Source organism: Chanos chanos, chromosome 6 (genome assembly GCF_902362185.1).
Source record: "Chanos chanos chromosome 6, fChaCha1.1, whole genome shotgun sequence".
NCBI classification, from domain to species: Eukaryota; Metazoa; Chordata; class Actinopteri; order Gonorynchiformes; family Chanidae; genus Chanos; species Chanos chanos.
In genome coordinates this window covers 34,232,795-34,376,973 of record NC_044500.1, presented here as the reverse complement: position 1 = coordinate 34,376,973, position 144,179 = coordinate 34,232,795, and the positions used below count along the sequence as shown (strand labels likewise).

Here is a 144,179-nt window from a genome sequence, read left to right as displayed (position 1 = left end):
AGCAAATGAAGAGGAGATGTGATGGAGGACCTGAGGAAGACTGGGGAGGGATCATATTAAGGGAGATCATTAAGGAGGGATCTGGTGCTATGGGGAAGGGGTGGTCTCCCAGCTGCTGGTCCTCATGACCCTACTCCTAACAGGGGGTCTGCCCCACCCACTCCCTAGTAGTGCCAGCCCATATGCCAGCTCCAGGTGGCAAATCCACTCTCCCTTGGCCAACATCATTATGAACTGTGTTGAGATAAAGCGGATGGATCTCAGCTTCTCTCACAGCATTCATTAGGGATTTTTGACTCTGTGTCTAATAGCACAACTGAATCCATCAGTATTAATCATGCGTACACTGACAGTTCCGGGATGGTCAGAAACACCACTTTGGTGGGTTACTCAATGTTGAGGTATGGGGCAAATTAAGGGCTTAACTACTACTCTTTATTTGCAGAAACATCTCAGCAGCAAAGTTATATCAGACAGGCTCTTCAGGTGATGTTGCTTTCTCATGCATTCAGCTATCACGTACTGTCAGACATGTTGTTCTTTATTCTATGGGGAGAGATGACTTACCCATAACCAATTAACACTGTCAGAATCCTTCAAGCAACAAAGGCAGAGTGTTCACACCTTTAGTGAAATCTCTCTTCCACTGCTGTGAAATCTCAGCTCTTCTGAGGCTGAATTTACTGCACATTAAATATGATGATTACCGCTACTGCTACAACAAGGAACAAGTATCTACTAATTCTCTGACTAATTCAGCAATGGAGGCACAAGATTAGCGCTTCCATTTCTCATAATGGTTCATAAATTCCTCAAATATGAGTGTAAAACAGATTTTCAGAGAGCAGTATCTTTGTTATTAGCATCCCTATCTTTAGAATGGTAAAATTGTTTTCTCAAAGAAAATTATGTATCAAAGAGTCCATTCTAACAGATCTACTAATTATGACCTTTCTTATTACGTTAACTACACTGACTTATGTATAAAAAGGTTTCAGATAATTTAAAATGTCCTCTAATCTCCAAAATCAAGTCGCATGTAAGAGATGAACTATGGACACTCTCTGTGCGGGCTCTTTTATGCTCAGAAGAATCAACACTCAAACTGCAAAATTCACCAGCCTCAATCCTGAAAACTCATTCTTTGTATTGGTTAAACACTCACCGACTATTTGCTTAACATGGAGAGATACAAACCGAGGTATATTCTAGTCTGAGTCACAAAGCAGCCCTTCACTCCACTACTGCATCAGACCCTTCACGTCCCCCGATGCCAACTTCACAAACAACTCCCACGCGCCAGCAAACCTTACTGGAACACTTACGCTGTTTATGAACTGATAATTCACCGGCTCCGGTGCTCATCTCCTTTCTGCCTCGGGCAACAAAAAGAAAAGCCAGTGAAGGGACACCTCAGATTAACACAGAATAAAGAAGTAGCAGTGCAGGTAGCCTCAGCACAGCAGGAAAGGCATAACATATTAGTATTTATTTAGCAAGGGGGAAATCACTGTCAGCTAGCAGGTCATAAGGGACCAGTTTCTCATTTAGAGGTTTCAAAGCGGAGAGAAAAAGAGACAGCATAAACTGCTTTTTGAAAGGAAAAAAAAAAACTGATGAGGCTACATTTGGCATTTGACTGATTCCAGGGATTGGTGGGAGGGAAATAAGAATGGATCAGCCAATAGGGATTCAGAAGTGTGAGTAAAAGGACCTAAGACAGGGTGCGGGAACTGAACACACAAGAGACTGTGGCAATCAGTCCCCGTGCAGTATAAACAGATTCCCCATCCTCTACAAACAGAGCATAGTGCTTTCACAAAGGGAATGCAGCATGGTAGCTTGTTATCTACTGTGTAATATCCTCAGGTGACTGAAACGCAGATGGACGACAGGATCAAAGATGAAATAAGCTGCATGTGTTATGATTTCATGAGCTGGATGTCGTTCAGTTGTTTAAATTCCACCAGCATAGACGAACAAAGATAAAAGTGTCAACCACCTGCTGAGCTATGCTGTTGAAGACTGTGTGAAGAATATTCAAAGTCATTTGAACAAAATAAGCTTAAATGTTGGACAGTTGTAATGCCACTGAGACTAATAAAAAAAATTTTAACTCTCCATTAATCTGTTGCAAGGCCTTTGATTTGGTTATAGCCGAAAACCAGCCAAATGGCAAGGGACATATTCAGTTAATCTGGTGATGTCTACTTGAGTTTAATTTAGGTTTACAGTGAAGGTTCAACAGTTTTCTGGCTCTGTGGAGATGTTATCAGATGTAAGAGCAATGAAGTCTCACAGAGCTTTTGCATACCACTGCGCCGAATGCTGTTTCGCTTTGCCAGGACGTCACAAAGCCACATTCATATTCATGTGTGGATTGATATTTTCCTCCTCATGTCCTGCTAGGCCAGTCGCATGCTGATTGTGATGCATCCAGCTAATGCAATGAAAATCCAGCATGTCTCTTCATCCCCCCTGGCACTGATTCTCTGACACAGCATGATGACTCCAGCTCGTTTGGATGAAAGCGACGGACTGTCCTGCAAATAATGGGTCTGAAAGGAAGAGTGAGAGCCAAGAGAGGGCCTCTCTTTCTTTCTCTCTCTTTATTTTGTGCCAGGCTTGAACAGAGGCAGCATAGTGAGGTACGGGGTTCCGCGCCAGCCCTCAGGACAGAGATTTGACAATGCTGTGACAGGGTTCAGGGTTGGCACTAAACAGGTGATCCAGGGGTGTGCCGGCTTTGGAGGGGGTCTTTAATCCTCTTGAACAGAGGACAGGGGAGCATAGAACAAAGGGTACTTAGGTCCCAACTACATAGAAAAACAGGATGTCACAGCGAGTGATGCCAAGCTAGAACAGTGGATCAAGGCAAGCATCCTGAGCTCAAAAAAAAAAAAAAAATCTCTCCCTGCAACCTTCCAACCTGCTCAACTGTTCTCAGACAACAGAACCTCATTACTGAGTTCTTTGAAAATGGACAAATAAATATTTTTTAAAAAAAAGGAACAACGTCAACTAATTGTTCACCTCATTACCCTTCATGGGACAGTTAAGACAGAAAACACAGCACCATAATAGCTATGTGATGTCAGTGCAGCATATTTAAAAAAATGGGCACAGCGCTCTAAACTCTTTTTTTTTTTTTTTCTTAAATCAGAGGACGTACTTAAAGCTAAGAGCGTGCGATGAATGCCCCTTAATGTCTCAGACAGCTATGACTTTCACGGGGGCACTCTGTTTGTAGCATCAGGCAATGGTCCATGTGGTGTAATCAGGTAGCGAAGACTGACAGCATAATTAGCAGAAAGGAACAGAAGGAGAGGACAAAGTAACACATCTCAAAGGAACACCATAAACAGTGGATGAGACAGTAACAGGATGTTGTTTTTGTTTACCCACAGAGATGCAACTCTCTTTTAGTAACCCACGCTACTGGGACCCTATCACACAAAGTGCCAACATTTAAATTAGTGTGTTTAGCTTGAGCTTCTCCTTGCTCTTCCTGGATTTATTAATCTATGCTCTGTCTCCATGAGAACACGGTGAGGAGAGATAGGATGGAGAACTGAGGGTGGAGGGTAAGAGACTCGCTGCTCTGTTCAAAGACATCACTAGAGCACGGATGATTTCCAGTAATTAGCACGTAACTGTCAAAGCGACAGATCAGCCCCTTTGCAGATGACCTCACAGTTAGGCAACACTGCAATGGGACCTCGAGCATCTGAACACAAGAGCTGCACTGCCCTCAACTGGTGAGGAGCAAAAAAGATGATATTTTAATTGAGAACCACCCTGATGCACGGAACACTGAAAACCTAAATGATAGTGGAAAGACTTTTTTTATACAAGAAAGCAGTTACACACAGATACAACCAATATTCAGTCTAAAAAGACATTACCCATTCCACCCATATCAAAAATTCATGAAACCTTTACATAATTCCAAACACAATATAAACCATCAAAGAGGCATAAATCCTGGATAAGCAGATCTTTTCCATTCTTCTTTTTCATTCCTCCATATTGTCGTCCTTACTAGTTTCCAGCAGTTGATTCTAATGGGCCTTTGATCTTTTGCAAAGATTACAGTTCGGCTGAGAAATCATTACAAGCCAGCCATGTTCTTATTTACAGAGGAGAGAACAAGGTGTTCAGCACAAAAGCCAGTGAAAAAGCCAAGCTCATTACCCAAGCTCTCCCTCACAGAAAAAAAGATCTCCGCATTGATGCTAAGACAGCCCTGCTACCAATGAGCTATTCAGACAGATTAATGAAGTAGATCCTGGTCACAACCCTTGAGCAAGGCCCTAACAGAAAACAAGGTCAGTCGACTGTGAGATCCTCGCTGTATTTGAAAACATGAGTCGCTTCCATGTGCCTTTCGGTTCAAATTGCCTAGATTTTCCCTTCTGAAACAAATAAATAAATAAATTTACAAACACATAAGTTGGAAAAGAATTTAAGGAGTCTGTTTCATCAGACACTCTTAATTTGAGCTGATAAAACTAAATTTGCCAAGTTTCCTTGCTAGATAAGTACAGTTTACAACTGATATAAAAGTCTGAGACTTGAGTAAGATCCCATGCATGTCTTGATTTATTCAAGATGAAAGCAATGTCATGACTTGATTCTTTGTTGCTGCTTTTGATAGCAACAAAGTTCACCACTTGAAATGAACATAAGCAATGTCCACAAACAAGAGTTTTTGGCAGGTTCACTCATGGTCTGCCACTGGATCCTGCATCGCAGTGAGGAACTGCATATGCCCCACAGTGAGGGTTTTCTGAATATAGAAATCCGGCAGCATGGACCGTGAGGCTGGGCCATATCAGCTCTGGCGACAGGTCTGCCGTGATCTGGCCACAGAGAGAAATCAGATTGACACTTCTTTCCATCCCCAGCATAATCCATGTACTGAGAGGCTGTCTCTCTGCCTCGTGTGAACTGGGCAGACGAACAGCGGCTGCCTGAGTGTCAGAGAGATCAGCCCCACACTGATGTTCTGTGGCAAGCTGTGAGAGCAACAGGGAATGAACGAGCATGTGACAGATTAGGACCATGTAAAATGAGCTCCCCTTGAAAAGAGAGAGAGAGAGAGGGAGGGAGGAAGAGAGGAGAAAAAGAGAGAGGAGAAAAAGAGAGAGGAAGGGAGGGAAATCTATAGTCATCTTAATTAATTACTCTGATCCTCTGAGATATGGAAAGAGTAAGGCATTAGTAATTATTAAAGTAAAGCCTCGATAAAAGCACAGGAAAATGGCTGTAGGTCTGGCTTTTGCTGCTCAAACACGCACAGGCACGTTTGCACACTACTGTTTGTGTGTTTCTGTTTGCCAGAGGGATACTGCTGTAGAGAAGAGAGGGAAACTGCAACGCCTCATCGGAGATGTGCCGGGAAGAGCTTTTAATCCACACTGTGGCATCTGTTCCTCACAGACTAAAGAAGAGGATGAAATCTAGAGCTCAGAAAAAGAAAGGAAAAAAAAAAAAACGACCTTCATAGTCACAGAAAGGGAGATTGCGTAAGATGTCATCGTGACAGCTTTACCAAAACCTTGTTGGGGAAGAAAAAAAAAAAAAACCTAAATCAACAGAGGAATGCCATGTAAGGGAAGGGCACCTTTCTCAGAAACATTTTTGATCTATATTTCATGTGCATGCTGCCGTGGTTGTGCCTTGCTAAGCATCAAATCAAGATGTGTGGGTTTCTTTATTCCCCAACCTAAGCACCAACAGCCTGAAGTCATCAACGTCGTAAATCAGACTCTCTCCAAACGGAGCTATAAATAGACTCCATCCACACATTCACTATCACTTGAGATGTCATTCCGCTATCTCGTCTGAAGCCAGCAGTCAGTCAGTGGGTTTCAGATCCGTCAGAGCAGATGCAGCACAGTTCTCTCAACCGTCGGACCATCAGCATCAGCACAGACGGACGGATAGAATTCAGAGCTGACTTGAACGTGAAACAAAAGCAGTCACCTAGCAAATAACCAGAAGGCCTGGCATCACACGCAGTGCATGCACACTACAACAGTGCAATGGTTAGAAAAAAAATAGCTTAACCATATAAGACCTTTCCATTACTGTGTTAAAAGACAAGGAGATAAAATGGCTATCAGTAAGACATTAAGTGCAAACAACACGGGAGCCAAAATAAGAGCTAAAAGGTAGAGGGAATGTAAATTTGAATGTAAATTTTGAAAGTATGTTATGTTAAGCAATCACATTCATATTACACAAGACATGAGAACATGAACAAAGTATGCTGAAAACCTCCTTAAATAATATTGGTAAGACATGCTCAAATGTAAGAAGGACCTTGTAAATAGACCAAGAAAGAGAAAACAAGGTATCTGAGAACATTCTATTATTGACATGATCAAAACTTGTGCTAACACACCAGGATTGTATTTATACACTATCATAAACTATTTATCAACCACTATCATATTCATATTCGTATGCAGTAAGTCAAGACAATACATTAACAAATTCCATGAACACAAATGAGAAATAAGCATCTGCCTAGGGCAAGTCAGTCAGCAATAGGTCATAGATGCATGTACAGAGGTTTTGGTGTGCAATTAACAAACTCCTAAAGATAAAACTTCAATCAATACTGCTTGCTGTTGATGGAACCGAACTACTGCTGTTTTCCTGTTTATGCCATCTGTGAAATTGAAGTGCTTTGTTGTACTCCACAAAATGGCCTTCTGCCATAAATATGTTCCCCTGTTATAAAGTAAAGAAGTAATGCCCTTTCCAGCTGCCTTATCAACCTCCACGGGCATCCCCCTCTGTGCCGGGGTGACGTCACAAGGGCTCATCTGGTTCTCAGGCAGGGGACAGCCATAAAGTAACCAACCCAACACTGTCTGTTCTGTGCTTTAGATTAGAGTTCCCGGCGTCATCAACGTAACCATCTGTACAGACGTTATTCACCCATGTCTACATCATGACTACATTATATATACCAGGCATAATGTCTACATTATGCCTGGTATATATAATATGCCTTTTTGACTGTCAGGCAGTCACTTCTTGATCCTATGCTTGAGATAGCTCCCTGCGCATGTTACATGCTGAAATAAAACATTAAGTCCTTGACTACATCTCCCAGGTCCTTTTACAAGTGTTGCCGTTGCATCAGAATCCATCACTGTAAATACTGTATATATACTAAAAAAAAGAGAGAGAGAGAGAGAGAGAGAGAGAGAGAGAGAGAAAACAAAGGCTAAATTAAACTGCTTTTTCACCATTTCCTGAAAAATAGTCTAAAATGTCTACCTATAACCGAGCTACACCTAATATAAGACATTAGTCATATCTGCAATACTAAAACATGGCTAACGTAGTGTAAGACTATCCTTTTATCTGACTGATAAAATATATAGTGGAGTGATTTTATACCGTTATTTGCTAGGAAATGCTACCGACATCATACACGCTGTTTTAGCACACTTACCTACTCTGTGCTACCGCTACCCATCTCGATAAATGGCACTAAGCCATCTAAGCTACACAAGTACACCTTTAACGGGAGTGGTAACTGGTGCTTAAATCCATTTTCATTTGCACATAATGGAAATACAGTACAAAGCATGATTATATTTATTGTTCATGTCTTCATTTCAGAATGCAAGCTCTACTGGACAGTGAAATACAGATTTTTTTTTCCATCGCAGCAAGTATATTACGATTCAAGGAATGTTCCCCTCTCTCTCCATTTTTATTTTATTTTATTTTATTTATTTATTTATTTTTGCACTGAGACATGAGAGCTAATCCCTCCAAAAGAAGCTAACCCTGATGCCTCACAAACTCTGTTCAGCTTGTCATCCAATACTTCAAAGCTTCCATGATGAAATCCTTAAGGTATTAAAAGCACTCTCAAATAAGAGGCATCTCCTTCTCCTTACTAATGCTTCCTAAATGGAATAGGAAAACATGGCTGTCCTTTTTTTTAACTTCAGAGAAAACTCTGCAACCACAGACCCCCTTTTTTAGGAACTGTGAATCACTAAGGAGGGGGCTTTTGTTTGGATGCAGTAGATTTTTTTGGTGTAGTGTTCGTCCCCTCCTTCAATGGTTATGCATTGACCAGCAGGATTTTCGGCTCTGAAGAGAGCGACGGTACCAGACCTTAGCCCTCAAAGGACAAAAACACACATGTTCAAATTCACACAACACCCAACACCCATACAAAGAACACCCAACACCCATACAAAAACAAACAAACGAACAAACAAAAAAAAACCTCAAAACAAAACAGTCCGTCAACCTCTCCACGATGTGCCAATGTAAACTCACTGGAGAGTGCGTTTGGAATGGATGACTGGACAACATGAAGACAAATTTAAACGCCGCTAGTTCAGCGACTTAGCAAACAAACCCGGTGCATAATGGTAAGACAAAAGCAGGAGCCCTCAGTTCTCAGTGTGTCCCATTCTCATTGAGATCAAGGTTAGATACAAGCAGCTGGCACTTCTCAGTAGTAGATCACACATATTATCAATCATATCATTTTAATAATATAAATACTGTAGCTAAAGGTAGTTATCATTATTTCAGAGAGTTCTGTGAATCTAACAACTAGTATTACTCCAGAGACATACAGAGTTTAACAATCATGCACCACAGGATATGTTAATGGTTTGCATCCTTTCTTGGAATCTCAAATTTAGCTCTTTTTCATGACTTCCCAACCTCATAACTGGGCTAGACTGTGCCCGCTGGACTTGTTTAGGGGGTGGGTTAGTGAGACCCCAATGATCCTTGTCAGCAGCGCACCCTGAGAGCAACGGTTATCTCCTCTGCCTAAGAAGTTCACCCACTAGCAATTTTCCCAGAATCCTGCGTGCAGAGCAGTAAGCAGGCGGGATGGCTCCCTCAGGTAACCCCCAGATGTTGTTCATGCTACACTGCTTTTAAAACTTTATTTTCCGTTGGAAACACCTTTGGACCCCTCTAGCCACGTTGGTTTTAAGCTTTGGCCTCAACTACAGTTCATCTCCACTTCACTGCTCTTTTCGTTGATTGTGCCAAAAAAGACAGCCGCCAAAGCCAAAAAAGAAGATGTCTGGAGGTTTTGGCATGGAGCATCCCATGCCTTCCAGCACCAGTTGCAGGCACGGGGCAAGGCTGGAGAGGAAGAGAGGATGCTGACTTAAGCTCCTAATCACAGCCTGGTCTGCATGAAGGAATTACAGTCACTTGCCACTAAAGCCACATTCTCTCTGCCAGAAATGACACCTCCATCAGCCAAGCTCACTTAAATCCATATTTGCGTTCTCTTCCGCCTACACAAATACACAGAAAAGTGTGTGTGTGTGTGTGTGTGTGTGTGTGTAGCCACACATTAAAAAAATATATACAAACACAACTAAACATCACTGCCTTAATGTTGTTGACGATGAGTGGAAAAAGTTCTCAAAGTAAATATTTGGCAGTGACTCTTAATATCAACACCACACCTGAATTAATGATGGACACAGCTTCTTTGGACCCTTTAAGGATGTTTAGGTGCTGAAACGTATAATAACAGATTGTGTCTAAATCCTTAGAGGATGAGAGACCAACAACGCGCAGCAAATTAATGAACTGACTCAAGCTGTTATTTCTATGTATTGACTGTTTTTTAATTATTATTTCAAATGAAGGATGTGGTGAAACATGCACATGGAGAGGAAGTTGGAGCAGGGATGCTGAATGAATGATGCCTTGCTCTCTTTGCCAGAGCTCCAGCTGCCACAGATGGAGATCCCTATCAGTCCATTTCCCCTATACCACACACTTCCTGTCTATTGGGTTGCAGCAGAGGCTTAATTTAATGCAGGACCATTGATTTATGCTCGGGTGTCCAACAGTCATTAAGGTAATTGCATGATCACTTCATAACATCCTCCCTGTGGTGGCTGTGGTAATTTGGGACCTTAACTCACAGAGCAGAGCGAGTCCCATAACTGTATTACTGTTGAAAATCTAGTCAGAAATATCATCTTCCAGACAGTACAAATTGATTTTATACCTTTTTGACAGACTCTGAAACCCTTTTAGTCTGTCTCTCACCCAAGTTCACTGTTTGATCTATGAGAGGCTCACCACACTTAACAGGAGCTATCGATCGCATCCTCTCTCCACCAAGTTGGACCAGGAAAGGTTCCATGTCGTCTTGTAATTCCACAAGTCTTTTAATGTTCAAGTTAGATAATCTTGCAGACTGTGTACATTTACAGGTAGTGTCGCAAAGGGACAATTTTGTTGAAATGAATAGACCTGATGAATAGACAGTGCAGAACAAGGCAAAAAGTCTCCAATATGGAAGTCCCACATTCTCAAAGTCTTCACTTTTCTCTTATGGTTTAAGTGCAGGTGTGTTCTTTCACTCCTTGCACCTCTGACACCAATGTACTGATAAATACAATGCCTCTATAAATCACACCACAGAATGTTACTAGACCCTGTTCACAAAAAAAAAGCAAAAAGTATAGAATGTTTATTTTAAAACCTAAGGTATTGCTACTCAGCCTGTATTTTGACTGTGCAATGCAATGCATGTATATAAGCTCACCTTTCGGTCTTGAGTTTTCGTAGTGAAGACTGGTGCACGACATGCAAGTAGTGGACACCAGAAAGGAGCCTTTGTCCTCCCGTCATCCTCTGCACAGTACCAGCCTGGTGTGTTCTCCTCCCCTGAAAGAAAAAAAAAAGACAGAGAAGTTATAAGGTGATGTATAACAGTCATTGGTGGTTGAAACTGTTTTTGACAATGACTCATTAAATCAGTGCAAGAGTTCGGTCTAATGCTGGTCATCTTAAATCACATGGCTACCCCAACTAAACATCATAACTGGCAGGCCAAATTTGATACTACTTAATGTGCTCTCAATCTGGCTGCTCTTGAATAACAAACACATGATGTGCAATTCTTCCCAGTAGCTCAATATGGCAGGCGCAGTTTCCAGAGACTTCTTGCAAGTCTGTTGGATTTACTAGCTTCTAACATCTTGTCATTTGAGACTGTGGTCTTTTCACTTACAAGGCAGTAACACTAAACACCGTAACAAATCTACTCTGATTAGAGCTGCACATTGAGTCAATATGCACGTTCCTTAACAATACTTTACTACTATATTAGAAAATAAATGCAGTCTTTTCTCGTCTTGTCTAATGAGGAAAAGAGAGTCCATCTGTAACTGCAGGTATGGCATACCCTGAGGGGAGCTATTTGCATTAGGCAGAGGTAATAAACCTCATAAGAATCTGTACACCAGGAGTCCATCACAGCTTGAGAACAGCAACCTCTGGATTTCAATTAATAAAAATGAAAATTCAGCTGGCATGAGGTACCTGAGTCTTTCCTCCCAGACGTCTGACAGGTGTTTTAACTTGCCAAGTCCAATACGAGTCTGCCAGCATCCCTCCTTTGCAGAATCAGTAATTACCCATCATGATTGACTAAAATGTTATTGTGCGTGCAATTAAACAGCTTGTTTTCATTTACTCCCTGTGTCTTATCATATATATCAAATTGCAATCAGGCTCAGACATAACAACAACAGCTTGAAAAAAAAAAAAGAAAAAAACTTCCCTTAGAGTTTAAATGGCTCATTTGGTTTGAAAGTGTAAAGAGTACAACAGAACAACACGTTTGACAGGATATGTTTGGTCATTGTGCTCCTGTGAAGTGAGGTAGGAGTGCATAAGACTTAAGGGCCAATTAGCTGAGTTTAGTCTCACCGTCCATGCTACATTTCAGATGGGATTCATTTAACAGGACCCGTAGACCAGAGCAGAGAGCCAATTTGGAATTGCTACATCCGGGCGTAAACAGCATTTATTGGTCTGAACACACTTAGGAGTCGCTAACACCTTGATTTATTTTTACCTCCCTCTCTCTTTTCAAGCAGTGAAAAAAACTCCCAAATCAATACAACGTCCTACATCAGCAAACACAGCCACAGTTAAAAGCCTTTGTCCCTAATTCTTGCAGGCCGGTTTTTCACCTGAGCTTCTGGGCACAACTTGGCATATCTGCAAACTATATTTTATTGATTTACTGGATACTGTTTCACTCTATATTCTTCCATCAACAGAGGAGGTTTTGCACTAATTAACTGAAATGGGTTTTTTTTTACAGATCTTAGATGCAAAATTATATTAGACCATAAACGGGATCATGAAATAAACAGAAGAGTACATTAAAAGCAATCCAAATCAGGCTAAAGTACAGAAGGTCAGAATAGAAGAGTATTAACTTAAATATGTATTTTTTGTTCCTTTGGCTTTGAAGTTTATCCAATGACATAGCAAAACAAATATAAGGGACTCGCTTTGAGTTTAATCACAGAGCATTTACAGAGCATACAGAGCAGTGTGTGTGTGTGTGTGTGTGTGCGCGCGCGCACACACACACACACATTACACTCCCTGACATAATCCATGCCTACTGGCTCTACAGCTCTGCATACCTGCCAAGTGGCACAAATGAACAGGCTTCCACCTTGATTGTCTAAACCAAGGTAGGACAGTAGTGGTCCTGAAAGACCCCAACAAGGGAGCAGCATCATCCAGCTTTTGACCAATAGCCTGTCTGTTCACAGCATGGAAGATCCTGTCAGGGATCTTCGTCACACAGCTGATTGAGCATGTGTGTGAGAACATGAGCACTGCCCAGAAGGGCATTAGAAACAACACAAAGTTTCAGAGTACCAGCTACTGGTAGATAGAGCTGTCCAACAAGACTCAAAGACTGAGCACACGAACTTGAGCATAGCCTGGGTCAATTACGAGACGACGTATGCCTGAATGCCACACAAATTGATACTTGAATGCCTGGCACTATACAAGTTCAGTAAGGTACTAAGAACCTTCATCAAGAACTCAAAAGGCCTCAACAGACAACACTAGAAGTATTCTCATATATAGCCATCAACTGTGATATATACCAAAAAGATGCGCTGTCCCTTATTGTTCTGTGTAGGCCTGAACCCCCTCAGCAAGATTATCATTTCAAGCAGTAACTGCTACAGGTTCAAGAGCGGAGCTATTATAAGCCACTCGATGTACATGGATGACATTAAGCTGTACACCAAGACCAAAAGAGACAATGACTCACTCATCTATCGGACCAGGATCTAAAGCAAGAATATCAGGATGTCATTCAGACTGGAGAACTGTGGTTGGATGGTAGTAAAAAGTGGAAAGTGGTCGGGACAGAGGGAGCTGAACTATGCCAAGGCAACATAATGGACATACAGGACAGCTAAAAATACCTGAGGATCCTTTAGTCGAATGGGAACCATGAGGCAGAAGCGAGAAAGACAACATCTATGTACCTTCACTGACTAAGACAGGTCCTGAAGAACTAGCTGAACGGGGAAAAAAAAGATCAAAGTCACCAACACATATGCCCTGCTAGTCATCAGATACCCTGTCACCACAATAAGCTGGCCAACAGTAAACGGAAGCTGCTGACATCAAGACCTGAAAACCTCTTACAATGCATGGAGCACTCCACCCAAAGGCCAACATTTAGAGAAAATAAATTGCACTCCTCTGGAATGAAGATCATTGGGCTCAAGAAAACAACCACTGCCCTGAATAAGACACTAAGGATTCATGAGAACATCCAGGCAACAGCCCCCAAGGATGAGCTGCTAAGAGAATGCTTTAAACAGATAGGGGATATGGATAACATAGAAGCAGACAAGGTGCAATGGCTGGATAAACCTCTCCATTTCATTAGCAACACCCAGCCACTAATTACCTTCTTAATTCCAGTGGAAACAGCAAGGGTGTACTTGTTTTTTTCCCTTGTGGCTTCAGCATTTTGGTTTACTTTCTGCTGAATAAATAACACAGTGAATGGTGTTGCCCGTTATCTGAGGCTAGATTCGCCTAAATTATAGAAGTTGGTGAGGCCCAGACAATTGTTATTTATGCCCCGATATCTAAAACCACAGAAGTGAGAGAGAATGCGCTGTCTTTTTCACATCACAATGTGTGTGTGTGTGTGTGTGTGTGTGTGTGTGTGTGTGTGTGCATGCGTGCGTGTGTGTGTTTGTAATTAAATCTTTCAGTGCTAACTCAGCATACTTGTCATTTCACCCTTTTTTTCCTGCCTCTCGGTACATCCTCCTCCTCTCTCTCCTGCTCCCTAAGTGGCCATTGGTGCCCTGCCTATGCTACCTGTGGTTTTAGTGTTTGTGGGATTTCACAGTTTGACACGATATTTTACCAACAGACTAATCAGACCATAGCACCACTGCTGTGAGTTGCTATCCTGGCTAAAATAACCTGCTCTATGATTGCCCTCCATGGATATGTGTATTGCTTTGGGTTTACTGGCTGATTGAAAAATCTTCTAGTTTTGTCATATGGCGCCTTTACTTAGGGGCTGTAAAACAGAGATGTTCTGTCCTGTTCATTACATTTTGTAGGACTGCCTTTACAGCATCCGAGGTAATTTTAACAGTTATGATCAATGCTAAAATTTTATTTGTATTTTATTTAATGTTTATTTTTATTTATAATTGTAACGAGTTACTGTTTGTGTATTTTAGCTGCAAACTGTGACACAAGCTGCTGTTTTGCCTCTACTAGCTTTTACTCATTGGGTTCCATAGTTGTTGTGAGTCACTGTAGTTTTACGGTAGCTATGCTCCTGAGAAGCGGTAGCGTTGTATGCACGTTAAGGCTAGTGACACCAAATCTCCCTTTTCCCCAACTGACTGTGTTTCAGAGTGAGATTTCATAGATTTGTGGGTATTTTTCACATTTGGGGACCCCCTATCATTGAGTATATCGCCCGGCAGATAGCTCTCATCCCACTTTCAACAAACTGCGACATTTGTTCTAATATTGGCTATAATGTATATTGGAAGCATTGTATGTTAACTATTTTATTAAAACCCGATCCTGTAGGGTTGTAATTTTCCTTTTCTGCTTAAACTCCACAGCCCTCCTTCTTCCTGAGCTTCCACCATCCGTAGTTTCCTACCATAATGGCTTCCAGTTCTACTTTAAACATTTTTAATAAAATGTATCCTTATGTATCCTTATTCGAAACCACGTCTCTGGTTTTATTTTAAAAAAACACTTTGTACTTCGTAACACAGGTGTAGCAACTGATTCATACAAAAATAACTCTTTTTTATTTCCATGGTGGTTCGGCCAGGCTACCTGTTTTACCCACGCTTGTGCACATTCTTTACAGTGGATGTGGCATTCAACAAGACTTTGAGGCCTTCGAGAACCACAAGATGTCCCTTTCCTTTTAAACAGAGACAAAGGCAAAAAATAGATTTTAAGCCCCACACAAATCCTGTTTGAGACATGAATGACACAGGCCTACTCTTCAGCGCTGCAGCTGATGGTGCTCTCAAAATGCAGAGTCCTATAATGAATGCTGACCTTCTAGGGTAATACGTGAATATCCTAACAGCCTGACATCTTTGGAATGTCATTCAAAAGCACGGCCTTGGTGTTACTGTTTCTTTTTTTGTTGTTGTTTTGTTTTGGTTTTTTGGTTTTTTTTTCTTTGGCACCTAATATTTTCATTTATGCTTTTCCTGAAGTGAGATCCATGCCAGAGAATACATTTCCTGGATTGATGGAACAGATAATTCCTCTGCCCTCCCAGTGACACTTAAATTTGCAACAAAGTTTCTAGTTTCCCACAACTGCATTCGTAATTATACGGAATGTGCCAGATGATACCTGACCTTGCCTTACTGACGGTGCCCTTAGGAGAGATATGCAGAGGAGCAGTGGTCATTACTAAAAGACTGTAATAGATATCAGGCTGTCAGTCAGTGTTGCTTGTGGGTCAGTAGGTCCTCTGCTTTATTTTGCACTGAAATACTCTGCGACTTTCTTCGGCTAATCATTCAATTATCATAACCAAAACACCATAATTATTTCTCTCCCCCAACTCTCAGGTCGAAACAGGTAAATGTCTTTGTGGTTTACACCTCGGCATTCCATTAAATGCTTGTGTGTGTCACAGGTTTCTCCCAATCTCACTTTCTAAGTAGTATGCACGCGGAAGGAAGCAAAGTCAAATATCTTTTAGCCTGTGAGGATGCGCACTGACATTGACTATCATCCTCTGAAATATATTAATGATGACAAATAATAGAAGTTGCCCTCCCGAACTAGCAGTAAACACAATGCTGCGACGCCAGGCTGAATGAGGCGTTAATGAGAGACGGGCAGGCACCCCAGCCTCACTGCCCCTCTGCACGAGGTCTAGCGTGGCTAATGAATCAGACATAATACATTCTATCCCCGTAAGCTCCCCACGCTCCAGCCCTGAAACACAGCACAGAGAACTTGCACTCCACAGCCAAACAGGCTCTAGCATTAATAATAACGTAGGCGCCAACACTCTGCCTAACACTACATCCAAAATGCAAGCCGCTTAACCAAGGGGATAAGCAAACAAGAATGTGACTTCTCGTGGGGTCTGCAATTTATTTACACATTGACAGACCAGGAAAAAAAAAAAAAAAAAAGTGGGGTGTAAAGTAAGGGTTTTATGAGGGGGGTGTGCGGGTGGCGCTTTTGATTTGAGGCTGACAGTTATCTGCATCAAGCAGGTGTGCATTTAATGACTGGAGCCACAGTGACTAATGGGTAGCTGATATACTGCTGACTCAATTTTTAAATTAGTCATAGAAAGAAATTAGAAATAAATAACAGTGGACTGATACAGCATAGGGCCAGGCACACCCACAGCAGTTGGCCTCAAACATCACACGTAAAGCTGCCCTAACTGTTCCTTTTTTAAACTCCTAACTCCTCAACTTGCACAACAGGAGAGGAATGAAGTCAAGCTCTCCAAAACACGCTCACTCAGTGGAGTGTCACCCACTGCTGCATAGAGCCCCAAGCTATGGAGCGGTTTCATTCTCCTCTCTTATTACATCTACCACCATTCACAATAAGCATCCAAATTCATTCATTATTAACATTATTTAACGGGCTATATCACTGATTAAAGCACTACTACCTTGCTCCATGACACTGAGGACTTAGGAACCATTGCTTTTCGACACAGGCACTGCTTTTCTAAACCCTGACTCTGGGGTTTATAGCTGTTGTGTATGACGACTCTCCGCTGAGATAATATTGAGAGCCACGCATTACGCTGTCCTTGGGGTTCATGTGCGAGCATTAGCTGCCAAAAGCAGCAAAAACTATTAGCATGCTTACATCCTTTTTTTTTTTTTTTTTTTTTTAACATCCTAATGGCCTTTTAATACCCTCTGAATGCATAATTGAATACATCCATCAAAACATAGTAGCAAGAAGACTCGTTGGAGGCTGTGAATAACTAAACCAACCACCCTGGTGTTGGCTGTGCTTGGAGGAATACATCAGTAAGAGTTCTGCCCCTTGACTCAGTCTAGCGTTGCACTGCGGCACTCAGTCATAGACTGAAGGAATCTTGGGGGCTCATCTTTTTAGACAGGCAGTGGGAAGTCAACTTTGCAATCAGTAAAGTGTCTTGTTTTTAATCTTTAATTAACACGAGGCCTCTGTAACAAAATAAGGGGACATTCTACTTTCTTTGTCATGCCAGAGAACAACTCTCAACTATTCTTACAGAATTTCAACTTTCTCAGCTCTGGCCAAATTGGTGGGTGTACATTGAATTGTAGGGATTTGTTTTAATTACCCTTTATCGTTACTGAACAACATTTAGCACGTGCTTTAAATCTTTAGCGATGATTAATTGCGAAGCAATCTGTTCTATAAACTGCTTGATAAAATGGCTAAGATCCAGTCTAATTAGAAATGCAGTTGCGCAAGACGTCTTGTGGGGATCAATACAAAGCTGGGTGGATGTTAATTGAATTCCTGCTAATGTATACTCATCATAAACATATCACAAGTGTACACACATTGATTTTTGCATAATCTTTGTCCTTTGGTACAAAAATACATTATGTGAAGCAACACTTTAGCTCTTTTTAGGAAGGTTAGCGACAAAATGGACAACATATTTGATTAAATAAATGACTAACACAATTCAAAAAGACACCATACTTAGATATACTGTAGAATAAAAAAAATAGGAACAGACAAAAGGGTTCTATCATTTAATATCTGAAATATTACTTTTGCAGTTCTCAGCTCATTAGTCAGAGCCTCTTAAGAAATCCTTGCAGTAGGCTGATGTCTCCAAAGGATTTAAAAAGTGTCTTTATTTAGCACAACTCATAAGAATTTAAAATCCCTGTATAACTGTATTCTAATATGCCGCACACATAACCCCCCGCCCCCCACCACCACCATCAACACACACACACACACACACACACACACACACACACACACACTATTTGTCATTGTATGGATAATCTATCTCATACACTTCTATCCTCTATCCTTAATACACTAATACTAAAACAAGATGATCTTAAGAGACAGTACATTTTCAGTTGATCATATTTGACTGTGGTTGCCATGCCAAGTACACATGTCAGTGTCTGATTGATAAGTGAGAAAAAAAATCAGAGTGATCCATGCACGAGTTTAAAGGTTTTCATAGTACATCGCAGTGACTCTCCCTTTCACATTAACAGGCTATGTCAGAGAGAATGGCTGGGCACTGGCCATCAGTCTGCAGGAGAAGAGAAGGAATGAGTGCCACAGAGACAGAGGGCTAAAGTGGAGCTTTCCTTCCAACTCCCTGTGGTGGGACTGAGTGCCTGTCTCCCTCATCCTTTCTCCTTTCAGTACCCCCTGCTTTCTAAACCTGCACTCCTCTTCTCCCACCGGTAGCATCCTCCTCATAAGGTTAATCTATCTTAACAAAAGGTGGTACAGTTTCCCCTGTCTTAATGTTTCTTTGTCTGATTTACACTCTCTCTCTCTCTCTCTCTCTCTCTCTCTCACACACACACACACACACACACACATCCTCTTTTTTCCTCCTTCCTCCTTATATCCTCCCTGCTGCTTCCTATAAATGACATTTTCAAGCCATATCCCCCTTCAACCTCCCAGTCCTTTTCTCTCTCTCTCTCTCTTTCTCTCTCTCTCTCTCTCTCTCTCTCTCTCTCTCTCTCTCTCTGTGTGAGTGTGTGTGTGGTGTTTGAGTGTCTCTTAAAGATGTGGTCTCTAACTGAATTCTCTTGTGACCTCTTCTAAGCTTGATAAGATCAGCCATATTTCTGCCAAACGTGCCCTCGTTCAGTACTTTGAAAAGGCAATTAATGGTTAGCAGATTCAACATATTAATTAGGCTGTAGCTCAGACCATGTAATAAGAGGGGCCTGGATAACAGAGGACTGCACTGAGCAGCATATGAGATGCAGTACCACAATTTTCACCACACTGCCATAATTAATGGAGCCCAGAGCTCACATTCAAAAACATCTGTAGCTCTGCTTACCCACCTCATTTCAATTTTGCATGGACATACAGCATGTGACCACAATATAGCTGATGATATTTACCGATGGCCCGTTTTATGAGCACAATACTACCACATCCTCCCTGATGAATAACTTTCAACGCTCACTGTAGAGAGTCAATACTGCCTCTGTGGTTTCTGAACCATCAGCCCAAGTTTCACCTTGAAATTGGGTGTACAGAGCAGACTGCCGGAAAGGAGGAACAGGCTCCAATTTGCTTGTTAATGAAATCAATGTGCGTGAAACAGTACCTCAGGGATACAGCTCTTGGCATTGCAAATGGAGACTGGATATGAGGTGGTGATACAGCTGGGAGGGACTCATACAGCAGCTCTGATGTTGAGTCTGCTCTACTTTCAATGCATCACCAGCTGAATCAATCACCTGTATCATTCAAGGATTAGCTGTCTAAGGCATTCTCATTGCAGTTCCAGGCACTCTAATTATATAGCCCAAAGGGATGAACTATTGCCACAATTGGGACTTCTTGTGCCCATTATCAGCCTAGCATCTCCACTGAAGGGGCTAGAGAGCTTAGCAACAGCAGTCCACCCGTGAAATTACGGCAACATCTCCCTCCTTGTAATTACATTTTGCTAAATGGGAAGGCAAAGTGTGGGTGTAATGTAATTAAGGTGTAATTGACATTTGGGCCAGGTTGGTTCACAAGAGCTCTGCACACACACACAAAAATTAGACCTTTTAAATTGGAACCTTCAGAACTTAAACAAATCTATGTGATAAAATGACTTAGGTGAACACGGTGTGCCGAAGACTGTACGTGTAACCTATACATTGAATTCTTTGATATATTCTGATTGTACCATTAGCCAAGCTGGTATACACACTCAGGGGAAACAAACAGACCAGAAAGGGGAAGCAATGCAAGCAAATGAACAGGGAAGATAAGGAAAAATCCCCTCAAACAGCCAATGCTCAACAAGGGAGAATAAAAACAGTGTTTTTACTCAGACATAGGCTCTTCGAAATGCATGCCTTCCCCTCTATGTCAAAACTAGATGTGTTTTGGGGATCGTACCACTTATTCTGCCAACATCCACTTAGTGTCAGCCAGGACAGTTATTTTGCTCATCACCATAAAACCATTTTCAATGCATAGAGTGTAAATACCTTAAGCAAAGCATAGGGACACTTACTGTTGTTGTGGACAAAGTATATTTCACAAAAGCACCCTCTCTGAAAATTACAACGCTGTACAAACACTTGCGAAAAGCAGTGGTAAGAACACAACTGTAAGAAAATAAAGAAACAACATAAGAGATGATTCATTTATGATTCAGTTACCATTTAATGTACAGGTTTTTATTCTAGAGTAGTGCTAACTACACTCCATGTCTCCCTCTTATTGCACCATGTCACTCAATGTCTGTCAAAGGAGAACATATAATGTTTGATTGTTGATCTTAGCCTGCATGAGGCGGCAGTCACTTTGTTTTCTTAGATGTTTTTGAACCACTTTGGGCAATGAAGGCAGTATGCAGTTGCTCCTGAACTGAAGAGACAAACCATCAATTGTAATGTTTCCAATGTATTCCTGACACTGACAATGCCCTGAACTTAAATGACAGAAAAGACTTCACTCATGTATTCATTTCACGGACAGAGCAACAAACCAGGTGGCAGAACTGAGAGATCTATTCAAAAGGTCTTTTCGCACTCTCTCTCTCTCTCTCTCTCTCTCTCTCTCTCTCTCTCCCCCTCCCTCCCTCTGGCACAGATCTAATATTCAGTAATTTTACTGTCACTGAGCCAATAGTCCAATGCCAAATGATGATAGATGCTCCATAGTGCCACACACCTTCATGAGACAAACTAGCCCCACGTTGCCCTGGCAATTCTTTTGCTGGCAATTTTGCATTGTTCACCACCACAACAAATAATTTAAGCACATATCTGGCTCGACTTCTGTGAGATATATTTCACATCACATCATTTAATCTGCTTCCAATTATTTCCTTTGAAACGTGCACATATTGATGAGCTGTGTGGAGAACCCATGCTGTAAAGTGGCCACGGGGACTTCGGTGGCTTTGTGTACAGAACAGACCCAGACCCATGTGCGTTGACAGGGCTTACTGTCAGTTTCTCTCTATAAGCCAGCATAAGCCAGACTGGGAAAGAAAGAAAAGATTGAAGGGATTGTTTATGTAGGGGGACACGGGAGAACAATGGCAGGTTGTCAGGGAGATATTTGGCAGTCTGAAAAGAGAGTAGAGAGAGTAGAAAAACATGTAAACACTTCAATCTCTCGCGCAATGATTTTCCTTTTTTTTCTTTATTTTTTTTTGTCATGGCCAAGCCAGTCAGGCACTCGCTTGCAGCATAAAGTCTCCGACACATAGCTGAAGCTCTATTATGGTTTTATTATAAACTGGAGGCAAGGCCGTTTACAAAACTGATTATTAAGGTATGGGAATAGGAGCGCTTTCTTCTGTATTTACTGTATTTACAATACATTGCTTCAGCATCTCCTTACTTTTAAAATAAAGCACATTAATGCAGGTTTGTGCTACAAGAAGTACAAAATAAAACATAGTTCCACTCTAGGTTATCGGTGAGCTGACAAATTTAGAGGAGACCAACAAGTCACAGCCTTGTAAATGTACGATGAGATAGCCAAGTCATCCAGGGAAGAATTCGTTTTTATCTCTGCATATTTAGCACTTTGTTTTAGAAACCCTGCCTCCGTGCTTTAGTATTCTAGGAATGCGTGCCAGCAACACTGTGGAAAAAGGTCAGACCAAGAACAAGAATGTCAAAAAAAATTCACTTTTATATGAACTGTGAATGTGCTTGAACAAGAAAGTGACTGAAAAATGATTTCTGGGATCTCATTTGGAGCCTTTCCTTCCAAGCCCCTCAAAGTCCCCTAAATTTAAAATCGTGACATCTTAAGGCAACCATCAGTCAAAACTATCAAATCTGCACAACTTTAAAGGAGGAAAAAATAAGAACTTACTCTGTGCTATTTTGGCTAGATGGAGACGATTGACCCAGGAAATCTTGCTGAGGGGACTGGGGGTGTTGAAGACCACCATGAAACTCATTGGACGGCCTGACCTGTAGCCACACAAACAACAACAGACGATACAAATTTTTCATCACTGATAATGTATTAAAGAGTAGCTTCAAGGAAATTATACAAGGCTATACAAGCTATCAAACCCAGGACTAATCTGACACTCTACACTCTACAGTTTATGCTGACTTCAGAGGCATAGTTCACAGCAGTGCGCCATAGATATTGCAGGTATGGCTCTAACTCAGTGCATTGTTTCCCAGGATGGCTCGGGTCCCTTGGCTGCTCCACGGAGGACGTAAAAAAAGTAAAGAGGCTGAGGAGAAATGAGAAGGAAGAGAAGGACAGAGAGACTCGTAGCCATGGGACCGTGACAAATTGTGTGTTTCTTCCCCCAATTTAATCAGAGGAGCAGCAATAAAGTGAAGGTCAGAGAGGACACCAGATTTGGGCAGTGACTGCTGTGCAGTGATATAGGTAAAGAGGAACAGGCAGAGCACTGGGAAGGAAGGGAGGACTGGCAGACTGCTCAGAGGCTGCTTGGTTAATCCCTACAGAGAGCAAGGAGCAGGCCAGGTTAATCGCCCAGAACTCTCCAGCATGCCTGCTACTAGTGAGTAACGCCAATAACTCTTCACCTGGATGAGTGCACACCATCGCCACACAACAGGGGAGGCACTCAGCGTTCATAATTGAGGAACACGGGGGTCTGGGTGACCCCTGGATCTCACTTTTAAACTCAGTCACAGAGAGTGAAGGTGATCCTACCACCCTTGGTTAGGCCTTATTTGCGGATGTATGTAAGGATGGCTTGAGCTTCGAATGACCTAGGTCTAATAAATAACCAGAAAAGATGACTTAGTATATCTCTTTACCAAAATGTACTTTTTTTTTTTAATGACATTTTCATTGCCATGGCACACATTCATTTTGTTTTCAAGAAACATTATAATTGAGAAACGGTTTCTTCAGAATTTCACATGACTGAAGTTTTTGATTGTCCAATCGATGACTGATTTTCCTGTCAATGCATTTGACCACGTCACTTTCCTAGCGTGGTGTGGAGGTTCTCCCTTCTTTGAGGCTGAGGAGACAAGGCTCATAAATTCTGGTACTTCCGATGAGCTTGTAAAAACACTTTGTCTAAAAATCTAATGCTGGACCTACTACAGAGGTTCTGTCAGTGCTAGGCAGAGAGGCAATTCACATTCAGAAATCATTAGAGGGTAATTGACTGGAGAACGATGTGCAGCCCACTGCTCCAGTTACTGTCATACAACTGCAAAACCTGCTTTGCATTCATTCCCACCCTGAGGGAGACAGAGAGACAGAGAGAGAGAGAGAGAGAGAGAAGAGAGAGAGAGAGAGAGAGAGAGTGAAAGAGCAAGAGAAAGAGAAAGAGTGAAAGGAAATGAAGAAGACAGGGAGGGATGAGTCTTAACCTCAAAATGCACTCTGAGTCAAAGAGAATATGTGCTTTGAATGAGACGCAGGTTACACTTCATTCTTTTTTGCACTGCCTCTAATACGACCTACAAGCAGTCTCATTTCTCCTACTCTGCACAAAGATTTTGTTAAGAAGAAAATGAAGTGCAAAAAGCCAAAGAAGAGGGAGTGGGCGGGTGGAAAAATGAGACTGCGAGAGTCGGAGTTCTGCGCTTCCTACTTAATTTGATTTCTGAGATAATACTGGGGCGCCAGCATTGCTCCAAACTCGATAAACAGAACGGCTGTGAGCTCCTCCCTTCGGCTGATTGAAAGACTAGATGGTGGAGAGGTGAGGGAGCTGTTCACAGCCTGAATGTGGATGCAGAAGCGGCAGAAGGATCTGGGGCCCTGGCCGGCGGGAGCGCTACGAGGCCCCTCGCGCTGGCTGATTTATGACTGAGGGTCAGTGCTGCTGCGCACGTGTGACAGTAATGCGGAGGGACGGGACAGATGTTGGAGCGATCGTGGCGTGACACTATGCACACGCACGCAAAGCACTCTGTGCTCCACACTGATCTGAGCAGACCTGAGTGGCACCTGGGAGACCTGACTGAGTTCGCAACACACCTGGCTCTGGGTAATCTAGGATGCACAGGTTGAAGTAAACCTATCCTTCTGTCTGTCATCCAACCTGACAGCTATTCATACACCCATCCACACACCGGTTTAATATTTTAAGCAGATCTAGGGAAAGTAGTGAATAGTGTACATAAACAGATAAAATGATAAACCCCAAGGGTTTTGTAACGAACGCTGATGCACCAAACTCAGTATCGGCACTTGAGATTCTGTGCACGTCACTGTCCTATTTGGCAGAGCCTGTGATGTGTTGCCTGACAGTAGAAAGGCTCCTGGGCAAACAGGAGAGGAACGACAGAGAACAGGGGGTGCATGCTGGTGACTGACTCTTTCCCTGCAGTGCAAGAACACGAGTTTCTGAACGTGTGTGTGTGTGTGTTTACGTGAGTGTGTGCGCACGTGAGTCTGCACTCCAGTTGGCCCAACGCTTTCCCCTGCAATCTGCCACTGCTGCACCTCAGGCTGTGAGAGAGCTGCTTGAGAAGTCACTGCAACACCTGCTAGCTGTAACCCAAAAGCCCATAGCTAGTCCAGCCACCCGCTAGTGTGACATGGCCTCAATTCATCTAAAATCATTGAACTAGTTCTGCTTTGCCACCTCTGTCATTGCTACCCTCTGCATAATGGAGACAATGGTGGTCTCCCATGCAGACCTCTCCTGAGGGTGTCCACCCACTGCTCTCCAGTACCTCAGACATGAGCATCGGTACTGAGATAATGTGATCAGGATCATACTTCACACTCTTCCACCTTAGCCTGTGGGAGGAGATGTGAGGTCTCTCATCCCACATCAGCACATGGTGATATCAGTGCTGCAAACAAGATAAGGGGATTCAAAGTATCTCTGCAACATTCTGTGTGTGTGTGTGTGTGTGTGTGTGTGTGTGTTCCCTGCTCTTCCCTTGTCTGTGTTGAGCTAAGGGACAGTGAACATCTGAGTGAGCAGATTGCACTTGGAACCCCTGGGCTGCAACGACAAGGAGAGTTCAGGTAAAATGGGGCCTGCTAGGTAGAGTTGCATGCTCTGCTGCTCATGGTGTCATTTTGAGCTCAGGGACTCACCACAAATCTTCATAATCTTTATACTTTCACAGTCACACAAGCTCGTCTCACTATGCTAAAGGGATCTATTGTTAAGTCCTCACGATGTCAACTTTTTCAGATTTGCTGAGACATAAGATTGCCATGCGCTCTGCAAAATGTAAAAGTATGCACCCTTGTATGCACACGTATGTTAAAACACTTCTCTCCAGCTACTATGTGCCACTTGTAACAGCCTACTCAAAGATATGAATGAATGAAATGATTGTATCAAAATCTTCTCGGTTATGTAAACGAATCACTGCAGTTTTAACTTTCTTACCTCCACACACATCTCAGAAATGTTATGTAGACCCCCAGCTTCAACGAGTAACAACACAATCAAAGTTTCAGCTGCTGCTGTTAAGGCCTGCCCAAATTACTCACTTGTCAGGTCTTCCTGGGACCTGCAGACGAAGGCGACACTTATTGGCACTTTGAATTTGGTCCTCTTTGATTCGGATGAGCCTCTGTAAGGCTAAGCACCAGTCTTGAGCCACTGTTGTGTTTAGGTTCTGCAGATACGGGAAACAGAACAGGAAACAGAACATACATCAAGAAGATACTAACTAATCCTAATAATCCATGTCACATCCACTGACACACACACACACACACACGCAGACGCAGACAATGCACACCAATGAGTTAAAACATTAGCAGGAGATCCTTCAAGTTCTGTTCATGGCAATGGCAGTCCCTGATGGCAGGGGCTTCTTTCAGCGGGATAATGCGCCCCGCCAAACTGCTCACGTTGTTCGGAAAAATGTTTTGAGGAACATGTTAAAGTCTTCAAAGTTTTGCCCTGGCCTCCGAATTCTTCAGATCTCAATCCGATTAGGCATCTGTGGGATGTGCTGGACCAAAAAGTCAAAAAGTTCGATCCACGGCAGCTCCACCTCGCGGCTTACAGGACTTGAAGGATCTGCTGCTAACGTTTTGCTGCCAGATACCACAGGACACCTTCAGGGGTCTTCTAAAGCCCGCGCCTCGGCGGGTTGGCGCTGTTTTGGCGGCACACAGAGCACCAACAGCACATTAGGCGGGTGGTCATAATGTTTTGGCTCATCGGTGTATGCTGTTATTTTAAAGAGTCATAAAGCTCTTCATAACTGCCACCCCCAAGATGTTTTCTTTTCCAAAAATAAAGCAATAAATTGAGACCTATTCTCCTTCTCACCCAACACAATTATTCTCAACTCCCCGAGGCCAAATACAGTTAAATCCATCTCTGAAACTGATGAGGCGAGCAAAAGCCATTCCTCTTTCAATTTGCTGGACAATCCTTTTATGATTGGGATGGTGTGTTTAAAAAGCAGCACATTTAGAAGAATAAAGCTCATGTAGCCTCATAAAGAATGAAGGAAAAGTACATCCTTGTTCTTGGGGGCTAGTTGACAGGTTCATTCTGATTGTTTTCTGGGATAACTACAATCCTTTTAAGACATCAAGAGGTGAATCCTTATCAGAAATGAGCACAGAACTGCTCACACATGTTGTTCTAAAGCCTCTCTGTTCTGAAGTCTAACTCTGTCTCAGACAGCGCAGTTATTCAAATGTTGTCATAATGCTAGCAAGTGAAGACTACCTATTATCAATTGATGATTTGAGCATTTCAGTTCATCTTTGATCACACCTTAATAACATTTTCAATCTTTATTTTTTCTACCTCTGTGAAGGTTATCTAAAAGGCTTCTCCCTCAATGGTTTCATCCTTGATGTTACTGATGCTGATTTTGTAACTTCACTTGACTTGTTCTGTCTTCTTTCTCTGACAACTCTGATCTTTCATGAATTTTTTAGCTGTTTCTTTTTATTTATTATTTTTGATGCAATATTGTTTTGAACCAAACTTTTTTTTTTCTTTTTCTTTCTTTTTTTCACTGTAGTTTACTCTCAAGTTCATTTAAAGCATTTAAGAAAAAATGTACTCTGAAGATGCCTTCAAGATAAACCATTCAGTTTGTATCATCCTAAGTAGCACGTGCTTTTTAAACACTGTTATCATATAAAAGCAAGTAATGTATCCTATTTTGATTTTTAAAATTAAATATGTAAATAAATAAAATGTGATCAGAGGATATTTGTTGAGATATTTTATCCGATTCCACTTGACCTCACTCCACCCCACACTCTTCATCCTGCATACTCTATCAGGTATTGTGTTCATATTTGGCTCGACTTCTCCATAAGTGATTCTGCCTCCTGCCTGAGGAATGCTCTGAACAATAGAAACATGTTTGTGCTCTTATTAACTCCTGCTCTAGTGAAAATGAAGGGATTGACTGGTGTTATGTTGGTTGTCTGCTGTGGTATGCTTAGCGGACCAGAGCGGAGTAGCCAGGTTTACCTGGTATGTCCCCTGTAATGTTCCAATCAGCAGTGTGACCTGCTCCACCACAGAGAGGTCATGCTGAAGCTCCTGTAGCTCCTGATAAAGGCGTGGAGGGCCCAGGATCACCTTTCCTGTCAATCAGATACCAAACGTCGGTGTGTCATAAATATTTCATAAAGTTGTTAAGTGTATTCATGTATTGTAGAAGATAAAGGATATGTTATCATGATTCTTGAATATTTTTTCAATATGTTAAAATAGAACATAGCAAGGTATTATTTTCAGAAAAAAAAAGTTGGGTTTTTTTTTTGGTGGGGGGGGGTGCAACGTTACCATGCCAAAAAAGGTTGTTGTGGGGGTTTTTTTTGGTTTTGTTTAGCTTTTTGTTTTGGGTGTCTTTTTTATTGTTGTTTTTGTTTTTGTTTGGTTTGGTTTTGGCATGCAACATTACCAAATTGTTTGAATACTACAGGAGTTAATGACTGGTTTAATTACAGTGTTTATTCATCTCTGAGAAACCCACCAATTACTGTCTCCAAAGAGACACACAATTATTCTCCATCAATTTTTTGAAAAAGTTCCTGGTTAATAATGATGTAGTGATGGTGTGTGTGAGAATGCGATCTGACATCAGGAATCTTTGAAATGACTGGAAACCACTGAGCTCTGTAAATGCAAACTCCCATTGAAACCCACACCACTGAAAATGTGTTAAAAAAAAATCAAAGTGCTAAACTTTTAAAGACTTAGAGACCCAGACAAAACTTTCATTTGTCAATACTCTACACCACTAACACAGAAGATCAATATGAAAGAGGGATAGACTCCCATTGTTTGTAGGAACTACAGTGGCTAAATCTAAGAAAGGGCTGGGGGGGAAGCCATTTGGAAATATGAGGCCCTTTAAGTCTGGCAAGGGGAACGCAGGTGTCTCATTAGACATGAAATGTGCCATTGATTTGAATCCCAGGCGTTTTTTTTTTTTTTTTGCACTCTCCCGCTGCAACCTCTGTAATCGATAGCTGGGGCGCTCACTGTCGCACTTCTCCTCACGAGCCTTCACATGAGGAGTGTAATTAAATCCTGCCGCTGCACACGGCTGCCGGAGTTGTCTGGCCCTGTCAGCGCCTCCACATAATCAAGTGACCTGAGAGAGCGGTCATACAGCCAGCCTCTGCAGACCAGTCCCTCACCGCTGGCCCTCTGTGGGCTGGGGGTATACTGCAGGTGGAAGACTGTCAAACACACACAGACAACCCATCCTTCTTTTTCTCTTCGGATCTCTCTCACTCTCTCTCTCTCTCTCTTTGCTTCTCTCTTTTTCTCTCTGTTTCTGTCCCTTCCTCTCACTCTCTCTCTCTCTCTCCCTCTTAGAGTGCAGTTGGGTAACCTTTGAGATTTAATAGGATCTTCAACACAAACAGGCACAGACATCTGTCATCAGCACAGTGCGATCAATAGCGGGCCCATCTGAATACAAAGGGATGCAGTAAGCCCCTGAACCGCAGGCTTCACAGGGAGCCCGGTTTCTATGGTGATGTCTGCTCCAGTGTGCAGGTTTGCGCCATCACTGAAGCCAAAATTGGCCACAGCCCCAGAGGTGAATGTGCTGAGTTGTAATCCAGCATAATCCAGTTGGTGTGGTGGGATTGGTTTTCACACTCAGACACGGTAATCCACAGTTTCTGTGCCAGACAAACATAGACAGGGCAAGGAGGAGGGGATGGGGGGAAAACTACAGCCAAGATGGGTCTATCCAGGTCCAGTCAGGGTTCCCAGCCTAAGAACAGAACTAACCTGAAGGAAGCCTAATTTGAATGAATGCTGTGTATTTATGTTCATGCCAATCTGATCAATTCAGGGAAAGGCTCATTCTCCTGCCTGTTAATGTCTCTCATCTCCCATCACTTGCAGAGAAGACTTATTTTTATTACAGTTCATATAATGATAATAGCAGTAATTCTAGCCACGCGAACACAAAACAAGGATGGCACATGTTCTTGTCAGGCCTGATTCAGACACCAGCACTTGAGCTAGAGAGCAGAGGGAAGCTGAGGCTTTTGGTGTGTCTGTCCAAGACGAAGGGATCAGAAAAAGACCCATGCATTTCCTGGAAGGCCATTCTGTTCCATCAATAAATTAGGACAGTTAGGGCTTCAGGAGATGAAAAATGAGTCCATTCGGAAGTGAACCTGGGGAGCGTGAGCTATGATTTGGGCAAGGCGCCCCACAGAGTGACATCACAGGGGAGCAGAGCCATGACGACATATACGCAGGTCTATAAATAGCTTGCGCAGATTAGGGGCGGCCACTGCGCTCTGAGTGACATGCCAGAAAGCACTGGAGCCAACACACGCTGGAGTCTAGGAAATGGTGATTAAAGTGACGGCTTACTGTTGCATAACCAAAGCGTGCGTGCGTGTGTTCACAAGCGTGTTTCTCTACAAGGGTCACAACAGAGAGAGGTGGAGATAGAGGAGACTTTTTCCTACAATTATATTGTTCCAACTCTTACAGGAGACTAAGATTTAAGCATTTCTTGGTAATTCATTTCCCTATGTTTATTATTTAATAAGTAGCCGTGTGCGCTACATAGATACTGCCATGAAGCTATGGTCAATGGTTAAGCCATAGATCAATTATCATTTTGAAGCCTGCACCCTCGCTTCTCTGTAGGTTTGTGAGTGTGGTTTTAATTTTATGTTATCTGGGTTATCTATTCTTTTGTTTTCCCCCAAGCAAAGCTTAATGGAGTTTCTTTTCCTTTTTTTTTTTTTTTTTTTTTAAACTTTTTTTTGTTGTTGTTGTTAAGCTCACCTCTGATTCCAATCTCCTGATCCTGCTTTGTCTAATTGAAACTGTGGGGACCAGAATAATCTGTGTAGATTGATGACAGCATTCTTAACATGTTTGTGGTCTATCAGAGAGTGAAATGAGATTGCAGAGGCTGTCCCTCTGTTATTCCTCACTATCTCCGAGTGAGAGAGATAAACCCATCTACAGAGGCCCTAAAGGGTGTTCGGCTCATGGCAAAATCCTTAATTAATTTAAAGTGTCTTCACAGTTTCTATTCAACGTGCATGCTTGGGTTAATCCATTAGATAGAGCAGGGGCATAACACCCCCCTCTGTGAGGGCTTCTTTTGTGAAATATTTTGATATTTCAGTCAAAACTTAATACACCTGAAAATAGTATTCAGTGGCTCCCCTAGATTTTAATTAACTGAGTCAGGTGTTCTGTGCGGTGGCAATACCAAAGGCTGCATACCCTGAGGCTCTCCAGGAGGAGGGCTGTCTTTCACTGCTGTTGAAGCAGTAAAGTTAGAACAAGGCTGGAGATGAAGATATATGAGAAAGCAGCAGTGTCAGTACCTGGGGCTGCAGTGCTTCCAGGGCGCTTGGCTCCACTATGCTGGAAGAGTGTTTCCTTGCTCTGGGAGCTCTCCTGACCCACCTCCACTACCTGGACCTGGAGAAGAGGGGCACTCCATTTCATGGTATACTTTGGACCCACAGGAACCAAACTGCTGATATCAGGGGGCCCCCTGGTGGCAGAAAGAGGAAAATCTCAGTTCAAATCTACCCTCCCACCATACCTTTCCCATAACCCACTGTGAGGTTGAACAATGTGGTGACATTCTTTTAGATGTCATGGAATGAACAAGAGGGAAAATTAGATTCCATCTGATCAGTTCTGTTCACTGGGAAACTAGGAATCATGGCTGTCTTAAAGGTTCATTGGTATTCATGTATTCCTGTAATAATGCACAATCAAGGTTCTGATCACTCGGTTGATATTTTTAAAGGGCAGGCAAAGCCAGCTTCAAGAGAATCAAGCTGAACAGTGCGTAAAGAACCAGTTTCAGTGAAGACTGAAAAACACGGTTTTGCAGACAGAAAAAAAGGTTTCTGCTGCCTACCTTCACGTTGCTATGATATGATCAATGATGCTGTCTTAGGTAATCTATTCTAAGAGCTATGGAAGAGTCTTTTATGTCAGTGATCCACGGAAATAATTCTGACTTCAGTAGCTAAACATCCTGCCATTTTGTTCAGAGATAATAAAGGCCATTTAACCACACAGTTCCTCCAAGCCATGTTAGCAATTATATAAACGCTGGACTAGTCTTTTTTTATTTATTTATTTATTTTTGTGATAACGTGTCTTTAATGTTTCAGAAGCATTCGCGTAGCGTTTAGATTCCCTGATGAACCAGCGTCTATCCTTGCAGCACAGCGTGTGGTGAGGAGGGAGAAGCTGACCTTGGCTGGAGAACTCACTTGACGTTGATGTTGGCACAGATGAGCATGTCACTGAAGAGGAAGAGTTTGCGCTCCTTAGACTTCAGGACCTGTCCTCGGTCTCCATACACTGTCTCTATCAGTGTCTCACATTGCACCAGTGTGCTCTGTTCTGAGTTCAGCAGCTGCAAACGAGACATGGGGTTGCACAACAGTCAGGATTATGCTAACAGACAGCATGACTGCCACAGCTAACAGCTAGACTCAGAAACGACTTCCGAAAATGTTTTTAAAATTTTCTTGTAATTCTGTCCAGCCTTATATGAAGTCGTCTCTTGATTATTATGAAAAACAAAAGACATGTTGTGCTTTACGTTGGTCTCAGAATGCCTTGCATACACAAGAGGGCGTTTGTCAAGGTCGATATCCTGATCAATCAGTCTTGGGCAAACCACTGCATTCTCTTTCTGCCATGTGAATAAAAAGGACCAATCTTCTCTCTCAGCAAAACATACTTTTATCTTGCAGGACAGGTAAGCACAACAACATAAAGAGTGACGTATCCAGCATAGGCAGGAATTTACAACATTTTGACACAGCATATGCCAACTGACACGATCTCAGAGATCGACAAACCATTTTCAGTGCTTGTGATTTTGTGTCAACGCTTTTTAAAAGGCTGATGTCTGAGCAGCATTCTTTGTTCTTAATTCAATGTATCCAATGTTTTGATAAGCAAACTGTCTCAAAGTTGTGTTGATATTAACGTTGCAAAATTGAATGCAATTCAAGTTTAAAAATGTAGGCTACGTTTTTTGTTTTTTTTTTCATTTTTAATGTGAATTTTTATCAACACTCAACAAATGATGGATTTTTTTTTTTTTGACATTCCTAATAAGACTCACTGGCATTGCCATAGACACAGTTTCTCTACGTAGTCAATTAGATACAGAGAAAGAATATAAATCACTTGTATTTGATAAGATGCTCCGTACACCCACTGCCAGTGTAAACAACAGAGTAAACAGAACCAGTCAAACAAAACAGACTAAGTTTATGCATTCATACCAAGCGACACGTGCACACATGCACACACATACACACACACACACACACACACATGCACGCACGCGCGCACACACACACACACACACATAGCAACATTCACTGGCTGAAAGTACATCAGGGAGAGGCATTCATGGTCAGCTTATTTTATGAGAGGGTAGACAGAGGCTGATCATTTCTGTGCACTCTAAACATTCCTCTGGGACTGGCCACATTACATGAACGGCTGAGCAAAAAAAGAGCAAGCAGACAATAAGCTACAGATATGCAATTCAGAATAATTCTCTGTGCTTGTGTACGATCAATCAAAAGACTGCTCCTAGAAATAATGTATCTGTCATCACCCCCTCTACCTCCAGCTTAACATCCCCTCACAGAATGAGAATGATTGCGTCTGTGGGGCACTGGGAACATTGTGTGGCCTTTTGCCGAAATTCACTGGAAAATTAGACGTTCTCTCACGCAGGGCCAGCGCTCACTGATCTGCATTTACATAGCGTTCCCATGAGGCCATGGCAAACACACATCAAGCTTGGAGCAAAAGGAATAGTTCTTTAAAATATGGAGATATTTGTTTGTTTCTACAAGGGAAACGAGACACTAAGTGAGAGTGAGTTTATGTGCAGTGTGGGTTTTTTGTTTTTTTTTGTGAATGCTTGAATAAGACATGAAGAACAAGAGACTGCTGAGACTGCTTTGTGACAGTGAAAGACGGGAAATGCATCTGTATTAAAATGTCGGTATGTGTACGAGTGTGTTTGTGTATGAGTGCGCGCGCGTGTGTGTGTGTGTGTGCGTGTGTGTGTGTGAGTCTGGGCGTGTGCATGCATGACTGTGTGACTGAACAAACGAGTGAGTGAGTAAGACAAAGGGAGACAGTGAAATCTCGGCAGATTCCCACACATAGCATTTTATCTTCCTTACTCTCTCTACTCTACTACCTAAGATAGTTTAAGACACAGAATGAATATTTCATTCAGGGCTTATGGTGTAATGGAAGAGACGACTTCCCATTGAAATTCTGCAGTCTCACAGCAGTAAATGGAATTCTGAGCAGAAACAGGGAGTTTGCACAAATCAGCTCATTTTGGTGCCCGGGAAATGGCACCAACACAAGCCGAGGGAAAGAGAGGGGGAGAGAGAGACAGAGAGAGAGTGTGTGTGTGTGTGTGTGTGAGTGAGAAAAAGAGAGAGGGAAAAAGTGAGAGAGTCCTCGCAGTTTCCAATTAAATGTCTCATTTACTCCCTAATTCCTCTTATTCAAAAATGCATTTGTTCAGATTTGCAGCAGCTGGATTGTAATATCAGTGTAGTAATGGAATAGGAACAACCCTGCCATTGCATTTAGGCCCCTGTTCAGGAGCGATAATGGGCCATCACTTGTGGGTGATGATTGCTTAAAAAACGCTGGGCCGCACTAATGTGAAATGGCTGGGCTATTTCGGGATTGGCTAAAATGTAGCTATGTTTGGCTCATTTTGATAACAGAAGGTGTAGGGAGGGAGAGGGCTATCCTATGAAGGTGCAGGTTTGTTGGGAGAGTTGATAGGTTCAGTAAAATGATGAATTTAGAGAAAGAGGCATGTTTCTGAAGAGGTATGCGGAGGGGTGTTGGTGAAACAGAGGGTTTAATAAATAGGGTTGAATAAATAAAGGGGTGAAGGATAAATAAATTAAACTTGTCATGCAGATGCAGGAGCCATATTTGACTGTTTTATTACAAATTTATAGTTTAACTTTCTTTCTGTTTAGAGTAATAAAGTAACTGAAGCAAAGTAAACGGCATTTGTTGTTCATTTGTGCACTGGTCTTGAGATATTTCTAATATGTTATGGACTTCGGTCATAGCAGATGCGTGACAAGTTACGTATATCAAATATGTAAATATACACTTTGCATTGTTGTCAGTCATATTTGGCTCTGTAATACAATGATTTAAATGGTTTTGGAATAGAGCCTATAATTAAGATATAATTTATCTGTTTTACTGCCTTGGTAACTTACTGTAAAGGAGAGTATTTAAAAGTAATTGTCATTTACAGAAACATTACATGTAGTTGGTCACCCTTGGTGAGGTGAGGTTTTATAATCATTTGCTATGTTAGAAGTGGGCATGTGTGTGTGTGTGTGTGTGTGTGTGTGTGTGTGTGTGTGTGTGTGTGTGTCACCTTGCTTACGGAGCGGTCACTGACACTGCGGGCCAGCTGCTGTGTCTCAGTGATCTGGTCAGCCACTCTCTTCTGCTCATTCAACCTCTCTGCCAGAGTCTCTAGCTCAGTCAATGCCAACTGCAGAGGCAGCCGGTCCACATGACCCTTAGGAGTGTTTTTCAACATGTCCTGAAAGACACGCATACAGAGAGAGAGAGAGTGAGAGAGAGTTTTAATGAGCAAAATCAACTCTAACTGGTGTCTGAAAAGGTAATGCACTGCCTTTGTATAATTTCAGCTCAGTCCACTCAGGCAGACTGATCAAAAGAACCTCCTCAGCTTAATCAGATTAGCAGTGTCAGATAATGTAACTGTGCCTCAAGATCACGACGTACAGACATGAGTGTGCTGTAGAAAATAAAACAACCAAACCTAAACCCAAATCCTAGAATCCTTTCATAAAAAAGAGCATTTGATATCAGTGCATACGTGTGTGTGTGTGTGTCGGAGGTGGTTAAGCAAAGAAGTGGAAGTAGTTCATTAGTATAATTTAGTAGTACACTAGGGACTTGTGCTCTGAGTTTCAGCAATATCACCAACTTTCACTTTTTACCCAGCTACATCTATACAGAAATTGTATAATTTTTACTCCAGGACATTTCTGCTGACAACTGTTGTTACTTATTGCATCTAAACGAATTCGCACGGTCAATCATAAGGCATTCTTTTTTAATTCAATTCCGTTATATCAAGCGGTAACCGACTGAACTTGTTGCGGCTGAACCTAACTGCCGTGGACGTACACTAACAGGTACGAGATCGTATGCGTTCGTGTACTTGTACAGGTAGGCGTAGCTTACCCATAGTTTCAATGGCATATATATTCATCATCGTAGGTGTGGGTACCTCAGCTGGTGAATGTCGAAGTGGTGTAGCTAACGTTAGCTACTGCAAGCCAATGTACCCTGAAAATTGTATCTTTCGAAAGACAAGCTGAGTGTGTCTGCATTATGTTAAGAAGAAGTTAGCAGTTGCTTTTTAATGCATTCGTTATGACTAAAACATTGGTTCCAATCGTCTTGCGATCGCTTACCGTTTATCGATGTCGAGCAGTAAAATAAACAACAGTTTGGTTGGTTTCAACGTTTAACACTGATGATACGCTGTAGAGTGCTGACAGTGCTTTATTAGGCTGTTGTAAGCTATGATTTTATCATGTAGCCTACTGTTGAAAGCGTCAGTACATTAAAGGCCTGATACTTTAAGACTTCGAGTTAAGTTGTTTCTTAATGGGTAAATTGCACTCTTCCTAAAGTCATTCCCACTCTCTTATGGTTGTAGTTTTACTTTATCTCAAGTATAATGTTAGAATAAATTTACTAACTCTGGTGTGTGTGTGTGTGTGCGCGCGCATCCGTCTGTCTGTTCAAGTGAGCGAGAAAAATACAGAGAGGAAGAGTTTCTCTTGATCCATGTTTGTGTGTATCTGTATATTTCGGTCTCTTTTCAGAGCTTTGGATTTGATGTGGTCTTATTTGTGATTAAGTAGAGGTTCTGCACCACTATGAAGTCTTTTGGGAAAATTCCGTATTCAGATGTATAACTTATCTTTAAAATTCATGGATAATCGATGCCTACTGAGGTATGAAATGAAGTACTGCAGCTTCAGTATAACAAAGTTTAAATCAAAACTCTTTGGCTCTGTACGAAAACCAAAAAAAAAAAAAAAAAAAAAAAGACAGAATGGCTCACTGGGGTGATATCCTGACATTTCCCTGTCATCAGAGACCTCTACCAGAGTAGGTCAGTGTGATATTTCTTACGTAAATCTGTTTTTCTCCTTGACATTTAGCCTGTGATGTGTCATTGACGCTTTTCTGCTGTGATATGAGTAAAGGACAGCAGTAGATTGTTTATTCTGTGAGTGTGTGTGTGTGTGTGTCTGTGTGTGTGTGTGCGTGTGTGTGTGCATGCTCATTTCCTATAGTCACTTTATTACACATTGTATCTGAATGTAGTAGGCTATAATATAATATAATATAATATAATATAATATAATATAATATAATTAATGTACCCAGAGCAAAAGTGGGAGTATTTTCTAATATCCTTCCTTTAGAAGTAGAGAGTGAAGGTTGAAGTAACTTGTCAGTTTATGATCAACTATATAATCACTGCAATGCTGATAACTTTGCTAATAAAGCTGTAGCAGATGGTGCTTAGGAAAACAGTAGACAGGAGATTAAAGGTTACACACCTGCAGGAGGAGAATGAACTGGGGAAATCTTTGAATGGGCTTCACCATCAGCCCATAGAGTGTGATGCGGTCCGCACTGGATGCTTGTTTCTTCTGTGGACAGAAAGAGAGAGAGAGAGAAAGAGATTTACATTTCAGATACACTCCACTCCACTGCAGGAAGTCAGATACAGAGACAGAGAGACAGAGTACAGAGTCAGTTCCATACTGAGAGTGGAAGGATCTTGGCACTCCAGGGAACCTGAGTGTGTGGGTGGAGGTTACTATTATGGTATTGATTCTCTCAGCTTTGCCAGGACATGTTGGCCATCATTAGATACTGCAACTTCAGAGAGTAGATGTACACATGAGCGCTAAACTAACTTCAAACATGAACTACAACAAAAACAAAAGTGCGATGCAGCACACCATAATTAACAAGGTCATTTTCAAAGTTTAATTTCAAAAACGCCACCGTAGCCTAATTCATACGTGAACATTTACAGTTATCTTGATTCATACCTTAAACATAAAATATTATCCAAAAAAAAAAGCATTGTTTTGTATTACCTAAACATTGCTGTGTTTAGAATATACCAAAAAATGGATGTCCCCGGGAGACTGCTCTAAAGTGAAACAAGGCGTTTAAAAGAAGAGACAAGCTAGCAGTGAAGCTCGGTAAACTGGAGGACAGCATAGCCTTTGCGGTAATTGAAGGTCAATGGCACCGGAGCAGTGGAGTGGATGAGGAACAACCCTGAGCAGACAGCTGTCTACAGCTTACCTTGAGGAAGTCCAGGAAAGCTGGTTTGGACATGCAGGCTTTCTTAATGAGGGCCATGGCATTGGTGAAGTTATTGACGTAATCGCTATATACATCCAGCACCATGGACTTTGAGAACTAAAAAAAAAAAAAGGGCATTACTGAAGATAATCACCATACACTGTGTATAATAATGGTTTTAGCAATGTTTATGTCAGCTTTCAAAACCAGCAAACTGTTAAAAATCTCATGTAAAATATTAATGACAGTGCTCTGGAAGGTTGTCTGATCCCTTGACTGAGGAATCTACAGGTGACTGCATTTCAGGGAGAGAAAATTAATGGTAATTTTCGTGAGGTACTTTGAAACTTAATGTGTTTACTGTCCCATGCACCTAAACACTCTCCATAACCCATTAGAGTTAGGCCCACTGAGAGGGAAGAAAATGGCACCCCTCCATTCATTCTACTATGATTAAACATAAACAGACCTGCTGACAGCAGCACTTGGAGGAGTGCAGAGGAAATTAACAAGTCATAAATAGACATTAACTCCTGCTTCTCTATCCCTCAGCCCTACTCCACTGCCGCTTGACAATGAAATAAAGAGTGTGAGAGAGAGAGTCAGAGAGAGAGAGAGAGAGAGAGAGAGGGGGAGAGGTGGGGGGGGAAACAGTAGTTTCAAATCAGCTCTGCTCTCTCTTTGTAGTCAGTAGTCTTGGATGGGTAGTCTGGCCAATCAATGGAATTCCACAATGAAGAGGGGACAGAAGTGTCAAAATGTGGTCTTTCAACTGATAAATAATGAGTAGGCTTTCTGCCCGAGCCCAGTGTGAGGGATCACAGCAGTGCACTTATTCATTAATGCATTAGCCACAATACTAAAGCTTCCAGTTAATTCCATGTTGAAAACATGCCCATCATTGCTGACAGCATGTCGCAGTGCTTTTGAAGTGTAACACTATGAGCTGCTGTCAGTACAGTAAACATCTCACCACCCTATTACAGCCCTACAGACTCATCACACATCCCGTCCAAGAGTTCACTCACAGAAGCCACGAAGAGGTCGCCAATCTTCTCGCTGACGTCCCACTCAGCCACACGGGATGCCAGCGCGATTTGGAACATAGAATGACACTGCGTGATCTCACGCAGGCGGAAGAAAATAGGCCGGATCTTTCTTGGGCTCAGGATACGAGGCTCTGCCTCCAGCAGGGGGCGCTGGTACTCCTAAGCAAGGACGTCAAAAGGAAATGGGAAGCCTTACATTAGATCGTGACTGTGTTGAGAGAGCAAACAATTTTTTTTCTTTTTTTCAGTGTGTTTTATTCAGCCCTACCCTTTGATTTAATTTAGCATTCACACTGGCTTCAAGAGCACCTTCACAGCAGATCAGGGTTAAATATGTCGAATAAATTTGAATAGTTAATGTGAAAACAATTTAGAATACATGCATTTATGAATATGTCCTTCTTTGTTAACATTCATTTTTTTGTAACCACTTTTTTTTTTAGGTTGAAGCTTCCATTTTTTTCATAACAGTTCATTTCATTTGTCTTCTGTGAATTCAAGAAACCACAGTAGCAGGTCAACCCAGTGATCCAACCTCTCCTGTTTCTTTAATGAGAAGAGCGTAATGACAGCTCAACAAATCGCTCAACAAATCTTCAACAATTCAAGTGTTAGAGTACACATAATGGATTCCCTCTGAGATGAATCAATGACCTGTGTCTTTATGCAGATCTAAGCCTGCTGATCACACTGACGCAACATACAGCAAACGCATAATGTAATAATTCCCCTTCTCCGTGTTGGCCCACCAAGGTTCTTTGATCATTGCTCTGATATGTGGCTTTCAATGGTCTAAGCCTAAGAGAATAAAATGAAGGAAAGAAAGGTTACGTCAGAGTGTACAATATGGGATTTTTTTGCGTGGGAGAAAAAAGAATATATATTCTATTTCTCTTTGGAATCAAAGCAAGATGTGGCTCCTGCTGAAGTGGTTAATTCCTTAAGCATCTCTTAATGTGACCTCCTGCAATTATGCTCACATACTGCATTTACACAGCAGCTGAGTGATTCTCATAAATAAAATATGAAGGCTATTCTTCAAAAGCAACAGCACTTGGTACTTGGTAGCTATGCAAAAAATAAAAATAAGTAAATAAATAAGAGGAAAAAGAGAAAGAGAAAAAAACAAAACAAAACAAAAAAGCTCTTTCATCATTTCATCAAGCCATCTTTCCAATCTTCAACATGCTGTGGTAAATGAATCATGGAGACAGAGAACCTCAGGCTCATAAAGAGACAAAATGACTATTTCTTCTTCTATAGGGCTTAGGGAAGCAAAGGGTCTCCACTGAGCTTAATTACCGTCACCCTTTTCATCTTTTCTGTGTCTCACTGTAAGCTTTTATTGGCCTATCTACTTCATTCAGCTTTATCAACAAACACACTTGTTGAGTTGATTAGTTCAGCGACATGTGAAGTTACAATGCAAAAAAACGATTGTGAGAAGTTACAGACAGCGCTTTGATTTCACAAAAAAGGTAGCAGATATTATAGATACAAACTGACACAATTTGTCAGAGTGTAAAACTGTCATTGATATTTGATTCAACATGGGAGAGTAACTCTACCCTCAAAGAGGAGAGATAACAGATGCTTTTCTGCCCACCTCTGACAGAGATCAGAAGTATATGCCACTGAAACCTGCAGGAAAATACAGGCTTCTATTTCAATGGTAGCAACACAGAATGGAGATGTATTTATTGGACTTCCAAGAGGTGATCTTCAAATAAAAATTTCTACTGGCCTCAACACTCATACAAGGCCAAACTAGGATCTGCTATCTCAAAAAGATATTGTGACAATGGATGTCTAAAATAAACAGCAAAGGTACTCAAAGACCCATTGACTTTGCATCAATTCAGAATTCTGACTATTACACTCAAAGCTTATATTGGCAAAGATCTTCAAATGTAATGCAAGCTCACTAAAGCACAGTTGACGTGTGTGTGATGTTTAGCTCCATAGATAGCCAACGTTTGTTTGGTAAACACTTTCACAAACTCAGAGAGACACACTGAAGGCCAACTGACTCACCTGCAGGATTCTTTTTAAGGACTCCAGGTAATTCCTCTCACTCTGGACGATGGATCCTAATATATGGCGACGGATAATCTAAGACAGAAATCATATATTAGGGGATCTCACACATTATAAATTTCAGAATGAGAATGAGAGATGGAGCATGATTCAGAACAGCTCCTTTCACTCACCAAAAGAAAAAAAAGATGGGGTTTCAATTTGAATATGCTTCCAATTTTGTTTGCCAACAGGTCTGTTTTCTGAAATATGCTTATCTATGATTTAAATGAACTAATATACTAAATTAAAGTGGAATTTTAGGTATTAAATGGTTCTCCTTGGCACATTAAAGTAGACCTGCTATATTTTGAGGTCTCTCTTTTTGTTTAGGTCAATTTTTCTTTAAACCAAATGTTTTTGTTTTTGTTGTTATTGTTGTCATTGTCGTTGTTGTTGTTGTTGTTCGTGATTTGTGATTATATTTCTTTTATATCATTATATCTTAATGTGGGTTTATATTTATGAATTTTAGGTTTAATGCACTGCCAGCAATCTTCTACTTTCTCAATCATATAGGATAGAAGATAAGATGATGTTCATAGAAGAACATCATTTTACTATTTCATTACAATTTGAACGCTAATCTTCATCCTCCTCAGAATAATCAGGTAATTGACAAAATCTAAATGTGATTTCTATCAGATGTTACACCACAGGTGGAGACCTTGATTAGTTGTACACCAAATGCTTACTGTATGAATGGCAGCAAATGTATCAAATAAATATGTCTAAAAATGGAAACCTTGGTGTAGGGCCATCTGACTGCAGATGATACAGTGACACAGAGCAAGATTAGTGTCCTTGTTATGTGAATTGTTCCTCTTGTCATGTCTTAATGTGCTCTGATGTGGGACAATCCAGACATCCATTCATTACCTTTCAGAGCATTAGTTCCATTTAAAATGAAAATCTTTTGACTGGCCTTCCCTTAATTTGTTTATACATTCACATTCTCTCTGTCTCTTTCTTATCTGTACAGATTGTCTTCCACACATGCACAAGCATATCTCCGTACCTGTTGGCTGCTGAGTCCATCTGGCATTGGTCCAAGCTCTGCAGGTGGATGTTTTGATTCTGACACAGTCACATCCAGATACCCTGCATCATCCTCTGCATCCTCTGCAGTGACACACACACACACACACATACAGGCATGCACACACACGCACACGGACACGCACACGCACACGCACACGGGCACACAAACACAAACACATTCGTTGAAACCTCTTATACTCTGGCACTACAAAGCACATCCAAATTCTCAGATCTTACTGCTCCAAAGACACAGGCCTATTCTCAGAATGGGGTAGAGACACGCTGAAACACTGCAGCGGCCCCGCAGCAGCACAAAAACAGATCACACTATGTTACAGCCAAACACTTTCAACACACCCACAAAGAAAGACTGTCAACAAATTTCATACTTTATAAAGAACTCCTAAACCAAGAAATACTCAAACAAGTTTTGCAAGAGCTCAAGTTAATGACTAAGGAGAGGAAATAACAACACTGCATCAAAACACTTAGCCATATCTTCAGGTCCGCCATTAAAAGCTAAAAATAGGTGGCCTATTTACCTCTCCTTGATGAGTTTTTTTTTTTCTTTCTTTCTTGTTATCTGTCATTTCAAAAAAGAAGGTTGGCAATCTCTGTTAGCCGACAGTATTCTGCATGCAGTGGTGTCTTGGGGCACACATCTCCGATGTGAAATTTGCGTCTCATTTTTCTCATACATCAAACGTCTCTGTTAGCTCCTCCACCCATTTTTAATCAAAGTCAGTCAGCTTGACTTATCCCAGTCACTTTATTTCAAATATCTTACATCATCTAAACACTTTCCCCTTTCCCCCTCTTTTTCCCCTCTTTCTCTTTCTTTAAGAGAAGGATTCGAAAAAAAAAAACAGAGACAGACATCAATCTCTTCCAGATTCGCATCCGCCATCATTTCATAAAATTTATTAAGTAATTCAATGAACTAGCCTCTCGTTCTCGTTGAGGAAGCCAAGCAATCCAAAAAATTGTTTCAGTAACCTCCAGAAGAGGCTATTTTGTCTCGAGAGGGGATCAAAAGGGTGGAACAATCTGCTTGAAAAAATAAATAAATAAATAACTCCGGATTACCTGAGTGGTCTTTCCTGTGAAGGAAGGAGACTTTCCTCATGACAGCTATTTTGGTCTTCTCCAGGCCATCTTTTGTCCCACTGCGAGCTGCTCTCATCAGCTGGTGCACCTGTTGGGTGGAGGACAAGAGATGAACAGAGACACCGCACGGTTCCTTACACCCTCAGTCCAGGTACACGACCCCCCTCTGGTCATTACTGACCAGAGAAGGTCAACCATCACACGTTCCTCAGCGTTAGATCCAGCTCCAGCTGTGTGCTTCAATCTGTGTGCCATTTACGAAAATGTTTTGAATGTTCTCACTGGGCAGCGACAGGCTTTGATTTGACACAGCTCATCTGACAAGACCACAAGCCCCACCCTAAATTCCAGTAAAGGCCTTTAGAGACGCAGGGAGGCTCAAACCACAGTGATATTTTTATATACTTGTGGGGAGTTTCTTCTTCCCATTTCATGAAACCAGGTCATTACTTGAGAGTAATTGAAGATGTCCCTGAATCAGTGGAGATGTGTAATTGGCTTTATTCATGCACAGATCCCGCCGATCCCTGTAACTTGTGTTTATAGACAGAAAACACAATAGTAAAAGGTGAGCATGACACAGAGAGAGAAAGAGAGAGAGAGAAATAGAGAGACAGAGAGAGAGAGAGAGAGATAGAGAGAGAGAGATAGAGAGAGGTAGAGAGAGAGAGAGAGAGAGCGAGAGAGATTGGGCTATCATATGATGGTAATCTACTGAGTCCCATGAAAAAGCTCACTCTTGCCCATTGTCTGTATACCTGTTGTTTGCCCCCCAGCCTCATGGCCAGTTCCCTCTTGGTCCTGGCACAACGTTCCCTCAGCCGTCGCACGTCGGGGGAGAGCTACAGGTATCATCACAGCAGCGACACAGATGTGGAGACAGGTGTGTGTGGGGAGGGTTCACAGAGCAGCACGGAGAACAAGATACGACAGGAGAGGAAGAACAGAGACCGGAGCAAAGGAGGGGAAACAGAGGGATGAGGGAGGGTAGAATCAGCATAGACACTAGGAGGAACAACCACAAGGCACATGAGGGAGCGTGACTGAAGCTAACAGCTTAGCTTTGGTTTTAAGCTCAAGCAGCACAGAGCAGGAGACTGAGGAGGAAATAGCATTCTCAGGAGGGGTCTCTGTGCCCTTTCTCTAATGCTAATTTAAACCAAATATCCCCTTCACTGTATAACAAAGCTATTTTAGATTATAACTGAGCTCCAAATACATCTTTTTAAAGTCTGTTACTAGTAGCTGTTTATCATCGATCCATTCAGATCTTTCGAAAAGCCACACCCTCTTAGACAGTGAAAAAACGATTAATATATGGAGTGATGAATGAAAATGTTAACTGGAAACGCATACGATACGACTGAGGCATAATTACATGGGGAAACTGATTCAGAGTCGTACTGGCGTGAAGCTGTGTTATATTATGCTTGCTGAGAGAGTATTAGGCTGGAGAGAGAATGCAGCAATCCCTTTCTTGCCATAGGCAGATAGTAGGTTCATGCTGGGAAATTAGTTTCCAGGGGACTCTACACCTGAGAAGTGTTTCCACACCACCCTGACCTCATCAGAACGTAAGACAGTGTGTGGAGAATCATACATTCACTGTTCGTTGCAGACATTGTGAGTAATGTCAGCGAGCAAGTGAAGACAAGTGCCGACAATGGACCAGCAAGTCTAGACAGACACTGCCCCCTTCTGGAGAAAAAAGTCAACTGAGCCATGAGAGAACCTGGCAGCTTCTGACGTTGCCCCACTTATTTGAATTGTGTCAGGCAACCGAAATAATATACAAATATCCACATGGAGAAAATTGAAATACTTATCCAGAAATTTGCATTCAATAATGATCAGTGTACATACATAATATGCCAGGGGCTCAAAATTAAAGTGAAGGATTGATAATTAAATGAACATATAATAATGAACAAGAGTGTTGCTTACATTTTGGATACAATGCCTGAAGTTTATACTCTCTCTCTCTCTCTCTCTCTGTCTCTCTCTCTCTCTCACACACACACAGACACACACACATACACACACACACACACAGGCATACCTTGCTGCGGGTGGGGGCTTTTTCAGAATCTGACTGCTCATCGTAGCTCTCAAACTCACTGGAGCTCCAACCATTGTTGGGACCCTGCAGCCCCTCATTTCTCTGTACGTCCTCGTAGATCATGTCACCTGACAAACAACATGACATGTTACTGTGAACACAGCCCCAGAGAAGCACTCAAACAGAGTGCAGACAGATAGACAGTGAGACCCTGCCCAGAGAAGCAGAGACTGATGAGCTGTCCATAAGAGAAGACTCAGCTCAGAGACTAACCTTCTCCTGGAGATAGATCTTCACATGGCACATCATCATAGATCACCTCTGGACTGGCTGTCTGAGTCCCACTGTCAATACTCACTTCACCTGGAAAACAACAAACAATAGGCTTGAAGGCCAGCTGAGACTCTGTGTGTGTGTGTGTGTGTGTGTGTGTGTGTGTGTCCAAGAGACTGATATACTGTAAATATATAATGTATACCGCATGCTTTTAAATGCATTTGCAAAAATTTCAAATCTGTTAAGAGTGTTGACTCTCCATGTAATTTGTGTTGTTTGTGTGTACCCTTTGTTTGATCTATTGGTTTGGCTTGTCTTCCAAGCCAGCAGGATTTGTCATTAACTTCACTCAAAGTCTCTCTGCCCAATTTAGCTTGGTGGGGGTCTATTGATTCTCTTTTAAAATGTGATTTGTCTAGAACGATCTCTCCTCGGCATCAAACCTCAACAATCACTGTTTTCAGTTAACATAATGTGAGGTTGTGCACCGTGCGTTGAGAAATGGATTAGTTGACAAAGCCAAATAAGCCCTTGTCAGGATCCAAGGAAGAGACAAACAGCAATGTGTGGGCTGGCCACATGAAGGAGAGCTTTAGTTCACTGGAATGTTTTTCTTCTAAAAAAGGAAAAAAAAAATATTCTGGGGTATATCAGACCGACAGCTCCAATTATTCAAGCTATCAGACTGATCATCAGCAGCACGGCAGCCTACGCCTTCCTCACACATTAACTCAAACACTCAACCAAAAGATATTTACTTTGATTTCACAAGCAAATATGCATAAGGGAACACAGTGAATCTGGCCAGTGTATTACTGTGACTATTCACTGCTCTGCATTTAAATGTTTGCATTTCACAACGTGAAATAATACAACTTGTCTCTTATCAGAATATGCAACATTAATATTCCGATCAGAGATACAGGGCCAAGCATTTGGTGTCTTGGTACATTTACTATAATCCCTCTGTTAAAAACTAAGTTCACAATCTCCGGTCTTCCCATTTAACATCGAGAACAAATCGTTCTTCAAATAAAAGAGACTCTGCCAAAAAACCTTTGTATTTTGTACACTAAATCTTGTAAGCTTGCATACAGCATGTGACTGAGGTTATTTTAGCAATGATGAACCTTTGAAAAAAAATGGTAACAAAACATTAATCATTCCCTAGTACTATTTACCAATTCAGTGTTGCTCTTAAATTCCTTTAAGTGCAGCGCTAACAATGTTACTTTGACAAGGGGTCCCAATCATGGAAGCTGGTAAGCGAGTAGAGTTTCTGTTAGTACTGTTCAGTGAAGCAGAAGCCAAGCAGCCAGTGAGTCTAGCTTGCTCCTGCCACAAGTCAGACACATCTCTCTTATGCTCCTCAGCCACCTGAAAAGCCCCATTAACCACACAGCCTGTCAGCGCCCAGAGAAAAAGAGCCTGCTAATATGAGAACACTCAACAAGGATTTTCTGCCGAGTGCAGAGGGCAGAGAGAAGAGGATGTCATAGGAAGAGAGTGCTGTGTGGAAGATGTTAAAGATACTTGTAATGGTGAGGTTAACAGTATGATCAGATCGGAAATAAAAAACTGGCTGCTGCCAATTTCAAGTCCTAGACATGGCGCATTTTTTTTTTTTTCTGAAACTTTCATATTAATTAGGTTCTGACTACAGGGTCACCAACAAAAAATGGCAGAACTGCAGATGGTGACAACACCCAAGGCAATTTCAAGAATGTAGCAGTGTGTGACTAACTGTTGAACCAGTTTATTTAATTCATATTGTAACTGTGGTGAAATCGAAAAATGCCCCAGCCCCCCCTCCCCTCTCTCTCTCTCTCTCTCTCTCTCTCTCTCTCTCTCTCTCAATATGCCTGTGTGTGAGTATATATATACACACTCACACACATCTGTATTTGTGTCTGTGTGTGTGTGTGCATGTGCGTGCGCGTGCGTGCGTGTGCATGTGCTCATCAATATTTATCTGTATTATTTACTTTTCTTTAAAGCTGACCTTCAAACCCGCTGAAGGATAAGGAAGATTAGAATGCCCATTTAGAGAAAAGTCTTACACTGTAAAAGGATTAATCGATTTCATACTTTAGACACAGTCAGTAATCTCACTATTTAATAAAAGTCTGAGTTTGACCTCCACAAAGAAGGTGTCAGTTTAATCAATTGAGATTTTGCTGTGAAAGCATAGCCAGTGCAAGGAAAGAATACCTTTATTTTATGAGTGACTCTGGTTGCATTATAAATTGAACTGTGTTTTCCTATCAAAAGGTAATGTGGGGCAATTATTGATCAAGTAGACTATTAGGTGATATGCTTTATCTGAAATAATCTGTTGTGTTCACTTCAAAATAACTTTCCTTTTGTAACATTTCAATTCACCTATGCACTCTTAATAGATCATTAAGGCACCAGAAGCCGGAATGGGATTGCAGGAAATGCTTACTAGGCTGCACAGCCCAGCTGTGATGTTAAGTTGCTCTAAAGAACCCAGTATGTGGAGGCAAAACATTACTTCAAAGTATACAAATTGTAAATCATTTCTAAACACATAAGACTAATAGATATCATGAAATTCTGTGCTTACATCTTCAGTCAGCTCTCATTATGTGGTTTCTGCACAACAGTGCAATCACGTCAAAATATTACTTATAATATTACTACTAATCATCGAATGGCTACGTTTAGTTTTAAGCATATGCATGCTGCAGAAACTGTTAAGTGTCATGCACCCAGTAATAACACAAACTTTTATAGAGCCTTTTACCTGTTTGCTCCAGTGGACTATCTTTGTCTTTTTCGGTCTCCACATTGAGGTTCTCTGAGCCACTCGACTTCTCTGTACATTTCACGTGTCCAGTCGCAACGTGGACCTTCTCTCCTGCTGAGTCCCCTGGAGGAGCAGAGCCTTTGGAGGCAACGTCTCTAGAACATTCCCCAAAACAGACACTATGTTATCGCAGACCCTCAGGAAGTTGCTAAGCACAGCTCATTAACTCCAACTGACGTAAATCTGGGTTAGAAGTAAAAAAGTGGGAGCTGCACCTTTCAAATCAAAGACGCCGACGTCTAAAAAGCAATCAAACCTCCATGAAACTCCCTATATTCGGCTGTTGCACAGCAATCAGCAGAAATTGTGTAAGATGGGGAACAAAAAAAGGGCTGACTTGGCCACAGCGGCCACCTCAGTATGTACAGAAGTTTCATAAACAAAGATCCTGCAAAGCCTGAGCTCTCTGAGTGTTTAGAATGTCCACCCACAGATGTGTTTTCCCAGCGAATGCAGGAGTGAGGAGGACTTAAAACAAACGAAATGCTTCGCTCCCACTGTCAAAACCCTGTAACGCCTGCTTCAGATTGTTATGAAGTCTGACCCCTTCTGTCACTGTGGTATGGAGGTGGTGTTCACTTTGGCGCTAAACACAGGGTAGATTGTTTACAGAGTGATGTAATTGGGTCGTGTTGGGAATCCTCAGAGCAGGCTGTCACGCTCTGCTCTCCAAATGAAGGGGAAAAAATCAAGGAGTGGCACATACTCGTTTTTACACTTCAAAGTCTTCATTCAGTTCTGGTCATTAGGAGACATTTCAACTCTTCATCCGCTTTGCCTATCTTTGGACCTCAGAGAGTTGCACTGGCAGGAAACAGCTCTCCTTCACACCAATGACACCATAGCTAATAATACATTTTCAATGGCACTGAAAAATATATATTTTGGACCACAAAACTTTAAAGTCCTCATCTGTCATAAAATCATTTTTATTCAGTCCTTATTAGTTCCTTGCCAACATCACCTTTTCCGGATTCAAAAGTTTTTGGGTCGGGCTCGAAACAGACGTGCAAGCAGGCACACGGAAGCTTTACTCTTATAAATCAAAACACTGAGGTAATTCTGGATTCAAAACGCATCAGACAGAGCTTTTATGGCACCGATTCATCATAACTTACCCCGCATAATCTCAAAGAACTACCTGTTACCCAATCAGCAGTGTTTCCTATTTCCCACAGGGAAAGAACAGGCATTGCTACAGAATATAAATGAGATAGTCTCGTGCACAGCGTACTTACTGTGTCTCACTGAGCATAATCATTAAAAATATCAGTACAGCCTTGTTTCTCCCCTACTATTGAACCAAAGTCTCTCTAACAGTCAGATTGGCGTGTGAGATAGATGCTATGGCAGTGTTTACCTGACTCTCCTCTTGGCTCTCTTAAACATAGTGTTGATAATTTAGCAGAGTTGCATATCTGCTCCCTCCTACTGTGTACAATGACAGCAGCTTTTGGCTCCTACTCCTGTCCCCCTGGGCACTCCATTCACTTTATCCTTCCCAAATGGTTTCTTTTTTATAACAGCTCCCAGTAAGTGTCTCCTATGCTAACATACGGTTTGTGACATCATAGCTGTGTAGGTTGGGTGTGATCTTAGCTCCTAATAGGTGCTTTGAAAGGCCAGTAGAGGAGCACCTTCTTTATTTACTTATTCAACTGTATTTCTCCAGAGCAAAAGGTTAAATGTGTAATCCTGTAGTCTTATAATACACAGAATGATCAATGCTGCAATACTATGGTGTAAGGGCATTAATATTACGTTTATTTGCTAGTGTTTTGCATGTACCTTGGTCATGTAACCATGTAACCATGTAATCCACACTTTATCTTAGAGTATCAAACTTCTATAGTTATCATTATAACTATTTACAAAGCAGTCTGGCATATGTATGCGTATTCTAATAGACTCTGAATCTATTGTTTGTAATAACTTTGGTTCTCCATTAGGATTTGAGCCAGACCTGTGCATGCTCTCATACTTACAGAAATAACACCAGCCCAGAGCAGAGACTGCTGACACACACCTAATCAGTGGAAAAGGCTATTGATAGCTCCACTCAGCAAGAGACTATTGACAGTTCTCTTGTGGAAATGTGCGTTCAGCAGAAATACAGAAGGGAGAGGTAGCAGAGGCTAAACAGTTTCTCCTCTCAGCACAGGAAAACCCACAGGAATGACAGATTCAGGCTAAATTTGTTGGCACACACTTCCCACCACCTCCAAACTGAACATGAGTGCTAATGCAACCTCTAATCATCAGTAAGCTGCAGAGCAGAGGAACTACAACTCCCACATGCCCTTTCACCTAGCTCTAAACATAGACAAAATCTGCTACATTTCAACATTTTTTAAGAAAGCTTTTAATTTTTTTTTTTTTTTGGTCAAATGATTACTATGAACAGACTTTTGAATGTCAGTACAGGGACTTACCGCTTCGTGGTCTCAGCAGATGGCAGACCTGGGAAAATGTCAGAAAATGAAAAACATTTCAAATGTGTGCGAGTCACATTTTGATTTTATCAGACCAGTGAAGAGACAAATAAAACAAATAAAAAATATCTCAAAAACACTTTACGCTCATACGCTCCTATGAACATTTCAAATTCAAGAAAGGGAGACTCGACTGGTATTTTGAAAGGGTCATGAAATCACCAGTGGAACAGCTTTATAGACACACACTCAGAATGACTCTAGGGTAGATCCTCTCTTGTAGGCTGAGGTTACATAAGGTTTCAGATGGAGCCTTTGGTTCCACAAATCCCCAGCACAGTGCACAGAAACACGCTTCTACCTTCTTACAAGATTACAACTCACAGCCCTCTTAATCAGAGCCTTTTAAAAGAACCCTAATCATCCCATACCACCAGCTGAACTTCAACACATGTGCATACTCTGCGTGATACTCTTAAAATAAGCATGTACTATAAATTTAACAATGAAATGTAATAATAAGGTAGCATTTCTTTCTTGATTAAAGAGCACACCTGCTGCAATAAAATTTATGTGTAATCTGCTCGTATTAATCTGGGCTTTCTGAATTGGCCTTATATTATATGCTCTATTAGGGTTCCCCACTCCGGGAAGCAGTGCAGAACAGGATAACAAAAAAGCTGTTCTCACCTATACTGGGTGGGCTGGTTTCGGCAGGGGTTCTAGAACATTCATGACCAACCGTAGTTATTCCAGTGCAGCCCTGAGAGGAGTTTGTTGAGATTGCTTTCATAGTCACATCTTGTACTGAACTTTCAGCTACCTCTTTGGGAGGCTTATTGACAGTTTCTGCATTTGCATCCTTGGTGCCACCCTCTTCATCACTGTCCTCGAATTCAAACTTTTCACCCTGCTCTTCCTCCTCCTCATCCTCCTCATCCTCTCTTGGGTGCTGCTGAGATGGACCTGTGGACATAGGCTCTGCAAACAAACAGAGATTCAAATTACTTGATGTAATTGTCCCACATTGTTCTCTTCTGAATCAGTTCCTTGATCTTTGACCATTCTTCAATGCAGAATCTTCCAGATCTATTTGTCTACAATAGTGGACTGCTCTCTTCATTCATTACCTTTTGTTAGTTTGCTTCAAGTCTAAAGACTAAATTGGCCAGTTTTGAATTGTGCTTGGTATCATCTGTCTTAAAACAAGATTTATATGTGGCCAGGAGTATTTTGGAAGAAAGTAACAGGTTCTTAGCCAAAATGTCATAGTTCTAGCAGGAATTCATTAGGGGAGATCATTATCCTGAACAGTAGATGCAAACAAATGACTGTAGGCCTATGACAGGTGTAAAGGTCTTTATAATATTCCTTTTTCCTAGTGTGTTTATGGAGATCTCTACGTGTGCATTGCCTCCCATTTATGCTCCTGTGAAACTGGAAGCTACAAATGGTCTAGTTTCCCAAGACTGAGATAAACTTAGACATCTTGTTGCCTTTAATGTTCATTTTATAAAGCCCTCATTCCTAGTTTTACAGAGAGAGTGAAATGCTCTTTAGGGTGCTATACATTCCTGTTTATGTACCTCTGTATCTATCTACGTACAATAAACCTTTAAATCAGCACTGGTTTTACTGTTATCCCAGTAACACAGTCCAGCCATAGATTATGAACAGACTCTGTGTAGCATGGCCATGGGAAAATATTCCAGACAAAACAGTAAAAGAGATGAGGAGATGTATTTTTATATGAGATACTATTTAAACAGACAATATATTTTGTATTGTTTTAGTGTTCAAAACAAAACTGTATCAGTTAACAATTTATCATGAATAAACTCAAAAGATTTTTCAAACAGTTTTCACAAATATTATTAATATAAATGTGAAAATATAACTAGTAACATGATATGCTAAAACAGATATTTTCTCATTCTATCTTGAGCACAGAAATGTTACTTTGATTAACAACAGTGAAGAGAGGAAAAGGGTTTTTGACTGCGATCACTACGATATGAAACAAACTTTTCTTGGCTTGGAGGTGTGATTATTCTTATTTTTCTGAAAAATATATGGAAACAAAAGAAACAGATACACAGAAGAAAAATGACTAGTCAGAGGCCTGTGCATCAATCAACAATTGTTTTCACAACAATATCTCAATACAGATGCTAACACACATACCTGTCCACTCTTTGGCAGCCAACATTTATAATCTGTGGTCTCTGACCTTAGATGTGTGCCCAGTCAGTTCCCACTTGAATGTTGAAACCCTTAGCAAAGTGGAACTACGTGTGTCTTAAACAGAGTCATTCCAACAGAGAGGATTATCATCCAAAATGAGGACATATGGCTATTGGGGGGCTTGTTAGTTTAATTACCGTTGAGGATTTCTTCTGCTGCTCATCTGCACATTAATCCTTAAGCCCGAACATGTTGAAATTAGCAGAACATTAACAGTTAAATCAGTACAAACTATGTAATGGTACGAAGAAGTGTGATAACTTTCCACTGAAGAAGGCTGTTTTCACTGAGCCTCGGAGAAGGCAAAAGAAAAGCTTGATCGTGCACACCACAACTCAGGGTTTTAGTTGTTATTATTGCTGAAGGAGATAGACTTGAGTAACAGAATGTAATATGTGTCAGTCACATGTTTACTAAGCACTGATTGGGTTCTTTTTTCACACTTTTAGGAATGTAGTGGAACATGCGGATTCTTGTGAGGATGTAAGTCCATTGTAGGGTGTGTTAACACAATATGTCAGTATATGTTCAGTAAAAGAAAAAGCATGTCATGTTCCTCCACTCAGTCTCATTAACAAACCCATTCTTTGCTTATTTGTCTTACTTAGAGATGTCATCATTTCTTTTGTTTTGTTTTGTTTTTCTTTCAATGAAACAATATGACGGAAAGTACTAGTGCTTGTTTAATTTCAGTATAGTTGTTGTTGCTATTGCTTGTTTTTCTTCTTTTTGGTGCTGTCAATTATATTAACTTCTTTCTTTCTTTCTTTCTTTCTTTCTTTCTTTCTGTGAATGGCTCCAGAAGAACTAGATTACCACTGCGGATGACCCAGAGGAACAGTGATACAGAGGAATCTGATGATAATCTGGCATCTCTGGGCCTCTTCTTTTCCTCCTCTCACACCATACGCAGCATGTTAAACTCCTCAGTTATCTCTGCTTATCTCAAACATGCTACTGTCAGAGGAATCACATCCATTCAGTAAACATTGGTTACACCATCTGTAGGGAAAAACATTCAGGGGAGTTCCTTCACTAAGCATCTGCTTTACATTTTCATCAACTATTTCCTCTTGCAGGAGCATTCCTGACTGTGATAGGCCATTTCTTACTAACCCTTGGGAGATGACATCAGACTTGAGGTTGCAAGTGGGTGGTTTTGCAGGAAAACATTTGGCTCTGTATAAATCTACAGAGAGTTGGCAAAGCAAATTTTATACCAAAACTACAATCCTTCAAATCAAATGAGAAAAATGTTAAACATTTGTTAAACGTTTTTCTTGCTAAGTCTTTTCTCTTTTTTCTTTTTTTCTTTTTTTTATCTTCATTTCTGGAAAAGAATCTCAATTTACTTCCCACTTGCACGGCCTGTCATGCCCAAAGTGAAGGCTACAGGCAACAGCATAAAATTTTATTTCAAGTAATGCTGTTTGCGGGTTCCAAAATTAAATATCAAACATAGTTTTAGCTAAATACCCTCCAGAGGGAATATTTCCATATCCATAAGTTGTTACCAGTCAAACAGCCTGCTACAAACTACATGCCTGAGTCAGTTTGTGGAGACTCAGGTAAGACATCAATCACAAAACAGCTCAAAGCCATAGCAAACATTACACGCGTCAAACACAGACAGAGTTAACTTTACTAAGCTAAACTAATATTGACTGATTTATTCTCAAATAACTAGGAATGCTACCATAGAAACAACTGTAGCTTTAATTAAAAGATCTCCCTTGTCAAGGAGCCATGCGCATACATATTAATCAGAGACGCACAACCAGCAGCATTCATGTTCAGTAGATACCCATGGGGTCAATGTCCCATTCTCAGTGTTGTTATTGATGTGTGTCCAATCCAAGGACCCTGTCCCATACAGTACACCACAAACATAGTTTCTCCAGCCAGCCTACGCAGTGCTTCACCAATACACAATGAGGCCTTTGTGAGATAAAAACCTTGGTACAAACTCACAAAGCATTGTTTCTGGATTTGTCATAGAAAATGTCAGGCTGCTCATGAGATCACAGGTCACAGGGGCAATGTCATGTAGTATGGGTTGTGAGGGGGTTGGGGATGGGTGTGTGTGTGTGTGGGGGGGGGGGGTCTGTTTGGGTGAATTGATTTTATTCTGTAATGCAACGTATAGCTCTTCGGATCCTGTGAATACATTTGTGCTGGTATGTGAAAATAAATGACAAATTGCGTGCACAGTGACTACATACACAATATAGCTGGCGTGTGACTTTATCCTTTTAACTGATGTGGCACTGTAAGGGCTTTGACATTGAAAATATTGATTTTGAGTACCGATGATTTGACGTCTTCTAGAAGAACAGACATGAACTGATTGAGCTCAACATATTATGACATATAGACAATATAGAAAGATGGAACCAGTTTGGAGTGAATGCATCTATGTGAAGGAATGCTGATGAACTTTTTTTTCACTCTGGATCACTCTCCTGATCCTTCTTACGTTCTGCGACTTGCCCTTTATGAAACTTTTGTTTCAAAAAGGATGATCTTTTGTTCTTCTTCATTTTCTTTTCATCTCTTCCCTCAACTGAAATATGAGGTCACCAATATGAAATACAAATCAGCCTCTTATTCCCTTAAGCGTAAAATGTAGATAAGGTACAAAACATAAGCTACGTAAAACTGACAAGGCATTCAACACTCTAATGATGAAAATGTATCTTAAATATGCCAATTTCTATTGCTGGTAATCTTAATACCCAGCTCTTATTTCACATCACTTGCAAGGTATGTAACGTTTTGCAGCTAATGTTACAGTGTGGTAAATATTAATAATCAATAAATATTGTCAGCAAGTATGTAGCTAAATTATCATAATTAGTTCTGTTGCATAACTAGGCACCTTACATATATCTAGAGCAAATTAACCCATAAATAAAAAGACAAATTTATTTAGATATACACTAAAGTCAGCTAAATAACCTGGTTTATTTCAGATTTTCCTCCTGGAGGTTGAGGCTAACACAGTTCAAACAAGTTCTGCTAAAACTTTTGTAATTATGATGAAGTGCCATGTAGGATTAGGCAGCAGTGGCTGTAATAACTGTACGGAAAGATGACCTCTGAAACCCAAATAAACTCCAGGTGGACTGACAGCTAAATAAAGGTGAAGTTAGGGCTCTGCGTTCCAACCTGTCAAATGTGATTACAGCAGCCCAAAAAAAAAAAAAAAAAACATCTCTTGGTGAGGAAAATGTGCACTCTGTGTCTATATAAGACAGAATTTTGTCGGTTTGTGGGAAAATCTGCAGAAATGTGAATTTTCACTTTGACAATAGAATAGAGGTTTTTTTAATCAGTTGTTTTGTTTTGTTTTTTGGATTATGGTCCACGCTGTCCGCTGTAAACTGCAATGTTTAACTCATGTTATATCATAGCATTCTTTAAATATTTTGAACTAGCAAGGATTACTCAATATTATTTAATAACTACAATCAGTCTAAAACAACTGGTATGATCTCTGGTTCATCTTCATTTAAAATAAAAACAATTGTAAATTGAAAGTATGACTTTTGGTACCTTGACCATGAACAGAAACTTGCTTCTTTGGACCAAAATTTGAAAAGAAGACAAGAAGACATCGGTTTGGCCAAAGTTATCCATTCCAAACTTTCAGATCTGCCTCTGTTAAATGGTCATAATATTGATCTTTGGTTTCTATATACCAACATTATTCTTCCACACAAGTCACCTGAGACATCACACATCAGCCAGTTAAGAATTAAACTGTAATGAAATTAGTGGCTGAATTTAGGGTTCTGATTGATGTTGATAATTACAATGTAATAAGCATTATACTAACTTGTTATATTATTGCAAACTTTTATCATGTCATATCTTTAACCTTACCTAGAAAAAATCATGCAAGGATGGTCCAGCTGAGATCAAATGAAACCTGCCATGTTTTACATTTGAAATGAAAGTGTTATATAAGCATTATAAAACAGAGGTAGTGTTTCATATACCAAACACATTACCTTGATTAAGACTTTAGCTGCATTTTACACTAATGACCTCAGGGCAATAAATATAACATAACATCCTGACAGGTGTTAGACAATTAAGTAATTATAATGATTGATTGATTGAAATAATGATTAAAAACTCATTAAAAACTGTGAGTCTTGAATACTGAATAATCATTCATAAATCAAAGTTCATTCTCAGCGTGTAGAGTGTAAATCCGCACAGTGCAAATCTGTTTATCATTGTCACCTCCCTCTAACTCACCAACATTGAGACTACTGCACTGACTTTCTGCACAATTACTGCTTGTTACGTTCTTCAATGTAAAGCAGTGTGAAGGGACTGCTTAACATTGGAGCAATGAGAGAGACCTACTGTACTGTTGAAAAGTAATAAGTGCCCACAGCAAAGGCTCCCACAGCATGGATAATGCACAGGCCTGTAAACTAGGCCCAGGCAGCAGATGGCTGTACATATGAATGGACAATGGCAAAGGGCAAATGCTGGTGTGTACTGAATAGACGACATAAGAATTTAGTTGAGTTTGAAAGTCATCTGTATACGCTTGTCTACAACCCACTTTGGTTTGGTTAAAGAGGAGGACGGGAGGGTGTTTCATTGACCATACGGTGGAGTGTAACTAATTTTCTTGTGTATACTTCAGTGACAGAAGGTTGGAGTGCATATGAGTCAAGTGTCTTCCTACTGTTCTACTTTATGTCAATATCCTAGTGGGCTATTTCCTCACAAGGAATAAACAGGATGAGCAAACAGAGCCTCTTAGACAGCGCAGTTTATGCTGACAGAATTATGTAATTTCCAATTTTGCCAAATATTACAAAGACAGTAGTGCTTTTAAACATTGTATTTTATTTGCTGTATTAAGCCTAAAAGCATCACCTCCCCCAAAGAATATCTCACATTTGCGAAGCCCAAACAGTGTTTTCGTGCGTAGAAACACCAACTTCTCCAGCGATCTGAGTCCTGTCCAACTTGAAAAAAAAAAAGCATTGTATTGCTCAAACAAAAGGTACAGGTTGTGTGTTCACCACAGGGAAGGGAGTGTCCATGAACTGAGACTGAATGAAAGGGACACTGAAAATGGTCATTTTCCCTCACAGTAAAACAACAGGATAAACACATACCCACATCGCCTCTGAACCCACTGTCCGGTGTCGTCACCCTCAGCCAACCTTGTGCTTTCAGCCAACATCTAAGTGACCTGACCTAAGACTGCCTACGTACAGCAGTCTCTCTTCAGACATGCAAGGATATATAATTTATGGACCACAGAGGGAAAAAAAACATTTCCTACAGACTACAGTTGTTTTTAAGTGCTTTTAAACCAAAGCTGAAAATGACTTTTACCACTAACATAATAAATACATGGAGGAGAAAGAAAGAAAGCTCTGACTGACCACTGTATGTGGCAGAGACAGTAAGGGCAACAACTGAAAGTACTGAATCTTAACACACAAAACAAGTAATGACAATGTTAAATGACCACAAAAAGAGCAAAGTAGCAGTCACTCTTATCAGATTATGATACCAGAAGTCTACCGGTGCTGACTGTTACCGGGTATTGCCATTTGCTAATCATGTTTTTACATCTTCCAGACAAACAACAAAGTTCAGGGTGTGTGAACAGCTAAGATGTAAAGTAAAAAAAACCTGCCTCATGCATTGGCCCTCTCACTGTATTATCAGGTCATGCCAGTTCTAAAGCTCTGTTATTCTGGATTCAATTAAAAGAATGAAAGGAGTGTCAAATGTCATGTATTTCACTGAAGATGTAGTTTCTTATTAGAAAAAAAAAGCTCCTGTTTACAGGAGCTCCAGCGTCTCAAGTAAAACTCCCAGCATGTGGGAGTGAATCTAAGGAATGGAAGTCTATTAAAACAGAAGCATGGAACAGGTTTCATTCTACACACAAACTGAGACAAGCAGATACACAAATGCAGCACCCCTCCACCCATATATCTGTATCACATCTCCAAAAGGGGCCCTGTGGTCCCACCCATATTTTTACAAATTTTCTCCTCACTTCCTGGAGAGGCTTAGTCCCAGATCTACACCGTTGGCAGCTGAGTAGTTGGGGGAGTACTGGCAGGGTGTATTTGGGCCAGAGCACTAACTCAGACATGTGTGGACTGTTAATGACACAGGATTTTTATTGGGGAGGAAAAGAGTGAAAGCAAACAGAATATGGGGGTTTTTAGCAGTCTAAAGGACACAATGCTGAAGAACTCAGTGAAAGGGTAAGCCGTAGCCTTGTCCAAAATACAGATTAGAGAGTGGCAAGGCTGCCAAAAGTCTCCCACCAAACCCCACTACACTGGCTATAGGATAGAACTGTGGCAGGAATACTATATTGTAGAGCTTGCATGCTGTCTGATGTTGTAGAGAGGCCCGGTGTATAAAGCCATTAAAATTGTCAGTGACTGGTGAACTCACTCAGTAGTACACTGCTGTCAACTTTCTACGTCTCCTCTGGATTGTCCACACAAGCGCTGTACACGCTCGCCTCAAGGGAACTGTTGCGGTGCTGACACAACACTGACGACAGGTTGGAGCAGGTTTAATTGCCCGTTAGAAACAGTTTTAGGCCGAGCCTCTCGGCTTTGTGAGCTCAGCTGGCCTGAGCAGACGGACACAGAGGCTGAACACAAAACAACCCAGGGCAGCCTCTGTTCTCCACCCAGCCCCCCTCCATCCAACAGCCTCCTTACATCGACCCTGTCTTTGTCTGCAAGGAGGCCACGTTGAGAGAAAAAGAGAGTGTGTGCATGCAAGATCTGTGTGAAGAAGGGAGAGAAAGAGAGAGACAGAGAGAAAGCAGAGGCTAATAAAAATGCATAACTCACCCTCTTATCCTCAGTGGTATTTGTTCACAGGCAAGCTTCAGAACCTTCCTAGATAGAGCTTAATCTCTGTTACCTCCCATGGACTTCCTGTCTACGAGAATGACAAGCCAGTCAAACTCATCGTCATCCTCTCAGACTGTCCTCTCTCCCGCCACTGAGGCCTCACTGAGGACTGCCGCAAATACCCTGAGCTGTTTACTTTCCCACAGTGAGTGAGTTCCCTGCACTGTGCACTAGCCGCTCTGCTCCTCCTCACTCTCAGGCTGAATGAGAGCCCACCCGCCCCCCGCTCCCCCCTCCCTTCCTCCTCTTTTTTTCTCTCTTCTTTAGCTAAGTCCCTCCCTCTCTCTTTCCCTCCCCCTGCTGTGAGGGAGTGACCGCCCCACTGAGCGAGTATGACGACTCACAGCTCTCCTCAGCCATTAGCAGGGCTTCAGGATAGTTCATCCTCCAATCACAGATAGGCCTTTTGGCTGGTAGGTGGGGCTGAGGAGGGAAAAAAACAGGGAAAGACAGGAGAGCAGAAAGATTTGGCACAACTCTGCAGATTACGCCATCAGAAAGCTAGCCTGAGGAAGAATAAATAGAATTAGCTAAGTGGGTGAGTAAAAGGCCATTTTCTGTTGTTATTAGCTCATCATATAAAAACTTTTCCAAGCAGAAGGTGGGTAATCAAGGCAATATTAAGGAGTTACGTGTTGATTTAACAGCATTTAAGGGTTCATTATTAATCACTTCTAAGTTTAGTCTCATTTGTCACACATAAAATTATGCTAGCTGGTACCTCCAAGCACCATGGCAAAACTAAGTAGATTTGGCTACAAAGGAGAGCAGGCACATGTCACGTTTCCAACCAACCATGTTTTAAGAAAACATCTTAGTAACTTCTTGTTTTACAAGATAGATAGATATATCATAGTTTGGATATACGCAAATCTTTTTGCATTCTAAACTGTTTCTACCCACCCAACAGTCCCACCAAACTCAATAATCAATATCAATATATCGTAGCAAGTCTTTTACATGTTACCTTCATTTCATATGTTGTACGAAGAGTCAACAAGAGCCCATGTGGTCATTAACTTTTCTTTTAGATCCTTGTTAAAAAGTGGACTATGTAACCACTCCCTGTTGCATTCAACAGTTTCTTCTCAATTAGCTAACCAGATGAGGTACCTGTCACTACCACTTAACTGGCACAATGTTTCCAAATATTTTTTCATTCTAAAAAAGAAAAAAATAATAATAAAAATACCAGTAGTTATTTATTACTTGCTGACATACTGCTAAAGGCTAAGTTTGGAAAATATACACGGCCCGATGTTTTTCATGAGGAAATGATCTGTTTTAAACACATTTTTTTCCATTACGTTTCAATGTTTAACACCCCCCCCCCCCCTCCCCCATGTGAAATGTGAAACGAATTTTAAAAATCTATTTTTAACTAGCAGCATGGCTTCCACATTGTGTTTAATCTGATTTACAATGACCTTATTTGTTCTCACCGGAAGTGGAACTAAATACTCCCACTGATAAGATGACAGCACTATCGACACCACCTTTAAGACAGGGTTTACCATACTATTACACATGTACAGCACCTTCACAGTTTTATTGTGCTAGACATTGAGGGGGATTCCATGAAGTAGGACTTAGGCAGACAACATGAAATAAAAGTTCCAACTGTTCAACCTGAGAACAGCTTAGGAACATTCCTATTCCATCGTTATTTTTTTGGCTCAAATGTAAACAACAGAAAACACTGGTAAATTTTGGTCAATTGCTGAAAGATGTATGAGGGAAAAATGCATTCAGCACTTAATTACTAGGAGGTAAATGTTATATTTGGCCTAAGTGTCAAAAAAGGGAAACTTCTCCTTTAAGAGTTCCAGGTTTTTACTCTACAAAGCAGGATTCCTCAGTTAGCCAGACCGTTTGAACCAGAAATCAAGACTGTCCAATAGGAATGCCCCCAAGATGTTCTCCTGTTGAACAGTTTTGACTTTTGGTTCATATTATTTGGCTAAAGATATAGTGTGGAAAACCCCTAGGTCTCTAGAGCAAAAAAGGTATGAAGGTGCTGTAAAGGCTTTCACTCTTGTTTACTGGTCTTTACTCATCATATTCTTCATATCACTGGCGGACGGTAAGGTTGAGAAGGCCTCAGTCAAGACAGTATCATCTGAAATACAGTATCATCTTATTGAGAGAATTTATTAAAACACATTAAACAAATACACTGAATACAAAGTAAAAGATGACATTTTTTCTTCATCCCCCCCCACCCCCCACCCCCAAATTCTCTTACTTTTGCTTTCCCACTGTTTTGTTATGCAGAATAAAACACCTGTCGCATTACATTGTTTATGCTCCAGTTTCAGCCATCACAAAAAGCCTTACAGTACCTCTCTTTTTCAAAGTGAACCAAAGACATTTCACATGCAGTGCATTCTATGCAACAAAAGTGCCTTCACCACTTTCTTCTGGTAGCTTTTAAAGCCTTAAATGGATGTAACATTAGACTGAAACCATTTTTCCTCATATATGCGATACATTCATACTGGTTTCAGTTTGATTGCATTTGATTTGAAATGTATCAATGTTGTATCAACATTCTGATAGAAAAAAAATATATATAAATACAAGAATCTAATGGAACAATCCCATTAAACATAAGTTAAATGGTAACAAGTTGTCAAATATCAAAATCAGATTAGCCTTCTTTTCAAATTACACATGACCTCAAAGGCTTTTTTTTTTTGCTAAATGAATTAAGGTGTTTCAGGTTTTTAGGGTGTTTGAATACCGAACTGTGTTATATTTATTAATTTTTTTCCTTCACTGTTAAAGACATTGTCACCAATACGCATACCGTCTCAACCACTCTGATACATAGTAAACTGTGAACCTTCCTCCACACTGAGTTGACATTCAGACTTTTACAAAATTTATATCAGCAGGGCAGTGTACAATGGATTCAGCATTTGATCTCCTTGTAAAGAAAAAAAATAATAACGTTCAATAAAGCCCTAATAGTAAAACTCCAATTCTGATGTTTCTATAACAAGTTTTCACTTGTATCTCAATTGGCCTATGATTTATACTGTAATTCAGGACCTAGTGTTTCACTCAGTTCCATGAAGACTGTACTTCTCAAATAAAGTGCTTTGCTTGAAAATGCGTTTGCCGCTGCTGAATTATGCAAGGCAAATCATCTCAAGATATTACACCTAAACAAATTTTTTTAACCATCTATGACACTTAAACAATCATAACAATACAAGCTATGGCCAACGGCCTTTCATCCTTCATACTGTTAACACTAACAAGCATATTGGACACACAGTTCTCAATGACTGACAAAATATATTAACAAAAGTGATACTTCAGAAAGTCTTGTCCAAATACCACATATTTCCCAATAAGCTTTGAGGGAATCAATTTTTGACAAATAACACTTATAAAGCAGTAAAGTTCAATCATTTCAGACATAAACAAAACATAACAAAAAGCATGAAATTATAACACTGGTCTTTGGGAGAAAATTAAAATACAAGATTTAGCATTGATTGAAATTAATAAACAAAGTGTTCATTTCCTTAACTTAACAGTGAATACTGAAAAAGACTAAAAAAATATGAAAAGGCAGTTTCAATCAAACACTTCTGCAAACTGAAAGTATACAGGTTTGGACTTGCTCTGGTAATGACATACTCTTGATTGAATTCAGATGCTTACTGCAATGTGATTTGGGTTTGTGTGTGTGTGTGTGTGTGTGAACCTGATTTTTCAACAGACTCACATAAAATCAAACAGAAACCACAGCTGTGTGCTGCGGTTTTGAGGTACTAAGCTAGTGGACAGACCATCTCATGTTCTAAAAAGAAGAAGAAAAAAAGCAACCTCCACTGATGACCAAAAAAAAAAAACCACAACAAAAGGAAAAGACAAAACGTGTATAGAAATGAAGGTGGAATGGCATAGTGATGTAAGCACTTATTTTTCTCCCACAATGAGATGCAATGTCACACAAACACAATGTCCTCTTGGGTGACAGATTCTGTTAGTGCCCGATAAACGGTACACTGGTGAGGACATTTTATCCACGTGACATTTGCGACATAAAGATGAGTTTCAGCATCATTCAAGCTCTCTAACATTCAGATGCGAGAACTATATTTTAAATACTGTCCACTCTGACAAGCTGGTCTCCAACAAGTCATCTTAAATACAGTCAAACATCCTCAATTCCTATCACATTATTCCAATCTGGTCTACGCAATCAAGTGAGCAGCAATATCTCACTACTGATTAAAATGAAACTGAGGCATTAGTCAATGTGCACATGTTCCTCTGAGCCCAAATTTTCATACTCACAAGGTCATTTTCCACTTTGAGCAACCAAATGTAAATACAGAGCATCAAAGGTAATACAGGAATGGAAAACTCATAACCAGATAGATTGATTGACAATGCTGTTACCATATTCTGTCCGGTTTCTTCTTAGTACCACCTAATGTTTGAATTATTCTCAGTGTGGACCAATCTTATCCCTTGGCTGTATATTCACATACATTACATAAATGTAGCCAGCAGAGGGCAGCAACAGGACGCGATCCTAGCTGCGTCAGGTGTGTGTGTGTGTGTGTGTGTGTGTGTGAGACAGAGAGAGAGAGAGGCGAGAGAGAGAGAGAGAGAGAGAGAGCAACAAAGCGAGAGAGGCAGGGATACAGACAGCAGAAGAGAAAGAGACAAAAAGAGCGAATATATATATTTTTTTTTTCAAAAAGAGAGAATCTGAGAGCAGGATATTAATCCATAAGCAGGTCTGGAACCAGTAGCACCTCCAAATGGCTCAACAGCGGAAGAGTAGCTTAAGTCCTCTGAAGAAAAAGAGAGTCATAACGGTAAAGCTTTGTCCCTGAAGAGTCCATGCCCCAACATCCTCCACCCTTCTGTCCCCATCCTTTTCTTCCACTGATGCAACTGATGTTAAGTAAATTTAAAAAAAAAAAAGCCAAAACTTACTGAATTAAAGCCTGCTGGCGCAGAAGTTAGAACGTTTAAGGACAAAAAGTGCAATCAATAAGATTTTATATATCTGTATAATATTCATAGGTCGGAGAAGAGCTCCACATTTGTGTTCATTTTTTAGAGAATGGGTGTGTAGGGGACTGGGGGGTGCCTAGTCCTCGATGCAGATGACGTCGTTGGATTTTCCTGACTTCAGGTCAGGAGTGGTGACATCCCTTAGATTATCACTGGCTTTTTTATCCAGATGACTAGTTGGGGGTGGAGGTCCATTCGTGGACACTGAAAGGGAAATACAAGCGAAAAATAACTTGTTCATTACAATTTTAAGTTCAGTTCGGATCATTATGACACCTCGAATTTTTCTACATTTTCCGACGTTTTAGCTATGTGTGTTTCCTACCACTGAGATGTTGTTGAAATGTAGGGGGCACAGAGATGTGACACTCACCGCTGACATATGGCCCTAAAGGCATCTGGCTGTAGTTGACCATTCCCCCGGCACCAGGTCCTCTGAACCCTCCTCCAAAACCGCTGCCGTACATCTGAGAGCAGCCAAACGAGCCCTGTGGAAAAGGCTGACCAAAGCAGGCTGCTATTGGGATTACTGGTTGGCTATTATATACAATTAGATCTATAGATAATCTGTATCTTACAGTCTAACGTGCCTCGTTGTTAAGCAGGGGATCAGCTGAGTGTAAGTGGATCTGTAAGGGACGAGACACAGAAGCAAGCACGCTTCTGTTTGTGTTTACACGGGTCTGGTTTCTGAAGCGTACCTGCTGTGGGGGCGGTTCGTTGCCCCGGCTGGTGAGTCGGCTCAGAATGCTCCTCTCTGACATCTGTAGACGCGCTGACACGGGGGGGATACGGGACAGCATGGAGGGCAACCTCGTCACATCTGCCTTCATGTCGCTCAACAGCTCCTCCAACTGATTCAGCACTGCAATGACAGAACGCAAATAAGACCACTGGTACAAAGTCATGTACATGATACATACCACAAAAAAAAAAAAAAAACTACAGACATATACACATACGTGTATAAGCATTACGTTCTTTAAAAAGCTCAAGGGGTCGGTTAGAGGGGTACCTTTGTGTAGGACAGCATTGGCAGGTTTGTTCCCTGCCAGTGACTCTTTAGACAGGTGCTGGTGGGACTCAGCCAGACATTCCACCTCTGCAAAGCGTGTGTTGAGGGCCATGGCAGGATGGCTGGGATCCTGTGTCATGTTTAGATATGCCGCTCGCCGCAGCTGCTCCTCTATCACCAGAGCCTGTTCCAGCAACTGAGAGAGAGAAAGAGAGAGAAAACTGCATCACCGTATGTCTGTAACTGAAGATTTTCTTGGTATGCATTTTTTACGTAATATTTTTTAGCACACTTCAAACATGTATAAACGTATTTATGACATGTATAAACATGTAAACGTATTTCAGCTTAAATCAGGTTCAAGGTTTGATTCGACTTGAATCAGATAAGACGGTCGACTACTCCCTCAGCCCTTTCAAGTCTGAGGGGCACAAACCTTAAAACGACGTGCTAGAAATTTATTCTTCATCTCCAGGTAATTGCCTTTATGCATCTCACTCTTAAAGGGTTCGTTGAGGATAACGTATCGTGGATCATTCTGGATGTCCTGCCACCGGGCATAACCGTGTCTGGGGAAAAGGTCTCGTCAAGGTTTCACTTCAGAGACCGTTGGTAACCATATCCGCACAACATTTAAGATCCAAGAGAAACATATCACCCAATTAAAAATAGCAACTGTTACGATTATATCCGTGCATAGCTTAGTGAAGCAAATTGCCAAGAACAAGCCTCGGTACTTAAGCCCACATGAACAATGTCCCAGTGCTTAAACCCACATGACAACCAGTGCTGAGAAGCAGCTGAGGGACAGAAAAAAAAAACCATCACGAGAAGTAGTTTCCAGTGCTGAGAGAGGATACGTTACGATCCCAGCCAAGAGCCAGTAGTCGTGGCGACGATGCCAGATGTCATACATCTTTCCCGATGACACGGCCACTCGCTCCTCGTTTTGCCACAGGGTGTGCAGCTCTGAGAAGGAACAAACATCACACATCTGTGTAACACTCCCACTCAAATATACACTGATACAGCTCCGACTGCACGAAGCTGTTCCCTCAGGGACTGCCTGCGAAAGGGGAATGTTTTATCGCAACAATATGCTGAGAATCACTGATTTTTTTTTTTTTTTTTTTTTTTTTAACTCACCTGTAAAGCCTCCATCTGCGATGTTGAACATGAACCTTGTCTTCGAGCTGTTCTTTTCATCTTTGCGGCTCTCGTCTGTCTCGTCTCTCAATTCTTTCTCCCCGTTCAGCTGAGTCTCAGGGGCATCCTCACTCTTTGATTCATCTGTTACGAGTGCAGAGGAGGATAAGCGTACCGAGGCATGTCAATATTAGCATAAAAAGTTTGTACAAAATAAAAGGAATGAATTGTCCATCTCTGTCTCTAACTGTAGCACTGACCTGGCTTTAGGTCCTTTTCCTCTGTTTTAACAAGGGGAGCGTCAGTCTCTGTCTTCTCTTTTGAACTTTCTGTCTCTTGACAAGGGTCCCCTAGGATCCAAACCCAGACTGTCTTTTAGTTTCAGAAATATAGGATTGAAGAATTCATTGTACAAGATCACAGACAGGATTCAGTTCCTCTTCCATATATGCCTATGATTCACATCTATCCACTAAGTAGTGATGAAATCTCCCTGTGGCATCTACCCTGGGCTGTTTCCCAAAAGCATTGTAGCAGCATGAACAGTGAAAATACAACTGTAAAATCATCCATTAATTCATTAACAAATTTACATCATACTTACCCTCTCCAAGTTTAGAACACAATTTGGTAGCATTTTAGCAAAATCACTTTTGTCAATGTATTTTCAATAAAAACACAACATTGCATTAGTATGCAATATGAAGGTAGCCGATGGCTGTTAAGAAGCTTTTTTGAGTCATTTGGTGAGTCCAAATCTCCACTGGTACACCGTCATAATGTTGATGCAGAAATATATCTGTACTTTCATAGATATCAGTGTATACATTGATGCATTTTAACACGAGGCTATAATGCACATGTATAACGATATATATATATATATATATATTCATTTTGTGCACTTACATGGGCTTTGTCTAATTATGACAAAATAAAAATGTGATGGACTTGCCTCCTGTAAATAAGGGCAGCATAATGTGACCTGAAGATACCTTATAACCTGAAATTCTGCCAAGCACTCCACCTTAATAATACCATGTGGGCAATTTTACATCCAATTTTGTGCTGGTTTAAAAATGACTGTATACATTTAAATACCATTAAATACAAAAACATTTAAATAAATGAGAGATACAAAGTGTACTGAAAGCTTCCCCTTGGCTGTGATTCTTGATGTAAACATTTAATATCCCTTCATGTTTGGGGTAATGTATAAAAACATGTTGCAGAGGACTAGTCACTCATTTTTTGGCAGTCATTATGAAAGGAAGGGATGTCAGGGACTTGGAGAGAAGACTAATTATCAGCACGTTTGACAGGAGCTACAGTGAAAACAACAGCTGAGCTTGTTGTTATTTAGAGAGGACTGATGGCTAAGATCAGGTTGGCATGGAAGTATGCAGGAGATTCATCATCAGTCAGTGTCAGCTGTGTAACCTTTGACCATTGATATCCATGTACTCAGATGACTGCAAATAATTAACCTGAGGCGTAAGTAAGCAGTTAGATAAAGAGCAGCAACTCACACAGAGAGAGAGAGAGATATCATATGGTAGGGTTGCACTTTTTTTTTTCGCAAATGACTGTAAGCAATTATTAACTGGGTTTTTTTGCTTGTTTTTTTTTTTTTTTTTTTTTTTAGAAAATATGTGCAGCTCAAAGAAATGTAGACTTTAAAATCAGTCATAAAATGCAATCTGTGAGAAGATGCTACACAGGCTAAACAAATCAACAAATCCAAAAGATGCTACATAGGCTAAACAAATCAACAGTCTACACAGACTAAACAAATCCACAATCTACACAGACTAAACAAATCAACAATTTACACAGGCTAAACAAATCAACAATTTACACAGGCTAAACAAATCAACAATTTACATAGGCTAAACAAATCAACAGTCTACACAGGTTAAACAAATAAAAATCTACATAGGCTAAACAAATCAACAATCTACATAGACTAAACAAATCAACAGTCTACACAGGCTAAACAAATCAACAATCTACACAGACTAAACAAATCAACAATCTACACAGGCTAAACAAATCAACAATCTACACAGACTAAACAAATCAACAATCTACACAGACTAAACAAATCAACAATCTACACAGGCTAAACAAATCAACAATCTACACAGACTAAACAAATCAACAATCTACACAGACTAAACAAATCAACAATCTACACAGGCTAGACCAATCAACAATCTACACAGACTAAACAAATCAACAGTCTACACAGGCTAAACAAATCAACAATCTACACAGGCTAAACAAATCAACAATCTACACAGGCTAAACAAATCAGGATTTCTGCATTGCACTGCTGACACTGTAAGACGGTAAGTTATATAATACAGTGCAACATTTAACCTATATTATACAATGCAACATCAGTCACTTTGCCTCACCTGCAGGTGATGTCTTATTGGTGGACTGTTCAGTGAGATTGGTGGGTGGCTGTGTTTGATTGGACGATTGTTTTGCTTGGGCCTGGGCACTGTCTGTCTTCTCATTCTCCTCAGTGCATCTTTCCTCTGTACCACCACTCTTAGGTTCCTCAGTGTCTGGGGTCTTCTCTACAGGAGGGGAGGACTCAGGACCAAGAGCAGCCTGAAAAATAAGATAGAGCTGTGAGATGTAAGACAAATATGAAGAAATGGAAATGACGCTATTTAGAGAAGTGCTGATGTAGAATGTAGTAACCACAGCTACTCTAGTCCAGAAACTCAAACTACAGTTATTACATTTACTCTACTACACATGCAGAAGACGAAGAAGGTGGTTGCCAGTGGCTCTAGACAAATACACTTGGTGCGGTCTGACAGAGTGCCTTCATGCTCTTCACCTTTCTACATCCTGGCTCACTGAGCAGTGTGAACCACAAAGTGCAGCTAGTCCTGTGGGACCTTGAGAAAAAGCTTGAAAAGCCATATATGAGAAGCCTTATGACGTTGATGGCCATTAAGCCATCAACGTCAAAGAAAGGTTACAACTGTAATGGTGAGATGTTGTGATTGGAGAACCAAACCAGCTCCATGTTCAAAGTGAGGGCAAATAGAGAGGAGGAGATGTCAGAGCTGCCCAGGCACGAAAGACTGAAAAGGTCAGAGGATCTATATGAAATGCACAATATGTGTCGAGACTGTGTATGTTAGACTTTACTGCACTGTTAGCTTTTACAGCATGAAGAATAAGAAGTTACTGGGGAACTAAACAAAAGAACAATTGCTTGTAATTTGTAAAGTTAAAGTGTGATAAGATTTTACATCAAAATATAATATGTCCTTAGAATCAGTTCCAATATACAAATTATTCTTTTCACTGTAAGAGTGAAGACGCCATCCATATTCAGTAGAAATATGCATATGTTCAGCTCTGGGTCTCATTGCATCTTATTGCACAGGAAGTGCTGCTTTATTTTTCTGTAAATGGGTCTGACCTCTGTTTCTGAGGGCTTTGTACTCTCCTGATCTGCAGGGTCCTTGTCCTCAGGCGGCCCAGACGCTGATTCAGTTTTCTCTGTGAAACAAACACATAACATCATCAGTCTCAACTGTTAGCACAGCATAAAGGTCACTTCACACACTAACACACACACACAGACCTGCGGGTACCGGTGTGCCGGGCTGAGTAACAGCAGGGCTGGCGGGCACTGGAGTGTTTGGGTCAGATGAGAGATTCTCTGTCAGTTTCTTCAATTCCAAGCCCACTGGGATCAGTTCTGGAGAGCTATACTTCCCATTAACATGTTCAAACTCCTGAACCTACACACAGACACAAGCATAAGCAACTCTGTTACTGAAATACAAATGAAATACACTCATTCACAAAACAGCAAGCTGCATATAGTGATAGAGTGCCAGTCTATATGAGTCATTAGGCTAAGTTGTCTCTGAAGTGCTCATATAAACAGACGTAAGTGCTTGAAGACTGAGGGAGCAATACCTTCTTTCGGACTAGAGACATGACCCCAATCCTGGTAAGGACATGCTGGCGTGACAGTCCCTCCCGCGGGACACCGTCAGCAAATGTCTCTGCTCCATCTGCCCCAGGTTCACACAGGTGTCTCATAAAGAGAGATACATATGCCCTGAAGGGTACACACACACACACACACACACACACACGCACGCACGCACGAACACGCACACAAACACGCACACACACACACACACACACGCATGCATGCATGCACACAAACCAACATATACACACAGACACGCACACAAACACGCACACACACGCACACACACACACACTGATCAGTCTTTTTAAAACAACAAAAGAAAGCATAATCTCAACAGATGACTAAATCAATAAGACCAAAGAGCCTTTGTTTTATACCTGAACTCTTTCTCACTCTTGCCTTTCAGGTCTCTAACCAGCCAGTGGGAGTTGAAAGCGTCCTGTGGAGGCATCCCCCAGCGCATGATGGCGTTGAGGAAAGCCTTACGCTGACGGGCATTGAAACCCAGTACCTGTTTCATAAAATCATTAACTCATCTTTAACACCTACATTTTCATATTTCATAAGAGACCATCCGTAGCCTGTGAGAGAGACAGCAGTCAGGAAGCCAAATAGCTTGGCAAGCATGCAGGCCTTTTTTTAGCTCCCATAATGAGTGAATGATTCTAAAGTGCATGGGGATTTTCAGAAGCACTTTGCTCTTTTCCAATCATGTACAAAAACTACTTACCTCTATATTCCCACTCACACGCGCCAGTAAAGGCGGAAGAGGTTTGTCTCGATCGCTCTTCATCTGTCTGCGGGACTGTCTGCGTCCTCCTGAAAAATACACACATGTCCTTTAAGCCCATGCTCTCTGTAAAAACAAACAAACAAACAAACAAAAAAAATAACTGTTTCTTTTGTGAGATGACAATACCTACCCTCTGGCCGCTCCTCAAAATCTTCGTCCTCATCCTCGGACCCCACAGAGTACTCGGACTGATTGTCTGAAAGATCATCTTGCCACTCTGAGCCCAAGACCACAGAGAAAACAGCACAGCGCATTGACTCCTCTGTAGGAGCTCAGTGCAGCTATAGAGCTACATGCTGTTATAGCCGGCACTTCACGGTTAGTAAACCACTGCTCTAACACATTAAAACTCTGGGTCTAAATCTCCACTGTTAAAGCCAAGGAGCTGAACAATATTTTGAGCAAGGTGAAGCCACACTGAGATATTGTATTGGGTTTATGTACATGCTGTGTCACCAGTTCACTAAACAACAAAAAACTCAAAAAACCACAACAAGTCTGTGTGTATGTCTGTGTGTGTGTGTGTGTGTGTGTGTCTGTGTGTGTGTTCTTGTGTGTCTGTTTGTGTGTACAGGTGCGTGCATGTGCGTGTGCGTGTGAGCAGGGGTGTGTGTGTGTTGTCTCTGTACCTTGGTCCTCCTGGGTGGTATCGTTGTAGTTGACTTGTTTGCGGATCCTCTTGCCCTTGCCCAGATTACGGGCCAGGTCCTCCTGCTGCTGCTCATAATGATGTCTGAGTAACTTCTCCCAGTAGTCAGGATCAACATTCTCCTCCTGCTTAATGATCTCCCTCTGCACCTCCTCCTAAATCAACACCCAGACACACAAACACACACACACACACACACACACACGAACACACACACACGTACAGAGTGAGGCCTAAGGCAACTCATGAATTAACACAGAGATGGCCTCCTGAGGACCTCTCCTGTGCGAGCACACACATACATAACAATGAAAATTAATGATGCATGACCCAAATTTGCATTGAAAGGGCCTTATCATTCACAAACCTGAACAGCTTTCATAAGAGCTTACTTTTACAACAGTCAGTACCTCATATCTATAAAACAATGGTGTTAGCATATTATGTGTCTCTCGGTGTAAGTTATGCCACTGGGTAAAAGTGAAATGGCATGGCATTCACCTCTCCGTCCTCCTCTCGGACCACGTACTGGGCGACCTTGAAAGAGCTCAGATACTCGTTCATGTTCTGGATCTCCGTGTCCTCGGTGGCGTCTTGGCTGCGGTCGAGCAGTTTGGAGATGGCATTGTCGTCATAGTGGATCACGCTTCCCTCCTCACCATCCTTATTGTCACCTGGACGAGAAATGAAACCATTTCATACACGCAATGCAAAGATAGATTAGATCACTCAATGGCCAATTGGCATTTGCACCAAATAAGAAACAGAACAACCAAATCACAGAACTCTAAGAATACACAAGAGTGTATAATTTTAAAATCTATCATTTTACATGGATTTTGCTGTATTATGAATATGAATATGAATTATGAAAAGAAGAAGCATTGAACTTACCCATGGCTCTGGCAGCTTCAACGTCATCTTTGAAGAGCTCCTCTGTGCCAAATTTCAGGATATCATCCAATTCTTGCTTTGACATGGAGCCTGTCTTTGAGCCCAGGCCGGGCCGCACCACCAGGTGGGTCAGCATCATCTTACGCTTGGCCACCTGGGTAATGCGTTCCTCCACTGAGGCTCGCGTCACAAAACGATAAATCATCACCTTCTTATTCTGACCAATCCGGTGAGCCCTGCTGAATGCCTGCAGGTAAGGGAGGGGGCAATAAGGATGGAAGAGAAAGAGACAGAGAGAGAGAGAGAGAGAGAGAGAGAGGGATAAAAGAAAATTAAAAAAATAGACATGTATGAGCTGTTTGCACACACAGTCTGTGTCTCTGTGAGTATATGTACCTGAATGTCATTGTGTGGGTTCCAGTCAGAATCATAGATGATGACTGTATCTGCTGTGGCCAGGTTGATACCCAGGCCTCCAGCACGTGTAGAGAGCAGGAAGCAAAACTGCTGCGCTCCAGGTGCTGTACAGAGAGAGAGAGAGAATGTAAAGAAGCATGCCCTCTAGTGGTCACAGACATAACTGCACGCATCTCTTCATGCCACTGTCTCACCGTTGAAGCGATCAATGGCCTCTTGCCGCAGGCTTCCCGTGATGCCTCCGTCAATACGCTCATATTTATAGCCCTCATACTCGAGAAAGTCCTCTAGCAGGTCCAGCATTTTAGTCATCTGAGAGAGGAACAGGGCAGAAAAAAGAAAACAGAAGAATGTGAAAGACAGAAAAGACATAGCTTGATTAACATGCGTACAACCTTTACACAAATTTGGATCATTTACAACATAGAATTCACATTACCAGGGGTTCATTTTTGATTAGCACGCCAGTCAATCGGGCAAAGGCTCTACGCCAGAATTCCTTTTATCAAACTCTTACCATCAAGCATAAATGACCCAAACACAGTGAACTACGTATTAATCAAACTTTAAGAGTGAAAAGTTAACGTGAACACAAAACAAACTCAAAGGTCCCACAAATTGGCCTGGCAACTTAACTGAGCACAATTTGTGACTACCTTGGCCCTCAGCAAGGGAAAGCTACCTCATTTCTTCCATAAAGAGAATGAAGAAAAATGGGTTGGTAGCTACAGTCTGTGTGAGGAACTCAAATTGTTTAATTCTTAAAATTCCTCTCTTAAACTGCTCTTTGAAGTCAGCTGAAACATTAGCATCTTTAATATGCAAGTACTGAAGAGCCTGAGAAAAGAAACAGAGTGTTGTTAAATATGACCTAAGAGGAAATAATATCTGTGGAGAGAAATCTGCCAGAGAAACCTGATTTACCTTCAGCATTCATCAGATTAATAAGTGTTGTAAATTGTGTCTTAATCTAATTCTACAGTAATGAAGGGGAAAACAATAAGCAAGAGAAGATAAACAGAGGAGATACCTTTTAATATGCCAACCTCATTTAACATGATGAATGGGAAGCGTTGCCGTTTTAAGTCTTGGTTTACCCTCCAATTAATCTTCCATTCAAAGTGAGGAGAAAGCACTGCGTAGTGTTTTCCTGATTTACATTGTTATCTTGTTACACACACAAACAAACACACACACACACAGGCACGCACACACACAGACACAGACACACACACACACACAAACACACACATAGGCACATACACACACAGACACACACACACACACCTGAGAGAAAATGAGCACTCTGTGGCCTTCGTCTTTCAGCTTCTTCAGCATCTTCTGCAGCAGAGTGAGTTTACCAGAGGATTTTACCAACAGGTTCCCATCATAGGAGCCATTGGGTAACACTGGAGCCTCCTGAGGACACAGTTACACAACAGTCGTCAGGGAGAACAGAAGAAAAGAGATTGAAACTGAAATAATATAACATTGTGACAGTGAACTGAAAAAATGTACGAGCATTTCAAATACCTCTTTGTTTATCTCTGTCAGTTAAAATGCTGACTCATCTTTTCAAATATTTATATAAAAAAAAAATACTTAAGATACATTTTTAATAAAGATATACACCATACACGCAAAGCATGTAATGATTTTTACAAAACCACATGATAAAAAAAAAAAAGATCATGTCTCTATGGACTGTAAGAAACAACAGGCTCTGCAATAAAAGACTGGCTGTCTTTAAAAGTCAATTTCAAAACGATACTGCATACAGCTCTACAGTTAGCTAAAAATACAGCACAGCATTCTTTCAGCACGTCCGTTAACTGAGGGAACCATCCCCGTAAGTTGTCCTGATTCCCTCCCACCTCATCTCCTACTCACCACAGCTGCCACAGGGAATAAATACGGGTGGTTACAGCACTTCTTCAAGTCCATCATAATGTTGAGCAGAGACACCTGGTTCCCTCCACCTTTAGAGTTCAATGCTTCAAAATTTCTGGTCAGAATGAACTTGTAGTATTTCCTGAGAAGTAGAGAAATTATTTGTTTAGTTCCATTTACAGTTGGTTTAACTGGATGTCACTGCAGATTCAGGTCGGTTAGACTTTTGTTAACATGTCAAGCACATGAGACAGAACTTTTAAATAGACGGTAAAAAAAAATGTTTACAGAGGTCTTATCTATTGTGAGGAAGGGTGTGGTAGAGATGGACAGAGAGAGGGAAAGATAGACTGACTTCTGCATGGGGCTGAGCTCCACTCTGACGATGAGTTCAGTTTTCGCCGGCATGTTTTTAAAAACATCGGCCTTGAGCCTCCTCAGCATATGTGGCCCCAGCAGGTCATGGAGCTTCTTAATTTGGTCTTCTTTCGAGATGTCCGCAAATTCCTCCAGAAAACCTTCCAAATTGCTGCAAAGAGGGTACGGGACGTCTAAAAGTGTGCTGTGAACAACTCTGAACTGTTTACAGCCATTGGTGTCATGAATAAAAAGCTGTCAGATACACAGTTTGGAGTACGGATTTACTGTAAATAATTAAAAGTCTGCAGAACTATTTTTGTAGAATCATCATATTAGTGATTCTGGAGGTTTCTAGAGCCTTGCTAGGGTGCAGATTGGTGTGATTGTGCAGTCTTACTTGAAGCGCTCTGGTGTGAGAAAATTGAGCAGGTGAAACAGCTCTTCCAGATTATTCTGCAGAGGGGTTCCAGTCAGAAGCAGTTTGTAGTAGATTTTATAACCATTCAGAATCCTGAAGAACTGAAAAAAAAAGAAAAAAAAAAGAATGACACATAATTCCAACTGTTACAAAAATTGTGTGTGGATTTCAAAATGCTCAGTTAAGTAATGTTAAATTAAGATGAATAAGAAAAGCACATGGAGACACTCTGCACTCTATTCTCTGAATAGTTATGAGTGTACCTGTTAACAAAAATATATGGATAATGTATGATGTTGTGTATTACATGGTAGTTACAATGTAATACAACATCTTTATTACCCATGACAAACTGTGGACAAAAAATGTGAATAGTCCAGTATTTAGTTACCTTTGACTGGTTATTCTTCAATCGATGGGCTTCATCTACCACAAGGCAAGCCCAGGTAATGGAGCCCAGAATGGCCTGATCGATGGTGATCAGCTCATAGGATGTCAGCAGCACATGAAACTTGATGGGGGTGTCTTTCTGTGGGTGGAAAACAAAACACAGATCACGACCTTACATGTAATGTCACTGTGTCATAGTCTAAACTGCATGACATTCCATGATGGCGTTTCCATGTATCCCACCTTCATGCGGAAAACCTTGCGGCCAGACTTGACAGCGCTGTCCTCAAAGGTGAATTCATTCTCACGTATGATGGCACGGCTGTCTTTATCCCCAGTGTAGGTCACCACATAGAAGTCTGGAGCCCACATCTCAAACTCCCTTTCCCAATTGATGATAGTAGACAATGGGGCGCTAACCAAGAACGGCCCTTTGGAATGGCCCTTAGAGAAGAAAAATAAACACATTAGAGTCCATCAGAGGAGATTCGTATTGTTCCTTCAGTAGATGGATGCTGGGCTCTTGTGGAAATAATCTCACCTCTTTGTAGAGAGAATAAAGGAAAACAATAGTCTGCACTGTTTTTCCCAGGCCCATCTCGTCAGCCAGGATGGTATCGGTGCCCTGCGCCCAGGAGAAGCGCAGCCAGTTCAAGCCTTCTAACTGGTATGGGTGCAGAGTGCCTCCTGTGGCATTGATGTACCAGGGCTGCTGGTCAAACTTGATAGTTGGCTGTCAGGAAAGAGCAGGAAGTGTGTGGCATAAGTCTGGAACTATAGGTTTAGATTATGGTTGAGCCTGCTACTGATGTAAACAGGTAATTCAGTATGCATAGTGGATTCAGGGCACTTAAGGAGAGCACTCACGTCAACCACAGGAGTCTCAGGAGGTGGTTCTCTCTTCTGCTCCTCTTTGGTTTTCTTTCCTTTCCTCACCACAAGGGGGCGATGATCTTCCCCCAGCACCTGCTCCCTAAGAGATATGGTACAAATTTATCATAAAAGCACCCACCGCTCATAGATCTCAGAGTGTTTATCCAAATGCAGAGGGTCAGCATACCTATGATCCCAGTAAGCCTGCTTAAAGCTCTCATAGTCAGGGATGTCAAAGTCATCCACCTCCCAGGTGCACTGGTCATACGGTAGGTCTCTCCATTTGATCAGGTAATGCACATCTCCATCCTTATCAAAGCTACAGGACAGATACAGCACAGAGATAATCTATCCCTACAAGAGCCTCAGCAAAACATTTGGCGAAGATGATATTTAGCGCAAGCAAAATCTCTCATGTTCACAATGAGAAAGAAGCATGAAGTTGGCACTACACTGCATTAGGTTTAGTTTAAATGAAATCGGTGTATGACAAAAGTCTAACTGCGGTTGTCAGCTGCAGTGTGCGTGTTGTAAATCCCAGCCTGTTACCTGTGGTTGAGGATTCTGTGAATGACCATCCACTCTGGTTTGATGCCGTAGCGGTAGAAACGCTCCTCCATGACCGCGTACTGCGGGTCTTTACTCTTCCTCTTCTCGCTGTTCAGCTCCTCATCCCCAGAGCCGTAGTCATACGGCGGAGGCTCATCCATGTCATTCTTCCGCTGATAGTTCCTGTACATTACTGTGTGGTACAGCTCCAGCTACATACACAGACACACAGATGTACCGATACCTTCAAATGAGAGAACTAGCTTTCATATATGAATCAACAGCAGTTTTTAAAAGAAAAAAAAAACATTGATCGTAACCTTTACGAAGCAGGACCACAAAAGCTTTAATTACTACAAAGTTCCCTAAATATTGCAGAGAAATAGAAAACTCTACAACTAACCCTGACAGACTTGGTAGAAATCCAGTTCACCGCAAGAAAATTGTTTTTTCAGCACTCACACGTACTTTTGCAGGTCCATATTTACTCTGTCAGTCATTCAGAAATAAAAGGTTGTGCCTTGCCTTGAGTAGTTATGACTTGATATTTGTGTGAGAACACCCTCTCTTACCTGTAATTCCCGCACCCAGGAGCAGTGCCAGTAGGAGAGACCAGCCCACTTCACAAACAGCAACCTCTCAGGGTGTCCCTTCAGCGGGGGCTTAGCCAGCACGTCTACAGACTCACCATTTGGCCCCGGGGGAGCCTCAGGAGGCAACGGGGGATCGCCCCAAACCCAGTGTAGAATCTTTTGAACCTTCCCTTTAAGAGGAGGACACTGGACAAATGCACAGAAAGAACTGTATGTATTAGGCGTAACTTATTACGACTTAAATTATATGGTACAGCATCAGAAAAGCACAAAATTGTGAACATCCTACAGAACCTATGAAAACAAATGTTATGACAGTATACTAGCATAAAACAGTTGTGTGCGTGTGCGTGTGTGTGTGTGTGTGTGTGTGTGTGTGTGTGTGTGTGTGTGTGCGTGTGTGTTGAGGTCTTTGGTCAGGTCTCACCATGCAGCGTGGACACAGCCACTCTCCGTTAGGGATCTCCGGCAGAGGGGGGTTCAGGCAGTGAATGTGGTATGACGAGGGACAGGTGTCGCAACATAACAGCTCCCCTCCGTCTTTACACACTCTGCAAAATTCCATGTGATCATCTTCTTCCTCTCCTGCAGCATCCTCCTCTTCATCATCTTCGTCTTTGGCCTCCCACTGGATGCCTTCCTTTTCCTGAGAGAAGACAGTACTTCAGAAAAGACTGAATGGCTGGAGGAGAGCCAAGCTGGACTGAGTGTATGTAGTGAAGCTAGTGCCAGTGCCAGTGCCAGCACAAGTTAATGTATGACTCATTTGTCACTTAGAGCAAGCACGGTTTATATATAATGATGAATTCAACATAATAACGTATTTGGAAGAGTGCGGTTTGGCAGAGTTAGGAATCTGCCTTTGAACGAATTCTTCCATAGCACCAACACAGATCCAACCAGATATCCTGGATACTGGGATGGAAAAATGCAGGTGCTGTCCTGAATAACCATGAGCTGATCCAAGTATAACTATGCTAAGGTAAAAACTAAGGTGAAATAGAGGTTAGAAAGCATGTGACTCTGTAATAGTAAGAGGCAGTAGAGATTTTCTCACGCAGTGGGGACAGCTCCACTTGCCCTCGGGGGCTTTCTCGAGTTCAGGGTCCAGGCACACCAGGTGGTAGGCACGAGGGCAAGTATCACACAGAATTATCTCCCCACCCTGCTGGCACACTTCACAGTAGTCCTGGTGGTCTGTCTCATAGCCATCTCCATCTTCTTCTTCAAGCACAGAAATGCACAGAACGCACTCTCTCAACGCCAACGGTCGCCCACTTCACACGTTGAATTCATGACAATTTTCGCGATAACACCTTCCGAATCTGATACTATCTGCACAAACGATCTAACCAACTGTAAACAATACGTAGAGAGATTAAAATGGAAAATCCCAGTCATACTAATAATACTTAAAACTTCCTCCATGCCATACGCAAAAAAAATAAATTATTGCTATAATCACGTTTATTTCATGTTAACGCATGCTACGAGAACAATTCATGGATGAAACAAAACAATCTGAGCAAAGTAAAAAAAAAAACAAAAAAGGAGACAATTTTACTTTTTCTCTTTTTACGACCTCGCCGAGCCTTCTTCTTGGGTGCCCCTGAGGCATCGGAGCGCACAGAGGCACTGTGGATGCTGACGTCATCAAAGTCAGACTCATCCAGAAAATCTTCCTCACTCTGGGAATAGAGAAAGGAAACAGACATAGTGATATGAAAAAAAAAACCCACCCAGCATCTGTTTTGTCACATAAAGATGTTGTTTACTTGTAAATCTAATCATCCCCTCACTGACACACATATATAAACCAACAGTATAAACAGAACAATCTACCCTGTATATTTACCCCAAAAAACAGACGCTTGAGGGGAGAGGATAAGTGGTAAGTCAATATGTTTAGTTAACTGCTGACAGGACATTTGCCATTTCTTACTCAAAATTAGCACTAATGCAAACAGTTAAATGGAAGGATCACGTATATGTAGAGAGCAAATAAAGGTGTATTTCTCTAAAACATTCCTTGCATTATTGTGGGAACTAAGGCTGACTTCCAGAACTATCAGGTTGCGGGTGTCTGGCAAAATGTTTCCATGTGATGAAGGTTAAGCTCCAGCTTTTTTTGTTACCGAGGAGGCCTTTTTCCTCTTCCCGCTCTGGCCTGCTTTTGATTTTGTCTTCTTCCCTTTCCCTTTCTTTTTCGTATCTTTCACACTCTTGCTCTTCTTCCTTACACCGGGTCCTAAAATGTCACACACACCAGCTAATACTCAGTATTTGGCACCTAAATGTCTGCGGGTTCAGCAATCAAATCGAAATTGCAAAAACTTTGCAAAGAAAAATGCATGGATCTGATTTCAATGTTGAATCAGCTTTCAAAATAACTGGAAGACTGTGTACCTTTAGACGTCAAGCTCAAGGCAATACGACTGAGTCATGCATACAAATATCAACATAGTTTTAAAATCTAATTTGGTCTTTTTTAAACGCTTCTAAAAACTCGTACACTGGACCCTTATCACATCTGCTCCAAGCACTATGAATATAATCTCTAAAACAACCGTCCTTACCCTTTCCTTCTTTGGTTTTGGCTTTTCTGATTGGCCCCATCTGAGAGATTTGCTGAATACTGTTAATGGTGATAGGCGGTGCCACAGTGACAGTTTCCACGGCGGCAGCCACAGCTGCGGCCACGGCCGTTGCCGAGGTGCCTTTGAAAGGGTTGTTGGCGCTGAACTCCCGCCACTTGGCCCCTAACACTGTCATCATCTTGGACATGGGGATTTTGGGGTTCTTTTTGGCAATAAGCGGTCTAAGGCAGCATGTAAAAGAGACATAAAAGTGTGAAATAACCATTCAGATAAGATTGTTATAAGATTGACTCAAGTCGTATCATAAAAATTCAGTCACCTGTATCACCCTCTTTTCTACAGTAGAGTGCCTTTTGATAGACTGCTATTGAATAAATGAAATATCTGACATTCCATACAGTCATCAGTACGTGCAGTGAGGAAAAAAGGGAGCGAGAGCGAATAATAGTCAGAGCCAATGAAATTTTGACGTGACCTGAATAAACAGTTTGGTCCCAGTACCTTTCATGAGCTAACTCTCTGAACAGCTGACAACACTGTACCATGTTCTCACTCGTGCTTCTCGCTTGAACAATAACAGTTTGTGTGTGTGTGTGTGTGTGTGTGTGTGTGTGTGTGTGTGTGTGTGTGTGTGGAAATGCAAAAAATGTAAAACATTCTTCGAGTCCTTTTCAGGCACTCCTGTTCACGCACGCAGTTGATATAGAACATGCAATGCATCGGTTCCTCCGAATTAAACGAGAGGACCAGCTGTACCTCCATACCATTTGTTCCATGACAGCAATGGCATTTGTGCTGTCAAGAAGATACATTCAGGTTCATGTGACAGATGAGAGCAGTGTACTAATGGGAGAGCTTCTTTGGCGCCCACCTGAGGAACTGGCTGAAAGCCTTGTAGTTGGTGATCGTTTTGTAGTCTTCCTCAGAGAAGGCATACTGCACGTCTTCCAGACCCCACTCCTGCATCAGCTGGCTGGAGGACTTGGGCTCCTGATGTAAAATTATGGAGTTCTCACATGAACGCCGACAAATTCCTCATAGTCACTTTCAGGATGATGTTTTAACGGCTCAATCTGTAACACCTCTGTAACTTCACAATGCATTGCGTGCTCTTTGTAACGTCCCATTCCCTGTTCCTTTTTGTGCGTTTGTCTGTGTATGCTTATGGTATTACTTTTTATCACTCTTGTCATTTGTTCATTTGCTATATGATATCTCAAATATGGTATGTGATTTATGACAATAAAATGCACTACGTACATAGTAAGTATACTGAGATCTTGACAGAGATAAATGAACAACTCTACCTTAAGATTTCCATCATCGTCGTCGTCGTCATCATCCTCTTCTTCATCTTTCTTCCGTCTTTTGGTTTTCTTCTCTTTCTTTTCTTTGGGCTTCTTCTTTTTCTTTTTCATGGGAGCATAGGTGCTACTCTCACTAGCTGACCTCTCAGCATGGTCTTCTCTTTCCGATAACTCCTCAAGCCCGCTAGCGCCTACCTGTGGACATATTTCTATTATAGATATTGCCACAGTGATGGCAAAACCACTGCATAACTGCTTTAACATTCCTAAAAGTATCACACCAATCCATCTAGTACCAAAGATCTGTGACATTACAAAGAAAATACACAATTTTTAATGGCTAAACTAATGCAGTATATCGACACAAAAGAACCGTGAGCTCTAAAAAGATCAGACTTAAACTATCATCATTATCATCAATATTGTCATCACCAACAAACAGTTATCATGACTCACATTAACAAGAGCTGTTCACCAAATATCAAAAAAGAAAACACCAAATCTATCCATTTTCAATCGACTTAAGAGATCCATGGGAAAAAGAAAAAACCCAATGCACAAAAATACTATCGGCGACAGTAGACATCGTTTCGCATGCTATTGATAGTTCAGCGCATTGGACATATGTAAGGATTTATGAAAACGCAGTGATTAAGTCCACTGATCTGTATTTGAGTGTCAGAGGTTGCAGCCTGTTGCACGGTTGCTGTGCTGCTCATGCAGCTGTATGCAGCCTGGCAACATCTCTCTCGGCAGAGCAAGGGAGGCCGGCATTGCCGCAGAGCGTGCAAGCCCCACTAGCAGCCCATCTGTGTTGCTATGGAGACCAAACTGTGCAGTGTTGGAGGCCCTCTCTTTCTGCTGCAGCAGCCAATAGAATGGCGCCATCCAATCAGACACGTTTGCATAACGAGCTTGTTATGCAGAAGCCCCGTGGTTGAAGCGCCTGTGTTCCAGGCCAGTCTAGACAAACCTCATTTATGTACACAGCAGAGAGAAGAAAGGGAAGAGGTGTTCATATATGAAGCAAAGAAAAGAACAACTAGACATCTGGCAAAAAAGGCAGAGGGAAGTCGTTTACGCTGCGGACCTATTCGGCAAACAGAGCTATATTTTAGAAATAAATCAAAGTGCCTCCAGTAAACCATATGTCATAACAAAGAAAAATGAGCCCGCCTTGAAAAAGTATAATTCAGTTAACATATTATCCCTACTAGTTATTAGCTGCACAAGAGTATAACCGAGTATAACCAAGAATTGATTACATACAATGGTAATGATATTTAATTGCATTTATTTCTCGAATTTTAAGCAATCTCAGATGTTATGACACATTCATAAAAAAAATAAATAAATCCTCTGCTTGCCCTATCATCATTGAGCTGAAAAAATACACATAACAAAGACATTAAATTATCAATGTCTATGATCACAACAATTCCCACAGCCAATCCTCAGGGTCACAGATTTCTCATTCACATCCTATCACAGTGTTTACAACGGAATCCCCAAATCCAAATCCACACACATCACTTCATGCCCAGCTCAGCCCAGTCACGTCTGAGCTCGGGAACAAGTGGAGAACGGAGAGCACCGGCTGTGACCCGCATTGATCTGTGCCCATGTGTCACACACCTCCGTGGGGAGAGCTTGACTGACACTGGCTGAGTGGATTGCTGCTGAGGGGAGACCTCCATGCCCTGAGCTGAGCATTTAGCAGCTCTGAGGAAAGGAAGGAGAGCCAAAAGCGACTGAGAGATGAAAAGGGAGAGGGAAAGGGTAGGGAGGGGGAAAGTGAGTGAGTGAGAGAGAGAGAGAGAGAGAGAGAGAGAGAGAGAGAGAGTGAGCAAGAGAGACAGAGAGGGAGAACGTGGAATCCCCTTCTCATTAGTGCTTCGGACCTCAGTGCTCTGTGGTTACTGTAGACAGGAACAAAACCATTGACTGGCCAGCCAGTCAGGTTAAATCCAGTCAACAGAGAGAAAGAGGGAGACTGTATAGAGACAGAGAGATGTTTAAAAAAAAGTAAATTCATAAAAAAAGAAAATCAGAGAGTAACTGAATCCAATAATTAAACACCAGGGTTAGCTGGGACTCTCAGATGTTCATCACTAAAGGAAGGTTTTATCCCGTAAGCTAGATGGGCAATAGTACCGCATCTGTCTCTGACAGTCATGGTGCATCGATATTCAGGGGGATGTTTCTGGAAAAGGGCTTGTTAGGTGCTGATTTAATCTTGATGCATACATATTAATCATCCAGTTATGAGCTGACAAACTGCATGAGGAGGCACAGATAAAGCAGCATAATCACCTAAAACCCCTACAAGTGGGAAAGACACCTCAGTCCCAAACACAGTCAACTACAGGTAGCACTGAGACAGTGAGATGTAGAAAACCATTTATATTGCACTGTCTCCCAATATCCACTATGTGACATCCCGTCCCCGTACCGACCAATTCATGACTGAAAGCCATGAAAAAATTATGAAAGAAAACACAATGGGTAATTTTCCAATTTTCAGGTTCAAATTAACAAGTTGTCTTATTACCGACATTAAGAAAAATGACAGGAGTCAAGAATGTCGAAAAATCGTATTCTCATGATTAAAGTCATTTGTGTTATCCACGTACTGAACCCAGTCAAATGCTTTGTCAACACCGCAAAAATGTCAGTATAGCAGATCTTACCTCCTTCTTCTTCTTTTTGACTTTGGGCATCTTGCTCTCCTTCGGCTTGCTAGGTTTCTTTTTTTTCTGCTGCTTAATGGAGTCATCCTCGGAGAAGAACCTCTCCAGAGGTGACAGCGGGACCCTCATTGGCTCACCCTCGTCATCCTCATCTAAACACAGAAACACAAACAGGACGTCTTCAGGACCGCAGTGCACAAATACAGCCGAGGCCCTTAACGCGTCTCCTGACCGCGTTCAACATCATCCTTCTCCGTTTGCTTTCATCTTCCTCTTCAGTCACCATTAAAGAACATCAATATTGCTGGGCCATGCCTGTGCAAAGATTCTCTTCAGAAGCACAGAGTAAAAGCCGTTGTTGACACACTGAGCTTTGAGGATCAGGTGAGCTAAGATCACCAAGACCATTGTGAAGTGTGTAATGTCACTGTAAACACAGCCTGCTTTTCAGCACTCGTTCCTGACTTCAGTGCTGTTGATACAGGGTACAGTTGGGAAGCAGTGCCAGTCACCACATCACCGTAAAGAGACTTGCTCCCATCACAAGTTTCCAGCACAGAATGGAGGCCATGAAATATGCAGCATGTGTGTTAGAGTCAATCAGCTCTAAACGGGATTTGAAGCTTGCCACACCCCGAGGGAAAAGGATGAGGGGCGTGTATTTTTTTTGTTTTGTTTTTTTTTTTCCCTCAGTTGCTGAACGCTATCTTTAAGATCCACTTAACCTCAATTTAGTCTTTCTGTGAGAAGGGGTTACTCATGTAGAAAAAGGCAACCTCTGCGGCTCAGAAGTCAGCTCCTAGCCACACTAGGCGCCAGTGCATCGGCATTCACCGCACTTACCCTCTTTGCCAACAACCACTACGTTTTTTTTTTCTTTCTTTCTTTCTTTCTTTCTTTCTTTCTTCTTACTCATGTAAACATTGCTGTTGCCTGTGAAGCGCAGGGTATTTAGGGCAGCACGTCTGAAGTATCTCACAGGGGGCTCTTTCATGTCTGTGGAACACGTCTGCCTCCTGCCAGGCAGATCACAACTCCACTGACTTAACATCTTTTTTAACGGCACAGATGATGCAACGTTCCAGTGACAAAACTTACAGTAAAACACAAAGGTATCTCACTAGCGTGACTCAGCCCTCCGAGATGTGTCCATGAACTGATCATCTGACCTTTCTAAAAGCAAGTATCTGTCAAAGCAACTATCCTCCTATGACATCCGATAAATGTTGACTTCTTGTAATCTCTTCAGCATCTTTTCGCTACTGAAGCAAGCTCTTGGCTTTGTGAGCGGTTGGTAGGTTTGAATAAAAAAAATGATCATTCTCGGTGAAGTACACCACACGCAGTTCAATACCTACTCACGTGACTGAGGTGTCCGAACCCCAGGGACAGCTGAAACTCATGCCCAGTCAAATACACACCCCCCACCACCCCACCCGTTACAGACAAAGTTTTGTTTGGACCAGGCAGTGCTAGAGGCAGGAGGCTTTGGCAGTGAGCCCTCAAAGGCAAAGCTGCTGTTGAACTCAACAAGAGTGCCAGCTCAGGGAGTCTGGACCATTGAGTAGCTTTGACCTTCTCACAAGGGCTTGGCCACTGGCGCACTCCATTAGACAGCAGATTCATAGCCTGGGCGGGCCATAAGAATGGGAGCATTTACAGGAAAATGCATTAGCCCTATGACAGCCTGCATGTGGAGATACCCTGTTAATAGTACCCAGATCGCTAATGTGGAGAAACAGTGAGCTTAAAATTCTGCCCTTGTCAAGCCAAAGAGCTTTTTACAGACTATTTCTCTCCTCTTATGTGATTCAGCACTGCAGATTTTATTCATTAAGAAGCATACACACACCACACACACACACACACACACACACACACACATAAACACAAACAAGCTCTCTCAGTGATTAGACATCAGTGTTTACCCATGAACCAATCCCTTTCTTAAAATGAAACATGGGTACAAAGTGGATATAAATGAATTGGTATTCAGAAAGTTTAACACCCTCAACTACAAACAATATTAGACAGTCATATGATCTAAGCCTATGACCCACAACCTTGGCAGCAGCCCACAGAGAGGGATATGTTAGTGAGTCAAGAACTGCAAACACATTTGTTCTCTTTTAAGTACGGTCTGTTTAATGAGTGAACCGTGTCCTTTCAGAATCATAGATATTAAAGAAAGGCAACTGGAAAGAGATGCTTTAGACATTAAAACATGATGTTAATTTGTGGAAATGTATTGAAGACATTATTCAGAACTTATGGTGGTGACTATTAAACATCACGGATTTCATATGCGTTCTTTACTCACACTCTCATATACAGGCACACACACACACACACACACACACACACACACACACACAAAACAATGCACATATGTACATGCACACACATCTCTAGCTACGAAGATGGGGTGTCAGCTTTCACAGTGCAAGGTCCAAAAATAGCCCTTAATCGGAGCGATGGCTTCTGTGAGTCCAGAGTGGTTCATGATAATCTTTTGAATTTCAAATAAGGGGCGAAAAACAATGCAAGAGAAACCCAAAGCTGAAAGAAAAGTCTCTGGCAATGACAAAGAGAACCTTTTGCAGTAATGCCTAGGACAGCGTAATAGATTTTGACAGGAACAGGGTCCTACAGTTACTGATATTTGAAAAGTGTCAAAGATCAGGGTAATCAGAGACGGCAAAATCAGTATTTCTGGGATCCTCCCATGGCTTTTGAGAACACAATGTCTACTTTTGGACACATTGTTCTCCACTTTACTCCCGACCTCCAGACCAAGCACATAGTCTCCAATCACATCTATCCAAGGAACACATTTCACAGTAAGTCAAATTAAAGGGGCTGGGACACAAAATGAGACATCTCCATTAAGCGTCCAATAATAAAAAGCAAAACGCAAATTGGACATTTACCTACAGTCAGTCTCCTGCGGTTTCTCCCCTTTTCATTTTGAGGGGGCACCTATTCATTTTCGTTAAGTCCTCAGTTATTGAGGACACGCATCACTGATCACTTTATCCCCCAGGCCAGGGCTGGCAGTCATGTGTTCTGCTGCACACAGTCACATTCTCAAGGCGCTCCCACTCTCAGTCCTCTGCTTTTCCTTACATTGTGCCTATATCATTGCACACTTTCAGTGTAAAAAAAAAAAAAAATCAGTCAATTAAAATGATTCTGAATGCTAGCTGTGCTTTTGCATACCAGCCAAACAATAGAGGGCAGCTGTCATTCTACATTTGGGGGATGAAAAATAAAAGCTGATGAACTATCGCAAGAAATATTCTGATACGACACAATGCATGAATTTATGATGTCTGAACTAATTTCCTACAACACTCTTTTTGTCATCCTTCCCTTTGAAATCCATTCATCACATCATTCATTTCATCTTGTTATTGCTGTAACATTTGAAGCAATTGTGATATAGCCTATCCATTGGATGTAGATCCACCTTACACAACTGGCCTGAAAAACAATTGAGTAACCTTTACTGGACCTGTGCAGCATTATATGAACTCATTGGAACCGCGAATTCGGCTATAAAGCCCTCATAGAGCATTTTAAGCTCACAGCATTTCATACATGCTACATGGAGGTGTCCGAGTACTTCAGTAATGAGCCTGTCTAACCCGTCCCCAAAAGAGTAATATTAGCAGTTTTAGGTCTATGCGCATTTTAGTCATTCCAATTCTCCAATTTTATTTAATACAGCCAAAAGAATGGGAAAATGAAAAGGTACAAATTCTTAATCATTTTGAATTGTGTTCCATGTACTAATTCACAATTCATTTGGAGAGGGCACTGTGGTGACTGGGTGCCGGGGGGGAGGGGGGGGGAGTGTGAATCCACTGATTTTATTGACCAAAGAGATGCAGTTGTATAAAAAGCAGGCAGCCGTGGCTAGACCCTAGTTATAGAGCCACTTCATCACATCACCCTACCGTGACACTGATTCTAGCTCCCTGGGGGTTTAGGACAGGTCAGACTGAGAGATTGATGAATCTTGTTCAGGGTTCCCTTTAACAGAGAGTGTACATAAAACAGGGCCACACAGGTATTTCAAATGGATAAGGACTTACATACAACAATGCCGGCAGAGCCCTGGAAGACCATTCATTGACCAAAATATTGGGTTTTGACTTTGGGAAGCAATAGTTATTTTGCTAACATCACTGACACAAGATTTTTTTTTTTTCTTGTCTGATACAGTGCTTCCAGGTTTGTCATGGTTATAATCATGGTCTTGCAATATTGAAGTTCATCTGTGGAGAGGAGATTTCTCCAAATAAGAATGTTGTGTAAAGACAGGTCCTGTCTCTCAATTTAAAAAGTGCTCTTTGAATGAAAAGTGCTGAGGAGGAGGTGTGTAACTTCATACTCTTGAAATGAGGGAGCCACTGATAAAAACTTGGAGCCTTGCTTGGGGAGCAGTGGTGTCATCTGTGCGCACCCAAGGAGTTATAACAGAGATAGTGAAATACTGTGGCCGCACTCTTGTTGCACATGTTGAACTTTTTGTTATCTTAGTCCATACAGAGATACTAATACGGCCATTTACATTTCCTCGAAAAAGATGTCCTATCCCATTTCAACACAGCTTATCAATCGAATACAAATCCGTTCTGATTACATGAGTCTGTTTTCAAGACAATGAACAGTATACGCCAAAGACTCCATAGGGGACAACCGTAAGCCGAGGGGTTTTTACATCAGCTGACGAACAACATGTAAGTATTGCTAAAATACAAAATCATAGCAACCAGCACTGTGCAGCCCGGAAGTCGTCGAAATGGTATGCACGTAATTCATTCATATGTAAAGTAAACTGCGTCTGGTGGCAGCAGTCTTGCTGAAACTGTCAGAAAGGGAAAAATCAAATTTTTAATCGAGATTTACAGATGCACAGAAGGGTAAATTCTCTCAGTGTGAATGACCATACTTTTGGTGAATAATTTTCACACTCCTCGACCGACTACAATTCTGTACCACAGAGCGCCTTTTTGAATGTTGGAGGGTATAAACAGCGAACAACGTTCCGAGGAGGACAGAAGATTCTACGTGGACTATCACAGGGTCACGCACAAGAGTAAATTAGACACCGGTGAGTCTTGCGTCCTCTCGCCCCCCTTCTCTAAAGTCTACGATAGCGCAGGGCAAGCCCTTTTCCCCGCATTCAACTAGGCGTAGCAGCAGCACATATCTGAAGGGCAGAAACACCCCCTCCCCTGATACTTCACTTCCTCACCTGGTATTTCGTCCTCAAAATCCATGTCGTCTTGTCCCTCGTCTTCGTTGCTTAGCGATCCCGGCATCTTTACTGCATAACAAAATCACATCCAACCCAAAGTCATGAAACTTAACCCTCTAAATACCACAGTAGCGTTACGTCTCTAGATGTCTCGAAGAAAAATTGGAGTCGTCCGGTGAAAGAATAGACAATGATTTTATTTTTCCAAAAAGATGGCTGCCCTGTTTCAAACAGAGTCGAAATATTCTTTCTCTTCTCTCTCCTCTCTATCCAAATCCTCCAGTCTGAAAATAAGAAAGAGACAAAAATGGAACACACATGCCCAGAATGTGACGTCTGGTCTGTTGCCATGGCAATCCATCCCATAATTTTCAACACAACTAGTTAGTAATGCTCCCCTAGTAACCAATTTTACTAGTAGTATGCGGTGCTGCAAGTGGCAGCGATACCGCATGTCCCAGTCTCTTACTTGTATTGCCCTTTTTCCCAACAAAGTCCGTTGAATCGAAGGTTACACAAGGATAAGGGGAGAAACTTCGCTCAATTCTTTGAACCATGTTTGCATTTTTCCTGGCAAATGTACACATTTTAACATCACGTTTCCTTTTTTCAGCTATCCGTTGTCAGAGCCTAATAACAGTTTCGTTACAAATAAATAAACCAAACGCAGAGAAACGTCATTTCTTTGTTGACAAATTTAGGTCACACAAATAGAATTCGCGGTGCTGCAGACTGAGAGACTAGAAGTGAATGATCTCTGTTGGTTTACAGGTGTCGGAGCGCATCGGGGACCACGCGAAGAGCAAGGAAGCTGTTTTCGCGATCATTCATTATCTTGAGTATTTGCAGACTTAAATTCTGTTATAACGAACACCACAAATTGTTGATCAAAGCAAATCCTTCCCAGAAACTATAAGGAAGACCAGAATACAAAGCTGCCTTCTATAATTCGTTGCACTCTGTTGAAACATGGTCAGGACGACCGGTATGTCACTTGAGCGGTTGTCAAGGTTACCACAGCTGCAAGACGCCGTGTAGGCGACCACGAGACAAAGAAATATAAAGGGTAGAACTCACTACAAAAATGCTGGTTTACATGAAGCTTTTCAAGTGCACAGAACATTGTCTTTTTTTCTTATGATGGTCAAATTATGGAAAGCTTCAGTTTAGCTTTGGGTTTAATATAATAATAATCTCGTTAAGACAGTTAGGAAACCAGAGTGAGGCTGGGTTACACCCCCAGTTTTCGAAAAATAAGGAAAGAGAAAAGATAATAATGCATGCAATACATACTACATTTCTGAGTATTTTTCCTTATCGAGCACTAAATAATTTAGACAAATGTACGTGTTGTGGGAGTCCCCAACACTTCACAAAACCCCGGCCTAGTATGGTCTCATCTAAATGTGAAATCTAAATTAGACTCTACAGTGCGTCTATAAATTTATGTTTATGGCTGTAGTTTGGTAGCTATTTCGCAGCGTGGCAAAATTGTTAAAGCTTGAAGCTGTCTGTTAAAGTGGCTATATGAATTGTAAAATTCTTCCGGTATTTTAGGAAAAATCCCATTGTAAAAATGAAGTAACTAAATTATATCCTAACTGTCGTCACGGACAATGCCCCAGTTTAAGTGCAAATTCGTTACAAAAAAATTAAGTGATTAGTGCAAGGGTGGGGAACCTGTGGCCCATGGACCACCAATCTATTTGTTTTGACTGCCATAAAGATTTATACAAAAGCCAAACAAAATGAAGTTTTTGTATTTGTCAGGCAGTCTACAACCGATGAATGTACAGTCTTTCTCAAATGTAGACTAAACACATCTTTATGATTGGCTAACAGCAACGACATTGTGGGAGCATTCTCTCGGGCTGCATAATTAGATCCAAATGTTCAGTGTCTTACCCAGAAATGGCTTTTGGCAACTGAAGAGAATTTTTGCCAAACAATTATTTTTTATTGGAAATAATATTTCTGATTTGTAAATGACTGGACTGGCTGTGGTGAATAAAAAAAAAAGAAAAATTTAAAATAAGTTGTTGAGCACCATTTGGCAGATGATGAAGTTCCCTCCAGGCCCTTCTTATCAAAGACTTCCTTCCACTGTGCTATCCAGGTTAGTGTGCTTCCCTTTCCCCTTAGATGCAAGTCTAGAAAACTAAAATGGATTCTAAGGTAGATCGCTGCCTAATGGCTGTTGAATATGTATGCTATGCCTCAGCTGGGTCGTTGGTTGCATGGTATAACAGAATTTTCAAGATTTATTGAAATTGGTTTCACAGCATTGTTAAGCAAGCTCAGATAAACTTGCCTAGATCACTGATGTTAGAGAACTGTTTAGAGTCCCTCTAGCTACCTATAGTCTATCAGCTGCATGTAAGGTTAAAAGCACAAGTTCCCATATCATATTTAAAACCAAACTTTCAAAATATACAGAAAAAAAAAACCTTATCAGTGCCTTCACAGAGATATTCGGCTCCTATGACCACTCTGAAAGATTTTGTTTCCTTGAATCCTGTTAAACAACGACTTTACTTCTCTTGCTGTTGCCCTCATTTTAGTTGGAATGAGAATGCTAATTTGATTTGATTATTGGCACTGGACCCTGTACTGACAGAAAAGAGACAAGAGAACATGATTTCTTTTGAAAATTTATTGAATGTACAAGAGTGGGATGGATTTAATCTTCATCCTCTTCCTCCTCCTCATCCTGGTTGATCTGGAAGTAGCGCAGCTCGTAGCTTTCTTTGGTGTTGGCCACGACGCGCAGCCAGTCTCGCAGGTTGTTCTTCTTCAGGTACTTTTTGGTGAGATACTTCAGGTACCTGCAGACAGCAGGAATCCAAATGGATTAATATTATGCATTGTGATTGTTATACCAATTCATGACATTAATGAGAAACCAGAAAAGGAAATGAAGAAGTAAAGAAACTAGGCAGTTTTCTATGACCTAAGAGAAAATGCTAGCCTCCAAAACAGAAGCCGGTGATGTATGTAGGCACCAAGTACTAATCATTAGGCACACGCAACTTTCAATTTGAAGTGCAGCGCTCCCAAAAAAGAAAGGTTCTTACAAATTCTACTGTCACAGAACATCAGCGTGTTTCGTCATGTACATACATTATCAAATGTATCCATGCAGTGTTTTTACACTGCATTTCCCCTAGTCTACCATTAACAGACTTTTCCAGTGATTGCTCAACATGTCCACATCTGATTTTAAAGTCAACACTTCTCAAACCATATATAACAAAAACAGGGGATAACAACTGCAATATATACTCTGATTCTTCAGAGAAAAATAGAAGATCTGTTTAACAACTCAGATGTTAGACATTTAACCAAAGATTTAAACACTTTCTAAATACCTTTGAACCCTGCTTTTACTGAGCCTTACAACATCATATTACAGCACTTTTATTCACAGCAACAGTAAATGAAGATTAAAATGGAAGTGAAAGGGGATGCTGATGATGAGGACAGAAATTGAGAATGTTCCCAACACATGATGGGCTCCATTTTGAAGGTTTGAAGTGCATGGTATAAGTGCGTTTAGGGCATGTCCAAATCCATTTTTGCTAGTTTAACGGCGGATAATCTGAGCACAAAGTAAAGCACAAGGCGCAAAGGGGCTGTACTTAGTCTCTTAATTAATCGGAGGTGTGTTTTGGGCATAACATGCAATAAACCAATCAGTGTCCGCTCCTATTCCCATTAAAAGCCACCTGCGCTGGCACCTTGACGGCTTGCTATTACAACAGCAGACGAGGCACCTGGACAAAAAGAATGATTCGCCAATTCGCTGCCTCCGCTGTCTCCCAATCCTCTGTCCAATCAGGTACTCCATTTTTCAGTGAAACAATGGTTACCTGACTTAAGACCAGGTTTTTGTAGGTCTAAGTGCAGAGGCTTTCAGATGCATTCAAAATAGCAATGCGCCTGACCACACCTCACTCTAAGACCAACCACCCAGATGGACGCAAGTTCACTTGTTATTTAAACAACGTGGGTGCTGAACGGGAAAATGACAACTGCGTCAGTCTGAAACTAGCAAAGACACTTGTGTTTCGGTTTGCACCGCATGTATGATTGAGCCAAATGTCACCTACACTGAAGGAAAGATGTGGAATTCTACAAAAATTGCTGTAAACTGAGTTCCCATACCAAAAATATTACCCCACCTCCCCCCTCCAAAAAAAAATCCTAAAATCCTCTGATATCCTTTTTGAAGACATTTAGCATGACGACTATGGCAAGCAAGGCATCATCAAGCCTTATCAAATGTCCGCCTACACGTTTTGTCTGACGTGGTTATTTATAACAGCAGCCATTCATATCTAAAACCACGCATCAGCAATGATACAGTTAAAGGTATACAAAGGAAAGATCTTCTAAAATGACAATAACAACTGAATGGAATTTTAAAAAGGGGCAATCTAGTGTCTTAAGACATCTCTTTACTGGTGCTTCTGTTTAGATATATATTGACTCTTTTGGAGTTCATTTTCAACTCCACATATTATTTTACGTGTGTCAACCTCAATTGTTCTCAGCTTTGCAGTTTTTACGTGACAGGTCAAACTCTGCTTCTGTTAAAGTTATTTGAATTAATTAAAAAGGAAACTGAAAAGCGCCACAACGAACATGAATTTGATGAGCAGTGTATTTAAATCCATGAATTTCTAACACCGCTCTGAATTGCAGATTTAACAGGCCTTAAATGGACTATTGGGTTCATTTGGCACTGATACGACTGGATCTTTTTTGGGTTTATGGAGAAAGTCCATTGAATATGCACTGGAAAACTAAGGCTTTGTTTATACTACAAGCCTTAAATGGTTTGCCCTTATGTGATTGCTCAGCACAACTAATCACATTCACTTTTCAATTTGAGCCACATCCAAAGCTTGTATTTAACATTAATCATGTATTCAAAATCTCTCACACACAAACACACACACACAGAGGTGTGATCCATTCACACTAAAAATTCCCTTTATCTGTTACGCATGGAATCAAGAGCAAGCCTGTTGTTCATGTCCTTATCTTCAGAGGGCTCTTGAGAGGGGGGCATAGACTCCTGAGGGACCTTAGGGCTTTTTATTCTTCATTGATAGCACAAGCACAGACACTTAAAACCATTCCAGTCCTTTACTACTGCTATGTTTTTGCATACGAGACAGCTTTGTATTCACTAATTCATCTTCCCATAAACTTACAATGTTCTCTACTCGGACACAGCTGTTCAACATTTACACACGCCTCTGCTCTTCTAGTTTTGAGGTTGAGGTTTAACTGTGAGTCGTGTTTCACAAAGAAATCCAGTTCCCATTCTCAGATATTCACTTTGTATTAAAAACTGTATGAACAAGTCAACATGGATCATGGATGTAACCAACTGAATGTAAAAAAAAAAATAAATTAAAAAATAAAGCAACTAATTTATCTTAATATAAATCTAAACTGGACCCTTATTCTTTTGCACATCAAAAATCAAATATGGATGTTGAAATTGGTAGGGCACTACATTTAACTGCATAACCCAAGACTCAAAAAGCCATATACAGCCCATGCTCGAGAGAGCTCTGCAAAAGTTCTGAGTTAAAATATTTCTGTCTCTACACTAGGGGTGTAACGGTGCGTGCATTAGTCCCGAACCGTAATGTCCGTACCGTGGCGGTTCGGGAAGGAACGCACGTACCGTTACACCCCTGCGTGCAGTCATACGGAGAATACGCGGTAGCCTACGTGCGAAGACTGATGAACGTAACGTGGAAGCAAATTTCACAAGCACGACCTTTCGTTTCACTCTCTCATAGCTGCTTTGTTCTCCTCTCTCCAAGATTTGGGATCTGATAGTGGTGCAGACAAATGACGGCATATGTTTTCAAGGATCTTATGTACTTATTTACCAGTACATTGTAGTAAGAAGTAAACCGCACTTCTCGATGAATAACAGATAGCAATGCTGGCTGTCAATAGCCTACAATTGGCTACATGCTGCTGTATGTGGCCATGTGCAGTTGTGATGCCACAAACACACGGGATTCAGAACGGGCTGTAGAAAGGCTTGTTTTCTTCACATAGATCGTACGGCTGTAGGAGAAGAATTCATGTTCTCATACTTACTGTTTACATAGCACACTGCTCTCAGTGAATTCAAAAGGGCAAGGAAAATCATGATTTCCATTTTATGGCACCTTTAATGCACTAAAGGCTGTACAAACTACCTCAGGGAGGACTATATGACACTAGGTGTAACAAACTGTAACTTGCATTAGGCTACTGTCTATTCGAAATAAATGAAAGAAACCTAGCCTTATGCATTTGGGGTTTTTGTTGCCTTTTCCCCAGTTGTACTGAACTCATATCGAGCTGTGATGTGAACCAAACCGTGACTTCTGTGTACCGTTACACCCCTACTCTCCACACTGCATTGACTCATTCAGGAGTCCATGGTAAATAAAAAACTGTTTAGGCTTACTGCTCACTTTTTTAGAAAGATCCTCTGAACTTTGACCAGTAACTACAGAAGTGCTTGCACAACATTCGAAATTCTCTGCTCAGGGGAAACTCACAAAGTGAACTTCAAAACACAGAATTAAGGGATTGAATTGTGACTACAGTTAATAAATTCTTAATATAATGTATTACTGAAGACCTGAGCAACACTATAACTAGCGTCACATGCAATTACAAAATATCTCAGAAACAGACATGTCAATGTTATATTCTTCCTAACTGGATTAGTCTTTCTCTTAATGTAACTGTAGTAACATACAGATCTGACACTCATGCCTACAAATACAGCGGGATTATTTTTATTTTCATGGCGTGCAGTAGCTGTGCAACATTAGGCACATGACAGAAGAAGAGTTTTTCATGGAAAATTTGAATTTAGTGAATATTGCTCACTCCTCATTTAACTTTTATGTCTACAATTCGAAATCATCACTCCAACAATGAACCAATGTATTACTAGAACATAAGGTAACATCAAGCCCTTTTCTCGTAAAATAAATGAGAAGCAAGTCTATTTATGTTTACAAAGATATGAGACAAAATGTAATTTGGGCAATGAATTTCTCCTTCCCCACGAGATGCAGTTTTGGACGGTTATACATGATCTCAAATGACTCCTCCAAAATAAATGACTATTTATTCACTAAACTCATAAAAATAACATTTATATAGCATTTAATTAAACACGTTGCTGACCATGGGAGCAACATCGTTAGTGTCTACTTCATCACATGGGCTGATGTTTATGAAGATACCTAAGCCCAACCAGGTGGGAAAGACGAATTTGTTCGTACACGTAGGCCTCAGCATGAGGCCTTTTAACTTGTGTTTATCACAACCAGTTGCTTACTGTTGTATAAAACACTGCCACAAGTTGGGTCACAGTGAGTGTCAAATGTCAGTGGAAAAGAGGGGGGAAAAAAAAGAAAAGAAAAACTGAGTGCACATACCTTTTGGAGAAGGGGACCTCTGAGGTCACTGTGATTTTGCTCTTGCTCCTCTCGATGGTAACAACACCACCACCTAGGTTTCCAGCTTTCCCATTCACTTTGATGCGCTCCTGCAGGAACTGCTCCTGTTACGAAACAAATACACAAATGTCCTCTGGGTTACCAGACTTCTTGTTCCTTCAATATCATTAAACTTTACAACTTGGTATAAGGCCAGAAGGTGAAACATGTAATCTAGAGGACAAACTGTATCATCAAAATATATAATTCCTTAGTATGTTATGATACTAATGTTGGGTGTAAATTCCTTACAAAGTTGGCAGCGTCCATGATGCCATCCTCTACAGGGTGGGTGCAGTCCAGTGTAAACTTCAGGATTTGCTTTTTCTTCTTGCCACCCTTAGGAGTGCTCTGCTTCTTCTGTCAAATTAAACCATATGGAGCGTTAAGCAAAGTCAGGAACCTACTGGCTAATAAAGAGCCTCACACTCTCAGGACTAACAACATTCCCCAAACCCCATGTAAGACAATGGAATGGCCAGACGCTAAAATGAATACCATTACAAACTAGAGAGGGTGATATTCTGTGTGGTCTGCTGCCAATGTGCGGACAGACGATTTCCGCCACACAATATCAACTTTCAGGGGCATTAAAACGCGTAATAACCAGTATCTAGATGTCATAAAAATATCGGCTGAATGTAGACACTACTTATTGGTTTATGCCTGACGACAGATAAAGAGCTCTGTTTTACTTACTAAGCACACTATTAGCATACTACGACAACTAAACAGCCATCTATTTCGTTTTGATGAAACGTTGTTTTATGAAACCAAGTGACTTATAAAATCAGACAATACGCATAATTTTACTCAAACGGGATATACAGTCCTTAGAAAAACCTACATGATTCATCTTCATGAAAATCTTCTCTTTAGGTTCGCTACTTACAGGCCTATAAATGCTAGCTGAAGCTAACTGTAAAGGCTAATACAACCACAACGTGTTCAACATGAGCAGGCCTCATTTTAGACCACCCAATAAACAAGCACTAGAAAATTACTCTGACGCGCATACATCTCTTTGGAATACACAGTGACACATTCCAAACATTTACATGCTATAGCCGTTCAACATGATACAGTAAGAAATGGTCGTGCCACATTTTTTTTGCAAATTTCTGGGACACCGCAATACTCACATTCGGAGCCATGGCCGACAAATCTGGCAGAAAGGAAGAGGTTACAGTGCGCGTGCGCTTTGATAGAGGTTAAGTAAATCAAACATAGATGTAATCGATATAATCCGTTTCTCTTTAGTTGATTAGTGAAATCGTTCATGCACTAAACTTTATGGCATTCAAATGTTCCCCTCCTTCCAAAGGATACGACCCAAAATTGTATTATTTCTCACATGCCTCTAACGGGGTAGATCAACATAGATAGTGTTGAGAAGTGCATTTAAAAGACATTCTCCCTGTTTTGTCGGTTTTAGCAGACCGCTATTCGATTCCACATACTTTGTTTGTTTTATATTTCAATAATCAGTATATATAAAGTATAAATATATAAAATATAAAGTATATAAAAGTGTATCGTTGCATGAGTATGCAGCCTACCAAGATAAAATAAGCCAATTGAACAATTAATACACAATCACTCAGAGAGCTTTTTATGTAATGCAAGTGTTAAGAGAAAATGCCTTTTACTGGCAAACTCTGATGTAAAAGTCAAAATGGACCCCTCTAACTAATGGACAGTACAACTATGAAGATATTTCAGGACCTAGCTACAACACTGATTTTTTTGAGAAATCCTGCAGTTTGCATATAGTATCTTTTTCACCATCTACAAATACGTATATTTCATTTCTTTCTGTAAAATAAGTAATCTGTCACTGCAGGTACATAACTAGAATCTAACAAATGGATTTTTTTTTTTTTTTAATGGGGCTCCATCGTCAGGGCTTTTAAACACATTGATAACAGCATGGACGATAAAAGGGTAGAATTATGTTTTGTACCAGTGCTGACAAGGCATTGGTGTCTGGTTTCTTTTTTGTCACATGTGACCGTTCGCTTGAACCTTTGGCAACCCTCCCCTCGCCTCCCCTCCACTACAGGGGGATGTCAGCTGCCTGGCGTCAGTTTTACATCAGGCTCCTTTTGAAGAGTCCCAGCATTGCTGTCATTCTTGCTGGAGATAGCAGTTAAAACAGCACAGAGGTAAGCTTTGAGGCCCCTCCTCACATTCTCACTCAGTGGGAGATACTGTGGAGTATTGCCTGTGGAGATAGGAAGTGAGTGTGCTCAGCGCAGCTACACAGTCACTAATAAGACGAAGATACATAGTGTTTCTGAGTGTTGCGGTGTTTCTCATTTCTTGACCATTGCATTGAGCTACAAGCCTCAAACCACAATGGAACATATTGGGATGTTCATATAGTTTCATTTTTGAGCATTTAAAAACCTTTTTTTTTTTTTCTTTTTTCTCCAAAGCTTTTTTTCCAATACTCATCCTGAAGTTGACAGGGTAAGTAGGATGATAAAACAAGAACTGCTTATTTCTATACCAAGAGCAGAAATTTACTTCATAGGTTTCCTCAAAAGCTTGTATAAATTTTACATTATATTAGATGTCATTTTGCAATGTGTCATAAAATGATTAAAGCCATTAAGTCTATTGGAAAAAAAAATCTGTTAGTTGAACATATTCTTAAAATTTGTGTCCAGTTGAGATACTATACATTTCAAATGAACTGGTTTTCAAATGAACCTAATTTACATTACATTTACATTTGCATCTATTAATTTGGCAGGTGCTTTTTTCCAAAGTGACTTACATAATAAATATATACAACATGTGCATGGCTAAACTGACATGCGACAATAGACAATCCTGATAAGTAATTGCTGTTGTTGGAAGTGCCGTCAAGCAGTTGCAAGTGGCATACAACAAAGTGGAGAACCTAACAACCAAGACAGAGAGCAGAACAACTAATTAACTTTTTTTTTAAACATGAGTAAAACATTGAATCGATACTGTTATATATCTCTGTTATTTGATTGCTTCATGAATTTTATGGAATGCAAAAAAAATGGTTATATTACAGGAAATATGCAGAATTATGCAAATCAGACAAATTATTCATTTATATTTTAGGATATCATGGTGATTGAACATGCATCTTTCTGCATGTTTGTATTTTTTCCATGCTGGAATGTATCACACTGAAGGAGCTAGCACATACAGCCACCAGTTGAGACACTGAAAAAGTCCAGCAGGGATACCTCATAAAACAGCACATGCAAACAGCTGAACTCCATGTACTTCTCTTTGTGTTTTGAAAGGGAGCACATCGATGAAGGGCAGTTTTATGTGTTTTACACCTCTGTACATAGTGTTCCGATCATCTACTGAACCTGATAGACATGTTCAGGTTTGCTTTGCAAAGGACTGTAAAAAGTTGCCATTTGTGCCTAGTTCTTTTTCATTTCACATGTTTGTGCTACTTTGATAGAGGTGGTGTGATTATGATCGCTGCATTTGAAGTAGAGCAAATTGCATTTAGAGTTCTGAAAATGTCAAACTTTTAAAAATTAATTTAATACTTTTGTAAAGAGTTTAGTATTTTAATAGTTCAAAGTAATATATCAAATATCAAAGCAATTGTTATAAAAATGTATTGCAAAAGTAACACATTCTTAACAAAAGAGATAAAAGTTATGGAATCATCTTGCATACACAGCCCTTGTAATATTTTTGAGTAATGGTGCATGGATGACATCAGAGACAACCACATACTTCCAATCATGAGTCATTTTATTTCCTTCTTTTTGATGTTTTGATTATCACTTTTTATGGGATGTAATAAACAAATGCATTAAACCTCCAGCATAGTGAGGCGTTATGTTAATAGTTATTAAGAAATAAATTCTTCCTGCATGATAATTTTGAATTTGGGACTGAATTTGGTTTGTTTAGGTTCAGTGGCCTTGACTGAAATGAGGGTTGAAATTACATACACGGACATCTCACTCAAAGCTGAGCCTGTCTTGTTTCATTAAAATCACTGCGCTATTCAGAAACAGGTCTCATAGATTTGCAAATATATCATAGTAAATATAGTGACTGATTGGTCATATGCTGAAATATTAATGTAACTCACAATGTTCTTCTGACATACAGATTTGTCATATCCAAACAGTTAATGATTTTTTAAAATTTATCTTACTTCAAAAAGACGTGGAAGGATATAGGCTTCCAATTTCATATTTTCTTGACCGTCTCTGAAAAAAAAATCATTTCATTTAGCAAATATGAGTTTTTGCACAAGAAATGGGTAACTGATTGAAGTGTTGCACCTCCATGTCTCAGAGACTCTATCCCACTCCTTTAGATGGCGGGAGGAATCTTCTCTCCTTTTGACAACTTGTGGGACTCCGACTGCGCCAACTGCCACCCCTTGGTGTGTCACCTGTGTCATGAGCAGTATCAGCAGCCCTGTCTTCTGGATTGCTACCACATCTTCTGTGCCAGCTGCTTAATAGGCAGAGCCAGTGATAATCGTCTCAACTGCCCCCTCTGTGGGTAAGAGAGAACATTATATATCTTTGCATAAATACAAATTTTTGGCTTTTATGTGGGGAGCATTCCATCAGCTTGCCGTTGTCTGCAGTGTCATGTGGTCATTTGGTTTGTAGCTTTCTGGAGAGGTAATATTTTATTGAGGTGCCTGTTGTTTTGGTATTAGAAGTAATGTTGGCAAATGATAAGAAATGGCCTTTCTAACTCCCACATTGCATTTGGTTTGATTGCTTGAGAGCAGGAGTCTTAAGGTCACAAATAATAGGAAGGACTGCGCAGTTAATTGGGCTAATTATCATTTTATGTGAAACCAGTGTAAATACAGAAAAGCAAAAACAGAGCTGTAACACCTGAATTGTAATGATTTTATCACAGTATGTAATCACAGCACATAGTAATGTAACAGCAGGAGAGTAGTTCACAGATATAGTACATACCTGTTATTATCAGATGACAGACAAATTGTTCTTCATGCTGTTTCAGCCAAGCTAATTTTTAATTGGACCTCCCTACATGAAAAACATTCTTTATGAAAATTAAAGAGGTACATTCTCAGACATACATTGTCTAACCGTTTAGGAACTGCATAAACGGATTGTGTGAAGGCAAAACAGGAACATCAAACCAGTTCTAAAGGGTTAGCCTAAACTTCGTATTAAATCTAGAGGATGATGTGATGGAAATCATAGCAGCACTGCACAGTCAAAATCATCCAGAGCTGATAGTTGCCATCACGGTACAGTTGTTATGTACTATTGAAACTGACACACCATTCTTGACTGTATATTCACCATTCTGCTCTCATTTTATTACATATAAGTTCTATAAGTACAGAAAAGTGCTATCTTATTCTGGTGCTATGCAGACATTAGAAGAACTGGAAAGTTGCTCTGGTTTGAATGACAAGCTCTTTATCAAGGTCTTCACACACAGCAAACCATTCAGATAAGTACATGCCCGTCATGATCACCAACGGGCGACCTGCTTCGGAAAGTTGCATCTCTGTTAGAGGCCATCAGGGCAGTGTTATTCCTGTGCCCTGAACTAAAGAGCTCTCTCTGAGGTACAGTAAGGCAGAGCAGGGTGAGGGGGGGGTTAAAAGGAACAGCTGGGACAGCTGCAGCATCAGACCCCTGTTCTGATTTTAGCTCCATGGCAAACGTTCATCGTGGAGGGCACTCTGCAAAGGCCACATACACACACGTCACATAATTACAAATCCATACATAAACATCTTGGCTGCAGCTCATTGGACAACATTGATCCTGGTGCTCAGAGCAATTAGAAGTGACCTTGTAGTGGCCCTATTGAGATTGTGACTCATAGCACATGGTGTTTTCCCCTTGGGACCTTAGGTTTTTTTGTTTTGTTTTGCTTTGTGCTGTTCTATTTTCTTTTCTTTTCTTTTCTTTTCTTTTCTTTTCTTTTCTTTTCTTTTCTTTTCTTTTTTTTTTCTTTTCTTTTCTTTTCTTTTCTTTTCCTCCTCACACTCCAGCTGCATTTCTTTAAATCTTGGATGAGGTCCTGAGTTTCTGCCCAAGGAGGCTTCTACAATTATACATGTGACCTGAATGTTTGAACTAAAAGATTCAACTTCCACAAAATCCTTTTTTTCCTTGAGGAGAAAGATATAAAGATGTACTATTTTTACATACAGTACTAATTACACCATATGATGGCACTAGGATGGCATTTGCTGTGTATAAAACAGAACATTTTCAAAACTATTTAAAAAAAATCAAGACACGTTTCAAACTAAGTTCAACAGATATGTCACTGACATGTCCTACACAACACGTCAAGCTTTATTTTTCATCCATCTACAAATAAGTGTCGAGAAACAAAAGAAGAAAAAGACAGTGATATGGGTAGGCTCCACAGCTATGCATGACATTAATTCCCTTTGGATCCAACCACACTCAAACGGGGTCCACGTTCATTGTGCTATGTGCTCTGAAACACAAGTCGCTGGAGTGTGCCTGTATCAATGTGCTGTATGTGTGTGAGGGAGCCAGATTAAGATTGTTATTTTATTAATATGACACAAGGCCATCAATCTTGTGCAACCTGCTGTAACACAAGCCATGCTTTAGTGCACTGGGTATCAGATGAAACAGTAGCAAAGCCATACTCTGCTATATTTATCTATTGTTGTTCACTAAAAGCTGCCACCTAGGGAATTGTAGGCTTTACCAAGCAACAGTCCAGCTGTCAGAGTCAATAGTGTTGCTCAAAGATGGGCAGAAAATGCTATTTTAGGGCAGAGAGGCTCCACAACACAGTGGAGTTCAAAGATAGAAAGATTTGTGAAGGAGCAACAAAATTCCAGCTCTTGATGACCAGGTAGCAGATCTTGAAAAGTCGTCATGAAAGATCCTGAGAAATCAATTATGTGTCTGTGCCAGCAGTAAATGATCACATTTTCATCATGCTCTCCAGAATCTCTGAAGAGGTAAAGTAGAAGAATGTGTTGTGAAGAATGAATGTTGGAGGGAAGCAGTCGTTTGAGGAGTCACATGGACATTTAAAATTATTATTATTTTTTCCTTTATTCTCGTTTTTCTGCCCAATCTGGCATGTTCAATTCCCTGCAGTCTTATTAGTATCAGCCACTACCCGACCCCTCAAGCCCTTGCTGGAAGGTGCAGACTTGTGTCCCATTTAGTTGCTGAAGTAAGTTGGTAGGCAGCGTACACTGTCTGACTTACCCTTCCAGAACATAGCCAATTGTGCTTTTAGCAATGCCCAACCGAGCCAGGGGTAATACCTGGGCTTGACCTCTGGGCACAGTGTAATTTACTGCTATAGCATCCAGGGGTCAGAGAGATTATTTCTTTTAAATTCCAAGATAAGCGTGCCAAAACTGATCATTCAAAATATTTGCAGTACACTACGTTTGAAGTAATTAACGTTTGAATTTGTTTTGAAATATACATATAATTAAGACAGTTCCCTGAAACAGATAACATCACAGGGTATTGTAATTCCTTTTCTTTAAGGAGAGTCATCATTGCCCAACACTGTCAAATACATCTTTAGCACGTCTTGGTGCTGACAACAGAACCTTCAGATGAAGCTGATGCTTAGTGTCACACGCAAGCTTTGAAATTCATGGTGCTCATTAAATAGTCATTACAAATGAGCAAATGAACTTGGTTTATTGCTCCTGACTTTTTCATTGTCTGTAATTTTCTCCCTGATATTTACATTAAGTTAACATGACATGATGTGTGTTTAGCTCCCACTGACATTGTCATTTTGATTAGCATAATCATATCTTAGTATGTAAAAGAGGGTCCTTTGAACAGGCTTGTGTTATTAAAAATCTCAAACAACTGAAATCTGAAGGTTTTATGCGCTGTCTGTTGAGATACTTAAAAAAAAAAAGGGTGGTAGTTTCTCTTGTTTCTCTTGAAGAACAGTATAGAATTAGTCACTTTTTTCGTATTCAAGTACTGTATTTTAATTCAAAGATGAATGGACTTAATTATCATATAATAAATCTGAAATCAGACATGAGGTTATGTTGAAATGCCTGAATGTTCAGGGGTTGTGAGGTTGTAAATTAGGATGAGCACAAACACTCTTAACACCGTCCAAGGCCTGATTCTCTATTGGGCCGTCAGAGATGATTCCAGATGCTATTCTCATCACTGTCATGAACACCCTCAAGAAGTGGGTAATCTAGGAATTCATGGTAGTGCTATCAGTAGCACACAGTCCAGTTGCTATAAAGACATGATAAACATGGCAGAGGCAGTAGTAGGGGCAGGGCAGACATATTAGAACATAGAATTATTAGGTGAATTATGCAAGTTTTCAGCAGTTTATACGTTTTCTCCAGCATTTGCACTGCACACATAAACATTTCATTTGCAGTAAATGTTGATTGAAAGGTTGTCACAAATATTTCTGAAAAGATCGTGCTGCGGCAGGTTTGCTGTTTTCTCACTGTGGGCTTTACAAAATCCAATACCAGTCCACATAGTAAAACTCTCTCGAGTGTTTATGTAGTTGTAAGTGAAATATCAATGTTATTTCATCTGCAGAGAAAGAGTATCTTAAGCTTAAACTGGTATATTGTGTTAGCACCGCTGTATGCTGTGAAAGATCGGCCTCTCTTGGACTGCTGTTTATACTGGTCTCAAATCACTACCCCATCAGACTGCATTATATGTGCTAGTAATCCTCTGTTGTGTGTGTGTGTGTGTGTGTGTGTGTGTGTGTGTGTGTGTGTGTGTGTGTGTGTGTGTGTATGTGTGTGTGCGTGTTTGTTCCAGATATGTATCAGTCATTAAAGGGACAAATGCCCTCCCGCCAGAAGACCGTCTGTTGAAATTTCTGGTAGATAATTCTGCAGACAGTGAAGAAATAGTGCAGTGTGCTAACTGTGACATGGAGTGTAAGATACAGGTACACCAGTCAAGCGTGGTCACTCTCTTAAGTCAAACTGATGCATTCTACACACTTCCACTCACCTACACTGTAGAGAGAGATGTGTTTTCCATCAAGAAGGTTGATAAATACTAAGTTGTTATGAAATTCCTTGTATTTTTTATACTTTATAGTCTCACAGAAGCCAAAGAGACAAATTACTTTTGAAATAAGCACAGTTCAGTCTCACGGTTTACACTATTATTCTCTCCGTGTGTGTTTGTGTGTGCGAGTTCAGGAGGCAGGAGCGATGTATTACTGTAACACCTGTAGCCAGCCCCTGTGTGGAGAATGCAGAGACAGTACCCACAGAGCCAGAATGTTCTCCTGCCATGACGTCGTCTCCCTGGCCAAACGCGCTAAGGAAGGCCACAAGAAATGCCGTGAGTTCACCGGGTCACCTCCATTCACGCTGGGCGAGGAGACGTGTTAAAATACATTTATTTGTCTGTCTGTCTGGCCGTCTGTCTCTTTCTTTGTTTTAAATAAGCAATTGGATTCAAGAATAGGAAAGGGAGAAGGAGAATGATGCTCATCAGATGGGAGTACTTTCTTTGTGACTTTTTGATCTGCATCTGCCCCACAGCGCTTCATGAAGAACTTTACATCATGTTCTCCACAGAGAAGAAATCGATGCTCTGCATCAAATGTTTTAGAGACATGCAAGTGTAAGATCCACTTCAGTTAAAGCTTACACTCAAACACTCAACCATCTAACAAAACGTGAACTGACTCTGGATGTGTTTGATGCAGGGAGAGCCGAACCCATTGTATAGATATTGAAACGGCATATGTCCAAGGCTGTGAAATATTGGACCAGGCTGTGATGGCAAGTAGCTCACCTTTTCATTAGCTCAACAATACCTGAACGAGACGACAGGGCATTCAGTTGGAAGTGTCCTTAGATTTTAGATTCATAAAGAATTCATTCTGTTCAAATTGTTTGACTCAACTGTCTGTTAGCTTTACATTTGTGTGCACATCATTACCAGAAAAACAAAGACATAGATTATAAACTGAGAGGATTATGGTTGCTTAATGATATGCACCCCATGCTGGAAGTGTGAATAGGACAGGTCTATGCTCACCTTCCAGGCCGTGAAAGAGTTGCAGTCGTCTGCACGAGAGGCTATTGTCCTGCTCAAGGCCATGATCAGAGAGGTGCAGACCAATGTGGAAGAGGAAGAGAGCGCCATCTGCAGCCTGTTCAACAGCATGCAGGTCAGCCGCCAACAGAGGGCGCTGAGAGAACGCAGTCTGTCTGACAAATGTTGTGCACCGCCAAGCCTAAAATTAAAGTCCCACATCACACTCACATCAGATATGAGTACAGAGTGTGTATGTGAAATACAGATGTTTTGGAAATTAAGTTTTAAAAAGTGTTGAAGCCTTTAATTAATTTAGCAACGCTTCTCAAATTAATTAAATTAATGTAGGCGATATTTAAGCAGCATGAAATTAAATTTCCATTCACAGTAATTCCACACTCAGGCGGTGATGTGCTGTGTGGTGGCAATTTTAACACAGTACCACCACAGGGTGTCTCCCTTAATCTTGGATAAGTGAAACTGTATTATTTTGAAGACAAAGCAGAGATGAGACAAATCTAAAGTGTAATGTCTCAATTCACAAGTTCTAAACAGGTTTTTAACACGGGTTAGAGATATCTTCACATCTCCTTATGGGTCAAAACATTCCCTGGCAAATTACGTTCCCTTACCGCTGGAATTTGAAGACAAAGGATTTTGGCATGGTTAGATTAAAAAGCAGGCATGCCATAGCTCATTGTACAAGCTTTGTAACGTAATGAACTGTTTGCCCCTTTTTTGTAAAGGAAAAACTGGCAGAAAGGAAGAGAGTCCTGCTGAAAGCTGCTCAAAGGTAAATATGTTTTACCTTTGTCTACACGCTGTGAAAACGAGGTACTCAATATTCTGGTCTCTGGCATGCAACGCTGAGCCAGCGTGGAGACTGGTTTCATCTCCGGATAAAGATTGTATTATACTGTTGCCTTTGTTGCAGACAAACATAGGGTGACTCGCTTTTCATTCATGACTAAGATGTATTGATCTTTGCTCTCTGGTGGTAATCCATATGAGCCTCCCTCCAGCAGAGCAGGAAGCAGTGGCACACTGGACTGCTACATCAGAGCTGCGCTGAATTGAGACTGTATTGGGTTGCATTTCATAGACATCTTTTAATGAGATTTTTGTGCCTCTGTCCTTCATTGCACCCCGCTCACTGTCCGGAATCTGCTCGGAGCGGGGCTTCCTGGAATGAGGCTATAGTCTATTTATGTCAGAGTTTTACTCGACATTTTGTGTGTGTATGTGTGTAGGTGCATGTGTGTGTGTGTGTGTATGTGTGTATGTTCATTTGTGCGTGTGCAAGTGCGTGTGTGTGTGCGTGTGCGTGTGCGTGTGCATGTGTGTGTGTATGTGTGTGTGACACAGATAGAGGGAATTATGGATGTGGATGTATGAGAGAGAGAGAGAGAGAGAGGGGGGGGGGGAGAGAAAGAAGGAGAGGAACAGAGAGACAGAGAGACAGACAGAGACAATGGCTGTCATTTTTGTCCTTTGTCTATGTATGTAGTCAACATGAAGAAAAGGAAAAGGCATTTAAAGAGCAGCTCGCTCACCTGGCTTCCCTTCTCCCCACTCTACAAGTGAGTTATACATTCCTGACTATTTAACACACACACGCACGCACGCACACACACACACACACTTTTGTTTTGTTTTTGTGTGTCTGTTTGTGTATATATAAGTGTGGGCTCCCACTGACTTTCATTTTACTAAAGCAAAATTTGATATCCTAACCTTTACACTAACCATGATGAATGTCACCATTTGGCACTTTTAGTTTTAAAAATAAGAGCAACATCTGTCTTTAAAGAACAGTCTTCCCAGGTGGGAGCCAGCAAATGTCCTTACAACGTCCCCACTTGTCAGATATTTATATCTTCAAGGGGACATTTGGTCTACACAATAGCGCAACTGACACATCACGCTTCCAACCAAGCACGCACATGCACACACACACACACACACACACACACATGCTCTACTTTGAACTTCATCCTTTATATTGCTCCTGAAACACATTCTGACAATGTCCTACATTAATTACAGTACATGATAATGTTATTCTCACATTGTGACGTAGAGCATAGTCAAAGCTGTCTGAATGACTGCAATCCTTTATTTTCCCTCAGGTTCATCTTGTCACTTGCTCAGCTTTTCTGAGCTCGGCCAATAAGTATGAGTTTCTGGACATGGGCTATGTAAGTAATGAACTTCCAGCTACTGGGATCGTGTGCTTGTGACAGAATAGCACACAAACAGAATGAAAGCTTTTTTCATCTTCTATATCTTCTCTCTGCAGCAGCTGATGGACAGATTGCGAAAGATTGTAAAGTTGCCTCACAGACTCAGACCGACCCAGAGCAGCAAGGTGAGCTTAGTCCACAGAGGACCTGCATCAGGTCGCTTCTAATATAATATCACTCACTGGTTCCTGTCAGCAAAGGCAAAGTGCAAAACTCACACCTCCCCAACCACTCAACATTTGAACCCACCACAGTCACCTTTCTTCTCAGAGGAAGACACACAAACATCCAGCAGCTGACAGCTATCAGCCTCTCGCCCTCAGCAAACACGGCCGAGTGGAGCCAACCATGCCTTGACTTTTGATCCTGACTCTAATCACTCTTCACGCTTCTCCAGATCAATACAGACTACCATGCCGAGTTTGCTCGCTGCCTGGAGCCTCTACTGTTGCTGGGCCAGCGTCGGCCAGGCTCTGTGGCAGGAGGAACCAGCGTGGGCAACCTGTGAGTTCCCCTCCCTGCCATTACTGATATGACCTCACTGATATTCTCACACAAATTAGTGCAGTGACATCACAGCATCAACAATGCAGTGTTTTAGTACTGATAATACCCACGAGTAATTACTTTGTGTCTTGGTGCTCCTTTATTAGCAGTGACTAACTATTTATGGTTGAGTTCAAGCACCTGTCATTCATGTTGTAGTATATATGCCATAGAAATTATAATAGATAATCTTGATTTTTATAATTTGATGAAATAATTGATTAGAGTTATTTTAATTATGGACTCAGGGCAAATTTTGATTAAGTGTAATTGCAGTACTTGTTATATCATTCGCGAATAACAAAACTCAATTAATATCTTTAGAGACAGGAATGCTGTAACCTCAGGGACCCTACCAGTGACTTTGAAGTTGTGCCCAGAGCCAAATGAAATACCTAAAACCCCAATGAGCACATGTCAACAACAGAACACTGAAAGGATACAGCATCAAAAACTAGTCAGTCACAGAACCTCCGCCAGAAAGATGCTTACATAATTCACCCTGGTAACAAGACCAGGTGACAACAGTCCAGTTATAGCTAGCGCTAGGCTTGTCTATCGAGTGCCAGAAAGGCCGATGATAACAGTGGGCCAGAGCACGGAGCTCCGCTTCCAGGAAAGCACTAAGAGTTCCAGCCCTGTTCAGATAGCTCAGCTCTCTCACGGCTGTGCGTTAGCGTTGAAGTCTCTCGTGTGACTCCACCGCTCAGGCAGACAAGAGCTCAGTGCCTGTCTACTGTGCTATGGTAGAATACCGTCTGGTGGCTTAATGAGCGCACTGTCCTAAAACATTTACAAGCAGGTTCTGAGAAACTTATATTCAACTAGGCTTATAACACACAGGCATCCACATGATGCACTGGGACAGGCACTTCTGTTATGTCAGTGTAATTCAGACGCCACTGAAAGGCTCTTAGCTTTTTAAAATGAAAAGTCCATTTCAAATGTTATGGAACATAGACCAAACATATTTGCAGCTATGGATGTCATTTGTCCATTGGGGTTTGCTTCATAATCATGATACTTAGTCGGTCTCCGAGCACTAACGGGTGAGTAGTGCTCATGTCGATGGTTGTCTGCTTTCTGTGCAGATGCAACTACTTAGAAATGTAAAACCCGACAACCTGGCAACCAAAGCCAGATGAATTTCTTTCTCTAGATATCCTCACTGTAATAAAAGAGACATTTCCATGTAATCTGTTATTCTGCATCTCCATAACCTCACAGTGCCTCACACTGATCCTCTACCGGTCGTAAGAGACAACAACCTTTTTTTTTTTTAGTGCTTCTGAAATAGACAGAAAGAATAAGAAGTGGTCAGGATGGCTCCTACTGGTCAGGGTATTCTTTTTTTCTCTCTCTCTCCCCCTCTCCTTCTGTGCATTTCTTCCTCTACCCCTCTGCTGCCTACTCCTCTGCCTCTCTCTACCTCTTTCTCTGTCCCCTAGTGCCTCTGTTTGTCTGTCCTTTGATTTCTCCCTCCCTTTGTCCTCCTGTTCCTTATTTCCTCCCTCTCTCTTTGGACAATGGATGACATAGATCCCTTATCAGGTTTCCACATCACAAAAAAAAAAAGACAAAAGTTTCCACATCAATCACTCCAGCTGTTCTCAAGTTCACTCTGCGTCACCGGCCACCAACTCTGTCGCTCTTGGTCCCAGCCGCAGCCTGCTCCTTTCAAGCAGAACGTGAACGGGGGTCGGACCTTTCTCTGGCAAGCTGAAACTATTTATATCAGAATTTCACAGAACTCTCCAGGATTCATCTTGAACAGCAGGCATACATGTAGGGAGGGCAGGCAACAGGGGCACTTTGTTCCATGCTGCTTATGTCAACGTTGATGCCAATATCTTAAATTGGTATCGGTCAGAGGTGTGTGGTAAACCCAGTTTCACAGAACATACAGCCTAAAGTCAGATGGGAGAGTCACAGTGTTGAAACTCGCTCGTTGGACTTCGGTGCTCTGCGATAGTGCTTCTGTCTTCTACAATTAGGAAAGAGAGACTTAAAACACCTCAAAAGTAAGGTAATTTTGCATCTGTCCTCCAGGTCTGAAATGTCTGAAGTGTCTGAGTGACGCACAAGTCACAGTGAAAAACTTATCTTATCGGTTACAGTGTGAGATGCTTCATTTGGTGCCATATTATCTGTTTGTTTGTTTTACTTGTGGACACAAGTGTGGGTCCAGTGCCTTCATCTGGTGTGTTTAAAATTTCAATATCAGTTGCATTCATTTTGCATGGGTGATTTGGATATTTAGAGGGATCCTGATTTATTTTATATACAAGCTTTACATTATTTACTGCTCCAAAATCTAATTTCTTTGGGCAAAACTGCTACATTACTTCACATTTCTGTGCTCAATTCTGCATGTAGAAAAGGCAAAACAGATACTCAGCGTGCTCTCCAATGTAAATTTATTTTGGGGAAATCCTCACACAACTGTTTGGCAAAGCATATTGTAAACATTGCCTCTAGGATGGCTGTTCCCAGAATACTTGCCTGCGATTTCTGGAGTGATGGTGTACAGAGAATATGTCAGTAATACTCCAAACAGAAAACAAGAAGAAACACAGGGAAAGAGGGGAAGAAACTAACAAACAGCAACAGCAACAACAACAAAACAACAACAACAACAACAACAATAATAATAATAACAATAATAATAATAATAATCATCATCATAATCATAATAATAATAATAATAATAATAATAATAATAATAATAATAATAATAATAATAATAATAATAATAAAGCAGCCTTTAAACTAATATAAAGCAGACAAACAAACCCATAAAGAGAGAGGTAAGCTAACTTTAAATGGTCACTAGTGATTGTATATTTTATATATTAGGCAGAATTATTGTGTATCTGTATCTAGCTGTCTAAAAGCCAAGAAGTGGTTATTTCATTTCACAAGTGAGTGAATGACAAGTCTTTGTCTCCTCCCCAGGCTGCAGTCCCCTCTGTCCCTGTCGTGTCGCTCTCCCTCTCTCAGTGACATGCCGCTGGGCTCCTCACTGGGTCGTCGGCCCACCTCTCACCGCTACATCTGCACAAAGGTCCTCCTGGCCGAAGGCACTGACACACCTTTCACCGAGCATTGCCGCAACTATGAGAACACCTACCACGTAAGAGGCCTTCAAGAACCTTCCATTGTCAAAGCAAATATTTTACAGACTTCAAGAATGTTACCATGAGAAATGTATTTTATAAGGCTGTGACTGTGTGTTTTAGACTCTGCAGACAGAAATTCAGAAGCTGAAGGATCAGGTGCAGGAGATGCACAGAGACTTGACCAAGCACCATTCGCTCATTAACACAGAGACTATGGGGGAAATCCTGGAGAGGTCCCAGCTCATTGACAGCCAGATCACCTCTCAGTACACCACTGTGCAGACCCTCAGGGCCATGTTTGAGGAGGTAAAACCAGTGAACTGGCCCCTAAGTGAAATATGAAACTATCACTTGCATATCTTCATATAATTCGGGGAATTAACATAGGTTTATTTTTTTTGTTTTAATTAGGAATGGGAAGAGACCTTTCAAAGAGTTTCAAATGAACAGGAAATCTATGAAGGTGAGAGAAACCGAGCCGTGGTCTAAACGATTCTTAAAAAATATGTTTGTTTTTCTGACATCGTGATTGTGTGTTTGTGTGTTTGTTTGTTTTTTCAGCTCAGCTGCATGACCTGCTCCAGTTAAAGCAAGAGAACTCCTATCTGACAACCATCGCACGACAAATAGGGCCCTACATCTTGTCCATAGCCAGAGTGAAGGAACGCTTGGAGCCCAGGTAGTTAAGATAAATCTCAGCTCTTCAAGTCATACAGTAAACCTGTAAACCAGTAAAATTAATTGTAGCCTGTCACTGACACAAATTAGTTTTTTTTTACCTATAGAATTTGTGCATCGACAGCAATGGGGGAAGATTCAGTCATCTTTTTTGAGAAATGACCAAACAGTTATTCCAAACAGAGACCTCACATTTTACCTTTTAGGTTGCAACTTTTGTTGATTATAGTTTCCATGGTGAGTTATCACTGATACCTAAAAATACTTTAATTAAGGAGGCTGAATATTACTTTTCTTTTTTTTTCAGGTTTCAGGAGCCAAAAGAACTTGAGGATGATCGCACAGAGTCCATGCTTAAGATCTATGAGGACAGCACTATGTCCTCTGAATCACCGCACAGGTAAGCGGTCAACAATACTTTTACACACTGGTTACTGGGAGCTCTCCATTTACACTCTGTTACAGCAAGTTTCTGTCAAGTTATGTTAAGGCAACAAACCATGAAATGTTCATGCAGAATCACCAATGATACTTTTAAATAAGTAATCTATCCAGATCCATGGTATTCAGTGTGTAAAAAGAGTAGAGCAGCCTCAGGACTGTAATGTGATGTGTTTCAAATTCTGTTTTATGTGAGAGATGCTACGCACACTCACAGTGAAATTTCGATATTTGCCTGGAGAAGGATCCTCAGATATATACCTGTCCATTCTGTCATTTGCAGTGACAAAGAGATTTGTTCAGCTGACTTCGACTGGGATTCAAGCGTGGACAAGCAGTCCCTAATCCTGAGGCCAGACGAGTCCTTGTTCAAGAACAACGACTACTGCTGGTCAAACAAGCAAAGGAGCATACCAGAGATGGCCAGTCACAAGGAACTACCACTATAAACTATCCTATTGCACTGATAGCGTATCTTACGAATTCTGTGTGAAATTAAGCACCCACCAGATGCCTTCTCCGCCACTCCCACTGAGGGCAAAACATGCTGCTGGACTGACAGAGGCCACTTCAGCTGTGCCGAGAGAAGTGGACACAAACTGTCCCGTTGGTCAAACCCCTAACTTCTCTGGATACATAACCCTGAAGTTGTGGTGTGATGAGTTGTTGTGCCAAGAAACATTTGTGAAACACCGCTGGGGGTATACAGAATGCTACTCACTATGATATTTATTGGAGGAGTGAGGTGGACAGTATTAATCTGGATTATTTAAAGTACCTTTGCATTGTAACAGTATTACCTTACAGAACCTAATTTGTGCCTCTCCAAACTTATGAAGTATTCCATTATATAATGCATAAATGCTTGATTTTTGTTTGAGCCTGAGATGTCACGTGCCAATCAGAACATAACTTTTCATTCAATCTGTGAATTTTGAGGAGGATATTTTATATACTGTGTCGTGAGCAAAACTGCAGACATATAAAAAGAGCAAGACTGTCACCATCTGCCAATAATTTGTGTTTTTGGTTTGGATTTGTGATGTAAAATATTTTTCTCTTGCTTCCAAATTTTATTAAAGTTCTTAAAATTTTATTAAAATATTCCAAATATTTCAAAACCTCCGTTCCAAAGTATAAACACCAGTAAAGTGGGGTTTTAACACAAAATAATCATAACTGATGAATTCACAACATGAATTTGCCAGACGATTGTCAGAAATTTAATAGGTCCAAAGGTCAACTTCTGGTAGGTAAACTTTATAGTTTGTATATTTAGACATGTATGGTTGCCTGTCTCCAGTTCTTGAGCAAGTGGCAAATTACAAGAGGAACAAGTGTGAAATTGAGCAGAAACTCAGAAATACAGAAAAGAGCAGTTTCACATACAGACGAACTGAGAGGGCATTTATCTATAGCCCATTTATCACATGGCATATAGTGATCCATAGATGTATTTGTGCTGGTTGTGAGAAAAAAAAAAAACAAGCTAAAACAGAAAAACAAGGAACACAGCCACACTAATCATGAATAGCCACACTGATCATGAGTAAAGCTGTATCTGACAGAATAGGAAGTTTCAGATCTTGCAAAAGACAGCATCTGTTTGAAATCACATCCACTACCACGCAATGATTTAGGGAGTTGAGCAATGGGGAACTGAGAAAGACAATAATGACTCTCCAGTATTTTCCAATGCTGGAACGACCTGTGTGTAAACTGCAGCACTAAAGGCAGCGTCTCGCAGTAGTAAAATGAAAGAACGAAACAGGTCACAAAAAGTCTAGACTGTTCTGCAGTGCATAACCTTTGCTTCTAACCTATGCTGTTCTAAAGGCTCAGTTCGGTTAACAAGCACTTTTTTCAGCCAGTCAGCCATTCAGATCAGGAAAACAGGCATAAATTGAGGGTGAGGTAGGGCCCTTCTAAGTGTATGGGTGTAATCTAACCAAGTGAGAGGGCCATTATTCTCAGACTGTACAGACAGATGGCAACAAGAATGAACCCAGTGAAATATTGTGGGCACTGCTCAGAGCTGTCATCGAGTGCTCACAAGTGGAAAAAGGAGGGATGGGGTATGTACCAGCAAGAACATTCAGAGAACAAGCCATGACCTACATCAGATGACTTGCTACTATAGTATGCAGTAAAGTAACTTGTAAATTCTCTCTACTGAAAACCAGTGTCAAAAGTCACAAGGGTTAAATGGCATAGAATTGTACTATGGGCTGCAGTATGACAACAGAAAAATGTGTAGACACATATGGTATAGACTGTGTGTGTTTTCCAAGTTTCAACATCATGCTACCACAAATTCCCAAAAGTGGTCCGAATGAGTCATGTTAAGAAGGTTCCACTGCGTGTTTAGGTGTTGTGTCTCTAGGTGTATCAGAGATATTCCACTGCTGAAGTGCAAGTCTCATTAGAAATGTTCACAGCGTATGACAACCCATGAAACCTGTTTTGAACAAGAATGGGATCACAAAAGTTTAGTTAGGAAAGCCAATTTGACTGCACCATAGAGCACAAAGTACATGTATTTAGCTTTTTATTTACTGTCTCATAAATACCTGTGTATCTGGTCTGCATTTCAAGGACCAAGACATCAGCCTTCTTCTTTGTGAAGTGCTCTTTGCAGACACTCACAAACACAGCCACGTTCATACCAGACATTTTAGCAAATTGCTGTGGTAACCAAGGCAACAGTCTCTAAAGAGAAAAAATCTTGGTACTGGTCAAAGCTAACAAAAATTCTTAGTGCATCCAAAACTAATCGTCTAAAAGCCAACTTATTTGGCCTTGACTTGTCCAAAATATTTCGGATAAGTGAAACATTTTACTATTGCAGCATGCAATGTGTTTCAGCATATCTGCAAAATCGAAGGTACTAGATCTGAAATCTCTAAAATTTTAATTAAACTGTCCAAATAATACATCAGAATCTTGTTTTTAATAAAGATCTGCCTCTGTGACAAATCTATAGTCAGTTTTTTCATGGTTAAATCAGTTAAACTTCTGAATAATCCATTTTCTAATACAAGCCTAAAATATTATAAAAGTTCACAAATTTTAACCACATCAGCTGATCGTATTTAATTTTAAATAACTGAAAAATAATGAAAGAAGTTTTTATTCTCTGTATTCTTGTTCAATTTGTCTACTTGGTTCTCAATCCAGAGGGATCTGTATGGCTGTTCACTGTACTAATTATGGTATGCGCTGTATTAATTACATGGCTAGAGCAATTCTCTTTGTGTCCACCTTTGTTCACTGAAATAATAGGCTACGGTGGTTATATATAGCTCCTCACATAGCTAATCACAGGGCTGCTGGTAAATGGATCATCTACCTACCGTGGAGAATGGTCTCATTCTGAGGCAATAAGACATTTGAAAGATAAAACTGCATTTCCAACAAGATGACTAGGCTGGAGACATAGAATTTATTTCATCTTATTTCATACAAATTGTCTTAAATGATGATTTTTCTTTTCTTTTTTTTTAACTAACTGGATATAGTCATTTGACATTGTTGTTACAGGAAATGTATTATGTTGGCACATTGTCAATAGTGTTCTGTCTCCCCCTAAAGGATAAAAGGTTTGAGACTCCCCAGAACCAGGTGACATAGCATTTCAGAGAACCAAGATGAATGAACACAAAAGTAGTCAATAAAGTAAATAAATAAAGCTTTTGTAGAATCATTGATTCAGAATGGTTGGTTTCTTTCTCTTAGTATGAGAGAGAGGCTGATGGTTACACGTGAAAAATTGCCAGTGAGAATACGGACCCTCTCTGCAACGAGCATTTGATTAATACATGTCTGTTTACTCTACTGAATATTGTTGGCCAGTGGGAAAGAAGAAAGAGAAAACAAGCGTGTTTACATGGGCCATATAGACCGCTCACTCAATCAGCTGGTGAATGATGATGTCTAATGGAGTCGGAGATTATTGACTGTCCTCACTGCCCTCTCTCCTGAACCCTGATTTCTCTCACCTTTTGTAGGCGTAGTCAAGGAAATGTATTCCTCCTTGTGCTCTGTTCACACAATGCATTCGTTTTTGCCAGCACTGTGCAGTGAATTTGTGGTATAGCACCCAGTTCCCGCTTTTGCTTCACCACTCATCCCTGCCATTCCCCTGCCCTCAATGTCAGCCTATTTAGCCAATACCACTTTTGGATGCATGTGAGACTTAACATTAAAATAATTATTTTAAATATACATTTGACATCATCTGTATTTATTGTTAGTTAGATGCAAATAGTGATGGGCAACACAGAATCCGAGGTCATTTTATAAGAAGGAGGACCTAAAGGATGTTTTTCCATTGTTAGTCATCCTCTGTCTAACAAAAGAGAAAGACTGGCTTTTAATAACAACAGGGTAACCTTGTAGTGGAAACAGGGCCAGAGCATTGTCACACCTCTGTGTGCATGGTTAGACTTTTCTTTGTGATGTGCATAAAGCCTGGCCTCTCTTTCACACAGACCCTGAGGAAATAATGGGGTCATCTCAACTCTCAAGAGCAAGCCCTCCTCCACGGAGAAGTCAAGGGGCGCGGACTCATTAAAAATACATTTGATGACAGCACTCGTGGAAAAAAAATGAATGACCTGTATCTTTGCACCCCACCACCACCACCACACACACACACACACACACACACACACACATACACCTCCCCTCGTCTCTATGGTCATACATCATTTCATCCTTGGCTCTCTCACCATGTCCTCTATCTGGGCATACACTGCTAAACTACTGTTGTACCGTGTGAAGAGCTGGAGCTCCACACATAGGGAGAAACAGAGCAACTGTGCTCCTTCCAATGATATATTAAAACAGAAATATTTTGGACTTGTTCCCTCCATAGGAGAATATCCTCATCAGTTACTGTGTCTACATACATTTCAGCATGTATATTATGAACTATTATTAATGCATTATCAATGTGTGAATTTATAACACATAGTCCAGCTGATCTTTTTTTTTTTCTGTTCCTTGTATTCCAAAATCATTAAACCAGGGGTCTTCAGTCATTACTGTCACCTTTTTATAATATCTGTATTGAATCATTTTCAAGTAAATGTTTGCATCTAATTGGTGCATGAATCAAATTGATCTCATCTGTTTTCCCTGCATTTGCAATGGCCACTCAGGGAGTCATACAGAAAGGTCGCAAGGTTAGAAAGCCTCCCCTTGAATAACAGAGGCTGCACCCCTGGTCTCTCCAGTACTCTATTTTCTGTCAATAAAAGATAATATTTTAACAAGATGATGTCACCAAGCAGCACCAATAACTCAGAATCGCTTTTACTCATTACATTATAAGAGGAGACAGCACTTGACCCTGCAGTCACAGTAAAGCTCTATATTTTGTTCATAATGCAAATATTTCCGAGCCCTTGAGAAACACAGACCGATTTCCCTTTTGAGAATAAATCTGGAAATAGTTACATTCTCAAAATAGCCTACGCAGACATGAGACACATGACAAAAGTTAATAGACGGAACATGGCCGTAGGCTGGGGGGCGGGGGGAGCAGACATGCATAAGGGGGTGATCATACCCAAACACCTGGGGGAATTTCCAATCTCATCATAGCAATGAGGTCTTGGCAATCTCATATGCTAAACTGACAGTCAGCGGTTGTGTGCTGCAGCAATAATCAATGTCAGGTTAATGTCATTTGTAAACCAGTGTCACCACAAGGCAGTATGAAAATAATGCTGAAGGAAGGGTGGGGTGTAATATTGAATACAATTTGACCAAACAGGCAAGCAAACTCCTATTTGAGAAGAATGCAACATTTTCACAGCCCAGATGTATTTTTTTTTTTTGCTCTAGGCCCTTTTATGGAAGAAAATCATTATTTACTACTTCTTCAGCACAGTCGTAGAAAAGATCACTAAGTTGTATTCCTTCTGATATGTTTTCTCAACAGAGGGACACCTGTGATACAGCTATCATTTTTCAGAGAGTAATATCAGATGAGCGTTTAGAAGAAGTAGAAGAGGAATCATTTTTCATGTGCCTATTAGTAGCAAAACACTCACTCCAAACACATTACAGTGCGGGATGGTTCTCTGGGAGTGGTGGTAACCTCAGCAATGCATTATTGATAATTCTAAACATTTACTCCCATATCCACCATCTGGGTATCAGCTTCTATCAAAACACACTGACAAATTGAACCCCTTTAAACATTTAGAAGAACAAAACCAGTACTGGTGTCCTTGGGAGTCGCAGGTGTATGCCTGAAAAACATGTCAGCCCAGTGAAGGGGGAGGGAAGTGTGTATGTATGTGCGTGTCTGTCTGTGTGTGTGTGTGTGTTTGTATGGGTTGTTGGTGGTGGTAGTTGTGGTGGGGTGGGGGGCCTCGTAGCCCCGAATTAATCAACAGCTCATGCCTCTGCCAGCCTCCCCTTCCTCCACCTCCTCCTGGACATCAACGTGCAGTGCTCGTTATAGACTCGGCAGGAACGAATCATTAACAGATCGGTAAGTCGTTAATTAAGAGCTCTCCCAGGCACTCTCGCAGGGAGGGAGAAGAGAAAGAGAGAGCAAGGGAGAAAAGCCTACCACGTCCGGCTTATGAATTGTGCGTGATAGATACTAGCAACTGAGGTTTCCCTAAGATGCTTTATTCAGAACATGGATGCTTTGATAATAAAGGATGAGGCACTTCTTTGTTTCCTACTACTTCGTATTGTGTTGCTAGGAGTCACAAAGTTTGAGCCTTATTCTAGGGATATTGTTTCTTGTTCCTGATAAAGGAACTGACTGTGAAAATAGTTAAGACATAACACATTTTGCCATCATTGCCTTTCATTTCAAGCAGTGAGGCAAGGATTTCAATCAACATTTAGTTTATCGATGCAGTTTAGTGAGAATGCAACTATGTCCAAGCAACACAAATTCTTCTACATTAGCAAATGGTTCTCTTAAGCTCTGTGCAGTAACTACTTCAAACAGTCCACTAGCAATCAAGCTTTGATGAGCATAACAGGTGCACTGGGGCTATGCTTGACAACAAAAGATACTCCTGTGTTTACAAGGGCTGTGAAGTTACTATTGCTATACATAGCAAATTAACTTAATTGGCATTCACCACTGTGTTACTTAGCAAATAGCTATCTCTACAGCAAATGGTGAGAAATTAAACAAGCAAGGATAAGACACTGAAGAAGCATCAGTCACTTTTGTATCTTTGCACCTGCTGCTAAAGAACTGAATTAGGTTATGAAGGGTGGTTCTTGGAACAATGTATTCTTTCAAATATCAGCCATTCATTCCACACAGTACACACACTGAGTTCTAAGCAATACATGTATGTAACACAATTAAATGGAGGGAAATGTTCCTTTGAAGAAAATTAACTCCTACTTGAGCATATCAGTAAGGTTACATAGCACTTGGGCAGGGATAAAAGGTATTAGGTACAACTGGGAAGAGGATACACTGTACAGACTAATTTCCTGGGCATAAGCAAATAACTTCAACAGGCTGGCAATCTGAAAAAAAAGAAAACTAAAGGAAACCAAAGACACACATGCTGCATATTGGAATTATTACTGTTTATTAAAGTCAACTGAGGAATTGAGGTAAAACAAAGGGTTCATCTTGGAAACAGTAAACTGATGAATAAAAGCATCAATAACAAGACAGAAGTAAGAAAACATATACTGTATCATTGAGTGACTGTAAAGTTTGACGCATCTCTTTGACATTAACATGTACAAAGATTTCAGCCAAGCTTTTAATGCATTGGTGCATGAGACCAATTGCAGGTTAAGCAAAGACAAAATGGTTTGCACAGGTTAAGCAAAGAGGAAATGGTTTGGATAAAGACGGTGAAAAAAAAAGAGAATGTGACAGTGCAAAGAAAAGTATTTGGAATGACCGGGCACAAAAGAAATCATAGACATTAAGACTAAAGGATAACTGAGGCTGTGTGGCACCATAACAGCATCCATTTTGGCATTTTTTGGCATCTAAAACATTACCAGGATGATAGACGTTCTGGATATCAAAGGCCATCGCCAAAGGCCACGGCCACTGTCAATATCAGCATTAAGAATTAATGACCTCACTGACTAGAAAATCAAGCGATGATGATGATGACGATGATGATGATGATGATGATGGGGGGGGGGGGTATTACTAAAACTCAAATGTCACCCTCAGAAGGAAAGACAAAAATCATAACTCCATTTGCATAGAACAACCATCAGCTTGCTAATGATCCGTATAACTATTTATCATCCTCTTACATAGCCATGTTCATCTAATACAACAGATTTAAGATCACATAAATTACCAGCATTCAAACCAGGAGCTACAATATTATCTAAATGGAAAGAAAGCAGGATAAATTCAAATTGGTAGAACAGCAGACAAATTGCTGTCTGCTTAGCCAGCCGCATGGTTCCTATGGAAACCTCTAATATCACTAATGTAAGATGAGAAACAAACATTCTCTTTGAATGCACTCTATAAAAAAGACTGCATTCAAGGAAAATGAGACTTGGCATCACTGTTTCCAAGGTACGAACAAAGCAAAGTGCTAAAGAAACCAGAGAGAAGAATAAAAGCCAGGTGGACAGAGAAAGAGAAGTTAATCCTCTTAGTCAGATCACAACTCCATAGTCTTCTTCTTTTTTTTTTTCATAAAGGATCTGAGGGCAAATGCATCCTGTTCTGAACCCACTGAACAAAAGCACAATAAGAAAAGTAACTTAAGCATAACAAGTACTTGACACCTAAAGCATTAATTGGTGTCATGTGTATTTGGGTTATGGAGAGATGACTCTGATACAGTATTATCCACTTATTCAAACACATATGCATGTATATCCACAACAATTCGCTTCACCATGATCACTTGACAAAAACATTACAGCAGACACAGACGTCATATTAAACAAACTTATGAAAAGGAACAGTAGTGTGTGAGGGACACTGTTATGAAGAAAAAGCAGGAACTTTGCCACAGTTGAAAGTAGAACAAGAACATTTTCCAAGTTGCCCACTTCCTTCAGTTAAGCTAAGCCACAACTACTATCTGGAACCAGAGACATGCATTGTATTAACAATATTCACATTCAAGAAATGACCTCTCTCCAAGACATACTGAAAGCACTGTTTCTCTGCCCATTCAGATGAGTCTAGAGCAAGAGTCACAAATATGACAGTTTATCCTTGCAGACATTCAAGCCATTGATTACAAGTACTTCTGAAAATATCAAAATCAAAAGTAGCTGGTTTATTGTTTCATTCTTGAACACAAATGAAGTCAAACACAAACTACCATTTCATCATAACATATCTCTTTTGAAAGGATTGCAGAGCAGAGCTACTGGGTGTGAGTCAGACTTATAGTGTTGGAAATTTGATGTTTTTCAACACACTGTAAATACAGAAGCATTATTCATGTAAATGGAGCATACTGTATGCATATGCAGTACTTGGTTCCTAATCTGAGCCATTCAAAAATACGGTCAAGTCAACGTATTTCAAAAATGTTCTTCAAGAGGACTGTTCTCTCATATTTTAAGACAGGCAGACAAGTGATGTTGTAAGCACTTAACAAAATCCATCCACACTTCAGTAAATACTGTTTTGTTTTGTTTTTTTTCAGTGAGTTGGTGTGAAACATTCTGCAAGGCCTTAGGGATTTTTTTCTGATGAAATGTCTTTGTGCATAACTGAAGCTCTTCTCAAAATGTCAACATTCTAGTTCTCAAAAATGTAACTTATCTCTGCAAAAATATGAAAATCTTCATTGGCTTAAGTAAAAATATGGCCTCAAGGAACAAACACATTTTTAAATCCCCCAAATAATCCAGTGTGCATTAATACAAAAATAGAAGCATAAATGCTATGCCACATTACCTCAAAACTGAGCTGCTGTAAGGCACAAAAAGAACAAACATACTGATAAAACCTAAGAGGTGCACTGACACGGCCTTTCAAAAATATCTCACAGAAGAAGGTAGGTCAGCAACTTGCCCTTGTTGTAACCCTCCAAACTACCAACTCCCATCTCCAAGAACAAAACAGGGGTCACTTCTACAAAAATAGTACAGGTAGCTCTTAGTTATCTCCTCGGTTACCCTGTGTGTTTCTCAGTAAGAGCGTGGCCCAGATTTGCCATTGTTGCCTTGATTGAAAGCGCTAGAAGAACCGGAGGACTGCTCCTGGTTGTCGATCGACTGGTAGTCATCTCTGTTCCGGGTGATTGTAGGGAAACCTGACGAGAGAAAAGTTAAGGGTTTGAACTATTGTTGATATATTCATGCTTGCACAGTTATTCCGGCAATGCGTTTTTTATCAAAACAAGTTGGAAATGGTCATTTCTGTCATTAAAATTACAAAAGTAAAATTATCACAAAACTTACCGCAGAGGGCAAATTGACTGCTGTGTGTTTTTGTGTGATGTATAATATTGAAAAACAGCCTCTCTTGTCAATTAAATAACACACACACACAATTTTAAAATGCATTTATCATCTGTGTCAAACATTATTCTTCCAAGTATTTTTCTCTGCATAGAAAAGCATAGCAAGAATAACTAATGGTGGGAAAGGACATTTGCTAATTAATTAAACAAAAGCCTAAGGGCCAGTCTTCAGCTAGTCAGAGTTGCCCCACCATCATATCACTGCCATATACACTGTGCCTTCTGAAAGCATAATGTTCTTAAATCAAAGTGAAAGATAGTTCTAAGAGGTTTTTTTTGGTTACTTATCTACAGAAATCACTCTGTAATGACAAAGTGAAATGACATTCTGGAACTGATTTTGCATCATTTCATTTACACAATCTAAAGACATCAAGACATCTTTAAGAGACATCTTAAAAAAAAATGATCACATCATGCCTCAACACAACTAAGCTAAGGTGTAGAACTTGAATAATCGTGGGTTTGTGGTCAATCTAATTGACTTACAAGGAAATATACCTATCTAAAGGGTGTCACAGCTGGCAGCATCAAGAGCAGAAACTCTAACATGAGGACAAAGGGGCTGCCTGTACGCCTCTGTGACAAAATTGCATGAGTCCATCACTGAGAAATGGAGAGAATATGTCACCAGCGAGACTCCTGGAGCAGGCTGCTGACTGAGACTGAGCGACTAGTCAAGAAGAGGGATCTTGGAGGAGGAAGTGAAGCCAACAACCAGTAGTCGATTTGTAGGGGGATGAGGGGGGGGATGCCATCCCTTTGTTAGCGAAACAACCAAAATGCATCCCCCTTGTTAACCTGCCATCCTCCTATATACTCTATAGAGTAGTGTCAGTGACCCCCCCCCCCCCCTCTCCATTGGCCATTGGGCCTTCCACCTGGTTAAAAAAGAAGAAATCTGCCAATACAGTCAATAACCACCATGACTGAATGACACAGTTCAATGGCTGAGAAGGCAGAACCTGTCAAGAGGATAACAATGCCTCTAGTTCATCACAAAAATGAAACTCTCTATGGGAGAGGAGCCAGATGGAAGCCATTTCTGAGGAAAGGCCATGTAACAGCATGCCTGTAGTTTGCAAAAAGCAAATGGCAGACACTGAGATCATGTGCCAAAAGATTATGTGGCCTGATAAGACAAAGACTGACCTTTTTGGCCAAAATATAAAGGCTTATGTTTGGCGCTGACCAAAAACTGCTAAACACCCATCTTCGGGGTATGGTGGAGCCATAGCTTCATGCTATGAAGATGCTTTTTAATAGTAGAGACTCAGACATTTCTGAAAATAAAGGGAATAATACACACAGCCTAATATATTCAAATCCTTGAGGAAGGACTTACTTTAAGATCCGAAAAAAAAATTGACTGGGGTGAAGATTAATTTCCCAACATGACACTGACCCCCAAGAACAGCCCAAGACTGCTTTTCATCAACAAAATCAATCGAACTTAACAGAGCTTGAGCAAAAACAGGGAGAAATATACAAAAAAACTCAAATCTACATGCGCCAAGGCCATACAGCCATACCCACTGAACCCAAAGCTGTAATTGCTGAGAAAAGAAAAAAGTACTCACTCAAGAGGTACAGGGTTAAGAAAACAGGTTTTTGTGGTTAAACAGTACAAACATCTTTGCATCATGAATCTGTCGGATGTTGTGTGTAAAAGGTGAGGGTGGAATTAATTTTACTCCAGATTCTGGCATTAGAACCATTTTTCTACAACTTTTCAAGAGACGTAATTACATTCTCCAGGCAAAATACACTAAAACCTTTTCATGTAAGCCAAATTCCAGTGGATAACAGCACCACTTAAGAGCTCCACGAGCTCCACAGCACAAATATGCTAGCTTAATCTTATTTAGACAGACCACACATGTCCAATTAAGACAGATACAATTAACACATTGCTTGTACATAACAGAAAAGTGACATCAAATAGAATATGACATCAAACAAATGCAAACAAAGAAATTCATCGTTAGTTCCTGTATTAAAATTTATTTAAAACATAACTTTAAGAACCCAACGCAAATTAAATATTTTAAAACAATAAAATCAAAATCACTGCACTCTATCAGAATGCAAACCAGGCACAAAATCATTTGGATGACATCAAAGAGCAGAATTCTGTCTAAGAGTGTTTTGTTGAACAAACGCTAATGACAAAACTACAGTGCTGATGATGTGGAACCAAACCGCAAGCATACTTATTATATTTTGTGTTGCATACCTTGGTGAACAAACTTGTTAACAGTAAAACATGAAGTTCCAGAGTATGCTCAAAAAAGGAGATGACTTGAAAACCAGTACCTGAGCAAAAGTGGTGACATACCTGCTATTATCAGAAGAACAACGTATGTCTGTATAATCTCTTTTTCAGTGCATAAAATTAAGAACTGAACTAGGTCACTCTGATAACTTATATTCTGTCAGGATTTTGTCTGTGTACTCTGCTGGTCTTGAAAATGATATTAGCCTTTTCATCAGCCCACATGTGCCCTGTACTCATTTTGGCTCAGGCTGGCGGTATATTGTCTGACCATGTTAATATCCACTCTGTACCCTAAAAATCTCATGGGCTTTGGCATCACATTCTGTGATTGGTCTGTACTGCGTTCATACTAAAAATGAACCTCACCAGACTTCACTTGGACCAAGACCAGCCTTCTCAAGTGGTCTTGGTGTGGTTATTTGGTGTACATCTGGGTTTGAATGGTTTTTTCCCTTTAATTCGTATTTGTGGGCATTATACTTTCACAATATGCCTTTCATAATGCTAAAAAGTTAATGGCACTGATGTTAAAATATTTTTTTTACATTATACTTAAATATGTATAAATAAATTGCAAAGGAATGCATATATATTCTAATGCTTCTATACACATACACACATTTATCAATCAATGGTCAATCACTCAGACTCAGTCTTATCACAGATATCATGGAAGAAACTACAAGATGCTAACAGTTTTCCATAAAGTTTTTTTGTGTGTCATTCACAGGAAAAATAAAAGAGTGAGTTATGAAACACGTAAAAAAAGAGTGGATGACTACTAATGATGAGGGAAAACGATAACAACAAATAGACAGAGAAAAGACACACAAAAAAGACAAGAACAGAATGGGATAAAGCACACACACACACACACAAATATATACACAAACATTAAAAAACATGACAGTTTCAGCGGGTCCATGATTACAGTCTGGAATAAGAAGCATAAAGGAAGAGGAAAGTGTTCTGGGATCAATAACGGCGGCCAAGCAAGGTGCTATCAGCACTGTCTGTGGTGCAGTGGCTCTCAACAGAGGTCTCCAAGTCTGAGGGCCAGAGGACAAAAGAAGAAAAGATAGAGAGCGGGAGAAAAGGATAGACAGGAGAAATAATCAGCCACAGCAAGAGCAGTAAGGACAGATGATAATAATGAATCACTGCGAGGTTAAATATGAGGATAATGTAAAGAAACACTTAGTGACAATACAATGATGACAATAAACCTCAGCAAAATTGCGAGAAACATCCTATGTGATCATCTACCATTATTTACCTTCACTGTCAAGGGTTTGCTAAGCACAGCAGAGAATGATGCATGGCAGCCAATAGAAAATCAAAACATTTGATCTGAAATCTGAACACTGAACATAACAATAGTGTACTTGACATTAAGAAGGACAGCTGAAGCCAGAGTGCAGGCAAAACTACATGAATCACGATGCCAGAGAAGATGACGCTACACCCAATAATCACTGTATAATACTAACCTCTCACTGTCATATTATTCATCTTTGCATGGTTCAAAATCATCATCAGGTTTCTCCATGACAGACATCTCTGAAGTCATCTAAAGTGTTTTCTCATAAATCCTTTTTCATATTAAACTACTGCTACCAGGTTCATGATGAAAATTACTATCTCCTAATTCCATCTGAAGCTATTCATGATAAAGTATGACTATTAAACCACCATAAACTGACTCAATACATATTGGACATAAACACCATTGTCCTTGAGGTTGCTACATCTCCTGTCCTTCCAACAGAGAGAGGGTGGGGGTAGGAGGGTGGGAGTCTTACTGTGTACACTACACAAAGAATTGAGAAATGCAATAACTCGGCTAAAAAAATGTGAGCTCATTGTACCATAGTTACTGTTAAGTCTTGTAGGCTTGATGGCCGGCATCTTTCATAATCACGCAAAACCAAACAGTTTCCATTAACATGTCACTTCTGCTCTCACAGGAAACTTCAGTAACCAAATAGATATAACTGAGGGACTTATATGCTGCCTCTTCACTTAAGTCTTCTGAGACCATGCAAAATGTAAAATGTTTATGGTGATTTGTCACAAAACATTTTAAGAGCAACAAGAGCAACAACAAAGTAAACAACAAAAACCGTAATTCCATTATATATTTGAGTGGTACCAATAAACTTCTCTGAAGAGCTTTCCTTGTCTGTACGGCAGTGGGCCTATCAGGCGCATTAGTCTTGTGACCATCTCACAAGCTCAATTAGCCTGAGCCTTGGACTCAGCCTGCTTCTCATTCACAAAGAGAGGCAGCAAACTTGTGTGCAGCAATTCAAGCACTAACATTGTAAAGACATAAAGCAAAATAGGTAATGCTGAAAACAAACCAAACGAAACAAAGGCACCATTTCAGCTCTCTGCTGAACTTTCCTAGACATAGCACAATGGGCACATGCATCACAGGATTCCCACTGGCCTCTGTAGCAGGCATATGAAAAAGCTAAAACTCTGGCCCTCACACAGTAGAGCCTCCTTCCACCTACTTACCGAAGTTGACATTGTAGTCCCCTCCTCTCTCACGGTACATTTGGTAGACAAAGAAGCAGGACAAGGGTTTGAGTAGCAAGCTGAGGATGGACATGCCCATGCTGAAGCGAACTGTGTCTCTCCTATCTGACAAGTTATCAGCAGCCGGGTACAAAATTGCAAAATCCACAATGTCTGTCACCACTGTTAGAGCCATGCCCATCAAGAACTAGAAAAAGGGAAAAGAGAAATCCCTATAAAAATGATACTTTAGGATACCACTGATGATGCTATTCAAAAACAAACTGACTGGTTATAAAACATGTGGATTTTACTGTTTTTCTTTTTGTTTTTCTTTTACACTGCAGACAGAAAGTCCTTTGTGAAAAGGCCTGAGTATGAACAGACCATAGAATAGCTCATAGATCTCACAGATCAAACTACTGTGTGTGATATAACATACTAATAGCATCTGTAACCCACCATCAGTACAGCATCTATGGAATCTCTCTGAGCAATGGCCCACACACCCACAGCTAACACACTAAAGTTACTCAACATATATGTCATGTTTAGCTGAAAGGCCAAGCAGCCCCTGTTCAAAAAACACAAAAAGAAGAAGTTAATGCAGTATCATTTGTAGTCTTAAATTCAGTAAATTAGTCATTTGCGGGGAGAAAACTGCAACGGCATCAAACACCGAAACTTGGAAAAGATTATTTATTTAAGGACTCCTCAACTCACTGTGAGGTTAATGAGTTCTGTAGCCTACATTCCAAAGGCTTTTGTTAACTGTTGATTAATGAAATGACTACTTTTTTTATTATATCCAAAGTGATACTGTTACGTGGCATATTCAGGTGCAGAGGATGGATATTCAGCAGGAGTATCCATTGGGTAAGATATTTCCAGCCCACTTCAACTGCACCACACAAACTGACCAGCTGTTTCTACTAGGAAGAGAACTAGAGAAATTCCTCAGGTGTGTGAAAAAAGGCTGAGGAGCCATTTCATCAACTCACCAGACTGTGAGCAACCAGTGAACCAACACGATGGCCTGTATGGACAAATGCGGAATGGTGTAAGAGACAGTCACAAATATGCACGTTCACTATTTTCACAGATTTTGAAATCTAAATGAGGAAGGTGCGTCGCTTCCCGTCGTTTATAGATAATTCTCAAAGTACTCTACTTTTATATTAATAAGCTCGAAAAATAACATTGCGGATTCAAACTCTACATTTGTTACACCTGGTTAACAGGGGAGAGACCCATCCTTTCCACAATGTCGCACTAAAATTACGACTGGTTATGTTGTCATTATCATATGTAGCTGACCAGTTAAAACAAGTGATAAAGATGTACACATCGTAAAAAGTGATAACAACTGTACCAAATAAAAAGCGGTAGTATTACTTAAATGAAGTCATTAACTGGCAACTAACGATAACTTTCTAAGCACCCCATTCAATCTTATCAGCTTGCCTCCCTAAAACTTTCTTGAATAGAGTAAATGTTCACAAAACGCTATCATTAACAGCATTACCTTCAGATTTATGGCTGGGATTTCCATATTCACCGACTACTGAAAATTGTGAAAGGTCCCTTGGTATTTCTGATTTCGTCTAAAAATTACAGAACTGTGGCATTCCGCTCCTTCCTTACTGAAAGTTTACCGGCCCCTCCCTCCTATCCGAGCCCAAACACAAACCATGTGACAACTGCCTGACTTTCTTCACGTGACTTGAGTCCCCTGCCTCTCCATTTCGACTCCATGTGAACATCACCTGCTGAAGACACTGCCCATTGAATTAAACTTTACATATCATACGGTATAGTGAATTTTAGTGGCGACGTTAGTAGCATACTTACAATGAGGATGTATGCTAATAAATTCTTTAAAGTTATATAACCCAACTACATAACAACCCATGAATTGAAAATGATCTATGTCCACTTGTCTTACAATATATTTACATGGCAAAACTACAGCTTCTTTTGTTTTCTATAATTTGCAACACATCAGATCTCAGACTCACTGCAAAATGTAATAATTACTAGTCCACTCATGACTGTGGCCCAAGAAGATTCATATTTACTTTCACAACAAGGGAGACAGGTCCTATGACTACTGACTATATTTCACTCGAGTTATCTTGAAAAAATAATAGTGAATAGCCACAGTAAAAATAATGACACAGTTTCCTACCCATCAATACAACACATCAAAAAAAAGTTCCTGAATCTAAAACAGCCTTGTAAGGGTACAAGACAACTCTATATCCTGTCTGTCTTCCTGTCTGTATCTGGCCACAAGACAAACCTCAGACCTGCGTCCAGTCACAGAGTCATTCTCGATTCCATTTTCATTATTGAAAGCAATTGTTTGAGGATGTTATGGTCATGGAGACTTCAGACCTGTCTACTTAGTAAATATAATATATTATCATCATCATCTCGACAGCTCAGACAAATTCCAGGAAGTTCTTTTTATCTCCCTTGCCAACTCAATGCTGATAATAAAATTTTGTGACAAAGCATTTTCAATAAAGACAGAAGTTACAATGTTCCTTTTTCTGAGTAGCATTTTGGCTTTGAGGTGAATTTCCACCTGTCCTTTGTTTAGGTAGCATTGTCTAAGTCTTCAATATAAGCTGATGTCACATCTTAACAGTTGCCTGCTGGGATCCTTCCACGCACAGTAGATCCTTATAAACATTCAGCATCAATAAATGGCTCCCACTTTTATGGGTCTGGACACTGACATGCCATTGACACACATCAGCAGGGCAAATATACAGATCAAATTACTCAGAAAGTTTAAACTGGAATCTAAATTACTTTCTTATTATTATTTTACCCCATTTGTGATCAATTTTGAAAGTTAGAATCATTTTCATTTTTACCTGTCAAATATGTTAATGGTCTCTGACCGGGGTGGAATGTACAGAAATGAAATGTGCTGGAGAAAGAGAGAGAGGTCTTATGCCTGAAAGTAATTGCATCTCATTACATCACATCCACTGTTCATTCATGCTGCAGCCACCTGTATTATATCTCATATGAAACAGGAATAGAAAATCAGAAGGGCCCTTACATAAAGGATATGGTGAAATGTCTTCAAAAAATTCAATCAGAAAATGGGAAACCACAGTCTGTTTTATACTTTTATTAACAATTGATTCTTTTGGTCTCAACCCTCTTCAGTGTGACAAAAATGCTGGTGGAGCCTGTAGTTAATGAATGAATAAAATATAGCGTTGTCTTCCTTTTTCAGATGAACAAGACAGAACACGACATTCTCATACTTGTTCTCCGGACTGTCCAGTCCTGAACGAAAATGTTCTCTGAATAAAGCAAAAAGGCAAAGCAGACAGACAATTTATTAATTCCTCTTTGGGAGCCCATCTCAGAGTTTTGTGATAAAGACCGCAACATGAGCATGTCTTTCCAAACCTACAGATATAATTCTAACACCTATTTTTGCAGATTTTAGCATCCTACTATCTCATGATAGATTTTGTTAGCTGTCTTATATCACTTCCACTGAGGACGTTGTGTGTTCTTATGCACAGACTTTTAACCACGCTGACATTCATTCATCAGTACCTCGGGAGTGGTCTGGGTGAATGAGGTAACGTGAGGTCAGGCTAATCAGACAAAATGAATTGGGCTCAAACCTAGTTTAGGTCTCCCTTTCACAACTGCAGTAAACTCCTTTGTTACGGCACACGCCTGCCAGCTGGGGTCTGCTTTTGAACACACACTTCCTGTGGCAGATGAGACCTCTGACCTCTTCATTTCTTTGGCGGTCCATGGGGATATGGTCCCTTAACGTACACAACCTGCTCTTCTTTACTCTATTTCACTTTTGTATTTGTATGGTTTGTTTGTTAGTTTTCCTCATATTTGAAAACCACATGAGACAAAAAGTAACGTAAAATACCAGCATAAATATTCACCACAACGGTTAAGATTAAAACAAGTAAGTTGTGATGAATGTGGTTTAAGGTGGTATCGTGCTGAATGTTTCAATCGGTTTGTAGAGTACGTGTCTGGTATTAATATTATTTTTATGAAAACAAGTGATGGTAATGTGTTACAGTGTTCACCATAAACAACAGCTGAATATATGCTTTTACAGTACAGATTCATCACATATGGTAACTGTTTTGGCATACAACAGATTGAGCAAAAACTTGTAAGACAGGTTGTAAAATAAATTTCTCAAAGAAGATTGTGAAATGGTTTGGTTTGTTCTGTGGTAGAAGATTACACAAAACACAATGTGACACTACAACTCTGCAAAGCAAACCACTGGACTGTACTTAAGGGAATGATAACCACTTTAACAACAGAACGTTACTGTGGAAGAGAACATCTCTCTCTCTCTCTCTTTCTCTCTCTCTCTCTCTCTCTCTCTCTCTCTCTCTCTCTCTCTGTTTCTGTGTGGCAGCTCTTATCTCATGCTTTATTGGCTGTTTAACAGTCCAGGCAGGTCTCAGAGCAATGTGCCTGCTCAGTGGGTGTGTGTACCCAGTAGGGATCTGTCTTCGTGTGATCGCTCTTCCCACTGGCCCCAGTCCAGGACCCAAAACAGCATGCCATCAGCAATTACTATTAAAAATACATCAGAACTGCTTAAAAATGAGAACTGGGACAACAATACTCCAAGCAATTTTATACTTCTATGACATTTTGTTTAACCAAGGCAGTAAAAATGATGCAGTCTCAGTTGCAACAGCTAATATTTCACTTGCAAACACTTATGGGTATTGATTCCCTATCTCTGTTCTTTCCCGCTGCTCAGTGTAGCAATATTGTTTCCTCCTTTTCCTCTGCGGTTGAGCAAGAGAGAGAGAAATTAGGTCTGATTCATAGAGTGACAGAAAGAAAGACCATTGTGTGTGTGAGAGAGAGAGAGAGGGAGAGGGAGAGAGAGAGAGAGAGAGAAAGAGAGAGAGAGAGAGGGTCTATGAATGTGTGTTATAAATCCATTTTGAACATCCCTTGAGAGATGTACATGTAAGCGACAGACAGAAAACAAGATTTGAAGAGTCAGAATATTTCATATGTGTCTGTATAGCTGCATAAGTCAATAGGATTTGAGCAAGACAAAGAAAGAGAGAGAGAGAGAGAGAGAGAGGGGTGATGTGTGGGTCAACAGGAGAGCAAGGTCACCTGTGTGAAGTGTTCCGGTCCCAAAACAACCACTGCCACACAGCATTTCTCAGCCTGGAAGCAGACTCCTCCACATAGAGCCCCAGTGAGGCAGGCAAGTAGCAGCTCCACACACCACTGGACAACTTTGGCATGTCGGCCTATGCCCACTGCCCAATGTCCTTCTCTTAAGATGAACACTAACATTTAAATGGCTGCTGAGGGCTCACTGAAGAACATTCATCCTACGCTGAACTCTTCAGGTCAATGGGAGGATGAGAGTAATTTCACAGGTCAGATGTTTCACGGTCTGGGCTGAGGTCATCACTTGTGAAATAAATGACTGTTACACTCACCCAGGCATGAACTGTAAAACACCGCTGACACTTGCAAAGCCTATCTACCAATCATGTTGTGATCCTGTATTGGAGGATATGCTTGACTTAACAGACACAATATAAATACACACACAGAGTCTGAGTTACCTTGTGCTGTATTTCGGTCTTATAATGTTGATTACAACAAATTCATTTGGAAAAAAAAAAATACAACAATTTCTCAGCAAAACAGTATCTTGTGAAGTGTTTAATAATGACATCAAGTTTGAAAACATAAATTACAGGTCACTAGAGGACATGGTTTGAAAATAGGCCAGCATTTTGAATTTACAAAGAGATTTTACAAAGACTCAGAGAACTCCTAACAAAGACAGGTTTCATTCAACAAAAACAGTAGTCTACAGGATGATCTGAAAGAGCCTTAAAGATGCTTCTCGGCTTAGAAAGACAGGCAATCAATCTCCTCTTCACTCGTAGATGTCTGTCTTTGCCTAATCTTCACCCATCCATCTATCACTCTGTCACTGGCTTCTTAACTCAGAGCGTTTTGCTTCTTTCCCTGTAGCGTCTTTCAGTTAGAGTTTGAAAAATGTGTTGCATACATAAAAGCATCTCTTAAAATAAACCAAATCAAGTGAACATCATCAATCTTTATAAATACAGTTGATATCACTGAGCAGTGTGTGACATTATCAGTAGAAAAGCCTATGCAGACTCCCTGTCAGACACAAACTCATATGTCCCCATATGTTTGACTTTTGACATGTATAAATAATGTTATGAACGAATGGCAGAGGGCAAAGTTCAGATGAGCAGGTAGGACTGGGTTGTTGTTTAAATGACTCATTGTCCGGTGAAGCACTGTCCCACCTATACTGACCCGGGTGGTGATATTTGTTCCATCTCTCTCTCTCTCTCTCTCTCCCTCCCTCTCTCTCTCTCATTTCTTTTCTCTCAGACGGTGATGAAGGCTCCCTGGTCACTGCTGACTGACTCGGGCTCCACACAGCGCCCACGCCGTCGAGTCACGCGCCGCTTACGGTGAAATTTAGCATAACAGCGGAGCCCTATGTGTCAAAACAACAGAAAAACTGTCAGAAATTGAGTCACCCTTTTGTGAATGAGTGTACTTTCATTATAATAGACTACATTAATTCAAGATAATCAGCACCCATTAGAGCAAAATATTACAGAAAAGATCATCAGAGAGTAAAGAATGATTAATGGCTGTCTACACATGCCTGTCAAGGTTTTCTTTAGTTCTCTGACCCCTGTTGGTAGCAGCTGAGGGGATAAATGTGAATCAGCTTTAATCACTGCTGTAGTCTTTTTTAACTGGATATCAGATAGAACTAGAGTTTAGTTCTATTTAGTTTTAGATTGACTTTTGGAAAGACCAAAAGTACCTCCATATTAAAAAAAAAAAAAAAGCTGGTAAAGAGAATTTCTTTAAATTTGATTGTCTTTTTCACTGCAAAATTACGTGTTATGACACAGACTATTAATAGAGGTGTACACACCTTCTTCACACATGCAGTCGTCATAGCATTTGTTGTTTAGGCCACGGTTGTGGGGCTTGCACTCATGCTGTCTGAGGTCACAGCAGGAACCTGTGGGTGTGTTCAGAGCACGAGAAAAAAAAACGGCAGATATTGATCAGCTAAGTTAATCGACCATATTCTGACAGCGCACTGGGTTGTTGTGGTCACAGAAAGGGTTAAGAAGTTTGTGAGTTAATAAACTCACCGGGTAGACAGTCAAGGTGATGGTCGCATGGTTCAGAGCCGTCTCCCTCAGCGGTGGAATTTCCACTGCTCATGTTCTTACTCCTCCGTTTGTCTTCTCCACAGAAGCACCATGTATGCAAAATAAAGAGACAGATCCACATTACCGTATGCCATAAAAGATCACTATTCTTACTTGGCTTACATGTTTGAGCATCTACCTGTATCAATATTGTGATTCAGTATAAATACTTTTTTTTTTTTGTGTGGGATATCTCTTAGACAAGGTACTCGCTCTCCTGATTTCAAAACATTATATCAAAATAAATATTGTGACAGCCTGAAATCTTGTCACATATTATGGTTTGTCCCTCTGACAGAGGATTTGGTAATACTGGTTGTGAAAACAGCTAAAATACTGGAATACTGAGTAGTGAAACTATCTTGAGCTTTGTATTGTTACTTGCTAAAAAGATCATTTCCTTGATTCTCACGATGTTTGTATTAGCTGTATTAGAGGTTATTTATGGGAACATATATTAAAATGATTTGAAAATTATATATATATATATACCTGGCAGAGGGCAAAGGTAACAATTTCATGCTCTGTGAAAGCTAACAGAAAATTCTCATGGACAAACTTTTTTAACTTTATAATCCTCTCACATGTATACCTTTCTTCTTTGACGATGGCCAAGTGTCCACTGGTTTCATGTCTTCATAGTCTGTCCAGTCAAACAGAGTCATGTCCAGAGTGGGCAGTACTTCCCCTTGAATCCTCCCTCGACCCGATTTCTATTTACACACACACACACACACGCACACACACACACACACACAAGAAAAAACACAAGAATCTCAGCCAAAATTTGAATTTAATAAAGCAGTCACAGTAATCAATGATAATAATAACAATCACCATAATCAGTGACTGTTTTTAGACTATAAGCTCTTTTAACAGCATTTCAGTGTTACACAAACAGCATAAACAAAGTCCAGCCTATGAATTTGCCTATGAATTTTCCTCTGTTCTAGTATATGTTTTTTTTTTTTTTTTTGCAAATACATCAGAGGGTATTGCTCTGCTTACGGCCATGCTCCCCCCACCAGAGCAATTCAAAAAGGTATTGATGTTTATGTTTCACAGGAGCAAATGTTTATCCCCTGCTTCTCTCAGCAGGGACAGGCTGCACGCTCAGGTGTGATTTACAAGCTGCCCGTGTGTGCTGCGCAGGACATAATTGCCTTTGCCAGAGTGCTGGAGGAGCCGCCTCACAAACGCATTAAACTCACGACTCAGGAGAGTCAGCTCTGCTCCAGGAACGGAGTGATTGGCTGGAGGAGACGGAAGGAGCGCAACGAGAGAGTAAAAGAGTGATCTGTGCCACTCCCCCTGTCAAAAGCGATGCCAAACACCGTTATAAACTGGCAATTACTAACCTGACCAAACAGAGGAGAGGAGTCACAGCACTGCTGGTGTTTTGTGTATGTATGTGTGCTTATATGTACAAGTGCTCAGGTATGTCTATTCTTGGAGACACAAACAGAGGAGAACTTTATGTGACGGTATTTAATCCATTTGTCATATCTGGATATGTTGCCAAGGAGACAAAATTGATGCATGTAAACAATGACTGATTCATGAGGTTACAGAAATTTATGTAATGTAACCCTACTATATTATCACATTACAGTAATGTGTAGTAATGACAGAGCTTGTTTGTTAACCTGATGATGGTCTGTGGTATACTTGGTTTATGTATTTTTTTTAACACTTATGTGAAAACCACTGCTTTACTGTGAAATGTAACATTTACATACATACAGTTGTGGAAATAATTATTTAAGTTAAACAGTTATATATTTGAAATCAGTTATTTTAGAACCACTTTAAATTCATGAAGGACTATTCATTCATTCATTCATTCATTTTCTCCCGCTTATCCGGGACCGGGTCACGGTGGCAGCAGGCTGAGGAGGGTCGCCCAGACATCCCTTTCCCCGGCTACATCCACCAGCTCCTCCTGGGGGATCCCAAGGCGTTCCCAGGCCAGCCGAGATATATATTTCTCCCAACGTGTCCTGGGTCTTCCCCGGGGTCTCCTCCCAGTTGGTCGCGCCCGGAACACCTCCATAGGGAGGCGCCCAGGAGGCATCCTGACGAGATGCCCGAACCACCTCAACTGACTCCTTTCAATGCGGAGGAGCAGCGGCTCTACTCCAAGCTCCTCCCGGGTGTCCGAGCTCCTCACCCTATCCCTAAGGGTGCGCCCAGCCACCCTGCGGAGGAAGCTCATTTCCGCCGCTTGTATCCGCGATCTCATTCTTTCGGTCACTACCTGAAGGACTATGAATTCATAAATTTAAGAAGTGTACATTTTAAGTTTGCATTTTCATTCTCATGCATTAATATTATACAGTGTTAGCACATGGTATAATGAGACCTTCAGAATGGGAAATCCCTGTTTGAACACTTATGGCTAGCACAAGTATTCCAGTTGTGTTGTGTTTTAATTGTTGATTACACATTTGTCCATACCCATGGAAAGAATATTGATAAAGCATTCAAAGCATTCTGTAGTTATGTGAACTGACTAATGGTTAATATTTGTATTTGCTTGCACTTACACAGGTTCTGTGACATATTTATATTGCCCAACTTGTACTTACTGCTGTATGTAATAGTTTGTGCTTAGACACTGGTTACGTAAGACTTATTTAGGAGCATAAAATGTTGCCACATAAGGAAATACAGTCAAAGCACAAAACAAATATCCTCACTGCCTTAAGACCACATTTCATGCAAAAGTCAGCTAAAGATACCTAAAACTTTCTCTGACCATCTCAGCAAAATAACCCTTTGGACATCTGCACCATTTGTACCAATATGAAATGACCCATTTCTGCACTGCAAGACCTGTTACTGTCAAGTCCACATCTACTTGGCCTCAGCTCATGCACCACACCACCCCTCCTCCTGAAAACATTGAGCAACCCTCACAGTTAGATTAATTACAAAGCAATACCAGTCCTTGCTTCTTTATTGAACCCCCAGCCCTGATCGAACCATAATTAAGACTGCTTGGTGTGATTTCATGTCATTGAACCCAAGATCTATGCAAGTGTGTCATTTCCACAAAAGAGACCAATATCTGACAGCATCTGAAAACACATACTCAGATTCACCGAAGGCCACCATTGATTCAGAGGCAGAATATCAAGCAGTCTGATGCTGTCTCACTACACCTCAGAACCCAGAGACACCCCATTAAAGCCAAAGAATCAACTCACAGAACAGCACTGCTCAGCTAACCTTGGTCTGGAGATGTGGATGAATATAACTGTGTAGAAAGGAATAGAGAGATGGAGAGCAAGAACGACAGATGGCTTTAAGGAGGTGGAGGAGGAGACGGAGGAGGAGGAAAAATAGAGCGAAGTGAATGGGCAAACAACACCTCTCCCCACACACCCTGGCTGCTAACTGCCCCCCTCTATGGAGAAATGTTACAGTCTCAGAAAATATTAAAAACAGAGGTGGTGCAGTTCAGGTAAATAAATCTGCTTGATTAAACTACTCCATTGGGATTCTCAACACTTTACATCAAAACAACAGCATTTGGCATTGGTGGAGCAACCTTCTGTTTACTACAGTAAACAAAAAGTAAACTTGGGAAGGGTAAGGTAACACAAGGTAAAAAAGTCTGGTCAAAAGCACAAAGCATGCTTGTGCAGAATTTCCTAGACTGTTCTGAGAGGAAAAAGATGAAATGAGGGAGAAGTGAGACGTGCTGGTCGAATGTTTTCACTACATATTCAACGCTCTCCAAACCACATTCTCGTTTCCACACAAGGAGCGACTATTCAGTCTTATGTATGATGCAGAAACCCAGATTTCTGTGTTGTGAAAAGGATGAGCTCCTCTAAATACGTGGTGTCTCTGTAAAGCCGAACAATAGACCTTCACATTCAATGGCACTTGTGTTTTGACAGACTACCTGGGGTTTGGTGGAGGCCGAATGCAGTGTTGGGGGATGCTCACTCATTGCCGTGGTAACCAGGATCTGAGGGTTGGGGGAGGGGGATTCAGTAGGTGGGGCAGGACTGAAACTGGGTGTGGAGGTGGGGGAATGCTCCTCAAATAGATCCTTTGATAAAGACCCCAACTCTGGTTCAGATAGAAACCCTGAGAGAGAGATTAGGAGGGAGGAAGGGAGGAAGACAGGAGAGAGAGAGAGCAAATGATCAATCTTGGCTGTGACATTGTGAAGAACACTGAATAGGCGATTAGGTCTACAATGCCAATTAATCAAGAAATCAATCTCTTTCAGGATTCTTGCATGGACATGCAATCAATGTAATGTCAAGAACAAGCCAGAAACATTTCAAACTGCACTGAGCAGACGTATCCACTGAGGCATTCTTGTGTTTGAATGCTAACAAACACATCATGATTCATAAATACATAGGATTACATAAATGTTCTCCATTACTCTAATCCATACCTTTGGACCGGACCTTATCCCTGCGGCCTCCGTGTCTCCTGTGCTCAGACTGGTGCCCATGCCCATGTCCCCTGCCTTTACGCAGAAACTCTCCTCCAGGAGAGTAGTTCTCACGCATATGAGAGGGACTTCTGAGCCCGCCACGGCCCCCTTCCCTGTCCCTGTCCCCTGGGCCGAACTCTAACCTTACTGGGCTCAGACCCTCCAGGCCCAGTGAATCATCCTCAGGTCCTGACACTGGCTGCTGAGGTCTGGAAGACAGCAGGCCAGCACTAGCCTTGCTGTTGCGTGGTCCTTGCCTTCTACGATGGTTGCCATGTTGCGCTCCCAGCTCCTGCAGAGTATTACCAGCACCCACTGAGGAGTGTGTAAGACCCCTCTTGACATGTGTGGTCTGGAGCTCAGTACTCTGTGATAGCTGAGCCAGGGAAGTAAGGAGCAGAGCTAGGACCAGAAAGGAGCAACGAGCCATCATCGTTATGTGCAGCGCCTCCTGTTGGCCAAGAAAGCACACAGCGGCATGATACACTGGACAGATTGGCAAAATGTTATCCCAGTAAAACATCCTAATGAAGTGTTAGGAAAATGTTAATGAAAAAGAAAAATTTGCATGAAAAAGGTTAATATGGCAGTTTTTCTTCAAAGTATGTCAGAAACAGTTCGCAGTAGGCGATTTGTAGGGGCTGAGGGGGATGCCATCCCCCTTGTTAGTAAAATCCCCCTATATACTCTATAGAGTAGTGTCAGTGACCACTGGGCCATCCCGTGTGTTGGCCATTGGTCCATCTCCCTGTTAAAAAATAACAAATCACCTACTGAGTATTAGCCGAACATGAAGAAAGTACGCAAGAAAGCCCATGCGAGAGTTGTGAGCAAGGTTGAAAAAACTTCACATTGTTCACAAATAGAAACATTAACATGCCCTCCAACATACACACACATGACAAACATCTCAAACCTGACTTTTGCAAAATAGGACATACAAGAGGAGAGAAGAGAAGTGAATTGAGTAGCAAAGATTCACCAAGAGAATTGCAATATTTGGATTGCTGCTGAAAAAAAAAAGAAGGAGATAAGCCAGAATAACCCAATCAGAAACCCTTCCTCTGGAGGAATATCAAAGACAAGCCGATGAGCCAGACTCCCCTCCGCGTCTCACCACGCAAATCAGTGACATGGGTCTGCCTTTGAACATCCGCTCCGCGTCCCTTCTCCCCTCTGCTCCTCAGCCGTCTCCCCTGCCACTTTCTCC

At 40.9% G+C, this 144,179-nt stretch overlaps 6 protein-coding genes across 6 annotated transcripts in view; 1 reads left to right on the top strand and 5 right to left on the bottom strand.

Moving 5' to 3' along the window:
* arhgef10la (Rho guanine nucleotide exchange factor (GEF) 10-like a) overlaps nt 1-45,836 on the bottom strand; it is a 63,436-nt gene extending 17,600 nt beyond the window's left edge. The window contains exons 1-12 of the mRNA XM_030776765.1: nt 45,767-45,836; nt 43,687-43,795; nt 42,578-42,681; nt 41,518-41,595; nt 39,463-39,642; nt 35,433-35,603; nt 32,239-32,384; nt 31,330-31,502; nt 27,974-28,089; nt 26,011-26,138; nt 22,417-22,517; nt 10,580-10,701 (exon numbers count right to left, since the gene is read on the bottom strand). Of these exons, the coding sequence (XP_030632625.1) occupies nt 10,580-10,701; nt 22,417-22,517; nt 26,011-26,138; nt 27,974-28,089; nt 31,330-31,502; nt 32,239-32,384; nt 35,433-35,603; nt 39,463-39,642; nt 41,518-41,595; nt 42,578-42,681; nt 43,687-43,783 (1,416 nt within the window). The 5' untranslated portion in view covers nt 43,784-43,795; nt 45,767-45,836. The remainder of the gene's footprint in view (nt 1-10,579; nt 10,702-22,416; nt 22,518-26,010; nt 26,139-27,973; nt 28,090-31,329; nt 31,503-32,238; nt 32,385-35,432; nt 35,604-39,462; nt 39,643-41,517; nt 41,596-42,577; nt 42,682-43,686; nt 43,796-45,766) is intronic.
* A 19,763-nt stretch (nt 45,837-65,599) lies between these two features.
* chd5 (chromodomain helicase DNA binding protein 5) lies at nt 65,600-91,413 on the bottom strand. The gene is made up of 42 exons (XM_030776644.1): nt 91,347-91,413; nt 86,084-86,235; nt 83,394-83,588; nt 82,958-83,076; nt 82,066-82,307; nt 81,625-81,737; nt 81,054-81,177; nt 80,806-80,814; nt 80,547-80,710; nt 79,917-80,135; nt 79,469-79,675; nt 78,897-79,108; nt 78,535-78,666; nt 78,342-78,447; nt 78,016-78,207; nt 77,718-77,918; nt 77,476-77,613; nt 77,064-77,185; nt 76,662-76,835; nt 76,307-76,448; nt 75,704-75,835; nt 74,611-74,728; nt 74,396-74,520; nt 74,000-74,246; nt 73,607-73,779; nt 73,086-73,260; nt 72,587-72,673; nt 72,394-72,482; nt 72,041-72,174; nt 71,642-71,786; nt 71,301-71,460; nt 71,136-71,215; nt 70,105-70,306; nt 69,476-69,486; nt 67,945-68,017; nt 67,685-67,828; nt 67,399-67,507; nt 66,975-67,107; nt 66,539-66,734; nt 66,225-66,388; nt 65,897-66,023; nt 65,600-65,727 (listed from the first exon to the last, which is right to left on the bottom strand). The coding sequence occupies exons 1-42, from the start codon at nt 91,411-91,413 to the stop codon at nt 65,600-65,602; spliced, it is 5,982 nt and encodes a 1,993-aa protein (XP_030632504.1).
* A 2,571-nt stretch (nt 91,414-93,984) lies between these two features.
* Nucleotides 93,985-100,053, bottom strand: rpl22 (ribosomal protein L22). The gene is made up of 4 exons (XM_030776444.1): nt 100,024-100,053; nt 99,134-99,241; nt 98,822-98,946; nt 93,985-94,174 (listed from the first exon to the last, which is right to left on the bottom strand). Exons 1-4 carry the CDS (start codon nt 100,033-100,035, stop codon nt 94,030-94,032), a joined length of 390 nt encoding a protein of 129 aa, XP_030632304.1. The 5' UTR covers nt 100,036-100,053; the 3' UTR covers nt 93,985-94,029.
* A 3,167-nt stretch (nt 100,054-103,220) lies between these two features.
* Nucleotides 103,221-116,406, top strand: rnf207a (ring finger protein 207a). The gene is made up of 17 exons (XM_030778628.1): nt 103,221-103,411; nt 107,689-107,821; nt 108,081-108,225; nt 108,429-108,510; nt 108,596-108,671; nt 108,938-109,063; nt 109,677-109,723; nt 110,438-110,510; nt 111,060-111,128; nt 111,230-111,298; nt 111,571-111,677; nt 114,675-114,852; nt 114,959-115,144; nt 115,250-115,301; nt 115,400-115,517; nt 115,824-115,916; nt 116,241-116,406. Exons 1-17 carry the CDS (start codon nt 103,221-103,223, stop codon nt 116,404-116,406), a joined length of 1,911 nt encoding a protein of 636 aa, XP_030634488.1.
* A 9,682-nt stretch (nt 116,407-126,088) lies between these two features.
* On the bottom strand, nt 126,089-132,776 carry agtrap (angiotensin II receptor-associated protein). The gene is made up of 5 exons (XM_030778708.1): nt 132,750-132,776; nt 132,226-132,260; nt 131,687-131,798; nt 131,225-131,432; nt 126,089-126,213 (listed from the first exon to the last, which is right to left on the bottom strand). Exons 1-5 carry the CDS (start codon nt 132,774-132,776, stop codon nt 126,089-126,091), a joined length of 507 nt encoding a protein of 168 aa, XP_030634568.1.
* Nucleotides 132,777-137,655: 4,879 nt separating this feature from the next.
* draxina (dorsal inhibitory axon guidance protein a) lies at nt 137,656-143,402 on the bottom strand. The gene is made up of 6 exons (XM_030778613.1): nt 142,928-143,402; nt 142,421-142,608; nt 139,100-139,220; nt 138,448-138,540; nt 138,222-138,311; nt 137,656-137,768 (listed from the first exon to the last, which is right to left on the bottom strand). Exons 1-6 carry the CDS (start codon nt 143,400-143,402, stop codon nt 137,656-137,658), a joined length of 1,080 nt encoding a protein of 359 aa, XP_030634473.1.
* Between the last annotated feature and the right edge of the window lie 777 nt (nt 143,403-144,179).

Coding starts and splice junctions, on each gene's coding strand:
- chd5 (XM_030776644.1), bottom strand. CDS start 91,413: ATGCCGGGATCGCTAAGCAACGAAGACGAGGGACAAGACGACATGGAT. Junction 71,787..72,040: donor AAGAGTGAGAAAGAGTTCAG/GTATAAAACAAA, acceptor TGTACCCTTCAG/GGCATATGTATCTCTCTTTA. Junction 66,024..66,224: donor ACGAACCGCCCCCACAGCAG/GTACGCTTCAGA, acceptor TGCTTTGGTCAG/CCTTTTCCACAGGGCTCGTT.
- rpl22 (XM_030776444.1), bottom strand. Junction 98,947..99,133: donor TCATGGACGCTGCCAACTTT/GTAAGGAATTTA, acceptor GTTTCGTAACAG/GAGCAGTTCCTGCAGGAGCG. Junction 94,175..98,821: donor GAGGTCCCCTTCTCCAAAAG/GTATGTGCACTC, acceptor TGCTGTCTGCAG/GTACCTGAAGTATCTCACCA.
- rnf207a (XM_030778628.1), top strand. CDS start 103,221: ATGGCGGGAGGAATCTTCTCTCCTTTTGACAACTTGTGGGACTCCGAC. Junction 103,412..107,688: donor CTCAACTGCCCCCTCTGTGG/GTAAGAGAGAAC, acceptor TGTTTGTTCCAG/ATATGTATCAGTCATTAAAG. Junction 107,822..108,080: donor ACATGGAGTGTAAGATACAG/GTACACCAGTCA, acceptor GTGCGAGTTCAG/GAGGCAGGAGCGATGTATTA.
- agtrap (XM_030778708.1), bottom strand. CDS start 132,776: ATGGAAATCCCAGCCATAAATCTGAAG. Junction 132,261..132,749: donor TCCCAGCCATAAATCTGAAG/GTAATGCTGTTA, acceptor TTGTCCATACAG/GCCATCGTGTTGGTTCACTG. Junction 131,799..132,225: donor CACTGGTTGCTCACAGTCTG/GTGAGTTGATGA, acceptor TTTTTTGAACAG/GGGCTGCTTGGCCTTTCAGC.
- draxina (XM_030778613.1), bottom strand. CDS start 143,402: ATGATGGCTCGTTGCTCCTTTCTGGTCCTAGCTCTGCTCCTTACTTCC. Junction 138,541..139,099: donor GCCATCGTCAAAGAAGAAAG/GTATACATGTGA, acceptor TCTGTGGAGAAG/ACAAACGGAGGAGTAAGAAC. Junction 137,769..138,221: donor CGACTGCATGTGTGAAGAAG/GTGTGTACACCT, acceptor TTTGACACATAG/GGCTCCGCTGTTATGCTAAA.